General features: G+C 37.9%; 5 protein-coding genes across 6 annotated transcripts; 2 read left to right on the forward strand and 3 right to left on the reverse strand.

The window, feature by feature from the left end:
• Positions 1 to 6,872: 6,872 nt before the first annotated feature.
• Positions 6,873 to 28,162, reverse strand: LOC117325605 (transitional endoplasmic reticulum ATPase). Of its 2 annotated transcripts, none has more exons than XM_033881950.1 (18): positions 28,046 to 28,162; positions 26,638 to 26,740; positions 26,107 to 26,279; positions 25,591 to 25,671; positions 24,960 to 25,152; positions 24,221 to 24,352; positions 23,739 to 23,841; positions 23,355 to 23,488; positions 22,958 to 23,093; positions 14,914 to 15,191; positions 14,022 to 14,144; positions 13,579 to 13,791; positions 10,501 to 10,585; positions 10,099 to 10,192; positions 9,816 to 9,945; positions 9,452 to 9,610; positions 8,239 to 8,396; positions 6,873 to 7,912 (listed from the first exon to the last, which is right to left on the reverse strand). In XM_033881950.1, exons 1-18 carry the CDS (start codon positions 28,060 to 28,062, stop codon positions 7,816 to 7,818), a joined length of 2,409 nt encoding a protein of 802 aa, XP_033737841.1. In that variant the 5' UTR covers positions 28,063 to 28,162; the 3' UTR covers positions 6,873 to 7,815. The 2 variants fall into 2 exon arrangements, with proteins under 2 accessions (XP_033737841.1, XP_033737840.1); XM_033881949.1 differs by lacking the exon at positions 28,046 to 28,162 and adding an exon at positions 27,288 to 27,457.
• A 4,514-nt stretch (positions 28,163 to 32,676) lies between these two features.
• Positions 32,677 to 40,812, forward strand: LOC117325606 (leptin receptor overlapping transcript-like 1). The gene is made up of 4 exons (XM_033881951.1): positions 32,677 to 33,463; positions 33,880 to 33,954; positions 34,431 to 34,617; positions 35,053 to 40,812. Exons 1-4 carry the CDS (start codon positions 33,408 to 33,410, stop codon positions 35,164 to 35,166), a joined length of 432 nt encoding a protein of 143 aa, XP_033737842.1. The 5' UTR covers positions 32,677 to 33,407; the 3' UTR covers positions 35,167 to 40,812.
• Positions 40,813 to 44,978: 4,166 nt separating this feature from the next.
• Positions 44,979 to 55,751, reverse strand: LOC117325608 (BRISC and BRCA1-A complex member 1-like). The gene is made up of 7 exons (XM_033881952.1): positions 55,358 to 55,751; positions 53,391 to 53,449; positions 50,520 to 50,640; positions 49,641 to 49,747; positions 49,109 to 49,232; positions 48,569 to 48,655; positions 44,979 to 45,364 (listed from the first exon to the last, which is right to left on the reverse strand). Exons 1-7 carry the CDS (start codon positions 55,652 to 55,654, stop codon positions 45,182 to 45,184), a joined length of 978 nt encoding a protein of 325 aa, XP_033737843.1. The 5' UTR covers positions 55,655 to 55,751; the 3' UTR covers positions 44,979 to 45,181.
• A 158-nt stretch (positions 55,752 to 55,909) lies between these two features.
• LOC117325610 (membralin-like) lies at positions 55,910 to 70,897 on the forward strand. Its single transcript, XM_033881954.1, has 11 exons — positions 55,910 to 55,985; positions 56,892 to 57,127; positions 57,974 to 58,538; positions 59,459 to 59,569; positions 59,996 to 60,118; positions 60,836 to 60,936; positions 61,808 to 61,865; positions 63,090 to 63,173; positions 64,373 to 64,505; positions 65,470 to 65,569; positions 66,425 to 70,897. The coding sequence occupies exons 2-11, from the start codon at positions 56,930 to 56,932 to the stop codon at positions 67,184 to 67,186; spliced, it is 2,235 nt and encodes a 744-aa protein (XP_033737845.1). The 5' UTR covers positions 55,910 to 55,985; positions 56,892 to 56,929; the 3' UTR covers positions 67,187 to 70,897.
• Positions 70,898 to 71,345: 448 nt separating this feature from the next.
• LOC117325609 (hillarin-like) lies at positions 71,346 to 120,163 on the reverse strand. Its single transcript, XM_033881953.1, has 8 exons — positions 119,103 to 120,163; positions 98,691 to 98,921; positions 87,538 to 87,759; positions 84,943 to 85,110; positions 83,871 to 83,953; positions 83,109 to 83,252; positions 82,033 to 82,188; positions 71,346 to 77,205 (listed from the first exon to the last, which is right to left on the reverse strand). The coding sequence occupies exons 1-8, from the start codon at positions 119,697 to 119,699 to the stop codon at positions 75,645 to 75,647; spliced, it is 3,162 nt and encodes a 1,053-aa protein (XP_033737844.1). The 5' UTR covers positions 119,700 to 120,163; the 3' UTR covers positions 71,346 to 75,644.
• Between the last annotated feature and the right edge of the window lie 1,733 nt (positions 120,164 to 121,896).

Raw genomic sequence — 121,896 nt, forward strand, 5'->3', positions numbered from 1 at the left:
CGAAATAAGCCTGCACTATTCCACTCTATGATCGTATGATGCCACTTGTGTAAGATCACTTCAGAATTTGGGTCTTCTACTCAGGGACCGTTAGAGAATTCCAAATTGGGCTGTTTTCCTTATTGCAATGCCAAACTTATCTCTATTTTCCCTATGTCACAGAGTCCAGACTGTGATACAGTATTATATAATGAGGTGATAGTGATATTTGCCCTCTAGACAGATGAAAGACAGCTTACGTTTGCTGCATATGACCGCAAGGCTTTATAAAAAAAAAATTAAGGTTGGAAAACAAATTGAGGTCCAGTCGGATCATTGTCGATTTGACCCCAATTTGACCCCACTGCACTATCTGAATGCAATGACCAGATAGCTTTTGTAGTGCCCGGTCCAGAATGCAGTAAAACAATGTGTCTTCTCTCTTCTAATGCGACGTTATCGTAGCGGTGAATATCTAAATTACTACGAACGTTTGAAAAATAACATTTATTTATTCTACAATTGCGAAACAACTTATATCAACTTATATCAACTTATATCAATAACTTTTATTTACACGGATGAAAGCGCGCGTAGCTGTGGGACGGAACCTGAGTACCCGAAAACCCCACGTGGTCGGACAGGTGACTCGTACCTTTTCACGTCCGATCGGGGAATCGAACCCCGGAGGCCAACTAGGTGAAGGCATGACTCCCATGAGTATTACCACTGTGCCACACGACCACCCAATGCGAAGTGTGGCGATCACATGGTAACGGAAACACTTAGCTATCATGTTCAGACTATTGTACTTTGTATTCGCCTTCCGTCAGTGATGGAAACATTACTAGATGATTCGTCTAAGTCAACATTAAGAAACCTAGATATTCATTAAATTAATATTGATTAAATGTTACCGTGTGGATGGCCAATAAGCTCCAGCCACTCATCATATATCCCTGAAAGAAAGAGGATATTAGCATCAGTGCTATCCTACATCACAGATATGTTAAAGATAAAATATCACTTACAATAAAACTAACCTGATATTCTAAGTTCATTGCTTCCAAACCCAATCACAAACAAACGTTGGAACAGTTGAGGGTCTACACACATAGCAACAAGTTCTTGTTACGCATCTTGTTCTCACACAAAACTGATTATATTGACAGTTAATTTACAAATAAATGACAAATACTTTTAGTGACCGATTCGATAGGTTATATCGCGTAGAACCTGAAATCAATTACACTACTATCCCTTCAACATCAGCCGCTTATCTCGATATTTACTAACATCACCAGCAGGACAGCTTGCAACTAAGCTGTATAATAAACGTGGTTATTTTAATATCTCAATTGTTTGTTTTCCATTTCTGGATAGCCATATTCCTGCTTTCCCTACGAACGGTGTGTACATACCCAAGTTGATTCGATATGGACAATGTAATTAATATTGGACTTGTAGATTCCACTCCTCTGCGATCCTCTATGATACAAATCAAATTAAAATCGCACTTGTGATTTCAGCTCTAGGATACTCTACAAGATACATTTGTTTGCAATGTATCGCAGAGAAAAGTGTAGTTTTAATTAGATTAGGTATTAATGTATTTTTTTTATCTACATGGCCCGTTCCATCGATGAAACAAAAGACGCTTATCCTTCGGAACACCTCGTCTTAGTCTCTTTGCACTTTGTTATAGTACGAGTTTGAATTACGGCTTTGTAACATGATGACAAGTTTAGGGGAAAGCTGAAATGAAGCGGAAGGTGCCATTATGCCTAAACATGATATTTACATGCTGGAATGTGAGAACAACGGGCGTGATTTCTAAAATATCCAAGTAGAAAGAGGTGGAAAGGATCAAGTGAGACCAGACTTCAAAATGTGGAAACGGTGATTTATGTTGAAGAGGATGTTCAGCATGTCAATGGAGTGGTTAACATGATGAGCGAAAGATCGAAGAATGCTCTAATGGAACAGCAAAAGAATGACAAGATTATTATTATATTCAAAGTATAGGACAAAAGCACATATGTACCAACAAATGATGCCGAGAAGAAGAGAAAGAAGATATTTACCAGCAACAACAAGGCAGTGTTACAGCGTGTCACAAACAGGACATGTAGTGGGAGACTTGAATGCTAAAGTGGACAGCGATAACAACAGAGGGTACTAGGAATTTCAAAGGTGTGGGATAGAAAACAAGAACGATGAATTACTTTGTAATGTCTGTCGAGTCAGTAGATTAGTAATAACAGGGTCCAATCTTCCATATACATGATGTAACATGGAAATCCCTGGATGGAAGAACAACCAATATGAAGAGAGATTATATAATGGTCAGAGAGGATGTAAGAACATTATTAATACCGGAAACAAGATCAATGAGAGAAGCAGATGTGTACACCGACCATTATTTAGTAAGGAATAAGAACAGAACTAAGCTGGCCAATCATAGAAGGGAAAGGAACGAGAGCAAAAGGGGGGGGGGGGGGGGGGGGGGGGGGGGCAAACTTGATTTGAAAAAAAAAAAAGCATGGAAGTGGGAATGAAGTATAACATTGAGGTCTTTAAGTGAACTGAGATTGGAGACCCTTTACGGAAGAACAAATCAGTAGATATGTTTATGCAATGGAGCGGAAAATTTGATAATGGGAAAGTGAAAAAGACCAGCAAGATATCGAATATCCAACGAAACATAAAAGGATAGAAGAGAGGAAAGATGTTAAACTGAAAGTAGAGGGAGCTAGATCGGAAAGGGGTTTAAACAGAGGTAAAATGTAGAGTATGCTGAAAAAGTTAAAGAAGTTTAAAGGGTATTCAGGAGGACAAAAGGCGGGGTTAAAACAGTATGACTGAAAATCAAGCAGCTTAGAACTGTAGAACCAAAGAATTATATAACATCACAAAATATCTGGCTTGCCAAAGAAAGAAACAAAATACAGAGGTAACGGGCAAATAAAGAGAGAAAGGACAGAATACCAGATGAGTAGAACATTTAGGTGAAATGTTAAACAGGGAAGACCTGAAGAATCCAATATTGGATGAAGATGTTGAATAAGTGGAGAGCATTGGAGAATGGACAATAGATGAAGTGAAGGAAGCATTAAAGATTACACAGAATAGATAATCAGGCATATATATAGCGTAACAACAGAGCTACTGAAAGCTGGCATAGATCCAACGACAAATTTAACAGGAGAGAATGGTCACTAGACAAGAGAAAGGGTATCTCCAGGAGATGTACAACCGGAGAGGAATCACTTAACAAACGAGATTTTTTTTTTTTTTTTTTTTTTTTTTTGCTGTATGTTTATTGGTAGACTGGCGAAACCTGTAGACAAAAGGCTAAGGAATGAAGAAACACCTTGAATAAACCAATGGATGGCGATCATCCTCTGTACTCATCCCATAGACTTTGAAAAAAAACCATTCGATTACCTTAAATAAAGAAGAATATGGTATGGATTTCCAGAAAAATACACGAGAACTGTAACAGAAATTCATACCGGCTTCAGATGTACTGTAATTGATGATGGGGAACTTTTATAATGGTTCGGTATCAAGACAATAGTGAAACAGGACTGCGTAATGTCAGTTGCAATAGACTGGATAACAATAGCAGACAAAGCCAGAGAGGAATAAAATGAAACATTAACACCATTCTGGAGGATCTTCCACAAAGCACCCATCTCTTCCAAACAAATTCGTCTGATTGAGACAACACAGCGTTTACCAACTGAAGCGGGATAAATGGGACTAAAACTAATCCCAGTGACGTGTAAGATACTTAGGAGTTTGTCATACAAAAACAACAGAGAATACAGACATATAAAAATCTTCATTCTAATTGATGAAATGGGTGCAAGATATGAACAACAACAAAAACGTAGATTTCCATGTATACCCTCGAAAACTTACAAGGAGAGATAAGACCAGGTGTTCCGAGAGAGGAAGCGTCTAGATCATATTCTCAAAATGATGAAAACGGAACCACCGGGCATTTCAACAAGCATCAAACACATCTGACTTCATATCACATAAGAAAAAAAAAGAATATTTCCAAATGAGATATGATGTCGAGCATAAAACTTGTCCATGGTCTTCACCGACCTGTACCTCTCGAAACCTTGTTGATGTTCCCCGTCGGTAGTTGACACTTATCACGGAATTCGTGGTAATAAGAACAAGTTCTTGAATTTCGAAACAACCGAGACATGTAAACGCCGTAGGTGGTGGAAGCAGGATGTCACTATCTAGAAATGGACAATTAACAATTGGGGAATAGAAATAATCATGCAGCTTAGTTGTACGCTGCCTTTGTCGGTTACGTTGGAAGTAAAGATCGAGGTAAGCGACTTATGATGAAGAGTCTGTATTTGATTTCAAGGTCTACTGGGTATATATGATTTATATATGATATATATGGTCGCTAACGGTTTGTTACCAGTATCACGATTTCCATAAAAAATTGTCAACTGGTGAAGACTCGAGACTGTATTTTACTGTACGTTATGGTTTTTAATGGTTTAGTACGTCTTAAGATTTCGTTACCACTACACTGTGAACTTAGAATTGTTTTGAAACAGAAGATTCTTCCCTTTCCAGACAACGTGGTTTTATCCTACTTTTCCAAGAACATCGATATGATTTACTCATTTTATCACAAAATACATTTCGTGGAGCGTGTTGTAATTTAGGGTGTAGCTGTACGTTCTAATATTCGCGAATTTTCCGGATGTTACTAATCTCGACACATTTTAATATAAGCCGGATTTCTGTACGTTTTTTGGCTTCCAGTAATATTTCTTTGTCGATATTGCCATTTGCCGTTTTTATAACTGTTATAATTCCGCATTATTCGACTTGTTCCAACGGCTTGACATGGAACATTTATGAATTTCTATGAACATTAATTACATTATATAATGATGACGTTTTACTGGCATTGATAAATAATCTGAAAAATAATAAATGAATAATTTTGGCAGGATTTAAATGTAACATCGAAATTATCTCAGGTTATGTACTTTGGTTATTTCGATTGCAAATATTTAACCCCCTCCCCCTCTAAATTGCATGTGATATCTTTAAGTAGTTTTTGAAAAAACTGCGCTAATCATAAAGAATCTCGAGAATCCGTCGTAAACTCCGTGCTTATATTGTAATTAAAATGTTTTATTAGGACAGACGAATCTGGCATCATTCCAAGTCCAACTGTCTATGATCTAACGGTAATCTGCTGGTAGTCAGCAGGACCACTAATTTACACTCGCTGTTCATGTTAAGAACATATTTAAGTCAAGTGGAGAAATAATTGTGTCTTGCGCATTTAATCATAAACAACCCAATATCGAGAAATTCTCTATTAGTATGCATAATATAATAAACAATTATATTACTTAATTTTAATTGAATTACGCGTAAATTATATACCTACGATGACGAAATAATAATTACGGAAAAAAGCATACGCAAGAAGTTTTGAGTGTAATAGGACTAGAACGTAATTTTGCTATTTGGTGTGGTGTAAAAGAACCAAGTTTAACCCTCTTCCCAAGCGCTGTTTACGTTGTATATTTAGGATAAATACACAAGTTAGAAGTGTTGATTTGTCTCGACTGTATTGGGGGCCGTGGTGCCCGAGTGGTTAAGGTGTCCCGACACTTTATCAACAGCATCCGGCTCTGGCTCTCGAGTCCGAAACCAACGTGGGGCAGTTGCCTCATTTTCTCATGAATGGTATTAATATTATTGTGATAATTCACAGTGGGAACATGGATATACAGTCCAAGTCTAAGTCTATGCCGTGAACGGCAAAGTGAGTCTACTGTCAAACTGACACAGCGGGAAACACGTCCGTGTAGTAGCAGCTTGGCATTGTACACTGGCCAGTGCCATGGCGCACCATTTCACATCACCTTCGGGGCGAGTTGACAGGAGCAAACTGTGTCCTGTCAAAGTCAAACCTTACGTAAGTCAAACCTAACGTAAGTCAAACCTAGCACAGGTCAAACCTAACACAGGTCAAACCTTACGGAAGTCGAAACTAACGTAATTCAAACTTAACGTAAGTCAAACCTAACGAAAGTCAAACCTAACGTAAGTCAAACCTAACGAAAGTCAAACCTAACTTAAGTCAAACCAAGCACAGGTCAAACCTAACACAGGTCAAACCTAACGCAAGTCAAACCTAACACAAGTCAAACCTACACAAGTCAAACCTAATGCAAGTCAAACCTAACACAAGTCAAATCTAATAAAAGTCAAATCTAATGCAAGTCAAACCTAACGTAAGTCAAACCTAACGTAAGTCAAACCTAACACAAGTCAAACCTAATGCAAGTCAGACCTAACACAAGTCAAACCTAATGCAAGTCAAACCTAATGCAAGTCAAATCTAACACAGGTCAAACCTAATGCAAGTCAAACCTAATGTAAGTCAAACCTAATGTAAGTCAAACCTAATGCAAGTCAAACCTTACACAAGTCGAACCTAATGCAAGTCAAACATTACACAAGTCAAAATTAATGCAAGTCAAACCTAACACAAGTCAAACCTTACACAAGTCAAACCTAACACAAGTCAGACCTAACACAAGTCAAACCTAATGCAAGTCAACCTAAAAAGTCAAACCTAACACAGATCAAACCTAACACAAGTCAAACATAACAAAAGTCAAACCTAACACAAGTCAAACCTAACACAAGTCAGACCTAACACAAGTCAAATCTAACATAAGACCTAATCAATACCAAACTAGAAGGAAATATAAATTAAAACATTGATAAATTTATAAGTGGAACTATACCTATCATCATTATTATAGAGACAACAAAGAACATTTATATTCTCTTGGTATTTCTAACAAGCAAACAACCTTTAATTCTTTTCAGGAACTTTTTATTTTTTTTTTTTCATCAAATATCAGACAATCTGTGATTAATGACAGGACTTGCCATTTAACCTCTCATAACATAGCACTACTGACATCACAAAACAAAGCATTAAGATCCCAGCCCTCGTCACTGGAATCTGTGTATAAATGTATATATTCACCTTCAAAAAAGCTACTGTATCAACAATAAGCATTCATCAAACTTCTCATTCTCGTGCATCAAATATATTTGTTTCAAACGTCAGATATAAACTATGGTATGTACCTGGTCGGTTAGGCAACTTATTCAAATCTATATACACTGGATATAAAATGGGGAAATATTAGTACAATAAATTATGCCCAAAAGGCTTCTAACCTGTACTTCAAGGTTTGAAGGGAGGTAATCCATACAAAGAAACAAAAATCCTTGATATATACGTCTATAAAACCTTAACAACACAACAAATCATTTGTTCCTGGTGGAATCATCAATCCAAACATACGTTCTTCAGAGCAAGGTTCTGTGAGAATATTCTGATTCCTTTATACCAATCTCACACACCATGTTGCTATCACGGAAATATGTTGTTAAAAATTGTATACTACCACCTCTGTCATACCTTGGTAACATTGCTATTTGAAAACACAATTATAAATCTACAAACAAATGATGCAGTCTTGTAAACCCAATGATTAATTGTCTTACTGAACATGAAATGATTCATCAAGGTGAATAAATAACATCAAAGACATCATGATGGAATAAATCCCAAGTCTGTATGAATGAAAAGTATGTTCAACAACTGAAGTGGTGATGAAGACGGCACCAAAAAACTTCACAATCATAGTGATAGTATTGATGTACATATTATTACATATAACGTTATAAAGATGATTTTTGTATCAGAGTTCACATTGGGATACATCCTGGTTACGAATGAATTTATGTTTAACTGTAGAGATCGTCATCATCTTGTTCATTGAAGTTCCCTCCTCCAGGTGCACCTTGCCTTGGCTCATTTCTACCTTCACTTTGTCCAGGGAATCTTTAAAAAAAAATATTCAAAATTAAATCAATAATCCAATAGAATAATACAGTCATAGACAAAACAAGCATTGTGTGAAATCCAAAAATTTGATATCCATCCGTAATAGCTTTCCATACATAATAGTGTTTAAATTTATTTTTAGCATGAAACATTTATGTCAGCATCTGACCATAAAAAAGAAAGGAATCTGATTTTACAACATGCAAATATCATAAAGAATACTTTAAAATTGTATTTGTATTGACCTTTCAAAACAAAACAAAATACAAATGAATCAGGAGAATCGGCAAATAAGTCCATTCCAATGAGTCTTCAGTGCATACCTGAAGTTTCCTCCGAATCCTCTACTCTGTTGAAGGGTTTGTGCGAACATTTCATATTTCCTGATGTCATTGTCATTGACTGATCTCCTGGCAAATTTCATGGATTCCTCAAAGTGAACTCTTGAAATCTCTGGTACTGGGTCATAGTCCTCTGTTTCCTTTAAGTAAAATACAAACATAAAGTACAAGAAAATAGTATGATACTAAAATGCCTCTGACTGCAACGCTTCTTTTCACTGGATTGAGACAGGGCCTTGTTTCCTCATATTGGGATGTAAGTGATGAATTGGGAAGGGAACATTTATGAGTTAACTACAAATTTTGGGAATTTTCCTTTGATATGAAACTATTTCAATTGGAAATGGGGCCCAATATTGGCCTCAAAAATCACTCAGAAAACGCGGTCAAGTGAATACATTGTAACATGAGCAGAATCATAGAACAATGAATTAACTCAAAACACAGAAATTTAAGGAATGAAATACACCCTCTTAATATTTATCATGATTATATGGAACACAGTTACATTCAAATATATTCCATAGAAATATTAAGAGGAACGGCATTGCATACATTCTCACTAAGTGCCTATATTGCAAGTTTAACTTTGCTGATTTTCAAAACATCAGATGAAATTGTATTTCATCTTTCTGTATGTTTCAGATTGTTTACACAACCACTTTTCAGGGGTCCTGGGCAAGTTTTCTATAGCAATTAACATCACTTTCAGAATTCTATTACAACACGACAGTTTCATTCATGTGTAATGGTTAACTTTTGAAATTGTAATTATTGTAAACCACTGCCTACTTCGCTGAAGTGAAAGAAAGTTACAGATATTCACTTTATACCAAGTACTTCAATTTTAGAGCAAAAATAATGTGTGCCATGTCACGTTTAATCATCTACTTTGTAAAATGACCTTTTGTTTAATGATGTAAGTGTGACCTAGAGAAGAGTAAATCTGAAATCTGTGTATTCTGATTTGTTTTGATAAAGCCAGTATACAATTTTGGCCTTTACTATTCTATGATCAGACATATGTTAATTTCTTGATGCTCTTCATGAATTCAATATGAAACATGATATTTGCTAGGGTTTTCATCCTACTCATTCTCCTTAAAAAGGAAAAATTGATGCAGAAACCTGATGACAAACATTTCCATTCTCCCATAATATCAACACTATTTACATGATTAGTACTTTTCCTTACCATATCTGCATCTGGGTTGTTGGCACGTTCCCTTTCCATCCTAATTTCTGCCTCTATAGACTGTCGGATGGCTAGTTTACATGCCCTCTGGCAGATCTCTGTCAGATCAGCTCCACTGAAGCCCTGTGTGACCTTGGCTAGGTAATCTACGTCAACATCCTGAACAAACCATTTCAATTTCATTAGCAACAATTTGAAGTTCAAATTTATGATTTAAGAAAATACACACTGACAAGGAATCCAAGTGGTCCAAAGTAGTTTGATATATGAATATTTTGTTAAAGGCATTGAGGAAATTCACAATGATTCTAGTGTATATTTTCTGAAAACCTTACACATTTGTTTATCTCGTGCTTTAACGTACCTTGGAGACAGGTGATTTCCTTAGGTTGGCCTTAAGAATAGAAATTCTTGATTTAGCGTCAGGAAGAGGAATGTAGATCAGTTGGTCCAGACGACCAGGTCGCAGAATGGCAGGGTCAATGATATCTGGTCTGAAATCAAAGTTTAATGTGATAATTATCATAAATCTTGTGTTGACAGTATTCTAAATAAATTATCAGTATACTTAATTTGATTTTTTTTTTCAGAATTATATTATTGTCATCAGAATCACTGTATCTGTCACAATATATAATACAACTAACCTGTTTGTGGCTCCGATGATGAAGACATTTTTCTTCGCACTCATACCGTCCATCTCTGTGAGCAGCTGGTTGATCACTCTGTCAGCAGCGCCACCTATTCACATAAATCAGTAAGACGGTAATGTGATATGTAGATTTAACACTTTCTTTTTTTTATCATAACCTCATTCTTTGAGAATTTTCAAGAATTAGACCACTATTTAAGTCATATATATTGCATTATAATTCTGGAACCAAGCCTGTAAATAAATTAAAACCAATCTGTAAAATTTCAGAAATAATTTCATTCTTGTTGGGAGTTAAATCATTGTTCTTCAGCTGTATCTTCACAACAAGTTTATTAGAAATTATTTCCAGATCATGTTGATTTAAGTACATAATGTTCCTTATAATCATACTTGCCTCCATCTCCTGCATTTCCACCTCGGGCTTTTGCTATGGAATCCAACTCATCAAAGAAGAGGACACATGGGGCAGCAGATCGTGCCTTAAGGATAAATAGTTATCATTGTACATACAGTTAATTTATCAAATATTTCTATTGGAAAACCAAGGCACTTCAAAGAACTAAAATCCCCTATCTATTCAACATTGACCAAAAAAGTACGCTACAAATGATGGAAAGAATTGTCTAATCATAACGCCATTCAGAAAAACACTGCTAAATATCATAAGATATGAAAGGTGTGATAAGAGTCTGAAGTAAAATTGAAATTCTATTAAATGTGATATCATATGAAACACTCTTCAATTGTTACCTCCCAAGAAAAAGATTTCCAATCTAACGTCAGATCTACATTCAAGTATAGTTTGTAGGAGTTAATTCCCCTGTTAGTACTGATACATATATAGTTTAACCCTTTGCCACATGCAAGCCTATACATAACAGTGCACTGAACCCGGTGAGTAAAACTTACAATGTTCATTCGAACATTGTTGCAGCACCTGTGACTTGTGTGCACTGTGCCAATGCACAAATTGATGTTTGAGGTTGAATTTTGCTATGCTATTTTAAACATGGATTTTGTAAGTCATTTAATGATTTGAGAGTTTTCAGTTGGTAATAAACATTTTTAAGCAATAATCCAAGTTTACAATGGTGTGCTTTGTTTGTAATTTGACATATTAAAAACAGTCAAAAAAGCATAAAGACTCATTCTTAATGCTACTTTCATTCAAATAAACAATAAAACATGGTATTTTTGCTTTGTTATTTGTTATTTTAACTTTTCACACCTACCTACTTATACTGGGTATGGTATTGCCTATGGCAATTGTCCTTACAGAGATGTACACCACAAATTTCACAGCCGTAGACAGTTACCTTACATGTCTTTAATACAGAGATATGGTAACGGCACCTACGCTTTGGGCCTGGGATTCTACAGTTTATGTGCCCTCCCACATTTTCTTGCATTACCATACCGGGATTGTCTACCTCCCTAGATTTCCTTTTCCTCGAGGTGTAGCCACCTACCAGCTCACGTACCAGTTCCAAACGGAAATCTAGATGACGAAACCTTTTTTTTGTTGTTTGACGCATGGCAACCATATCATACACAATGAAAGAATTCACAATGGCGCAGTTAATCAAAAACCAGAACAAGTACCGCCACCATCTTTTGGAAGCCCTGCCAACATCATAGGCCATCCTAAGTTGGTCATGCCTGTCTACACCTCCCATGTATTTGTTATATAATTGTACTGTTTCAGGTTGGGGTAGATCCAGTATGTTAGCCCCAGAACGCCTTGTAGCACGAACCTCTTTCTCGGGGTCACACATAGTAGCAAGATGATTCACAGACTTTTTATCCTTCCACACCGTTGCTATTAAGTTTGATTCTCCTTTCTGAAGGACTTTGTAGTCACCCCGCTGCATTTTCCCCGGTTTTTTGAACACTGCAGGAAATCCTATCCGGTTTGTTCTACATGTGCCACATGCATATATATTATTGACCAAAAGATCTTCTAACAACCTCACACTGGTGAAATAATTATCGAAGTACACATGGTGGTTTCTGCCATGCAAGTCATCACAAAGTTTACAAACCACATTATATCCTAAACCATGCTGTACCTGACCATCTTGTTTACCAAGATACACATCAAACCTTGACAGGTATGCTGTTGATGCATCACATCTCATCCAAACTTTAACTCCGCGTTTTATAGGCTTAGCGGGCATGTACTGGCGGATAGACAGACGTCCTGTATATTTAATCATGGCTTCATCAACGGAAATGTTTTTTGAATGGTTGTAGTTTGATTTGAAGGTCTCTGAAGCATGATCTATTGTTTCTCTCACCTTATAGAGTTTATCATAGTTTGCACTTCCCCTCTGTGGTTCTGACTCTCTGTCTGACACATGAGAATACTGATGGAGTTTCTGATACCTGTTACATGGCATTATATTTTTAACCCCTGCATTACTGACAAGATCGTTTGAAGACCAGTACATTTCTATCTTGGGCATGTACTGCACCCCCATCAGAATATTTATTCCGACGAAAGCTTTGATTTCGGCTGCATCAGTGTCACTCCATTTTGGATCGTTTCTACTTTCGTTTTCAAGTCTCCATCGTGAGTAGTTATTGGTATGTCTAGCAATGTTACTGAACTGATTTTCGTTAAAAAATAGCAGGAAATAATCGAGAGGTGCCGCTGTATTTACATCGAAATCGGCAGGGAGACTGGGTCCAGTTTGACGATTAAAATCACTCACATTAATTGGCGAAAAATCCGAGGTCCAACCATCGTTACCGGCCTCGCGATTGTTACCTGGTGGAAGTCGGCCTGCTGCCGGATCTTCTTCATCTTCCGATTCATTTTCTGGCAAATTATCTAAAACTTCATTGAGATCAATGTCTGATTCAACATCCTCTGGTGAGAACCCATCGAACTCATAGTCATCGTCGTCCTCGGCGAATATGTCCCGAATTATATTGCTGATGTCCATAGGTGCCGCCATTACTACGCAGCTACTCACACGGAACGGTTACTCCACTTCTCGGTTAATTTATTCATGTTTTTATATAGTAACATACGTGGACAAATATCATTGGTCGACAATTCGGTCATTCTTTATTTAGATGTCAAGGTCGGTATATAGGTGGCGCTGTTATTAGTCATGTGATTTACGATACAAAACACAAAGTCAACATGGCGTCCAAAGTCGCTTACATGGAGATCGTGCACAGGCGTCCAAAGGCACTTACATGGAGATCGTACACAGGCGTCCAAAGGCGCTTACATGTGGCAAGGGGTAAAGGCGTCCAAAGGCGCTTACATGTGGCAAAGGGTTAAGCAATACTTATATGTATGGATATATATGCAAACTATAAGAGTTACAACTGTCCTCTGTGTTGAACTGTTCCATAAACCTTGCACTCCATACATTTCATACTAGATTTCATGAATTACTGGGGGTCATGGATTTTTTCTCTACATAGGTAATATCTCTTTTATGTTCTGTACTCTTACCTTATCAAAAATATCTCTGACGTTGGCTTCTGACTCTCCAAACCACATAGTTAAGAGTTCTGGACCTTTGATTGAGATGAAGTTGGCCTGGCATTCATTAGCAATGGCCTTAGCCAGCAGTGTTTTACCACACCCAGGTGGTCCGTAGAAGAGTACTCCCTTTGATGGTGTCATACCAAATTTCATGAATTTCTCCGGATGTTCTACTGGATACTGAAATAAGATACAGCAATTTAAATCTCAATGACATCAGATGTGTCAGAAATTTATTATCATGAGGCAATTCATCACATTACAACTTATAATAAAAACAAACTAGCTATTTTCATAAAGCAGTTGTTATCAGATTTTTCTGTGTTAAAAAGACACCTTCTTTTTCTTTTTAATAAATCCCCATATCACGTTTAACAATTCAAAGTAATACAACATTATTTTTGCCTTACCTGAACTAATTCCTGGAGCTCCTTTTTGACATTTTCCAAACCTCCAACATCTTCCCATGTAACAGTTGGTACCTCCACAGCAGTTTCCCTGAGAGCACTTGGATTGCTCTTTCCCAAAGCCCACTGCGACAAAAAAAAATTGTTTTAATAAGTTCAACACAAAATTCAACTTATTTACTGGTTTATTACTCAATACAACAGTGCTTGTCTTTCCTGTAAAGGATATTCTGCACAAGTTGGAAAAATTATGCTGTTCTGTACCTTTCAAGGACTCTCCCAAATAAAGATTAAAACTACCATGAGCATCAAAACATCTTTTCTGTGGTCAGTTCTGACAAGCAAAGTTGGTGGGAATAACCCCGGCCATTATAAAATTAAACAACCTAAATAGTAAATATAGTACATTGACCTGAATCACTGGACCACAGATTTTATGCAAATTATTGGGCACGCTGCTCACATATTATTCCTTGTTGACTTTTAAAATATACAAATATTGTTGGTAATAAAATGCAACCTGTTGAGTCTAACGCTTGTGGATTTATCTAGTAAGATCTTCATAGAATTTATTCAAATTAAAATAAATATCATATGCTTGTTTAATATGGTATATTGAGTTGTATGATTTCCTTAAGAACATCAGTAGACGCTTCTGTGAAAATTTTATAAAAAGCATCATATGGAATTCCTACTTGGGTGGAATATCCTAGACTGGCCACCAGCCCCTAAGTTTTTTGTAAAGAATTGCTCTTCTACATTTTAATACTAGTTGATTATCTCCCCCTAGTTTGAAACTAGAATCAGATATATCCTAGATAGCTCAATTTCATTTATAATTTGAATATTATAGAGACAGCCACAAATAACTATCAATGATAAGCACTCTACTTACCCTGAAATCTTCCATGGTAACAGCTAAAGAGTCCAGCACTTCTGCGTCAATGGTGTCATCTTCCAAGTCTATGAGATCCATCTTTTCTCGGATTTGCTGAAGGGCAGCCTCTGAGCAGAGTGCAGCCAAATCTGCACCAACATGTCCATGGGTCTCTGAGGCAACTTGTTCCAGATCTACATCATCACCAAGCTTCATGTTCTTAGTGTGGATGCGTAGGATTTCCAAACGTCCTGTGGCATCTGGGATACCTATATCAACTTCCCTGTCGAATCGCCCTATAGACAAAAGAATCAACTGATATATAAACAACATTTGTTTTTATTTGTCAGTTTTATGATGGTATAACCAGATTACTTTTTTTAAGTTTTTCAAACTCACTTCAGATGAAGCATGCAAAATCACTGAGCATGAAGAGCAGTTATATAATCAAAGTACTGAAAGTACTGTAGGAGGCGTTAGTCAAATGTAAAAGGAGATATTTGAAATAAAGCAAGAATACAGATTAAACTGATATCAACATGACTAAACATTTCCACTTAAGTGTGTCAAACCAACCGGACATAATGGTTTTCACAGTCCTGATGAATGTAATGGCTTAGACTGTTCCGATGTACATAATGGTTTTAACCATCTTAAAAGTTGCAAACCTACTTCTAAAAGTAGTTAAACATTTCTTATTTCAATCAAACCTTTACTTAAAAAGTCGAACTTTTTTTTTTTTTCAAATCAACTTCTACTTAGGTACATGTCATAAACATTCATACTTTAAACCATCTTTTATACTTAAGTAGTTCAAAATTTGCATTTATGTGTTTAAAACAAACTTATATTTTATAGGCCTGGGTATTAGAAATGTCGAAACAATATGATATGCATTTCGATAAGTTATAACAATACACGATATGTATTGAAAATACAAGGAGCGTCTGCTACTTTTTTTGTTGAAAGTGTGCAATGTCTTTCAATATCTTGTAAACAAAATTGTTTATTCCTTTCTATTTTGATCTTAGAATAATATCAAAATTAGATTGACGGCTTTTAAAAGTTATTACACTTTTTTTCAACAAAGAGCTCCTTTTTAAGGACAATTATTTCAAAATTAGATATCAATTCCATCTATTTTAATAGATCCAATGGCAATATTAAAAATAAACTGTGATTTGTGATTTGTTGCTTTTTAATTTACCACCAAGATGTAGATAATAGCCTAGTAGCTATAGGTACTGTATGTAAATATACAACGTTTTACATGCAAAATATTGAAGAAAACTTTCATATTTGATATCAATTCAATATGATTGTACAAGGCCCTTGGGGTGGGGAAAGAACCCTGGGCCTATTTTTACATCAGGATTGTGTTATCTCTTGGTGTCCAGCAAGATCATGGAGTTGGGATCTGAATGGTTTCACAGATAAAACAAGAGGCCCAGAGGGCCTGTATCGCTCACCTGGTTTTATGAGATATGAAACAAGAATGATGCTTAAGTTTATTTGTCAATATATCATGAGCATTTTATATGGGTACATGTACATTGGTTTATTGTTATTCTAAAAATGTCAATTTAGCCAAATTGACCTATTTTGGTCCCATCCTTCAGCCCCCGGGAGGTTAACCCCAACATTCGTACAATTTTGAATACCCACCCCATAACCATGCTACCATATGAATGTAGGTTTTAATTGTGCAATTAATCCATGAAATGAAATTGACTTTGGTTACAACCCCATAGGGATTGCTACCACACCAATGTGAGTTATATCCATAACTTAGTTTCAGAGAAACCAATAATTGACCCCTTTTGACCCTGCCCCCCCCCCCCCCCCCCCCCCCCGGGGGTCAACCCCACCATTTTTACAATTTTGAATCCCTACCCAAAACGATGCTACCAGTCAAGTATGAGCTATATCGATTGCTTAGTTTCAGAGAAGAAGTTATTTATGTCAATTGAGCCAAATTGACCCCTTTTGAGCCAACAATTGAATTGCAATTTATGGATAATTTTTGATTTTGGCAAGAAAATATTCTTTAAAGGGCATGTCTGCATCATTTTTAATAATTTGCCCTTGAAACTTCCCACACCTTCATAAGATCCGGTTCTTTAAAATGTGAATGAAGTTCAAGGTCAGAGAGATAAACTCAATATTTGTAGCCAGTCACACATGTTACATGTATCTGTTTGCCAAATATCCAGCCTTCGTGTGTATGTGCAGTTTTGGGTCATTTTTTTCATTTTGGTAGGAATTTCTTTTTAAAAGTGCCATATCTGCGTCATTTTGATTATTTGACCTTGATACATTGCACACACCTTTAAAAGGGCTGATTCTTTAAAATGTGACCCAAATTAATAATTTTGAAAGAACTTTGAATTTTCTTCATCATTTGATCCACATGACCTTGAATGAAGGTCAAGGTCAAATATAAGTATAACATTTGTAGCCAGCCATACGTTATCGATGCGCCAAACATCAAGCCTTCATGTGTATATTATAGATAAAAGAGCAGAAATCTTTATTCTGCAATTTTGGATTATTTTTTTATTTTGGCTGGAGAAGTGCCATATCTTTCTGCCATATTTTTATCTGATGACAATAAAATATGCACATTCTGTTTCAGTGGACTATGTTCTTTCATATGAAATGAAAAAAATAATCAATATAAGATTTTTATTTTTGACATTCGAACCCATAACAAGTCGTTGGCCTTGACATTCTCTGACAATATATCATTGAGAAAAGTTTGCCCTAACCACGTGCTAACCAATTTCCAATTTCCAATGAAACAAATTATGCTAAAATATGTGTGATGAGTTTCCTATATAAACTATAGTAAAATGTATCCTCTCCCTAGGGAGAATGCGACACATAGGGGGCCATGAAATTAACAATTTTAATAAAACAGCTTAAGAACCTTTTGTACACCATTCTGCGATATCTTGGTCTTAAGAAGAAGACCGACGCATGATGACAGATCAAATTATAATGGTGTATATTATGAGCTGAATGTCAAAGGATTGTAAACTCTGTACAAATTGTATTATATTATCAGGCAGTCAGCCTAAATGTATGTTTCATATCTACCATATTAGAAGTTTGATGTTTTAATTTATACGATATATATATATACTTAATTTTTACACATACATTAAAGGAGTTAGCTACTTTCATAAATTAAGATGTTTTTTCTAGAGTTTACTAGGCCGGATGAAATATGATCATGAGCAATCAGTATGGTAAATACGAGATTTGATAAAATACCTCTCGTAGTCAACCACTCATGATCACTCAACTTCTTTTTGTAAGAGTCAATATTATATGTAGGAGAATTAAACTCTCGCGATGTACAAAGAAATACATTATCACTTAAGCCGAAAAAAATTCACACTTAAGTAGCAACAACACATAATAGTCAAAAACCCAATATATGTGATCAGTGATAAGAAACAGTACTTATAAGCATTTTTGGCAATTTATCCTGAAACAGCTATAGCCTTCCATATTTGACATCCCACAGATTGTTGCTTGTATATATATATATATAGTTTTAAAGGTCAACATTGGAAGAAATCTAAATGGTTATACATGAATTCATAATGAATAGAATTATTGACAAAAAAGTTTCATTTATTTTCACACTTTCTGGAGACCAATAAGGAGATTGATGAGCATTTTAAGGGATTTGTTCATGACATGAAAATCAAACATTTTTAATGAAATTTCAAAAGCAAATATAGATTTATTTTGAAAGTTATGAGGAATATTGATATTTGAGAAAGTCTTATATTATATGGATTTTATATCGATTGCCAATAGATATACATACATGTATTTATCATTTTACATGAAAACAACAAAAAGTTGTACTACATCAGAGACATATATACAGAGAGATTAGTAACATCGCTATTTCCCCTTACAGATAGTGGCTCCCTTTATTCGTGACCACTCAAGCATATCCCTTATCGAGAGCGTCCTGTCTCCTATCAAACACACGCGAGCGCAGGTAAATCGGGCTATGCGCATGTGTGTATCGTAGTATTGGAACTTAATCGACATGTTCTGGTTAATCCACCATTACGTCAGACCAAAACATCGTCAATTTTAAACGCACACAAAAAGCACATCGTTTTATTTAGGCCACTACAAAAGTTACCACATTAACAAAAAACTATCAAACTTATGGGATATAGTCTTATTGATCATGCACATTGTTGCCATTTATCCGTATTTTCTAAAATCCATTGGGTCCTATTCGACATGTCCAAGTTTTGTAATTAAGCAGCCATTACGTCCGACCAAAACATTGTCAATTTTAAACGCACACAAAAAGCACATTGTTTTATCTAGGCCACTACAAAAGTTACCACATTAACCAAAAACTATCATACTTATGGAATGTGGTCTTGATTATCATGCACATTGTTGTCATTTATCCGTATTCTCGAAAACCCCATAGGGACTTTTCGAAAATTGTAGGGACTTTTCGAAAATTGGAGATTCCCGCCGATCTTTCCTGCGTTGTGCTTGACTTTCATACTCAAAATACAAACACTTGGACAGCAAATTGTGATATATTTCATATTGATGACACTTCTGCACTTTGATATTAATAAAATTAAAGCACATAATTGGATTGGTGATGATTTCAAATAGAAATTATCGATAATTATGTGTCTGGTTTTCAGGTTTTCTCCAATATGGCGTCTAGTGAAGACTGAACCGAGTGACCGCAAAGGATTGTGGGAAGGTCAGGGGCCACTATGTAAACACAAGGGCAAATAGAGAGCTGCCAATCTCTCTGTATATATGTCTCTGACTACATGTAATAGGTTAAAATGCAACTGGTATACATTTTGTTAATCTACAATTACTTTGTATTGTTTAAATATTCTATGTAATACAAACATTTCACAGCTTGGTGCATACAAATGTATATATATATATTACATGAAAACATTTGAAAAGGTTGAATCGTGAGCTGAATAATATATGAATAAGACAAGCTGGTTCAATAATAATTTAGCATTTTCATATATATTACGAGTGCGAGTAGCTACTGCAGTAAACCTTATCACAAAAATCCAGATTCTGTATATTGTCTCTGTCGGGGAAGGTACAGCACAAATGACCACCACGACAGATATGTGCCAGTTTTCTTAGTTTTAAAAAATAAACGATCGAATTCCATCACGCCATCACGTAGGTCTACCGATTCATAGATTTGAAACACATGGACTTCGATCAGTTATCGCAGTAATCCGAAGGGTTCTGGTGTTGATATCGCCTTAAAGCTGATTAAAGTCTGCATATAGTATATAACAAGACCGTCAGAAAATTCGGACTATAATCGCAGTAGATATTGTGATTTTGTGGTCTGGCCAGGCTTGAACAACTTATCGTAAACAGTTTCGTCCTAAATAAACAAACGCTTATTTCAGTGGGTCAACAAACAGATTTAAACTTTGTAAGCAACTTGCCTTTAATTCATGATGATAGATATTAATTTCTAGCGACAATCATCACACTTTGATGCTTCGTGTGAAGCCCGTGTCCACGTGCCTCCATTTTGACAGAGTGCTCGCTCACGTAAACAGACGGAACACGTGATCGCTAAATATCGGACCAAATCTCATAAAATCTCGTGAACAAACTACCAAGTTGTAAACAAAAGAAATGTTGTTAGCAAAAACCTGGAGGGTATTATGAAAATCGGGAATTTGTTTGCGCTTGGTTGATAACCGTCTTTATTCCTAGTAGTTAAACAAGTGTCCTCTGTAAGGTAACGTCAGAATCTCGCAGTTATCTCCCTTCAATCAGTATTTTCGATAGATTTGCAAAAATCGATGCAGGTGTAGATATTTACAAGACATTATTCTTATTGTTTATTCAAAATAGTTCCTGAAATGTTCACAAAATTATCAGCACAGTTAATACATTTCTATGCACATCTACTTTGAATGAGGGACTACAATGACGTGCCTCATAGATGGAACTAATAAGCGAATCATTACCCCTAGTTACAGAAATTACCACCAGAGGTCTCAAATTCCGGGCTTCCGCCGAAGAGAAATTTATACTGAATATACTTTTTTTCATGTAATAAAACTTTATTTGTAGTCTTGATAGTTTTCATAAATGTATATATAGTTCAACTACATCATATATGAACCGAAAGAAACTACAAAATGAACTGTGAAAGGAAATATAACGAAAATGAAAGTGAGAGATTGTGACGTCACAACTCGTAGGTGATTGTAATATGGCAGGCGTAAACGCCTCCATAAAAATTCCTTCAGGATCCACAAAGCAGTTATAAATGAGAAATAGCATTTTTTTTTACAAATTGATTTGTCACTAAATTCAGGGAGTGAGGACCCGACAAAAAGTGATATGAACAGTTTACCATCATGTTCGACTAAAAGGAAGAAAACTGGGTCATTCTAAATGTATTTGAATACAAAAAACAAGAGGCCCATAGGGCCTGTATCGCTCACCTGGTTGGATTTGACCAAATGTCAAAATAATGTTCATGTTCAATTCCTTTTGTTTGTTAACCTCAAACAATGCTATTTATGGTTATAGCGTGGGGATCCCAACTGCTTTAAAGAAATAATGAAGTCCAGACTCTCTGAGTTTACAACATGCATTTATAACTTTATGACTAGTAGTGATTTAAAGGAATTACCTCTATTTCCCATATGGGGCCCCGCCCCTTTTGCCCCTCGGGGGTCAGAGTCACCATTTATGCAAAATCTGTTCCCCTTCCCCCAAGAATGTTTCTTACCAAATTGGGTTCAAATCCATTCATAACTTTATAACTAGTAGCGATTTTAAGGAATTACCTCTATTTCCCCATTAGGCCCCGCCCCTTTGGCCCCTTTGGGGTCAGAGTCACCATTTATGCAAAATCTGTTCCCCTTCCCCAAAGAATGTTTCTTACTCAATTGGGTTCAAATCCATTCATAAATTTATGACTAGTAGCGATTTAAAGGAATAACCTCTATTTCCCATATGGGGCCCCGCCCCTTTGGCCCCTCGGGGGTCAGAGTCACCATTTATACAAAATCTGTTCCCCTTCCCCAAAGGATGTTTCTGACCATATTGGGTTCAAATCCATTCATAACTTTATGACTAGTAGCGATTTGAAGGAATTACCTCTATTTCCCCATTAGGCCCCGCCCCTTTGGCCCCTTGGGGGGTCAGAGTCACCATTTATGCAAAATCTGTTCCCCTTCCCCAAAGGATGTTTCTGACCATATTGGGTTCAAATCCATTCATAACTTTATGACTAGTAGCGATTTAAAGGAATTGCCTCTATTTCCCCATTAGGCCCCGCCCCTTTGGCCCCTTGGGGGTCAGAGTCACCATTTATGCAAAATCTGATCCCCTTCCCTGAAGGATGTTTCTGACCAAATTGGGTTCAAATCCATTGATAACTTTATGACTAGTAGCGATTTGAAGGAATTACCTCTATTTCCCCAATAGGCCCCGCCCCTTTGGACCCTTGGGGGTCAGAGTAACCATTTATGCAAAATCTGTTCCCCTTCCCCAAAGGATGTTTCTGACCAAATTGGGTTCAAATCCATTCATAACTTTATGACTAGTAGCGATTTGAAGGAATTACCTCTATTTTCCGATTAGGCCCCGCCCCTTTGGCCCCTTGGGGGTCAGAGTCACCATTTATGCAAAATCTGTTCCCCTTCCCCAAAGGATGTTTCGGACCAAATTGGGTTCAAATCCATTGATAACTTTATGACTAGTAGCGATTTAAAGGAATTGCCTCAATTTCCCCTATTGGACCCCGCCCCTCAGGCCCCTTGGGGGTCAGAGTCACCATTTATGCAAAATCTGATCCCCTTCTGCCAAGGATGTTTCTGACCAAATTTGGTCAAAATCCAATAAGAACTTTTTGACTAGTAGCGATTTGAAGCAAATGTTGACGGACGGACGACGGACGACGGACACCGGACGACGGACGACGGACGCCGCACCATGGCATAAGCTCACCGGACCTTCGGTCCAGGTGAGCTAATAATGAACGTACCAAATCTTCTTAAAGCTGTATCAATGCTGTTTGGTCTGTTAGTAGCAGCCATTACAATGACATGGGATCTCTGTTTCAAACCATCCATGAGAGTCAAAAGCTGTGATACAATCCTCCTCTCGACTTCTCCGTGTGTCTACAAAACCATGTCATTTGTTATGAAACAATGTTATAGCACTGTTGAAGAAAATCTGACATTTGAAGAGTAAAAAGAATTTTTCTGCATACTTTCTGAATGATAGCAATGAAAATATGATATTACTTGCATATGAATTTAATTGATGTTTTAATAATACTATAAAAAACTTCTAAAACTAACAGTTGATACCAAACAATGGTTTATAATTTAAATTTGACTGCAAAAAATAAGCTGTGAATGAAGATATCCCTTTGGTACCTTTTCTCTTTTTGGTGCAATTGCATCCAACTCATCAATGAAGATAATGGCAGGTGCATTTTTCTCAGCCTCTTCAAAGGCTTTTCGGAGATTGCTTTCAGATTCTCCAGCCAACTTACTCATAATCTCAGGACCTGTAGAATAAAATCAACAAAATAATTTACATCAATCATCATTATCATTATTAAAACACAACATGTCTTTAAGACATACATGAAGATATGATCATAAATTAAACATAAAGCAATGTAACAATGTGCACATCAACTATCAACATAAATAACATGTAAAGAGTATTGATTATCTTCCATGGATTTCATTTGAAAATATTATAAAATTGTTTCATTAAAAATTCCACTATAAACCTCTTTTTCTGTTCCTTACCGTTGATGAGAAAGAAGAAGGCACCAGTTTCATTAGCCACAGCCCTAGCAATGAGAGTTTTACCAGTTCCTGGTGGTCCATACAGCAGAATACCTCGTGGGGGCTAAAAGTACAACTCCAAAACATGACCTCTTTGACCATATTTCAAGCAACACATTTATTTAGAATATTGGTTCAACGAAATATGCATATTTCAAATCATGACATCAGTAAGTCAGATTTGTTTTACTACTCTCAAAATTTCTTTTCACATAAAAATTTATTTTGATAATTGATTAAATATAACATTTACTTAACAACTATCTAAAAGTTATTTTGACCTTTGATATCTAATATATTTAGAATTTAAGAGTATTGACTTCCAAACATGATTTTTACTCTTATTTCTTATAGTTATGATCTTCAAAAAACATGCTATCACTATTATAAAGTTTTTTAATCAATATCACTTGCAATTAAGTCATAATGTCCACAATACATACCTTCACACCAATAGCTTTGAAGAGCTGTGGATGACGCAGGGGTAACTCAACCATCTCCTTAATCTGAGCAAGTTGTTTTCTGCAGCCTCCAATATCATCATACCCAACCTCATTAAGAGCCTCCTCTTCCTCCTGTAAAACCACATATATAAAATCAGACAATCACCGATATATTTTGTTTGTTAGGCAAGTCAGATTTCTTCTTAAATCTGAAAAAAATTGATATCCAGTCAAATTTATTTTACTACAATATTTATTTAGCATTTCAACCATAGCTGCATCATTGATGGAAGTATAATACATGACCATGTAGCATTGAAAGCGAATCTGGGATATATGAATGAAACAATTCTTCTTAAACTTGTATATATAAATGAATCTTCTTTTAACTTATCAGTGAGACTTAAAATGTAAATGAAATTCAGCAGAGTAACCCAAGTTACATCAATACTAAGACAGATGCAATGAGGTAAATTTCAAATGTTATGGGAGAAATTAAATATTCATATCCATTCTCAAAAGATGATTTTAAGCAAATATAACCAGACGCAAATGAATTTAAATCCTTTAAAATCAACTCTCACTTATGCATATAGAATTGTTGCCATAACATTTTTTTTCGCTTTTCACTATTACACACTATTTTGGTCAAAAAATTTAATGTCAATATAATTTTGTTTCAAGAAATCAAAGGTTCATGGGAACACTTCATCAAAATGAAGTAGTCTTTAAGGCTTACCTCTCTCTTTACAGGTTCCCCTTCACAATGGATGACTGTTTCTGGTGCTACAATACAGTATGGATCAGGGTCTGTTGCAATCACTTTGAACTCTACTCCTCTCATGCCTCCACGGATAAGGAATATATCTCCCTTTTTAATGGGTCTGTATGCTTCCATAAAGTATGGTTTCAGGTACACCTCAAAAATATTTCTAAATAAAAGAAAAGTATCAATCAAGACTTAAGCAATGAACATATAAAATTAAAACCACTGCTTTCAATTATTTTTTTTTTATCTTTAAAACCTGGCATTTTGCTGGGATAACAATATGCCTATCCTATGATAAAAACAATTCATGCAAGCCTTCCTGTCTATACCTAAATGAAATAGAGGTATGAGATTGCCAGAATTTTTTTTAAAGAAAACTGCCTGCTGAATTGACATGTGTACAGGGTGCTAACTAGGGGCTGTGAAAAGATCATCTGTAACATTAAATTGAGATATTCCAAGCTGTAACATTAAATTGAGATATACCAAGTCCTGAAATCTAACTGGGATACTAATACATTTTCTTATATTTATCACTGTCAAAAACATATCACTAACATAAATATCCATTTTCCTCAAATTGAATGGCATAGTAACTTACCCGGTGAGTCCTTCCACTGTGTCATCAATTGGTAGAACATGGATCCTCTTTCCATATTTAACATCTGGGCAGGCCTGGATACTAAAATTGGAAGAGCTTAGGTTAACTTTTTATGCATGGCTGACTTTGAAAAAATTGTGGTTTAATACGAAGTACCACTTATTATTTTAAAATGAAAATGTTCTATCACTGTATCTTTTGTAACCTGCTATAACTTTCATTATTCACTTATGATGTAACTAAATGATTTAAGTTTATGGAGTGGGTTCAGTAGTCTTAACTTTGTTACTCATTATCTGTTCTTAATATACTTTGCCTTCCATGATTAGGACTTTTGTTTTAACATAAATTGGTATCCATCCTAGTTCCCGTTCCATACCACAGAACTGGGACCTTCTTGTAGAGATATTGGTTATTATTACCAACACTTTTAAACTATTCTTTATGAAGATATCATATACACCAGTCTAATTTCCCAGAGCCCTTGTATCAGTTTATATTCCTTTTAAAGTTTACCTGACAACATCCCCCAACCGTACTCTAAGGTTGTTTCTGACACATCTGTTGATTCTGATTTTATCATCTGTAACTGTATCATCTGACAACACAATGCATACAGTTTCTTTACGTCTCTTGCCCTTCAGAAGGACTGTGTCTCCACGAAAGAGCTGAAGCTCATCCATTTTAGTCTGCAAAATAAACCAATCATATTACTTCTTCCCAAGACTTTTTGTATTCTCCTAAACATTCCACATTATGTAACATTTCTTGGATTCAACTTATTGGATATCAACTTTGTAAGCATTATGTTTCAAGGAAATAATTGTATGATTGGGTTTTTGGTGGATAAGTATGTTTAAACATCATGGATAAGGTAAAACCATCTACATAAAATACCAGTGGATAAAGAAAACTTTCTTCACTGTTCTTAGGAAAATGAAAGCAGTAATACAAAATATTGATTTTAATATTGAGATTTGTGATATATTTCTACATTTTTGAAATGCAATGATGATAATGGAGTTACCTTAATGAATTTATACATACCTGGGAGAGTGATACAACTGAGTTGTCTTCATTTATAGCTTCTTCAACAAGGAGCCGATTTGGCCGCTCCTTTGGCTTAAGGATAGCTGTCGCCAAATCATCACTGGAAATGAAAGAAAAAATGATTGCCAACTGCATGTTGTATTTTTTTTCTAATTTAAAATTTAATTTATATAATTAGAATCTCATTGAACATTTGATTTACTGCTCATTATTTATAAATCTGGGCAAGAGTAAAAACTGCCTTGGAAAGCCAAGACCGACAATATTCTGTTCTATTTTACTATCCCTTGTGCATTCTTCATAAAACTATGACTTCATCATCTTTTATTGATTTTCATAATATTAATGGTTATTTTTAATTATATAATAATTTAATCACTCTTGTACATGTTTAGCCAGTTTTCATTTAATGACATATCATGGCTTTCAAATCTTCTAAAAATACCAGAAAATATGTGAAAAAAAAAAAAATATGGAGTCTACAGGAATTATGATATTGAAACCCCAAATTTACTCGTTTGCAAAATCACAATGTCTTAAACTCTTATTTTCCCTTGAAAGTTCTGAACATATGTTAAATTTAACACAGCATACATAATTCTGATCAATCTGCCAACACATAATTCTATCATTAAATGACCATTTACCTCAGATTATCAGCTGGTCGGTTTTCATGTCTCGGAGGCATATTCTAAATATTCTAATGCAAGTTGTGCTGCAAATGCACTGTAATACTAATCCTGCCATACTGATTGGTGATTCAGTCGTCATCATTTATATATCAGTGTATGACAAAGCGGATTTGAATCAAATCTCGTAATAGTCGTGACGACACGTTCACTGTAAGCAGTCAAAATTGTATATGACGTCACCGTTTACAAAAATAAACAAAGAAAAGCGATGGGTCAATTTATATTTTTGGAACAAAATGAAATTCCAAAATCATAGCTAATAAAAGACTTTTCGTAATTTAAACATACAACTACAGATGATATTTCAGGCGTCGATAGTGTTCAAAAGCCAACATAGAAAAACAGCTGACTTTGGTCGTCTGCAAATCGATACTGCGGAGATCCAATCCACATGAAACTTGCCTGGACAGAACAAAGCCGAAAATCGCGTCTGTTATTATTTCTTCACATAAACTTCCATTTTAGTTTTCTTTATATTCATGAAATCAATATATCAGTTATGTCTGGCCTTCTTGTAACACAAAATATTACAATCCTAATATCATTTTAATTTTTCACCCGGTTTCCCCGTCTCATTGCGAAACCGGTCATGACGCAGGGAAATTGAACAATCTAGAACGGCGTATGTTTAAAAGTATTGTCGATGTAAACTTAATTTTCCGTCAATTTAAAGATTTTATTCTTCTTGGTTAATTTCTGAAGCAAATACTTACTTTGTTCCTTCTGCCATCTTTATATTTTTAAATAAAATATTCACGCGAGGTCCACGTCCTCTTCAGTCACAAAATGGCTGTATGGTATTATAAAAGATGAATCGACGAACGGCAACATGGATCCGGAATACAGTTAGGAAAAGATTTATCATTATATCCAATCTCTCAAAAAATGGTAAGAATATTAAAGAGTGAACTAAGATATGAACAAACGAAAAAAAAAATAGAACTAATTAATAAACGAAGACAACGAAAAAATATCAATGATGAAAAAACAGCAGAAAACAGATATTCAGTACAGTACTAGATTTGAAAATAAAACCGCAACTATAATCTCTAAATTAACAGAACGCGAGACTAAAAATGTGAAAAAAATATAAAAAAATGGATTTTCATTAAAAGTAAAAGGAAGAGAATAAGACCAGTTGTTCCGAAAGTGTAAGCGTCTTCATCTCGACACCCACTACGCAAATTACCAATAGATATATCATAATCAGCATCATATTCGAACACGGCCGTCGTGGTATACATATGTATTAAAATTAATTAGAATATTTCCCAATGAGAGCATGGTGTTGACCATAAACTTTCGAAATTCAGTTGTCAGGTTTTCCAGCAGTTGGCCTAATTAACATCGATACAGTCATTGAAATGGTGATAATGAGAACAAATCTTTGCCTGCCTAATCAACTGGAACATATAAACACGGTAGGTAGGGAAAGCATGGATGTTACTATCTAGAAATGGGAAATTTACAATTTGGAAATTGAAACTTCATCACGCTCATCATACAGCTTAGTTGTAAGCTTACGTACACGTACATACGTGTATATATTCTCAGTCAGAATATTAATCAAAAAATGAATTAATTTGTGTATTCAATACATGTGTATGGTCATATAGTCTTCAGTATTGAAGATGTTCATCGTACATTGCAAGCTTTTTAGATTTGGATAACACAGGATAATAATTGTTCAACAATGCTGAATTGCACTATTATCCAGTTGTCGTTCACATATTCACTCGAAATGTCTTTTACACTTATTTTCAGAACATTTTTATCTCATAAAACATCGACTTTTGAATAAGGCCTGAAAAAAATCTTCCGGCGACTTATACCATGCAGTAGTACATTTCTGCTTGACCTTCCTAGAAGATAGTCGAGGGTTTGATTTATTAATCAAACATGTATAATTACAATATGCCCTCTCGTTTGATTCGGAATCCGGATTCGCCGTTATTTGGTTCTTACTTTATAAGTATCTTATTTAGTTTCGAAATGTGTTTACAAAAGAATGGATCAGTGATGTTGAAAAACAGTTTGTAAAGTTATAACATATATGAAATATATACAGCAAACACCCTTTTTGCTGTTTTGAACAAATATTCTATATCTGTTTACGAAACTGCCTTGACGTCACATTTTCAACATGGCCGGCATCAGAGGTAAACAGCAAGTGCTCTGTTTTGTTAATCTTTTGCTGTTTTATCAGTGCAGATTTGTGCAATTTTGTCAAATATATCTTTTAAAAATCGTTTTTGATTCTAAATGTATAATGTTAGTATATTTTGATGGTTGTTTCAATATACTTTTTGGTGTGTTATTTATTGGTGCTCAAACAAGCTGGATGACAGGTGATCATGAAGTCATCACTGACATCAGAGAAATGTAACGTTATAAGGCTTACCTGTCACATGAGGGACGTACTCATGATATAGTTGTTTATATGTATATATATATATGTGTGTGTTTTTATTATAAATATTATATTGATATATATGTTATCTTAACGCTATTTTCTTAGTAGATCTTCTGTAATCCCACTAATGGGAGAGATTTATATAGAGTTAGTCATGACTGCATTGTGTCACATGTGATGATGTGTGTCTACAAAGTACAATTTCTGAGCTACCCACTGATGTGTAACAGTACAACGATGTCACATACACTCCGGAAGGGATTACCGGGTTTGGTGTCTATGGCATCAAAATATCTAACACATTTCAGTTTTCTGTAAAAGCATGCACATGCAATGAAACACAACAACCCCCATGAGAATGAACTGACATTGACAAATTACCAGAAGCTCAAGTTTGACTGTATATAACATAGTTATAACTGTTTAGCAATCACAGCTTCTAAGGAATCTCATGCTTATAGTAACATGACATTTTTTCAGACATTGAAGTTGTGTTATATCAAAACCTGTACATTTTATGCACATGTAACAAATCATGTGTATTGCCTGAAGCTTCAATCTCGTTGAAAATTTTGGTTGAAAAAAGGCAGGACTGGGTTGAGTGCCATGTAGTATCAGTTGGTTAGAGAATTTGCATAGTATTTGCCCTATTTAGAGCCCCCAGTTACAATTTGTACGTCAGTGTGTCCACACCTTTTTTTTCTGGAAAAGAGGGTGAGTGCAAGTCCATGAAATGTGCATTCATAGACAGGTGCACTTATTAGGTCAAATAGTAAATTTGGTAACATAGGAGACTGTATAGCTACAGGTCTGAACTGTAAATACAGTATCATGGGAGACTGTATAGCTACAGGTCTGTACTGTTAATACAGTATCATGGGAGACTGTATAGCTACAGGTCTGTACTGTAATACAGTATCATGGGAGACTGTATAAATACAGATCTGTACTGTAAATACAGTATCATGGGAGACTGTATAGCTACAGGTCTGTACTGTAAATACAGTATCATGGGAGATTGTATAGCTACAGGTCTGTACTGTTAATACAGTATCATGGGAGACTGTATAGCTACAGGTCTGTACTGTAAATACAGTATCATGGGAGATTGTATAGCTACAGGTCTGTACTGTTAATACCGTATCATGGGAGACTGTATAGCTACAGGTCTGTACTGTAAATACAGTATCATGAGAGACTGTATAGCTACAGGTCTGTACTGTAATACAGTATCATGGGAGACTGTATAGCTACAGATCTGTACTGTAAATACAGTATCATGGGAGACTGTATAGCTACAGGTCTGTACTGTTAATACCGTATCATGGGAGACTGTATAGCTACAGGTCTGTACTGTAAATACAGTATCATGGGAGATTGTATAGCTACAGGTCTGTACTGTTAATACCGTATCATGGGAGACTGTATAGCTACAGGTCTGTACTGTAAATACAGTATCATGAGAGACGGTATAGCTACAGGTCTGTACTGTGAATACAGTATCATGGGAGACTGTATAGCTATATAGCTACATGTCTGTACTGTTAATACAGTATCATGAGAGACTGTATAGCTACAGGTCTGTACTGTAAATACAGTATCATTGGTGACTGTATAGCTACAGGTCTGTACTGTAAATACAGTGTCATGGGAGACTATAGCTACAGATCTGTACTGTAAATACAGTATCATGGGAGACTGTATAGCTACAGGTCTGTACTGTAAATACAGTATCATGGGAGATTGTATAGCTACAGGTCTGTACTGTTAATACTGTATCATGAGAGACTGTATAGCTACAGGTCTGTACTGTAAATACAGTATCATGGGAGACTGTATAGCTACAAGTCTGTACTGTAAATACAGTATCATGGGAGATTGTATAGCTACAGGTCTGTACTGTAAATACAGTGTCATGGGAGACTGTATAGCTACAGGTCTGTACTGTAAATACAGTGTCATGGGAGACTGTATAGCTACAGGTCTGTACTGTAAATACAGTATCATGAGAGACTGTATAGCTACAAGTCTGTACTGTAAATACAGTGTCATGAGAGACTATAGCTACAGGTCTGTACTGTGAATACAGTATCATGGGAGATTGTATAGCTACAGGTCTGTACTGTTAATACCGTATCATGGGAGACTGTATAGCTACAGGTCTGTACTGTAAATACAGTATCATGAGAGACTGTATAGCTACAGGTCTGTACTGTGAATACAGTATCATGGGAGACTGTATAGCTATATAGCTACATGTCTGTACTGTTAATACAGTATCATGAGAGACTGTATAGCTACAGGTCTGTACTGTAAATACAGTATCATTGGTGACTGTATAGCTACAGGTCTGTACTGTAAATACAGTATCATTGGTGACTGTATAGCTACAGGTCTGTACTGTGAATACAGTGTCATGGGAGACTATAGCTACAGATCTGTACTGTAAATACAGTATTATGGGAGACTGTATAGCTACAGGTCTGTACTGTAAATACAGTATCATGGGAGATTGTATAGCTACAGGTCTGTACTGTTAATACTGTATCATGAGAGACTGTATAGCTACAGGTCTGTACTGTAAATACAGTATCATGGGAGACTGTATAGCTACAAGTCTGTACTGTAAATACAGTATCATGGGAGATTGTATAGCTACAGGTCTGTACTGTAAATACAGTGTCATGGGAGACTGTATAGCTACAGGTCTGTACTGTAAATACAGTGTCATGGGAGACTGTATAGCTACAGGTCTGTACTGTAAATACAGTATCATGAGAGACTGTATAGCTACAAGTCTGTACTGTAAATACAGTGTCATGAGAGACTATAGCTACAGGTCTGTACTGTGAATACAGTATCATGGGAGACTATAGCTACAGGTCTGTACTGTAAATACAGTATCATGAGAGACTGTATAGCTATATAGCTACAGGTCTGTACTGTAAATACAGTGTCATGAGAGACTGTATAGCTACAGGTCTGTACTGTAAATACAGTGTCATGGGAGACTGTATAGCTACAGGTCTGTACTGTAAATACAGTATCATGGGAGACTGTATAGCTACAGGTCTGTACTGTAAATACAGTATCATGGGAGACTGTATAGCTACAGGTCTGTACTGTAAATACAGTATTATGGGAGACTGTACAGGTCTGTACTACATATACCTGTGTCACTTCATTCTGGCTATATATATTATCAGACATATCATCTACAGTTGTTTTTTGCAAGTACCTCTTCGATGCAATTCAATTTGTAACGCCTTTATAAAATCAATCCACCAAGTCTAAACATTTACAACAAAAGAAGAACTTTTATTTTCATAACCTTTTCAAAATCTTAGAATAATCTAGAATTGAGGGGAAACTACCCTTTTTGGACCATAGGGGAAAATCAGTTCTAAAATGGGGAAATTTTTAACATCACAAAGTTCCGGTTTTTTGCTTTAAAAACTCATTTTCCAAGTAAAAACAGCAAATGGTTAATTTGGAAAGCAAATCTGGAGTATTTGGGAATATCAGTGAATTTAACAGAATTCTGAGGGGAAATGGAACAAAATCCTGAGGGGAAACTACCCATAAACGGTAGTAAAAAATCCCTAGCTTGATCCCTGCAATGCATTTAATCTGTGTAATCAATATTCAATTTGTGGTAATAAATGTCGTGTTTTTTTTTTTTCATGCACATCAATTCCTTCCTGATAACCAAAACAGCGTAAGTATTTATCTTTTACTCCTAAGTTTTTTGTTTTTGTTTTTTTTTTGTTTTGTTTTTTAAGAAAATATATATACAAAAATGTATATATATTTAATTGTTTTATTTTCCCACTTTGTTGTTTTTAGATAAGGAAGGTGTTGCTATGATTAATGCACTAGACACAAATGTTTATACATGTCTACAACTGATCTGATCAAACTTTATATTTTCTGATAATGAATGACTTTTAGAAATTTCATTGAAAGAAATTGTATTGATAAGACTTACCGGTAGTAGTAAAGATCAAGTCAGTGATGGAGTTATTCCTGTTATAGATTGTTTATTTGGTTTATTACTCCTGAATATACTTACAAATTGGTGTTGAATGTCTAATTGTAGAATACTCTTTGTATGTATTCGTTATTGTTTTTCAGGTTGATAAGCCTTGCATTTGCAGCAGCAGTTGGTATTACATTTTTGGTGTTAGGATGTGCTCTTCCACAGTTCAAGTAAGCATGATTTCTTATTGTAAATTGAGAAAGTTATGCAAATATTTCATACAGGCCATAACTGATTATCTAATCACAACGAATTTAAAATTGATCTAAACAGAAGTAAATTTTCAAAGTTAAAAAGAGTACTGTATAAAGATTCACATGCTGGTACATGTACATGGTACTTTAATGGTATTGAAAATAGGATATATATACTGGTACTTACATTCTACCTGATTTACCTGATCTTTGGACTATTAGTATCGTAAGCATTATGCTTCTAGACCTCCGTGAATTAGACTTGTATCACAGCCTCCTAGCTATGTAAAGACATCTTACCAAGTTGAGCATAACCATTGAGTTTAAAGCATATATGTACACATATAAAAATCCAGATCAGTTTAAACTACAATTCCAAAAATTACTTAATCCAACAACAGCTATATTATCAAAATACACATATTTATGGTAACCTTTTAATTTTCCTTCAGCAACTGGTGGCCTTTGTTTGTGCTCTTTTTCTATATTTTGGCTCCTCTGCCAATCACCCTTTCCAAGAGATGTATGAATTCGTTTGACACGACCAGTAGTGCCTGCTTAGAAATGGCCATCTTCGTCACCACAGGGATAGTTGTGTCCTCAATGGGTTTACCAGTGGTATTCGCTCATGTCAGTGTGGTAAGTTAGTCTAGGGAAATCCTACCATTGTGGAAGTATACAACAGTTAACTGGTAATTTATATTGATGTGACTTTATCACTGAACTTGTGTGGAAATCATAAAATACTGCTAGTTATTCGTGTACATGAAATTACAAAATACACTTTTCACGAAAAGGCTGAAATGTTCTAATAGGATTTTATCTAAGAATGTAGAAATATTTATTTTTTTCAGTATGGTACCTTTCAGTTTAACATCTTTCAAAAGAGCATCCATTATCAACTACATAAACTCATCGGGGGACACAATGCCTGATACGTTCTGAAAATCTTGTCTTCCACTTATTGTTCATGGACAGCTCTAAGTGGGTGAACCATTATATGATGTTTATGTATGCATAATAATCAAACAAACCTTCAGCTCATGTAAGCTAATAAAATATTCTATGTTACAGATCCAGTGGGGAGCATGTGCTTTGGTGTTGGCAGCTAACACTGTAGTGTTTTTGACAATTCTTGGCTATTTCTATGTATTCGACAGTGACGACCTAGACTATTCAATGTGGTAAACATCGGAATGTGTATAGAAAGTCACCCAGCGTTATATTCAGCAGTCAACATTCAACATATACCTGGACATTGTTGAGTTTTTCCAAGCCACTATCTCTACAGACCATGATGAGGTCAGTTGGGGTTGCCAGAAGAAAACAGTCAATTGAGAATCTCTTGGATATTGGCAATATTAATTAAAAACCTGTATTTCTATCTGTAAAATAAAAACCACAGGTTTGTATAACCGGAATACATTAATGTATGCAGCCAAACTATTTTATAAGTCAAATATTTACATTGTCGGATACCCACGTTTGATTGCACTACACTACACTTATCAAGTGCAATCAATCGTGGGTTTACCACAATGGATATTTAATGTCTCTACAGTTTCTTAAACATGATTTAAATTTTTCTGTAGTATTATATTTAATTATGTTATTTAATCTATAATTTGTAAATGATAATTTGGATTAAAATTTGATTAACTCTACAGTATGTAATACTGCATAACAATATATTTACTATGTATGTACAGGCATGTAGTAGATACATTAACTATGTTGTACAGGTATATTTACAGGAGTGTAAAGTGCTTATATATTTACTGTACATAAACACAATTACTGTATAGTATAAAATATGAAATTTATTGCATGTACATAGTAGTAAGTTAAGTAAATTGTATTTACTACATAACTGTATAGAGTTTAGCTGTGTACATGTATTTATTTTATAGACTTTATATTTACTGTAAAGTCCTTATTTTTACTCTATGACACTTAAATATACAGCAGTTTTATTTTTGCTAAACATACAGCATTACAAATACACTCGAAATTGAAACTGCACAAATCGATTGCTTTTCCAAGTCAATTTATTGTGTCACCTCCAATGGATGTAGAAAAGGCGGCACATAGGTGTTGCTTTTCCGACAGCAGCAGCGTCAACAATGTTAAGGTTTTGTGTTTAGCTCTGTTTCTGCCAAAGCTAGACCTACAAAACCTCAGTTGTAGCATGGGCAGCAGAACCTGCTACACTGAAAAATTTCATGGATTTCTGCATTTTTGCAGTAAAAATCTCAAATTTCTGGACTGGGGGGGGGGGGACCAATGTTATGTTTTACGTTTGGCTCCGGTATATTAGGCTGTTTCTGACAAACTCTAAAAGCAAGAGCAACCAAACTTGGGTTAAAGGTATATCATGGTATGTATAGTTGAACACATTACACTCTTTACTAATATGTTTACGATTTTTGTATTTTTTGGGTAAAACCTCAAATTTCTGGACTTAAAAGAAAAGCAATAAATTGTATTAGTCTTCAAATATATCCTTGAGTCCCCATGTAACATGCTTAGTATACTGAAAAAGTGGGACAGACGACACATTTATTTTCACGTATTTCTTGTTGAGGATATACCAGGTATGATAGAAAACAGTTTTGCATTAAAAAAAACCCCACATATTTGTTCCTTAAGATAAAACCATGTATACCATAGTGACTTGGCACTGATTTCCAACCCTCCAGTATTACTATACCGTAATACATATATGAATAGTCGGTTGGAAATTTGTGACAAACCCCTGATAGTTCATCAGTAGAGTGCTATTTTGTGAAATTGACTAGGGAGGGCATTGTACAGTTAGTTTGTCTAAGTGTAACATTTACATTAGTCAAGTGATTTGTCAGTAACTGTGTTGATGTGCTGTAGTATTTAGAGCATTACTGGTTCTGTGCTTAACTTATGACAGGATGGGATATATTTTGATAAACATACTGGAATTGTATAGTGCTAATTTCTACATGTACTAATTCTAGTACCTGTATGATTTTGTTATGTTTGCATACATTACATAACTACACTGTACATTTACCGTTTAATTTAGCTCAAACTACTGGTACTGGTATGGCTGCACTATCATATTTAGCACACTTTAATGATATGGTATTAGATTACCGGTATGATATTACGCACATACTGGACAGTGGTACGTTGTTGAATTATGATACAGTGTATTTAGGACACCATACTATTATGACATTGAATACATTGAATTTATCTGATAATTAAGAACACATTATTGGTATGATTGTAACCTTGGTAAATACTAGCCACAATATACTCCTCATAGCTCGATTTGTTGATCGTAAGTCAGTCGGGGTATTGAAATAAATTTTGATAATGACCTCTGTCACATTGACACCCATGTAAGGACACAGAATTTATACTTTACTTTCACAAGATCGCTGTAACCCCTGGAAAGTCAGGACAGGTTCTTTCTTGGAGGGTGTGTTTTAAACCCTGGTAAATACTGGTCACAATATACCTTTTCACTGGAGAAGTCTTATCTTAAGCTCAATCGGTTAAGGATAAGACTTGTAAGTCAGAGGTCCTGGGTTCAATACCCTCCTGGGTTCAATACCCAACAGAGACAAAATAAATATCATTAATAAGGACCTCTGTCATGATGTTGAGCAAACAATTTTAGCACACATTACCGATGTGTTGTTGAAGTATCATATTTTAGCACACATTACCGATGTGTTGTTGAAGTATCATATTTTAGCACACATTACCGATATGGATGTGCTGTCATATTTTGCTGTAATAGATTGCACTTCATTTTGTAAAGTATTTAGAATGTCATGTCCAGTTATGATAGTGCTGTCATACCGGGTTTTCAGTATACATTAAATATTAATTGTATAAGTGTGTTATATGTATTATATTTATCATTTATGCACAAATAACTTGTTTATTACTAAGATCTGTTAGTCTGGTAGCACATCCTTAATCCTAAGATCTGTTAGTCTGGTAGCACCACCTTAATCCTTGTAGTGTTTGATTGACATATATGAGGTTCTTTATGAGAGTTTAATGGAATGTTACAATGTCCAGACATAACACATTAGTATAAAGAAGATTGCAAATAACACCAGATGCTAAAACTCAACTGTAAGTCGAGGGAAAAAAGGAAGTGAATTCAACAGTAAGTTTTTATAATCAAAATGTTTGTACATATATATGTAAAATTTTGTCTGTGTACATCTTGTGAAAATGTCTTTGATGTCAGAGAACAGAGTTTTTTTTATAAATCTATATTTGTACGAACATGCTGTATAATTGTCAGAATATAATTGTACATAGTGTCAATTCTGCCATCGCCATATATGAGACACAAATTAATAACAAAAGTAACATCAGTTATTTTTTAAGTACAGTGACCCTTTGATACTGTTTTTGTACTCAGCAGAATTCTGTAAAATTATTTCAGAGGAAAAAGGCTTTGTATCTGTCAATATTGTGTGTCACATTGTATCACATCTTACTTCATTGTCAAAAACAACTTGGGTCTTGATATATACATTAGTTAATCGTTTAGAGACGGGGAATTTGTGAAGGTTTTCAGAGATATCGTATATAGTTATGCCAATACATCATGTACATGCAGTTAAATCAAATTCTAAAATACAGATGTACAATATGTTGTATACATTGTATAATAAATGAAATATTTTACTACAATGTTTGTGTAATACAATGTACACATATGCTTTCAATGACAGTCATTACAATATACATATTGTATAAATGTATTGAAATTGATTGATACAATATATTACACCAAATTTATATTGTACTGTACATAAATACAATATATTGTACTACACATGCAGTCAATAGAGACCAATTTCAACACTTGTACATTAAGTTGTTGGTAAATACAAAACTATATCACAATATTATGGTATTGGTAAAATACATATGCTAGACTGTATTTCATAGAATCATAATTCCTCTGAAACGATAAAACATCATCATAAGGTATAATCATTACATTATGATATTAACATTGAATGTTATTTAGTGATAAATTCCTTTGTTGACTTGAAAATACTTCAGTCATTTCCTGATACAGACTTTTCAGGATACCCCATATGAACAAATAGTAGTTTTAGTAACTGTTCAGTATATAAATCAAATTCATTGATTATGGTTATATATAGGATTTAATAGCAACCATAATAAATACAATCATTTGCTTTTATGCTGTATAAAAAAATTCTTTTTTTTTGGGTATCATATCGATTTGTAGAATATAAGGAAAAAAAGTATCCGGGTAATTCAGTAACTTACTTGTGTAGGTCTGTAAAACCTCTTCACGGAGTACCAACCACAGTGATTATGTCAAACAGATAAACTGGTGTAACGTCCTATCATTACCACAACCTTTATTGGTATGGTACCAGTTTTCAGAGCATTGTTCATGATCATCTTTCTTGTAGCATTGTGGTGCCCTCATTAAGTTTTTATACATTTTATTTTCATTATGATAACTTTATATGTGATTGCCTGGGTGTATGTCCGTTTTTCCCAATCTATTAAGCCTTGTACCAATTTGTTAGACTTGCACAATGTTTTCTGTTGTTCCTACTGTGGCCCACTCATGGCTCTTTACCCCTTGATTCGTCCTTTAAACTCACACTAGGTATTGGTGGAGGAAGCTATCTATGAACACAGTAAGCATACTCAACTGTTAGTCTGTACATACAGTTACCTCCCTTAGCCCTACTCCACAGGTTAGGGCACTTAAACGGTATCTAAATGTGGATATGTAGATGTTAGTAAGGAAATGTCATCAACTTGGAATTAATGTGATTTTTATGAAAAACAATTTTCGATATAGAAGAAATGAAACAAGTGTCAGTTTTTGCTTTACTACCTGAAATTAATTCTGGATTAAGTTTAGACTTACTAACCAGAAGATACTAATCTACAGGTATTGCTGTGTTAGCAGATAACCACACTGGTCACAAAATATATTCTCACTGTTCACATAGAGAGAAAATCTAGGGTTGCCAGAGGCAGTAACAAATTGTTGGAATGCCAGCAATGAAACGCATAAAGACAGTGCAATAATCTGTATGTTGGTATATTAATGTAAATCATATTTGTAACATAGCATTTGACATAGTACTGTCTATAGTACTAAGATGGTCTTTGATTTGACATAGTTAAACCCACCTGTACATTACGTATTGACTTGCTCTCCGTCAATCTATACACCAGATTCATTTTACATGTGGACATAGTAATTCTACAACTTTTGGTACTGAGGTCTGTTAGTACTGTAGTAATTGTTTATAATGAAACTCTTTATCACCACTTCTGAATTAGATTCATCATATATTGTAGCACATTGCCCACTCAGTATTGTTATTAATTGTAATTATGACTTATCACTGATACCAGTGTCGAGAAATTTTAGGGACCGATAAACAGTACAGCAATTTCAAAAATTGAAGTTTCCCGATATTTTTAGTCTAAAATTAGGTAAAAAAAAAGGGGGGCAGGTCGGGTGATTTTTCCTTCAAAATAGAGATAATTGGCAATTACAGTACATTAATAATTGATTTCCTATCAATGTAATTTGAAGTTATGGGTTATCTTAATCAAAAGGATTCAATATATTCACCATTAGTTAATTGGTCTTCACATGATGAGCATGGCGACCTGCAAATTTCATTTTATGGTATCTAGATATTATTTGTGATTGTCATATTTTATATTTGCCATTGTTATTTTGCTTTTGTTTTGTTACAAGCAAGACCTATGATGTACTTATTTATTTGTACATAATAAATGTCTTTCTATAAAAGCTCTCCTGTCTTGTATTTATTTCAGTTTCATTATAACAGCATCATTTGTTCCACCTTTAATTTCAATTTTGTTGAGGTTAAACAACATACCCAGAGAGAAACCATATGTACATTGTATATACATTGTTTATGTACTTATGAATGTCTGTACCACTCAGTTAATAAGATTAAGATACATTTACAAACTAATACACCCATTGTCTCTTAATTTCAGGATGCTGCTGGCCTTGCATAAGGCCCCTTAGGTACTTGGAAGTTGTTTTAAAAGATTTTGATATATTTTACCTCTATGCTCTTGTACTTTATGTCTGTGTGGTCAAAAGTTGATCATTGTCATGAATTTTGAGAGGGCTTTCAGATTTTAACACATTTGAGCACTTTGACCTTGAAAGTTTGTCAATGTAAGTCATTTGAAAAATGGTAGTGTTCAAAGGAGGATCATATTCCCACATCGGACCCCACTATGGCTTGTTCATGCCAGTATGCTACTGGCCAAATAGTATGACCCTATGAGAAGTCATTTTGAGACTTATTATCTTTAAACTTGACAGGCACCCGTCCCAGCATGCTACTGGCCCAATATCATAACCTGACCGTTGGATCGCAGAGAAGTTGTAGGAAAAAGAAGGCAATCCGTAGACAACAGACATCACACCATGGCCTTAGCTTGCATGCCCTTCGGATAAATGAACTAATATAAATTCATGTATCTGCATTTCGAAAAATAACTTCAATGCATTGCCAACGACATCTTTACTAAGGGGAAAAAAAAACATTGTTCGACATTCTGTAACAACACTTTTCATAGATGACTATTGCCTTGCATATTCTGAAACAGACTACCTGTTCCAAGCTTGGTATCAATGGTCTTGTCTAGGAAGTCAGCAAGATCCCACAATCATCTCCCTAGAAGCAACTAGCAAAGTTGTAATTCTACAAAGTTGCCCTTCTTGAGGATTTTGATAAGCCTCTTAAACCTGCCTTTTGGGAATACTTCCTGGGTTCAAATATTCTAGAAAAGGTTAGTATACCTTTGTCAGTTTTTGTTCACTGTTCAATTTTTCATCCTGATGTTTTTCTCTTCCATAAACATTGATTGATCTGGGTTTTATGTTGCTAGGGTCATCTTCTTTTATAAGGGTAAAGTTTAAAGAGTTCAATCAATCTCTGCCTGTTTCCACTCCACAATGATGGATTTCTTGTTAACAGACACCAGTCAGATTGGATACTCAAGTCAATGATTTACTGTCCATTGTTATTGTTAAAAAAGTGCAATGTCATGTACATCCGGATATTTCTGATGAAATATGACAACTACTGAATTTATCTTTAAATCTTTAATGTTCATGATGCATGTCAATGGATTGCATGAAATCAGATCATAATCCCAAACTTTCTATACATTATCTATTCACCAAGCACCTAAACTTCAGCAATAAATACATGACAAGAGGCCCATGGGGCCTGTATCGCTCACCTGGTTGGATTTGACCAAATGTCAAAATAGTGTTTTATTTGTCAACCTCAAACAATGCTTTATATGCTTAGAGTGTGGGGATCCCAACTGCTTTATAGAAATAACGAAGTCCAGACTCTTAAACTTTAAGTGTCAAACATGCATTCATAACTCTATGATTAATAGCGATTTAAAGTAATTACCTTTATTTCCCCTATGGGGCCCCAAAACTTTGGGCAAAGTCATCATTAAATGCACAATCTGTTTCGCTTTCCTCAAGGATGTTTCTGACCAAATTGGGTTCAAATCCATTCATAACTTTATGACTAGTAGCGATTTAAAGGAATTACCTCTATTTCCGCTATTGGGCCCGCCCCTTTAGCTCCTTGGGGGTAAGAGACACCATTTATGCAAAATCTGTTTCCTTTCCCCAAGGATGTTTCTGACCAAATTGGGATCCAATCCATTCATAACTTTATGACAAGTAGCGATTTAAAGGCTTTACCTCTATTTCCCCTATTGGGCCCCTCGGGGTTCAGAGTCACCATTTATGCAAAATCTGTTCCCCTTCCCGCAAGGATGTTTCCGACCAAATTGGGTTCAAATCCATTCATGACTTTATGACAAGTAGCGATTTAAAGGAATTGCCTCAATTTCCCCTATTGGGCCCCGCCTCTCCAGCCCCTTAGTGGTCAGAGTAACCATTTATGCAAAATCTTATCCCCTTCTGCCAAGGATGTTTCTGACCAAATTAAGTTCAAATCCATTCATAACTTTATGACAAGTAGCGATTTAAATGTATTACCTCTATTTCCCCTATTTGGGCCCCACCCCTTTGGCTCCTCTGGGGTCAGAGTCACCATTTATGCAAAATCTGTTCCCCTTCTTCCAAGGATGTTTCTGACCAAATTAAGTTCAAATCCATTCATAACTTTATGACTAGTAGCGATTTAAAGGCATTACCTCTATTTCCCCTATTGGGCCCCGCCCCTTTGGCCCCTCAAGGGTCAGAGTGACCATTTATGCAATATCTGTTCCCCTTCCCCCAAGGATGTTTCTGACTAAATTAGGTTCAAATCCATTCATAACTTTATGACTAGTAGTGATTTAAACGAATTACCTCTATTTCCCCTATTTGGCCCTGCACCTTTGGCCCCTCGGGGGTCAGAGTCACCATTTATGCAAAATCTGTTCCCCTTCCCCAAAGGATGTTTCTGACCAAATTTGGTCAAAATCCAATAAGAACTTTTTGACTAGTAGCGATTTAAAGGCATTACCTCTATTTCCCCTATTTGGGCCCCACCCCTTTGGCTCCTCTGGGGTCAGAGTCACCATTTATGCAAAATCTGTTCCCCTTCTTCCAAGGATGTTTCTGACCAAATTAAGTTCAAATCCATTCATAACTTTATGACTAGTAGCGATTTAAAGGCATTACCTCTATTTCCCCTATTGGGCCCCGCCCCTTTGGCCCCTCAGGGGTCAGAGTGACCATTTATGCAATATCTGTTCCCCTTCCCCCAAGGATGTTTCTGACTAAATTAGGTTCAAATCCATTCATAACTTTATGACTAGTAGTGATTTAAACGACTTACCTCTATTTCCCCTATTTGGCCCTGCACCTTTGGCCCCTCGGGGGTCAGAGTCACCATTTATGCAAAATCTGTTCCCCTTCCCCAAAGGATGTTTCTGACCAAATTTGGTCAAAATCCAATAAGAACTTTTTGACTAGTAGCGATTTAAAGGCATTACCTCCATTTCCCCTATTGGGCCCCGCCCCATTGGCCCATTAGGGGTCAGTCACCATTTATGCAAAATCTGATCCCCTTCTGCCAAGGATGTTTCTGACAAAATTTGGTCAAAATTCAATAAGAACTTTTTGACTAGTAGCGATCTGAAGCAAATGTTGACGGACGACGGACGGACAGACGACCGACGGACGCTGTGCCATGACATAAGCTCACCGGACCTTCGGTCCAGGTGAGCTAAAAATTGAACGATTTCACTTTAAATAAAATTTAAAAACTTGAAATTATTAAAATAATATACGATTATTAATCAGATGCTGTAATGAAAAGCTAGCTAGCTCATACATTCCTTTATACCACATTGGTTATTTATCAGACGTCTAATAGCCATGACAGTCTTAGGTGCGTTATTTATTATACAATTATTATAAAAATTACTATGGCTATGACATTGTTCATTGTTAGTGGAGTTTAATATCATAATATAACTTAAAGGTTTGATGAATCTATTCATCAGATCATGTATTTTATGAAGCTGGTAAGAAATCTCTCATTGGAAATTTCATTAAGTTTGTCAGTGACAATAGCAAACTCTTTCAAAAACAACTACATACAGGAAGTTCTCCCTGTGGCAAAAGCCACAATCTGGGAAATAGATTTTGACAGAATTTCGTCAGAAAAATCATGAGGTGGAGAAAACAAATTTACAACAAAATATACAATGATTCTGAGGGGAATAGAAATTATTTCTTTCAATGGCTACTAGTGTTTTCAGATGATTAATACTGAATCCAGTTGAGCAATGCAAGCCCCTTCGGGCCTCTTGTCTAGATTTCCTCATACTAAATATGTTTTAATATTTGATAGGTGGTGGGATCTTTGAAAAAATGCCTCCAACACAGATAACTTTGGAACAGCCCTAGGAACAGAGCAGTGTATATGATAACAAAGATAAGCTGTTAAAACTGAAAATTTGTTTTGATTTATTGATATTTGAAAAATGACATATTACGTACAGAAGTATATAAACAAAACAATTCTAAAATTCTAAAATATGGTACAAATAATGACAGTTCAACAGCGAACAGTAAAGTCAGAAAACTTTGTAACTCAAGCTTGATTTGTTCACTCTTGAAAAATGATGCCTGTTTACAAAATACTATTATCTATCAGGAGACCTCAATATCAGCCATGTTTAGAAGCCTATAAGCAATATCACGCTGCAGAGGTCTTTGTAAGGGGTGAGCTAACAGCTGGGCCATTTGATCATACAACTTTGTAGGGTTTCTTGCTGCTTCAAAGATATAACTCATTCCTTTTTCATCCAAGTCACAAATACAGTCAAAGATTTTCTGAAAAGAAAAACAAAATATAATAAATTCAAAAACTTCTTACCGGTAAATCTAAATTAAATTGGTTTACCTAAACGCATGTTACCGTATTTTTGCTTTCTTTTTATAAGACAAGAGGCCCAGAGGGCCTGTATCGCTCACCTGGTTTTCATGAGATATGAAACAAGAATGATGCTTAAGTATATTTGTCACTGGTATTGCTATGTTAATATATCATAGGCATTTTATATGGGTACATGAGGTTTTTATGCTAAAAATGCATTAATCCATGAAATGAAATTGACTTTTGGCGCATCCCCATAGGGATGCTACCACACAAATGTGAGTGTACCATTTTTAATCCCCACCCTATGACCATGCTACCATACAAATGTGAGTGATATCCATTGCTTAGTTTCAGAGAAGAAGTTGTTTATATCAATTTAACCAAATTGACCCCTTTTGGCCCCACCCCTCAGCCCCCAGTGGGTCGGCCCCGTCATTTGTACAATTTTGAATCCCTAGGGGATGCTACCAGTCAAATTTTAGAGATATCCATTGTTTAGTTTCAGAGGAAATGTTGTTTATATCAATTCTGCCAATATCTGCTCCTTTTGGCCCTGCCTCTTAGCTCCCCGGGGGTCAGCCCTGTCATTTGTACAATTCTGAATCCCTACCCCAGGGGGTGCTACCAGGCAAATATGAGCGATATCCATTGCTTAGTTTCAGAGGAGAAGTTGTTAATATCAATTTAGCCAAATTAACCCATTTTCGCTCCGCCCTCAGCCCAAACATTTGTACAATTTTGAGTCCCCACCCCATAGGGATGCTTCTGACCAAAGTTGGTCGAATTCCGATTTGTAGTTATGAAGAAGAAGTCAATTGTTGAAGGACGGACGTAGGGACGACATACGCTAGGGTATGGCATAAGCTCTTCTTCAGGTGAGCTAACAGACGGACGGACGGACAGACGACAGACGCTACGGTATGGCATAAGCTCATCTTGGTCCTTCAGACCAGGTGAGCTAATAATATAGAATAAGATGTGAAGTATAACACAGCAGGCTATGCACAGCCTGACAACTCTGGGTAAGGCTTGTTGTAAAACAAAGGTCAATACATTTACACATGAGACCTTTATTCAGAATGTGAAACTTATATGTTAATAGTCAGGCTTTTATAGATTACTGATAATATCAATATTTTTATGATCATGGGGCCAATACCAGACCATATTGTTCTCCACATTTCTTAGATGTACAAAATGTTCTACCTCATTGTGGAGAGAGTACAAGTTTTTTAATACTATAATAAAGAAGAACCAATTCCATACAATGATAATTCGTTTGGTATTCAGAGGTGTTCGGTTATTGTAAACGTGGTTATTTTTGCAGGGAGTTAATTTCGTGATTTCGATAAGTTAACTCTACACGTTGGGATAATTTTCGCGATCGATCAACCTTCGTTTGTCGTTCGAGATTATGCAAATTGATATCAAAATAATACACGTGGGGGAAATTTTCGTGATCAAAAGGACTGTAATTAGCGTAAATTTCCCCCTTGCATAAATTTCCACATTAAATGTATTTGAAAGTTCGGTTTTCAGAAGTTGCACTGTAATAGGGACAGGGGACCATGTCTGTGATAGAGAATTGTCTACCTCATGTTTGTGGGGACGATACTACAGACTGGACACCATGTCTTTGTGATGGAGAATTATCTACCCCATGTTTGTGGGGACGATACTACAGACTGGACACCATGTCTTTGTGATGGAGAATTATCTACCTCATGTTTGTGGAGATGATACTACAGACTGGGCACCATGTCATTGTGATGGAGAATTATCTACCCCATGTTTGTGGAGATGATACTACAGACTGGACACCATGTCTTTGTGATGGAGAATTATCTACCTCATGTTTGTGGAGATGATACTACAGACTGGGAACCATGTCATTGTGATGGAGAATTATCTACCTCATGTTTGTGGAGATGATACTACAGACTGGGCACCATGTCATTGTGATGGAGAATTATCTACCCCATGTTTGTGGAGATGATACTACAGACTGGGCACCATGTCTGTGATGGAGAATTATCTACCTCATGTTTGTGGGAATGGTACTACAGACTGGGCACCATGTCATTGTGATGGAGAATTATCTACCTCATGTTTGTGGAGATGATACTACAGACTGGGCACCATGTCATTGTGATGGAGAATTATCTACCCCATGTTTGTGGAGATGATACCACAGACTGGACACCATGTCATTGTGATGGAGAATTATCTACCTCATGTTTGTGGGGATGATACCACAGACTGGACACCATGTCATTGTGATGGAGAATTATCTACCCCATGTTTGTGGGGACGATACTACAGACTGGGCACCATGTCATTGTGAGGGAAAATTATCTACCTCATGTTTGTGGGGACGATACTACAGACTGGGCACCATGTCATTGTGATGGAGAATTATCTACCTCATGTTTGTGGGGATGGTACTACAGACTGGGCACCATGTCTTTGTGATGGAGAATTATCTACCTCATGTTTGTGGAGATGATACTACAGACTGGACACCATGTCATTGTGATGGAGAATTATCTACCTCATGTTTGTGGGGATGGTACTACAGACTGGGCACCATGTCATTGTGAGGGAAAATTATCTACCTCATGTTTGTGGAGATGATACTACAGACTGGACACCATGTCATTGTGATGGAGAATTATCTACCTCATGTTTGTGGAGATGATACTACAGACTGGACACCATGTCTTTGTGATGGAGAATTATCTACCTCATGTTTGTGGGGATGGTACTACAGACTGGGCACCATGTCTTTGTGATGGAGAATTATCTACCTCATGTTTGTGGGGATGGTACTACAGACTGGGCACCATGTCATTGTGATGGAGAATTATCTACCTCATGTTTGTGGGGACGATACTACAGACTGGGTACCATGTCTTTGTGATGGAGAATTATCTACCTCAGGTTTGTGGGGACGATACTACAGACTGGACACCATGTCTTTGTGATGGAGAATTATCTACCTCATGTTTGTGGGGATGGTACTACAGACTGGGCAAGATGGAGAATTTTCCTTGTGATGTGATCTCCACCTGGTATATATCCGAGATGGAGTCTTGACCTACACAATGATGGCCTATCTATATATTTCTACACTGTCTGAACATGGTGCATCACCTTACCTCACATTTGTTGTCTTCAGAAGGAGGCTCATGCACATACAGTGCATCAACGAAGAAATAGGGAGATGAATCCAGCAAACGAAATGTCTGAAATAATCATGACAACAGGGTTGACTATTGAGATCAAAGCAACATCCAAAAGATCTAAAACTTTTATTTTTACATTATGAATTTTAAACAGATAAATTTAAGACCTGAAAGTTCTTTTTAAATGTGTATATCCATTGCTTTTATTCTAACCTTATAACAAAAAATAATCGGTCTTTGACTGTCTCAAAATATACAAACATGGTACTAAAATGTAGTTATAAATCATTGCTGAAAAGTTGTGATTGTTTGAATGAAATACTAGGTATGAGCTGATTGTGAGAATCTGGAATAAAGTGTTTCCTATTTAGTCAAAATATTCAAGATGCATCTCCTCTGGATTTAGTTTCTCTTCAATGAAACTTCAGTCTTCATTACAAATTACTTGACTTAACTGAATGCATGGGAAAGAATGCAGAGAATAATAATGTATACAGTGGAATTGGTAAGCACCTCTTTGTCTACCATGTTGATGGTTCCCTGTGACCTTCCCAGTAACAGCATGGTCCTGACAATGTATGGAGGCGGCAGTATCGCAGGATCACCAGACACATGTGGCAACTCCACTCGAGAATTTCTGAACAAAAAGTACAGTAGGGTCAAAACCGTACACAATTTCTAAAACCTGTATAGCCTAAACACAATCAGGTTCTTCATTCATCAAACTGTCTAAAGGTCCAAAGCTTCTACCTCTGCATCCTGATTTATCACAAGTCCCTTCCTACTATATGTCAGTGTGCAAAGCAGAAACTTTAGCCAAGGTTTATAGAGAGTAGACTGCACTATAATGATACTTTTGAAAGAATGATATAATTTCTAAATCTGCAGTCAGGACAAAAATATTTGTATCAAAATAGCTGACAAAATGTGTTAAATGGCAAATTATTCAGTAAATTAATGAAACAAGTTATTCATGTAAATTAATGATACATGTACCTCATAACAAACACTAAGCACCAACATTAACCTCACATTAACCACTTACATGACATCAAATATAGACCCAATATTAAGTGTTTCACACTGACTGGTGTCTTCAAGGTCATCCAGCAAATGTATTATCTCCCTTGGATTGTTACTAAAGTCTCGCACCTGTAAAAAGAAATGAGAGGATCATAGGCCTTAACAATCACCTTAGTTCTGCAATATGAAGTGATAGTTGATGTTTTTGTTTTTAAGATAAGAATTTATAATACATTTGACCAGTGTGACCCTAGAAGGCACGTCAAGGTCATTCAATTGAACAAACTTTTCAGTCTGCTATCAAAGCATGCCACTGTCCAAATATCATGACCCTGGGCCTCTTGGTTATTAAGAAGTCATTGAAAAGACTTAAAACACATTTGACCCATATGACCTTGAAAGTAGGTCAAGACCATTAAATTGCAGAAACTTAGTAGCCCTTTGGTCAAGGATGCTCTCATTTTGAGAATCTGTCCTGAATAATTTGTATAAAGTTTAATCTACAATGTAGACAATCTAACATTTTGGACCATTCTCCTGTAGTTTTTCAAGGGTCTATGTTTCATCAAATTGGAATTTTAGAATCATGGTTTTACACAATGGTTATTTAATTCTTTCATTGATTTTATTGATTATTCAATGAAAATTGAACATCTATTTTACAAACGTAAGCAATATCCATTTACTCACCCGCTGAAATGCTGTTATAGCGGACACCAAACCAATGATAATATTTTTTCACTGTATACTTACTACATTCACAAAGTACTTCAGGCAGTATCTATGCTCTCAAATTTTGGAAGTTTTAATGAATCATAATGACAATGAACTTTTTATTTAATTTAGTACTGCTGCATGCAACTTCCTATTAACATGGAATCAACAGTACCACAGTACTTACCCACATAGCACTTTCCTGTAAGATGACTAAAGCGTATTGATGTTTTTTGTTGATTCTGCTCTTACTTTGCAGGAACAGTCTCAGTGCTCGCTTAATCAACTTCAAAGGGGTCCATTTATCTCTAAAGTTGATACATGAATAAAGAAATCTTACATGATACATTAAACAGGAAAAGATACAAAACACATCACATACATACAGGAGATCACCCGATGTCATTGACCTACATCCACCAAATTAACAAACTTCTTACTAAACATTCACTAGTAATCAGCAGAAAATCTTTAAACTGCCAGGCAATAAGAAACGGTCTAATTGCACTTAATCACGATGCATACATAAAACAACAAGAACACACATTCAGCAAACCACTGTCACTATATAAACTCTGTAATATTTTAACAGACTACCAGTATCACACATCCAGGTACGCTGTGAAATCTGTATACCGTTTTTATGGTATTAGCCAACACTGAAGGGGTAATCGAGACAACAACAAGAGGCCCATGGGGCCTGTATCGCTCACCTGGTTGGATTTGACCAAATGTCAAAATAATGTTCATGTTCAATTCGTTTTGTTTGTTTACCTCAAACAATGCTATTTATGGTTATAGCGTGGGGATCCCAACTGCTTTAAAGAAATAATGAAGTCCAGACTCTCTCGAGTTTACAACATGCATTTATAACTTTATGACTAGTAGTGATTTAAAGGAATTACCTCTATTTCCCATATGGGGCCCCGCCCCTTTGGCCCCTCGGGGGTCAGAGTCACCATTTATGCAAAATCTGTTCCCCTTCCCCCAAGAATGTTTCTTTTTAAATTGGGTTCAAATCCATTCATAACTTTATGACTAGTAGCGATTTTAAGGAATTACCTCTATTTCCCCATTAGGCCCCGCCCCTTTGGCCCCTTGCGGGTCAGAGTCACCATTTACGCAAAATCTGTTCCCCTTCCCCAAAGAATGTTTCTTACTAAATTGGGTTCAAATCCATTGATAAATTTATGACTAGTAGCGATTTAAAGGAATTACCTCAGTTTCCCATATGGGGCCCCGCCCCTTTGGCCCCTCGGGGGTCAGAGTCACCATTTATGCAAAATCTGTTCCCCTTCCCCAAAGGATGTTTCTTATTAAATTGGGTTCAAATCCATTCATAACTTTATGACTAGTAGCGTTTTTAAGGAATTACCTCTATTTCCCCATTAGGCCCCGCCCCTTTGGCCTCTTGGGGGTCAGAGTCACCATTTATGCAAAATCTGTTTCCTTTTCCCAAAGGATGTTTCTTACTAAATTGTGTTAAAAACAATTCATAACTTTATAACTAGTAGCGATTTAAAGGAATTACCTCTATTTCCCTTATGGGGCCATGCCCCCCTTTGGCCCCTCAGGGATCAGAGTCACCATTTATGCAAAATCTGTTCCCCTTCCCCCTATGATGTTTTTGACCAAATTCGGTTCAAATCCTTTAATAACTTTATGACTAGTAGCGATTTAAAGATATTACCTCTGTTTCCCATATGGGGCCCCGCCCCTTTGGCCCCTCGGGTGTCAGAGTAACCATTTATGCAAAATCTGTTCCCCTTCACATAAGAATGTTTCTGACCAAATTGGGTTCAAATCCATTCATACCTTTATGACTAGTAGCGATTTGAAGGAATTACCTCTATTTCCCCATTAGGCCCCGCCCCTTTGGCCCCTTAGGGGTCAGAGTCACCATTTATGCAAAATCTGTTCCCCTTCCCCAAAGGATGTTTCTTACTAAATTGGGTTCAAATCCATTCATAACTTTATGACTAGTAGCGATTTAAAGGAATTGCCTCAATTTCCCCTATTGGGCCCCGCCCCTCAGGCCCCTTGGGGGTCAGAGTCACCATTTATGCAAAATCTGTTCCCCTTCCCCCAAGAATATTTCTTACCAAATTGGGATCAAATCCATTCATAACTTTATGACTAGTAGCGATTTAAAGGAATTGCCTCAATTTCCCCTATTGGGCCCCGCCCCTCAGGCCCCTTGGGGGTCAGAGTCACCATTTATGCAAAATCTGTTCCCCTTCCCCCAAGAATGTTTCTTACCAAATTGGGATCAAATCCATTCATAACTTTATGACTAGTAGCGATTTGAAGGAATTACCTCTATTTCCCCATTAGGCCCCGCCCCTTTGGCCCCTTGGGGGTCAGAGTCACTATTTATGCAAAATCTGTTCCCCTTCCCCAAAGGATGTTTCTGACCAAATTGGGTTCAAATCCATTCATAACTTTATGACTAGTAGCGATTTGAAGGAATAACCTCTATTTCCCCATTAGGCCCCGCCCCTTTGGCCCCTTGGGGGTCAGAGTCACCATTTATGCAAAATCTGTTCCTCTTCTCCAAAGGATGTTTCTGACCATATTGGGTTCAAATCCATTCATAACTTTATGACTAGTAGCGATTTAAAGGAATTGCCTCAATTTCCCCTATTGGGCCCCGCCCCTCAGGCCCCTTGGGGGTCAGAGTTACCATTTATGCAAAATCTGATCCCCTTCTGCCAAGGATGTTTCTGACCAAATTTGGTCAAAATCCATTAAGAACTTTTTGACTAGTAGCGATTTGAAGCAAATGTTGACGGACGGACGACGGACGACGGACGCTGCACCATGGCATAAGCTCACCGGACCTTCGGTCCAGGTGAGCTAAAAATCAGGTAATGATATATTAACATTGCAGTATTTATATGAAATTACAAATCACCTAAACATTGTCTTCTCCTTAACTATGAATGGTATGCCTTCCAATTTAGTCTGCAGTAACACTTGATGTAAGTTCTAGTGTACAATTGAGACATCATTTTTAACTACCAGTATTTCCTATTTATTTATTGTTGTAGATTCTTACCCTGATCTAGACCTAAAGGTCACTTTATCCATCTCATCACTCAGATCCAGGCATATAATCTACGAAAAATATATAAATACATCATTAACATTTGATTTTTGTGGATTAAGGAAACATGATACAATTTTCTTATTGATGCGTACATGGACGTACAAGAAATTCTGGGCAACCTGCAGCTGCAGCATGTCAACTCTTTTCAGGTCATTTCTATAAAGCTTTGCAAGCGATACAAATCCCCTTGTATGACAAATATATCACTGAATTATCCTGCAATAAATGGTTTATGATACAATATATGTAACAGGAAGCCAATGGGCCTTAACAGTCAAATGAGTTCTGAAATACATAGTACTGATATCGATATAGTCAATGTTTTTGTTTTTAAATTTATCACATCTGACCAGTGTGACCTGGAAGATAGGTAAAGGTCATTCAATGGAACAAACTTTTTCAGGCCTTTTGGTTAATGGGAAGTAATTTAAAGATTCTGACACATTTGACCCATGTGACCTTGAAAGTAGGTCAAGATCATTGATTTGAACAAACTATGTAGTCCTTCTTCCCAGCATGCTACTTGCCCAATATCATGACCTTACGCCTTTTAGTTATTGAGAAGAATCTAAGTTGTTTAAAGATTTATACTTTTGACTCCTGTGACCTTTAAAGTATGTCAAGGTCATTGATTTGGACAAACTTTGTAGCCCTTCATTCTAGCATGCTACTGTTAATTGTTTATGAAGCACATTGCCAGACAAAAGGATTAAGTCTCACTAAGATGACCTAATAAAACTTTCAATAAAGCTTGACAGGCACCTGTCAAATTGCCAACATTTAAAATTGAGGAGCTAGCATGAGTTCCTTTTTTAAATCTGATCAACATTTTATGCATAGCCAGGCCAGCATGTACAGAACATATATATGCAAGATTGTTTATTGTACAGTACATGTATTTCATGTATTTCAGTAAACAAAAACAAGGTTCTGATAGTATATGTAAAGAATCCAGAGCAGTTTTGGGTTATGAATTGGGGAAGTTCTCAAACAATATATGCGTGGGAGGGTGGGGTTGTAAAAGTAACAGCAAAAAAACATTTGGCACCACTTTGAAAGTCGTCAAAAGTGTCAATGTTTTTCCCACAAGAGATTCGCCACAACCCATATATGGGTAATATCCTGCGACAGAACAATTTACCCAAAAACTACCCAAAAGCATCTCACAACATCAACACACTACATGAAAACGTCATTAGAAAATGATATGTATATATTAACATATCTAATACAGTTATTGATACCATCTTTGTTGACTTAACGGCGAGTAGGGTTTTGACGGCGAGGGAGATAACTCTGTATTGTGATCTTGACCGATATCTACATACTAAAATAATTATGAGTAACTATATATATTTGTGCCAATTCATTGCCAATTCATCTATGTCATAATTGTTGTGGCATATTATGTACTGAATAAACATGATATCAACTGGATACGCATAGGCACGTGGTCGGTTTTATTGTATGACTGTTTGTATGAGTTATCTCCCTCTCCGTCAAAACCCTACTCGCCGATAAGTCAACGAAAGAAGCTATCAATACCTGTATTTGATGTGTTAATATATACATATTAATTTCTAACAGTGTTTCCATGTAATGTGTTGATGTTGTGAGATGTTTTTGGGTGTGTTTGGGTAGTTATTGGGTAAATCGTTCGACCCTAGTCCTGTACATTTGAATATGGGGCCATGTTTGAAAGATGTCACTCTTTTCTGTTACAATGCATAAAAGTATTTTGTTTCTATTTCAAATTACCCTGCATTTAAAAAACTTATTCATTACTCAAAAGTGTAAGTTTTACTCAAATCCAGGACTATTACCTACTTCAGCTAGTAGTACTAGTAGGTAGTATATGTAGTAGACAGTAGGTTGGGGTGGGGGGAGAGGGCATTAAAAGGGTTAAAGAGTCTTACTATCTTTTCTGGGCAGTTAACTCTGGGACATGTTAGTTCGAGTAAATCATCTTGACTAGAATCTGAATCCTTATTGTCTTGGTTGGTCTGTAAATCTAACAAAGGCTGATTTTGCTGTTCTGGTGGTGATTCCGAGTTATTTCCCTTGTGTTGTGTTCTCGTCGTGTTTGAAAATAATGCATCGTTTTGAATATCGTCTGCTAAAAGAGGGTTTTCCGTTATGTCATATTCTTGAAATGTCATTTGAGGTGAAGCATCTGAGTTTTCAGAAGGACTTCCTGTCTCCATTGCGGACATTGTAGGCCTAAATCACCGACGAGATCGGTACTCTCACACTCTCACATCACCCTCTTTCCTCCATCGCCGTTTCCTGTTATACTCTCTGAACGCTGTGTGAGATTATTTACATTATACAATTTATGCATGAATGACGGGTACTACTGACTTAGATTTCGATAAATATTTGAATAAACTAAACTATTTTCTATCTTTTAATGTTTTTTAGACAGTCATAAGATTAGGTCGTGGTAAGCTATTTTTATTAGAGATTATATAATGATTGACACAAGTGTCATGGCCGAATCCCAGTGATAGACTAGAAGAGGAAAAGACGGGATACAAAATAGAGGTTACTTGAAGATATTTTGCCATTCAAATTACATTTTCTGTGCTCCAATAGAAGTGTATTTAAACCAATGATTTTAGATATGTTAACAGATAGTCGGTGCATATATGATATCTATTAGTTCTGTCGAGTCCAGTCTACTGTACTGTACAGTACAGCTGTCTACAGTAGTTTCATTGTAGCACGAGCTTGGTGTAGTTGCTGTGATCAACATGAGCATGTATTCAAATACAGTAAATAATAAACAACTGGCATCATAATGCAATAATTTCAAGTCATGTATTGATAACGATAATTCTTTAACAGTTTTATCAGCGTACACAAGTGCCAACGACAATTTATTTTACCTGCATGTTCGTATTTAGCTACTGGTCATAAATAAAAAGTCACCAACACCTGCAGATTGATAGTCAACTCTGTCGACATTTCTATTGACTTGTGTTTCACCTATGATAGGGCAACGTTGAAGATCATGAATAGGTTCATACAGACTAGCTGCCATAATAATGTTTATTATTCTGCATGTTAGAGTGTTCATACTGTATATAAGGTTAAAAGAGAGCCAAAACAAGCTATTAACGTGCAAATCAAATAGTTACAGTTTCTTTTTATGGTGAATCTTGAAGATTTAAGGATTACACCAGCAGCAACCACACCCAGCGGGTAGGGAATTCAATGTGAATTTAAGCTTGAACATGCATGTGCACTGTATTTGTCAAGTGGCCAATAAAGAATTTCCATTTGAAATACTCAAAATTTCACATATAGGCTAGTTCTTTTAAATGCATTGCAAGACGTGATTACTATGGAACACCGATTTCAATATAGCCAAACATATCTTGATATGTTAAATTAGTATTGATGTAATAAACTAACTTCTTCAAATGGATAATTTGTATGTTTATATAGTTACAGGGGATTTGCTCCTGTAGGACTGACAAGGGGCTATGAATAATCCAGACCTAGAGAACAACAACAATAATGATGGACGGCGTAATAACAACCAGGGAAGAGGGCCACAGAATCCATTGGTGAATGTGCGTGACAGACTGTTCCATGCCCTGTTCTACAGAATAGCACTGACTTATGCCAGAACTTTCCCTAAACCTGTCAGAAGAATTCTGGAATTTGCTGTACTTTTGAAGGTAATTGAAATGAAGCATAAATTAGATGAAGGCATAATAATAATTTTGATATTTTTTTCCATTTGAAATACCTGGTTCCATTTTTACAAATAACCTAAAACATTGGTAACTGGTTAAAGTTTAGCGACAAATTTTCTGATGCACCCTGGTATTAAACTGTTTTAGTTATAATTTATATTAAAGAAACACAACAAGTCAACAATAAGGTTTTATTCTCTTCTCCGGGCATTTGCTTTCAGGCAAGCGTTGGAATGCTTAAAATTAGACTATTAACAAGATTAAACCTCTTGATATGAAAAATGGACAAAGCTGGTAAGCTTCAAACTTTCGTTTAATGTTTGATCAAAAGAAGCTGATTAATCATGTGACTAGGTCTATTTACAAAACATGAAAATTTCTAGGCCAATTACTTGAACTTAAATGTTAGGTAACAGCTCAAAAACTGGAATGGGTATCCAGTTTGATCCCCCGCTTTGCTTTTCCATGTCATTTAAGGTCATTCTTGTCCTTGCCAATTTTGAATCACAAGATCGTTTTTGCACTTTCCTTGCACTCTAAATTTCCTGCAACAAAAATGTGCAATCATATTTTTTACACTTTTCTGAACAAAAAAGATATGAATTAGTGTAATAGGGTTGCAACTTTAAAATCTCATAATTAACAGAATGCATAACTTGGCAAACATTCAACAGTTGAAACTAAAAAAAAGTTATAAAAATGAAAATCTTTTGATGGTGCAATGACATAATTGAAATAGATTTGTATAAAGATTTTGCATTGTAATATTTTTTTTTTATGAATTAGTGTTAATTGAGCTCAGTTTGTGATTTTTTTTCTCTTGAACAGGCTTTGTGTGTTCTGGCCATTTTGGCATACATCCACATTGTATTTGCACGGACACCCATCAACTGTTTGTCAAGCATTCAGAAGACTTGGCCCAGACATGGGATCCTGAGAGTCGAAATTGTACAAAATGCATCAGAGAACTACAGTCTTGTCAACTCCTATGAAAAAGAGTACTCAGATTTCAGTTTACATTTGTTTAATGACCATGCTGAGGAAGAACAAGAAACAGGGGATGATGAAACCGTTGAACCAAGAACAGAAGACATCTTCCCCAGTAATGGACAATATACAAATTCTTCAGGAGGAAATGAGACTATAGTAGAAATCATTGATACAGCAGAGGTAAATAAAGAGTCGGTTCCTGTAGTGGTTCCTGTAGTGGATCCTGGTGGAGATGAGGAAAGGAATGTGGAGATTGAGGCAGAGAATCCTGATGTGGATGGGGAGAATCAAGAAGGGAATGTCACAAAGATGAGTCAGAATACCAATACTGTTAGTGACACAGGCTATGAAACCTTTACTGACTCCTACCCCCTATCAGAAATTGAAATGCTGGCCAAAGTAGGTAAGGAATCTATCATTAATTTGTACATGTGTGGTTGTTAGATTAACTGTAGTTATCCCCTGCCCGTCTGTTCGGTGGTGTTTATGGAGCTTATCTCCAAAACTGTTCCAAGATAACTGCACAAAACTTTCTACATATCAAGTGGTGTATTGGTGCATTTTGTTATGGAGCAGTCTTCAGTTGCAATATTTTCATATTTATCATTGAAACAAATTATAGAAATCACAATGTCAAAAATCACTGATTTTAAAGTTTTCTAAGTCTATATACAAAAGTTAAACCATTCAAGACAACTCCATGAAACTTTCAATATACATCAATTTCAGTACATGTAATCTGTTCTATGAAGGAGTTTTCAGTTTATGTATTTTCCTGGTTACCATGGAAACAAATTTTATAGTTTCTTAACCGTTTAAGGAAACATCACAACACTTTCTACACAATTACAATTCAGTGTTTTAGTATTGCCTTCTGCTGTAGAAGTGTTTCATTAGGTTTGCTTACCATGGAAACACATAGCCAAAAGCACATGCTACTTTATACACCCACCAATTTAATAGACTTTGTATTATTGCTTAAATGTGTTGATTAGACTTCATCATCGTTTACATTTCCTCCTTCATATTGACACTAACCTCTAAACAATCATACCTGTAATTAAACTTCCATGGCATGAATCTGAACCACATGTTCTATGTCCCTATTTTCTAATGGAAGATAAATCAAATTTAGACACCATATTGCATATTGTATATTGAGGCAACTGTCAAAATAATCTTTTTGAAGTTATCTTCTTGAATAATAACATTATGAACAAACATTTACTAATGGAATTTAATATTCATTGGTTACCTAGAACCTGTTCTGAGTGATTTGATATTTTGTGTTGGTGCTAGTTAATATTTTGTGGTGTTTTACAGTGTGGCCAGAGGAGAAATACATTGTGGAATATGCACTGGAGTATGGGTTCTTGAGGCTGTCTCCAAAAACAAGACAGAGACTAAATATAACAGTCATGCTTGTCACATTGGGTTAGTGAGATATTATAGCTACATGCTTTTTTTAATGCTGCGAAGAAAGAACATAAGTATGGTGAATGTATCATTTGTATCTGCACATATATTGAACAGCTGGTTATTTCTGTAAAATATATAAGGTATCAGTATACATAATTCATTATGAAAAGTGCAAAAGTATCATAGTTAAATAAATTTGACTTCAACTCATAGCTGATCTGTGAATTCCTAAAAAGAAACATGTGTATTCAGTTATTGCTTTTGCTAGAATTACTGCTTTTCTCCAGAAAGGAAGGAGCATATGAAAGTTATTCAAGCCAGTGCTAGTCATATATCATTTCAGCAATACTGGTATTAAATAGGAACATGTCTCCAGTAGCAAAATTTGAAGTGTGAGCAGTTAAAATCTGTACCTGTGAAATAAGTTGATTGTGTTTTCAGATCCCATAAAGGATGAATGTTTTGGTGACAGCATCAGTCGGTTTTTACTGGACGAATTCCTTGGGTATGATGATATACTGATGTCCAGTATAAAACAGTTGGCAGAGCATGAAGATAACAAAGGTAAATAAAGGAATTTAAGAGACATGATACCAGGAATTTTTTTGTCCTTGGGTTAGCAGGACGTTGAAAATGACAATTTAATTAATGCTTTACTTGAGTTTCTGTATCAAATACAGTTGCTATCATTGTAAAATAGTAGAAAACATCTACGACGAAGCGGCAAGTACGTTGGTGAAAAAATGGGATGATATGGCATCTCATAGTAGTAGAGGGCATTAAAAATGTTATATATCCGCAACAATCCAGGACATCAACAAGGGCAAACTTTTTCTCAGTAAAGACAGTGAGGACATGGAACAGTCTCCCAGAGGAAGTGACATCAGCATAAAATGTGAACACTTTTAAAAAGAGGCTGAATAATCACTGGGAAAATCAAGATAAATTGTACAATTTTAAAGCTACAATTCAGTGATGTAGCAAATTCTGTATCCATGAATTTTATTTATTGAGCCTTGTATAGAGGATTTACATCATGCACCAGAAAATAAATTGATTCTAATTAATGAACAATTATGTATAAATAAATCAATTCCTAAGCCATGTTGAATTTTTAACAATGTGTTTTGAAAATGAAATAAATTTGACACATTAAGTAGTAAAACTGGTACTTAACTATTACACATGATACAACATGTTCAAAATCCTGATGACTCAAATCCATGTTTATTGCATTTTAACTTAGTAGATAGTGATTAATTATTGGTGTCGGACTTGTAGGTTACCTGAGGAATGTAGTAACGGGAGAACACTACCGATTCGTCAGTATGTGGATGGCCAGGAGTTCTTACCTGGCTGCAGCCTTCATCATGTTAGTCTTTGTAAGTATAATTTATTAGTCTCCAACTGGTGAAACTGGGGGACTGTATACAGGTTTCCTCCCTTCTGAATGTCAGTTCACCCACTCAGTTTTTCGTACTTTTCTCAGCCAGGATTCAAGGTATGCTGGTGAAAGTTGGCATGTTACTAGTATAAGTAAATTCGGATCAAGTTCGAGTTTCAGGGTTTTTAGGTCAAGGTAAAGGTCACTTACTATTTTTAGCAGGGACATGTATTGCTGCAGAAGTACCCAGCATGCTTGTTTTACATCCTCATAACACCTTAGGTCAAATGAAGACAGGGGCTTAAAAGTAAGTCCCAAAGGTTGTCATATTGGGCAATAATTTCATTTTGATTTTTCTTATATCCACCATATTGATATAAAAAAATCTTATGATTCTGTAAGGGACCAAATATTAGTCATCATTTGTGTATGGAATATAGCAGACCGTTTGTTTTAACAGGCCTAGTACAGGGTCAGACATGCACCAGAACCTACCTATACATATAGAGCTACTTGATTCAGTCACGGTTTGCTTCTTTCAGATTTACTTATTTTAGGAAAATGGGTACATTGTCTCTTCAAAATGTTGAAAATTATATTAATTTAAACAGAAACATTACTTGTTTTAAAAAAAAAAATGAGTATAATGTAGCTTCAAAATGTTGAAAATGTATGATATGAATTGTTTGTGCCTGATCAGGATTTCACCTATCAAGTGATACGGTCACATGTACTACCTGGTATACTGGCTAAGAAGACGTTTTGAACATTGGAACTTCCATATATGTCAGTAGGCAAGTCAGGTTGAAAACATGTACTATTTTGTCTGATTTAATATTTAAAATCTTCTACATTTATTTTTGTTTCAGACATTGTCAGTCTCAACTTTACTGAGATATTCTCATCATCAGATTTTCATCTTTATAGGTGAGTATGTCATGTACTTGTTATGTTGCATTAGATTCAATATATATTAAGATAAATGATTTCCATTTAAAAAAAGGCTATGCATATAAATGTGAAGTAAAGACTCTTTTGGTGCCTTTACTCTGATAGAAGATGGGTATTGAGTGTTTGCCCAGCTTTTAAATCCATTTTCCTCCACTGAAAGACAGAAAGGCTGTAATAGCAGATACTTAGCATGTTAATTGAATTAATTAACTCCATTTCCTAAAAGCTGATATACTGTATACCTGGTATTTTTCGCCCCAGGTTATATTCGCCCTTGAGCAACACAAAAGATATTCGCCCCGTTTTAAATTTGCCCTAAACTACTTTTATGAAATGTCTTTTCCTCGTTTACAATTGGAAAATTCCGTTCGAAAATCTCTATACAGTTGCACTCGGAACACTCGGGAGTTATCGAGTTCCACTATTTTCTTTTCTTTGTATATATATATATATCCCGCTGAGGTGTGAAATGCAATCAGGTTTGAAATATACAACATTAACCTGTGTTCAGAGTTACTTTTAGCCCCTATTGATTCAAATAGTATCAGGTATGCATGGGCGATTTTAAGCAAACACGATGAAACGTAAGTTCACCGTGCCATGACTAATTACTGACCAGTGTTTTCTCTTGTTCACTTGTACATCGATGGAAGCCACAAGCGACGGGGAACTCATAAAATGAGCCTTCATAATGACAAGAATTTGGTGCTATTTTGTGTGCATCATTTTTAAAGTTTTAATGTTACTTAGTATTTATAGGCTTTTTTAATCAAATATACTAAACCTAGCACACTATCTTAGCCCATTTTCTCGATTTAACTCAACGTGATGTTGCAAATTTACTAGACCTAGATTTAAATCTAGATTTTATTTCACATGCATAGATTGAAATGAAGCAATGAATTACATGTACTTAATAAATTTAGTGTAAATATATAACACGTGTTGCTTGTGATGGTATAGAATAAAACACACTTGAAAAGCACAGGGGTATGTTTTGGTTCCGATTACAATTGGCCTATGTACGATGACTTGTAAATTCTTCAATTCAGCTTGAAATTTTCGCCGTCATCTTAAATTCGCCCTATCATCAAAGGGCGAAAATTAAACGGGGGCGAAAATTACCAGGTATACAGTATGTACATGTATGTTTTACCAACACTTTTTTGGTTTATTGAGTAAATATTTTTGTGTTTTCAGTTGATTTACTGCAAATGTTGGAGATGAATGTCACTGTAGCTTTTCCAGCAGCTCCTCTTCTTACTGTAATATTAGCACTTGTCGGTAAGTGAGCACTTCAGTAACGGGGAACAGGTTTATTTCAAGCAAAAAAAAAAAAAAAAAAAAAGAAGATGTTTCACATATACAGAAAATGAACACGAATACAGTTTACATATGAATTTTCATGAATACTGCAGTCCAACCCACTTATTTTAATACAAACTCTGATAATACAAAAACTCGCTTTATACGAATGAAAATCAAATCCCCTGCAAACCGTGTGCAATATGCTTATATTGTTTACCCACTTATTCTTAATATGAATCGGTTATGATGAAAACACGGGTAATACACAGACATGCCAGGGTCCCTTGATCACTGTTTGTGTTGTTTTAAACCCACATAATACGAAGTGTCAGAGTCAGCCAAGTGTGACACAGGTAAATTTGCATGACCTTTGTCTTGGACCGACCCACGCGCTCTATAGAAAGTGTATACAGCTGTAGACATTATCAATTCAGAGTGATGATGACAATGATGATGGTACTGACCCGTACATGCGTTACAGATCACGAGGCCCGCAAATGCCTTGACAAGTTGAAATCATTTGTTCAAAATCAAAATGACGTTCAAGATTGTGTTTTCAAAAATCTCTTAGACCAGGATATATTTGTAAGTAAGGTCAGCTCGGAAAGAGTCAAACAAACACTGGTCAGTGATGTTTTCGCAGCTGCTAAACGTGATTAGCGCGATTGTGATATGACATTATATAGTTGTTGTAGGCCTATTGACCAAAGACTGAACGCCACCCACTTACAATGTACAACGTTTTAAACGTTTTATTTTTTTACATGGTGTTGCACATTGGAAATACGACCCCACATAATACTAAACCCGTATAGTACGAAAACATTTGAAGGATCCCCAGAAATTCGCCATAACCGGGTTGGACTGTATAAGTTTACATGGCTTTATTTTTAAGCTGTATGTAACAGTTTTCATTTTCTGTTCATTAATCCGTCACACTTTTGGAATAAATGGTCTCTGCCTAATTCAATTTCCTATTTATATAGCCTGTAGTGTTCTGTACATAAATATCACCTTATAGAACATTTCATTCCAAATACCAGTACAAAAACTTGTAAGGCAAAAGTTACATTGCTGATGTAAGCAGTAAATTTGTTTTATTAAAAATGCTGCTTTCTTTTGCATATTTTAGGAATTTAAATGATTAATTTTCTGTTGTTTTTTTTTTGTCACAGGTATGGAGGCCATTATGTCTGAATTCTTTAACGACACGACCACTGCATTTTACATTATCCTGATAGTATGGATAGCTGATCAGTACGATGCTATATGTTGTCACACAGACATCAGTAAACGACATTGGTTAAGGTAAACATTTCTATGCAATTCTTAGTGTTCATGTCAAAATCATTGAATGTCCCAAAAAATACATAGAGGATATCTGAGAGTGTCTTCAGTAATTTCCAAATATGTTTCACGAGTGGCTAATATTTTGATATTAAAAAATATCGAAATATTAGCCACACGAGTGAAATATATATGGTATTACTGAAGATGCTGTTAGATATTCTGTTTATACATTTTATAGCAAAATATACTGAGGCAGCTCAATCTCTATCAGAATACATTGCAGTCCCCTGTCAACGGCTCACAAATGTATGCAAAATCATGACATCATGTATTCTATCTTGCATTATGATGTCATATAATATGATGGAGAGCTATAAGCAAATCTTAATTTTCCCCATTGTCATTTATAAGCAGTGTTCTGATTGGCCAATCAGAAAAAGGGATTTTTTTTCATGAGTGAAAAATATCAGAAAAAGTGATATTTTCCACTAGTGAAAAATATCACTTTTATAGAATGAATAATTTCAAATATTTCATTTGTAAGAAATGTAATAAATTGCAATGTCCTCTTTGAAAAACTTTTGTCTCAAGCTATGGTCTGGGCAAAGGAACTTAGGTAGTATAATAAATGATGTTCCCCCTTGAGACACAGTGACAGGTCTAACAGGGTTAATAGAAGAAAATCTTTAAAGAGACCATTCCTTTAGTATTGGTAGTTTAGCCAAAAATTTGATGGGATGGAACTGACTTAGCATTGCTACATAATAAAGGGTGTAGCCTCCATGGGATGGACATATAGCTATAGGTTATGATATGTAAAATAGAGAAAAAGACAAAAGACCATTGATTTCGTAGCTAAATGAGCAATACAGACCCATTGAGCCTCTTGATTTTGATATGTATTTGATATTGCTTTAGAAAGTGTAAAAAAATGAGATTTGTAGCAGATGTTCTCATATTGACATTTCATTTTACGTTGCAGATTCTTTTACCTTTACCATTTTGCATTTTATGCCTACCACTACCGTTTTAATGGACAGTACAGTGGCTTGGCACTATTCACCTCCTGGCTGTTTATACAGGTAAGGCATACTTGTGCAAATATATAGCATTTTGTCATCATATGGGCAGCTTTAGTCCCCCGTCATTAGATAATGGGGCTATTTAAATTGTGTTCTTAAACAATTCTTGTTATCACTATCTTGGGAGTCACTGGATAAATAATTCTTAAATTCATATGTAGGTTCTCCTTGATCCTTAATTGTGCATGTTCAATTATGGGGCTGATCAAAGCACAAGATGGCTGACAGGCCGCCATTTTGATAAATAAAGTTTGCTATTGCCACATTTCAGATTTTAGATTGATCTAAAAAACAAAATGGCCAACAAGCGACCATCTTGGATTTTAACTATTGAAGTTTGTTTATTTCTATTTCTTTATATGTTTAGGTTCTTCTTTTTCTCAAGTATTGGTTGATGTTTTTTTATCACTATTTCTTGTAGCGTTAACGTTCTTGCTAAGATTTCATATTAATGTTCTCCCTGTTTTCAAATGATTAAGAGGTAAAGGGTTAAGATGAGAAAAGGAGGGAAAAGATCAGTCTTAATAGATCTGATAAAGGTCATTCAGATGTGGGTACCAAGATCCTTCTGGGATCCATGCACCTGTTTGTGCAAAGCTTGTTTTGTACAAGATATCTCATGAAACATTGCAAGAATTTAGTCATATTCACACAATAACGTCACACCAACAACTTTTACACCTGGTTAGATGGGGTAGGTGTGTATCTTTGTGGTTTCCCTTACTTGGCTCTCATTTTCTCTGGGCTTTAGTTTATGATAAATTGACAGAGGAAAAACATGAAAAGGCAATATTTGAAGAGTTGAATATGACACAATGACATGATAAGTGATGAATGAATGACCTTGTGTTGCAGCACTCCATGATCTACTTTTTCCACCACTATGAACTGCCAGCAATTCTTCAGCAAGCACGGATACAGCAAATTGTTAACCAAAATCAACAGCAGAATAATCCTGACCCTGCTCCCAATGCCGGACAGACGGGGGAACAGGCTACACCAAATGGACAGGTGCCAGCGCCTAATGTAGATGTTGGTCAGCCATCACCACTTCCCACAGAGTCTAACGACTCTGTCGATGCCATGTATCAGTCAGCCAATCAGACGCCAGGACAGGAGCCTGTTGATGCCATGTATCAGTCAGCCAATCAGACGCCAGGACAGGAGCCTAGCAACAGTCTATCAGATATGTCAACTGTACTTCCTTCATCTGTAGGTAGCCTGTCAGCAGCAGGAATTAATTCAAACAATTCAGATGATACGGGTCAGGTTTATGCAAGCAACAGTTTAGAAAATGATATAAATATAGGCAGTGATATAAATCAGAGATCTTTGGACATAAAAAGTCCATCTACCTTATCAGGTGAAACAAATGGTGCTCCAACTAATGTTTATACACACGACACGGGTGGTCGAGAAACAGACAGCAAGGCAAGGGAGACCACTGATCCAATATCTCCACAACTAGAGGGAGATAACCCACCTTCACTTCAACAAAATTGTGATAATGGTAAAACTGGAATTCCTACATCAAATTTAGAACATAACGATTCCAGTGTAGGCTCACAAAGATTTAATACAAACAATTCTGCAGTGGATGGAGGTGCCACAGGTTGAGCAAAACTAGTGTAATGCTGATGCTTCACTCTTTCATTCATGCCTTTTATTTTATTCATTCAAGATGCCTATTTCTATGAAATCAAATCTTGGTAATACAGTCTTTCCATGGATTCTATTAACAGCAGAGCTGTTGTATTCTGTATTTTTTTTTTTTTTTTTGTTAAAATTCAATTTTTGAAATGAAAAACTTGACATGTATCTGCCAAAGATTACACAGGATGGGTTTGTAAGTAAGTGATGGATTTTTTAATGAATGGTTGTTAGTTAATGAGTGTAAGTGTGCAGTTTATGTCAGAAAAGAGTGAAAATGTCATTTTTTGACTGAAGAAGAAAATGTTACTGTATATATTTTCCTGGAGCTTTCATTGAATATGAGTATTAAACTGAATCAATTGCGAATTTTGTAATCAGTACAATGAATTTGAATTTAAAACTTAAGTAAAGTCATTTTGAATTGATAATTTTGAGAAGGATAATACGCAATGGATCTTTTAAATTTCTCAAAGCTTTTTTATCTCATTTGTAATAGTTTCATTGAAATTGCCTGGTAGATTCTGAATCCATTGTTCCAACATTGATGACCATTACAACTGTAGATCTATTTCCTTGAATTGAATGTTTTGAAAGGTCACAGACAAAAAATTTGTTCGATCATATAATGAGGATTTAGGAGGGAAATTTATCTACAATCACATACAGATGTAACCCTTGTTGTATGTAGTATACTAACGTAAAAGATAACATATTGAATAGAGAAACTGGTATACACTGTGCAATGGTCATACACCCCATCAAAGGGTTAACCACAGTATTACAGGTAATATATAAATGTTTAAGATACAGCTGCTAGTGATGTACCCCAGCAATCCTTTTCACTGGATTATGATCTGTTGTTTGAAGTTTTATTTACTCATGGATACTTGGTTTTAGTTTTTGAGGAGGTATGCTACCTTACAAATTATCACTCTACTGTTTTAGAGTTATCTTACATGACGTTAAAATTAACATTTACAATTCAGCTTAACCTGTCATTGTGAAAACTTTTAACATCATCAGAAAAAAACTTATCCTGTCAACATTATTGATGTTGATTTATACATCAAATATCTTTGGTAAATTTTCTTCACAAATTATTTACTTTAAAACAACAAGGGGTGATACAGTGTATAACTAATTTAATGGAGATGAGCTCTTTTGGAAAGAAAGCTATATCTTTAACTTACCACAGAATAGCAGTATTCCAGTACATTGTTGACCTATGTTAAGCACTAAATACTTGATTCCTTGTCCCAAGTTTTAACATTGGATTGTGAGGTCACCAGGTCCAAGTTTCATAAAAACAACCTAATTTTGTTTTCTCAGCTTCACTAACTCATCTGCTGAAAGGCCAAAAGGCCTTAGTGGACTTTCAACATGTTAGTATTTTTTTAGCCTCAACTGTAGAGTGCAACACTGTCTTGTATAAAGTATGCAGATAATTCAGTTATGAAATCTATAGAAAGAAGTTGTATCGATAAATAATTTGCTGAAACCAGAATTATTACCCAGAATTATTTATTTGCCATTATTAACATTCCTTTAGTATTTTGTATTGTTTTTGAAATCACGAGTCCCAGTTACTCCATAGGTTTCATTAGTTGCTTCAGATAGTTTCATTGGCTTATTTTATTTTCAAAATACACATATTAATTTATAAATTTGTCTCTTGAAGATGGGCGAAAGTTGTAGTTAAGGAATTTGTTGTTAGTTACCATAAGTGTTCATGTATGTAATTCAAGTGCTGGAGACATTTTATATCCATTATTATGCAAATGATGTTACATGTGTGAGAATAGTGTGTATGTATGTTGTATATATTAAAAATGAGAATACATGAAGTATTTGAATGTGTGTTGTAAAGTCAGAATGTAATTGATGTGAATGTGTGTTGTGAAGTCAGAATGTAACTGATTTGAATGTGTGTTGTAAAGTCAGATGTATGTGAATTAAAAAGTCTATGTAAATAATATGCTCTTTACTGTTAATTTATAAACGGATACATTAAGACTTAGTTTGGTCATGAATTAAATAGATCATGATTTAGCTGGGGTATGGCTGAACTTACTTGTGGTAATATATGACATTGGTTCAATTTTTTTGTTCAACAGTCCAGCAGGAATAAGCGAGTCAAAGTTTATGTGTTGGTCCCCTGGGTATATTACAGGATAAAAATGGTTCATCGAGTCAAACTTTTGTTTGGTCCCCTGGGTACATTACAATATTAATATGGTACAGCAAGTCAAAGTTGTGTTAGGGCCCCAGGGTTTTTTGCAGGATAAATATGGTTCATCGAGTCAAACTTTTGTTTGGTCCCTTGGTATATATTACAATATTAATATGGTACAGCAAGTCAAAGTTGTGTTAGGGCCCCAGGGTTTTTTACAGGATAAATATGGTAATTATTTGGAAGATTAACGATGAATGGTTGATAAGGAGTAATCTGATTGTATTACTGGTACTAGTTGATGATCAAACTATCCTATGTCTGATGTGGTCAGAAATGTTGTGCAGAATTTTCTAGACTGTTAAGTGGAAGCCAATAATATGCAAAAAAAACCCACAAAAAATGCTTTGCTTTGTTATCTATTCTACTTTAGTGTAATCAGGACATTTCCAGTCTAGTTCTGTTGAAAAAGTAACAAATATGTAGTAAGATAAGCAGTTTGTAAAATCACCCTTGAACTGAACACTAATCAGTATTTCACTATGCCTGTCTAATTTCTTAGGTCATATCTGGTAAACAATTTCATTATCAAAATAGAGAAATGTAAAATATAAAAGCAGTCAGATTCATTACACAAACTGCATTAGTATCTTGTATCAATATAACTAATTGGTCCCCCACCGGGGACTATATAGTCTCCTGGTCGTCCTGCCACACTTTATCTTGACCTGGCTCCATTTCCTACACTACGTGTCACTGAAACTTGGATGATTTTTGGCGTGGGTGTGTTGCCTGTCACTCTGACATACATTTTGACATGTGACCTACATCAAAAGAAAAAGTTTGTCCTGCTCTTTCTCCTACACTACTTGTCACTGGAACTTCATACTTTGGGCATGGGTTCACCTAGGTGAGGCAGTGTGTCGTGTACCAAAGTAGGTCATTTTGACCTGTATTTTTACAATTTGCCTACATCAAAGAAAAATTGTTTGGGCTGGATTTCCAGCACTATTTGTCACTGGAACTTTATACTAAGGGCATGGGTTCACCGGTATTGATCTCCTGATATATTATCTTTTACTAAAATTAGTGATTTTCTTGAATTCATTCACATTAACACCACAAATGTAATTTTTGAATATTGCAAGTCTGTCAAACATTGTGGGTAGAATTGGTTCCTACACAAATCATCATCTTGACATATAATTTCACATTTGGTGGGGGACTGTAATTTGTCCAATTGTTTTGTTGTTTATTTGCAGTCAATTCATTCAACAACTTTCTCTCTCTTATCTGATATTGTAAAATTGGAGACTGACCCTAAAATAGCGGTAAAATTAAATTCTCAAAAAATTCTTAAGGCAACAAAATCTGTTGTGTTTTCCCAATCCTTTGATTATCGCAACAAACTTTCTTCTGTCATCAACTAATTTTTCTAATTTTATTTCAGCGATAAAGCATTTCATATATTTATAAATTTTCAGGATTAAATTTTGGAAATGGTACTTGTTTCATGTTATAATTAAAACACAGTTTTACTAGAATTAGGAGACATGCATGATGAAACAATTAAATTAGGCAGCAAATGTAGGATTTCAGTCGGACACCGAATGTACGTTATTTCTTAACAATTCATTTGACCTTAGAACAGGACAAAGGATGGAGTGTCATTCCCATATTAGGGCTTTAATGCTTCTAGGATTAAAATCTTCCAACAAAATATTTATTTATATGCTGCAGAAAAAGTGAGCGAGAGACCTGTTGCTATAACCCTGTGAATTCTACATTAGCAGGTGTCGAGCCGTTGATAAGTCTGTTGACATTACTTCTGTTTCCCATGTCGTATCTCCTCTTCTGGGATGCTGGTGATAGAACCCAATCAAGAATCATTAACCAGAAAGTTTTAATTTTGTCTCAATTTCTTATATGACTTAAACACAATTAAAAACAAAATCATGATACAGAAATCATTTTAATTAGCAAATAAGATGAACACATGAAGTACACTTGTACTTCAAAAGAAAGAAAACATGAAAAAGGAAATATAACACTAGGTGGTTTTATATCTTAAAGCCTGTTTCTCCATTTGGTAATAGATCAGATTCATTCCATTCTATTCATGGTTTATATATAAAATGTCTCGAATTACAAATGTATTTACAACATTTCAGTAAAAAGCTTTCACTTCAGGCAAAAGTAATAATTTTCTTACAATTCTTTTTCAATTTTCCTGGAAGTTCACAAACTAATTAGCAGACCAACAATTAAACTGTTAATGTATATAAATAATACTATTTATATATCGCCAGCTATATTGGGCTGACTTTGGTGCTCTATAATTTGTTATTCAACAATTACAACAGCACAAAATAAATTACACAAAGGAAGCTAGTGTTTAACACTGAAACTCATCTGTCTCCTTGTAGGACAGTAAGACACCACATCAATTGAAAAAAAATAAGGGCTGTAGAAAACATACATTTTGAACAGGAGGAAGCTGAAACGATATGAAGTTGTGCCAGATAGACAGTTAAAGCTTTATGTTTGACTGAAAAATTGGGTGACAGATCTAAGGATTGTGTGAAAAGCTCACTAAACATAACGAAGAGATCCTACTAAACAAACTATTCTCTCGATGAAGCTCATTCTACAGACTAAGTTACCTCTGAGAAAAATCAGGATATTTAATTGGTTTTTATTAGTAGCTATTGTAAATAACCTCAACAGAACAGATCAAATCTTTGGTCTGTCACTTACTGGTTTGTATACAAACAATAATATCAACATATGGTATCAACGATTTACAGTAATGCCCAGCATTTCATTCAAAAGGGGACTCTTTTTTCTCTATAATCCACACAATAACGAAATTATGATAAAGTAATGAATTATGAAGGAAAATTTTTCATACAATAGTTAGTATTTTAAAGCTTTATCGACCTGATGAAATGACAAATTTTAGTATGATTTGTCCGTATCGGATTGTTACCCTGCAGACTTTTCCTGGGAGGCTGGAAAAGCTATGTTTAGTACTGTTGCTGCTGGAGGACAGATCAGACTGGTGTGATGGGTATTACCGACATCAAATGTATGGTTTGAGGCAGAGCTGTATACACAAACGAAGGAAGTAACCCTAGAGATGACGGAGAACATCCCTCTTAATTACAGAGGTCCCATAATATCAACAATTAATATCATATTGGGGTAATTATCGTACTGGAATTATACGTTACAAGTTTGGACATGGATAAAAATGACGTCCATTCAAAAATATATAATAGTTTTCATATTATGAAGATTTCGTGATGCACAAGCACTTTATAATTGCTTATAGTTTGCGTCAATTAAGCCTGCTTGGTTGAATCAACAATTATACTGTGGTATATATACATCTATAATATAAAACAAACAAAACAATATACTTATCCTACAGTCATGGTGAGGATTATTAGTAAAACAATAACAGTAAAGATGATAACCATGTTACTCTTTCTACCTGTAATAGCTGTGTACACATCTACATGTATATAGTTAGATTCTATATTGTACCCTGTATCATTTACAAACCGGTATAAACCAGAACAACATCATAGCAAGTTCACACATTTATAATACATGCTGAACTAAAGTTGTCCCTTTCAAAAATATGTTCAAATGATCAGTTTTCCAATTTAAACAGGTGTCAAATTTGGACAGGTGCCCCAATTCAAACAGGTGTCCAATTTAGACAGGTTTATTTACTTTGGTTTCCACTTTGGACATGTTTTATTGTAAATATATCCCCATCACTATAATGTAGGATATATTTTTTTTAAATGTGGGTGGATATATAGAGATTCATATTTCCAGATAGTGAGTTTGGAGATCTACTGGTATACCATGTTTATAGTGAGTTTGGGTATCTACTGGTATACCATGTTTATAGTGAGTTTGGGTATCTACTGGTATACCACGTTTATAGTGAGTTTGGGTATCTACTGGTATACCATGTTTATAGTGAGTTTGGGTATCTACTGGTATACCATGTTTATAGTGAGTTTGGAGATCTACTGGTATACCATGTTTATAGTGAGTTTGGGTATCTACTGGTATACCACGTATATAGTGAGTTTGGGTATCTACTGGTATACCATGTTTATAGTGAGTTTGGGTATCTACTGGTATACCACGTTTATAGTGAGTTTGGGTATCTACTGGTATACCATGTTTATAGTGAGTTTGGAGATCTACTGGTATACCATGTTTATAGTGAGTTTGGGTATCTACTGGTATACCACGTTTATAGTGAGTTTGGAGATCTACTGGTATACCATGTTTATAGTGAGTTTGGGTATCTACTGGTATACCATGTTTATAGTGAGTTTGGGTATCTACTGGTATACCACGTTTATAGTGAGTTTGGGTATCTACTGGTATACCATGTTTATAGTGAGTTTGGGTATCTACTGGTATACCATGTTTATAGTGAGTTTGGAGATCTACTGGTATACCATGTTTATAGTGAGTTTGGAGATCTACTGGTATACCACGTATATAGTGAGTTTGGGTATCTACTGGTATACCATGTTTATAGTGAGTTTGGGTATCTACTGGTATACCATGTTTATAGTGAGTTTGGGTATCTACTGGTATACCACGTATATAGTGAGTTTGGGTATCTACTGGTATACCATGTTTATTTTGTTGTCCTCCTTCATGCTATGATTTTTGTATCCCAAACTCACTATCCTAGAAAACAAGGATAATTTCTTCCAATAGCAAAAATGTTACAACTGACTATCAATAAGGAAGTGATTTTTCCAGTATTAACAATGCATTTATTTGATATGATCACAATTTTACTTGGCACTCAAGCATATATGACTCTAACAACACAAAAAAACTACCAATATACATAATAACTGCTTAACATATTAACTTCTGTTAATTACATCCAGCACATTCCATTGCCATCATTATGAAATTTTGATTCAAAGTTGTAAATACATGTACATATTGTATATGTATATTCATCACAGTTCATTAAATTCCCTGTGTTTACTTAGCAAAGTGGAAGCAAAGTGTTCACTAATTATCCATGGCCTGTGCTATACATTTTACCAAAACATTTCAGTGTTTATAGCATTTACGACATAAAGTATGAATGTTAAAACAAAATTAACTGTTACATTTAGTTAGCCATTAATGATACAAAAGTACAAAAAATAAACACTCACAAGTAAAACACTTCATGAATTCTAACAAATTTAGTCACAAGTGAAATATCGGAGGATGCTCTTTATATGTATTCTTTTAACAAATAATCAAAAATAGAGCTGTATAGATCTAGACAGGCCGTCAAGGGCTCTGTGGAAGTCATAGTGATCAGGGGCATGCTCGTCAATGCAGACAAACCGATTCATCTGCTTTTAAATTTAATAATTTAGGCATACATCTTTACATTCCTGCAGATGTTAATATATAACAGGCCTTGAAAGTCTTTATGTCTAGGCTGGTAAAAAAAATTCACCAGGTCTGTCTGGGCCATTTCAAGAATTACTACCTCTGGTCCAACTGAATGATGAATGAAAATGGCCCTCGACTATTTACCAGCATATTCTGGAAAAAAGGCGAAAAGGAGCATAACTTTTATGGAATAGTTGCCCCTTATGGAATAGTTGAAAGAAATCTAACAATTTTTTTTATGTAGAGATTGAATAAATTTCCTTGTCAGCTAGTTATGTCAGCATGAACTAGTCGTCCATTAGCATACCCGCGGTATCTTTAGAAAGGTATGGCACATTTTATGGAAAGAAAATTTGTAAAGCACAAAAAATAAATACATTGGGTATGTCATTTCTACATCACAAAACTATATTTAAAGTAATGTGTCATAAAAGTAAAATATTGAAAAAATGTATTGACAAAAATATTTTTCAAATATAACAGCATCTCTACAAACATTATTTTGATTTCATGACAATGCAACACTTACGAAGATAACGTGTGATAACATGATACACAGGTGGAAGGAGATGGCTTTCTACGCGAGATTATACATAAAGGTTCTGGTTTCTAATATCATTTACATTTCAGGTATATAGGCATCAAGCACACATCACTTATACATCCAGGTATACACATCAATACCCTGCAGTCATAGAGGCATTTTGAATATTTGTTGTGTCGCTCATTCAATAAACTTCAATCCAAACAAATTTTACATTCAGTCTCACATTCAAATGTAAGAGTTACCTACAGAATCACTTGTATTTATTTTTTATCTTTGTCCGACTTCTTGAAAAGATTTTTTCTGAAAATTGAAGACGGTCTCCTCTCCTCTGGTTTTGCCGTTCCGTTGGATTCTTTGGAGCCCTTTTTATAGACGACTAAGAAGTTGTACACATTAGGAAAAGACTGATTATTGATATCCTTCTTTGTGGCAAAAAGAGACAACATGTAATTGCCAGGGACTGGGACGTTCACAAAAAGGCGAGTCTTGTGAGGATCAGCATCGTCTTTCACCATGGATACAAGTTCGTTCTTTTCTTCGTCGGGCTCCTTGAGGAACTGAAATGACAATGTCACCTTACTTGGTACAAACAAGTCGATGGTGCACTGATTTGATTCTGAGCAACTTATCTTTGGTTCCTTTGGTGACAGCAGCTTCAGGCCATATTCCTCAAAATGAGGTGTAGGTCCCCATTTCTCCTTCCTAGCAACTTGCTTTGGTTGGACTCTAGGAAGGTCCACAGGTTTGCTTACTTTTACACAGTTTAAGAGGAACTTAAAGGCATGTGACAGGGTGGTCGAATCTCCAGCCTCTTTAGGTCGCGCATAGACATCCAGACCAAACTGACCTGTCTGGGGAGGATTGACTCGCACCATCAGAGTATCACCGTCCACTGAAGAATGGACAAATGGATCCAATACCTTGCTTTCAAACACATTTGCTTTTAGTTTAGCAACAAAGTGAAGAGGTCGGGGAATCTTAGCATAGAGTTCAATGCCTTCATCAACATTGATGATTCCTGCCTTGGGATTATCTGGAGCGTCACCTAGCCCACTCTCCGAACTGCCACTGTCAGACAGCTTATCTGAGTTATCATTTGTGGATGTTTCTGCAGCCGTCTTACCGAGGTGTTTAAGTTGCTTCATTTGGATACCAAAATGTCTCTTTCCCTTCAATGGGCCCCATTCTCCCGAGGCACATTCGGGGAGAGGATGCATCTTACCAGACAATTCAGGGCAAGTCACTTTAAACTTGCAGGCACATTTCAAACGGAATGGTGAGATACCAGAACCAGAATCTTCTGAATTCCCAAATTTGTTGCTCTCTTCAATTTTGTTTGCAAAGACTTCAAAGAAGTAGTTTCCTGTTGTGGGAAGGTGTATACTAAACATGACAGTATTGTGGATCATTGTCTGAAAGACAAAACGTTCTAGGCTTGAACCCTTATAGGTGGTCTCCATCCTCTTCTCCTTTTCTGCAAATCGTAACTGATAATAGAACACCAAATCATTTTCTAAACTCTCTGGAATCTTGAGTTTGATGTCACATCCTCCTTTAGCAGAAGCATCCAAAATAGCAGTCATTCCATGGTCGAAATGCATTCCGAAATGAAAGAAGACAGAACGCACAAATGGAAGTGCTTCAAATTCTTCCTTTGTGATGGGGTTCTCCAGTAGCTGCCACTCAGGTTCCTTGGACCAGAATTCCTGGATGAACTCATCTGGATCAGTTAGGAAGTAATGTTCATCGTACTGGTAGCGGATCTGATCCTTGGACGATTTTTCCCTGTCCCTCTTCTTGTCTTTGTTCAACACCAGGTGCCTGTAAAAAGGACAGGTTGCTTCAGTTAATATCAACACAAAGCTGTGCATATATCTCTGGGTGTAGTACAGGCACTAGTTTATATTCTATAATGTAAACTTAATTATTTTTTAACAAAATTCTAACAGATTAGTTCATTGATTATTCATGTCAATATAAAATTGACTTAAACATTAGAAACACTGAAATGAGATAATTTTTCAAATATCTATAAGCTAGTGGTTTAAATTTGATTCAGAATATTTTATTAAGGTTTTATTGACCTCACAAATTCTTATTAACATTCAACATTCTCAAGCCTGTACAGTATAACATTTACCTCGCACCCCAGTTACACTGTATAAGTCTCCAGTCTGTACAGTACAACATTTCCCTCACGCCCTAGTTACACTGTATAAGTCTCCAGTCTGTACAGTACAACATTTACCTCGCGCCCCAGTTACACTGTATAAGTCTCCAGTAACAGTACAGTTCAACATTTACCTCACGCCCCAGTTACACTGTATAAGTCTCCAGTCTGTACAGTACAACATTTACCTCACGCCCCAGTTACACTGTATGTCTCCAGTCTGTACAGTACAACATTTACCTCGCGCCCCAGTTACACTGTATAAGTCTCCAGTCTGTACAGTACAACATTTACCTCACGCCCCAGTTACACTGTATGTCTCCAGTCTGTACAGTACAACATTTACCTCGCGCCCCAGTTACACTGTATGTCTCCAGTCTGTACAGTACATTTACCTCACGCCTCAGTTACACTGTATAAGTCTCCAGTCTGTACAGTACAACATTTACCTTGCGCCCCAGTTACACTGTATAAGTCTCCAGTCTGTACAGAACAACATTTACCTTGCGCCCTAGTTACACTGTATAAGTCTCCAGTCTGTACAGTACAACATTTACCTCACGCCCCAGTTACACTGTATAAGTCTCCAGTCTGTACAGTACAACATTTACCTCGCGCCCCAGTTACACTGTATAAGTCTCCAGTCTGTACAGTACAACATTTACCTCGCGCCCCAGTTACACTGTATAAGTCTCCAGTCTGTACAGTACAACATTTACCTCGCGCCCCAGTTACACTGTATAAGTCTCCAGTCTGTACAGTACAACATTTACCTCGCGCCCCAGTTACACTGTATAAGTCTCCAGTCTGTACAGTACAGCATTTACCTCGCGCCCCAGTTACACTGTATAAGTCTCCAGTCTGTACAGTACAATATTTACCTCGCGCCCCAGTTACACTGTATAAGTCTCCAATCTGTACAGTACATTTACCTCACGCCTCAGTTACACTGTATAAGTCTCCAGTCTGTACAGTACAACATTTACCTTGCGCCCCAGTTACACTGTATAAGTCTCCAGTCTGTACAGTACAACATTTACCTCGCGCCCCAGTTACACTGTATAGGTCTCCAGTCTGTACAGTACAACATTTACCTTGCGCCCCAGTTACACTGTATAGGTCTCCAGTCTGTACAGTACAACATTTACCTTGCGCCCCAGTTACACTGTATAGGTCTCTAGTCTGTACAGTACAACATTTACCTTGCGCCCCAGTAACACTGTATAGGTCTCCAGTCTGTACAGTACAACATTTACCTCGCGCCCCAGTTACACTGTATAGGTCTCCAGTCTGTACAGTACAACATTTACCTCACACCCCAGTTACACTGTATAAGTCTCCAGTCTGTACAGTACAACATTTACCTCGCGCCCCAGTTACACTGTATAAGTCTCCAGTCTGTACAGTACAACATTTACCTCGCGCCCCAGTTACACTGTATAAGTCTCCAGTCTGTACAGTACAACATTTACCTCACACCCCAGTTACACTGTATGTCTCCAGTCTGTACAGTACAACATTTACCTCGCGCCCCAGTTACACTGTATAAGTCTCCAGTCTGTACAGAACAACATCTACCTCGAGCCCCAGTTACACTGTATAAGTCTCCAGTCTGTACAGTACAACATTTACCTCGCGCCCCAGTTACACTGTATAAGTCTCCAGTCTGTACAGTACAACATTTACCTCACGCCCCAGTTACACTGTATGTCTCCAGTCTGTACAGTACAACATTTACCTCGCGCCCCAGTTACACTGTATAAGTCTCCAGTCTGTACAGTACAACATTTACCTCACGCCCCAGTTACACTGTATGTCTCCAGTCTGTACAGTACAACATTTACCTCGCGCCCCAGTTACACTGTATGTCTCCAGTCTGTACAGTACATTTACCTCACGCCTCAGTTACACTGTATAAGTCTCCAGTCTGTACAGTACAACATTTACCTTGCGCCCCAGTTACACTGTATAAGTCTCCAGTCTGTACAGAACAACATTTACCTTGCGCCCTAGTTACACTGTATAAGTCTCCAGTCTGTACAGTACAACATTTACCTCACGCCCCAGTTACACTGTATAAGTCTCCAGTCTGTACAGTACAACATTTACCTCGCGCCCCAGTTACACTGTATAAGTCTCCAGTCTGTACAGTACAACATTTACCTCACGCCCCAGTTACACTGTATAAGTCTCCAGTCTGTACAGTACAACATTTACCTCGCGCCCCAGTTACACTGTATAAGTCTCCAGTCTGTACAGTACAACATTTACCTTGCGCCCCAGTTACACTGTATAAGTCTCCAGTCTGTACAGTACAACATTTACCTCGCGCCCCAGTTACACTGTATAAGTCTCCAGTCTGTACAGTACAATATTTACCTCGCGCCCCAGTTACACTGTATAAGTCTCCAATCTGTACAGTACATTTACCTCACGCCTCAGTTACACTGTATAAGTCTCCAGTCTGTACAGTACAACATTTACCTTGCGCCCCAGTTACACTGTATAAGTCTCCAGTCTGTACAGTACAACATTTACCTCGCGCCCCAGTTACACTGTATAGGTCTCCAGTCTGTACAGTACAACATTTACCTTGCGCCCCAGTTACACTGTATAGGTCTCCAGTCTGTACAGTACAACATTTACCTTGCGCCCCAGTTACACTGTATAGGTCTCTAGTCTGTACAGTACAACATTTACCTTGCGCCCCAGTAACACTGTATAGGTCTCCAGTCTGTACAGTACAACATTTACCTCGCGCCCCAGTTACACTGTATAGGTCTCCAGTCTGTACAGTACAACATTTACCTCACACCCCAGTTACACTGTATAAGTCTCCATTCTGTACAGTACAACATTTACCTCGCGCCCCAGTTACACTGTATAAGTCTCCAGTCTGTACAGTACAACATTTACCTCGCGCCCCAGTTACACTGTATAAGTCTCCAGTCTGTACAGTACAACATTTACCTCACACCCCAGTTACACTGTATGTCTCCAGTCTGTACAGTACAACATTTACCTCGCGCCCCAGTTACACTGTATAAGTCTCCAGTCTGTACAGAACAACATCTACCTCGAGCCCCAGTTACACTGTATAAGTCTCCAGTCTGTACAGTACAACATTTACCTCGCGCCCCAGTTACACTGTATAAGTCTCCAGTCTGTACAGTACAACATTTACCTCGCGCCCCAGTTACACTGTATAAGTCTCCAGTCTGTACAGTACAACATTTACCTCGCGCCCCAGTTACACTGTATAAGTCTCCAGTCTGTACAGTACAACATTTACCTCGCACCCCAGTTACACTGTATAAGTCTCCAGTCTGTACAGTACAACATTTACCTCGCGCCCCAGTTACACTGTATAAGTCTCCAGTCTGTACAGTACAACATTTACCTCGCGCCCCAGTTACACTGTATAAGTCTCCAGTCTGTACAGTACAACATTTACCTCGCACCCCAGTTACACTGTATAAGTCTCCAGTCTGTACAGTACAACATTTACCTCACGCCTCAGTTACACTGTATAAGTCTCCAGTCTGTACAGTACAATATTTACCTCGCGCCCAAGTTACACTGTATAAGTCTCCAGTCTGTACAGTACAACATTTACCTCACGCCCCAGTTACACTGTATGTCTCCAGTCTGTACAGTACAACATTTACCTCGCGCCCCAGTTACACTGTATAAGTCTCCAGTCTGTACAGTACAACATTTACCTCACGCCCCAGTTACACTGTATAAGTCTCCAGTCTGTACAGTACAACATTTACCTCGCGCCCCAGTTACACTGTATAAGTCTCCAGTCTGTACAGTACAACATTTACCTCGCGCCCCAGTTACACTGTATAAGTCTCCAGTCTGTACAGTACAATATTTACCTCGCGCCCCAGTTACACTGTATAAGTCTCCAGTCTGTACAGTACAACATTTACCTCACGCCCCAGTTACACTGTATAGGTCTCCAGTCTGTACAGTACAACATTTACCTCGCGCCCCAGTTACACTGTATAAGTCTCCAGTCTGTACAGTACAATATTTACCTCGCGCCCCAGTTACACTGTATAAGTCTCCAGTCTGTACAGTACAACATTTACCTCACGCCCCAGTTACACTGTATAGGTCTCCAGTCTGTACAGTACAACATTTACCTCACGCCCCAGTTACACTGTATAAGTCTCCAGTCTGTACAGTACAACATTTACCTCATGCCCCAGTTACACTGTATAAGTCTCCAGTCTGTACAGTACAACATTTACCTCACGCCCTAGTTACACTGTATAAGTCTCCAGTCTGTACAGTACAACATTTACCTCGCGCCCCAGTTACACTGTATAAGTCTCCAGTCTGTACAGTACAACATTTACCTCGCGCCCCAGTTACACTGTATAAGTCTCCAGTCTGTACAGAACAACATCTACCTCGAGCCCCAGTTACACTGTATAAGTCTCCAGTCTGTACAGTACAACATTTACCTTGCGCCCCAGTTACACTGTATAAGTCTCCAGTCTCCATCTATAAGCACTGCATTCCATGTATTCTGGAAGGTGTCCGGCTGGATTTTCATCCCTGGTTCATACCCCACACTCTTGGAGTGACCTTTGATCTCAACACAATGCAGACCTGCATAGCTATAACATCAAAGAAATGGCATAAATACAATAAAACATATCCCTATAGAAACTTTAAATTGCTACCTGTCTAAAATGTATATCCTTGTACAACTTTTTACAGTAGAGCCTGTCAAAACTGACATTTTACAGTAGAACCTGTCTAATTTGACCTTTTACAGTATAGCGTGTCTAATCTGACCTTTTACAGTATAGCATGTCTTATCTGACACTGTTTACAATATAACCTGTCTAAACTGAAGCTGTTTACAATATAACCTGTATAAACTGAATCTGTTTATAGCATAACCTGTCTAAACCGACCTTTTACAGTATAGCCTGTATAAACTTACCTTTTACTGTATAGCCTGTATAAACTGACCTTTTACAGTAGAGCCTGTCTAAACTGACATTGTTTACAGTATAGCCTGTCTAATCTGACACTGTTTACAATATAGCCTGTCTAAACTGACCTTGTTTACAATAAAACCGGTCTAGACTTACTCTGTATAACTTGTCTAAACAGCCCAGTAAGATATTACAGAACAACCTTTGTTAACTTCATCAATCATTACAGAATCAGATAAAGATCTCGGTTGAGGCAATGTTAAGTACCTTATAGAACACATACTTGGCCATTTTACCCTGCTTCACAGAGTTAATATTATAATTTAGATAAAGATCCATCTGTAAAACCCGATAAAACTCCAGGTAAAGTTTGCCTGGGGTCACAAAACTAAACACCCTTTTTTCCTGTATGCTCTGTTCATGGTTTGTCATGTTTTATCACTTGCACCTTTAAATCATTCTGTATTGTATGAAAATCAATTTTACTTTAGTGATCAATATAATGATATAAAACATCTACCCAATTTCTTGACTTACTGGACAGGAAAATACACTGCTAGTGTTATAAAACAGAGTTGTCACGCATCACTTACCTGCACAGCCTCATGAATAGTACATGATAGGTTTCAGTGCCAAATTTGATCCCACGTAAAAGGCCCATGGGATTGTCAGTGCCCAAAGCTTGTTCAAATTCTATTATGTTGAGGTCTTTCACAGTCACCCATCGATACATAGCCCTGAGAAATAAATTGATATATAACGTTTTAAATTTCAATGATTTTAATTAATGCCAGTAATTTAAATCAATACTATACTGGTAATGCAACACTAAATATGAATTGATTTTAACTTGTGGAAGTCTAACACCAATATACAAACATTAATGGGATATTTATACCAGTGAGGTTGTAGGGACAGCAATAATCAGAATATTGTTTTCAAAATTCAGAGAGAGAGAAAGAGCAGGATGTTTTCTATAACATTAGTGATAAATAAAATCAATAGAGCATAGTCACATCGTATATAGTAGAAGTGGTATTACCATATTTACCCAGCAATTAGCCCATGTCTGGTAATAAGGCTTATCCAGCAATTAGCCCATGTCTGGTAATAAGGCTTATCCAGCAATTAGCCCATGTCTGGTAATAAGGCTAACTCTACCTATTGCAATACAATAGAAATGCCAACAAATGCTTTGCCCATTTTAGAGTCTGTCGCCCAACTTTGAGTCAGAAATAAGATGTTCAAAGCAACCCCGAGCCCAACCCTAGGGTTTATTTTAGGATATATATGGTAATATTCAATCATCAGTGTGTAGTGTATTATGTTTGTATTCAGTTTGTGAGGTAACTGACCTGACTTTCTCCAGATCGGATTTCAGGTTCTCAGTCAGTTGTTGTACCAACTCGGTATAAGTACACTGCTCATTTTCAGCCACCTGGAAAATAAAATATCACAAATGTTCTGGTATTATTTAAGAAATCCTAGAGGGATCTTGGCGCTCATTGAATGATCCATATCAGTCAAATGATCAGTCACACTTTCTTCAAAACATTTAATAACTTTATATAACACTATATAGCAGGAGCAACCTGCAATTATCAAAATCCAAGATGGCCACACTCTTTGTCATCCATATAGTTCTTTCAATCAGACTTGCATGCACAACCGGAGATAACCTCTGCATTTAAATTTGAGAAAGAAACACACAATAGCCATTTAGTATTTAAGAAATTGTTATTGAAGCTTCAATTGTCAAAATCCAAGATGGCTACCTGTTGGCCATGTTGTTGTCAGGTTGGTCCTATACATGGATATGCATAACTCGACTTGGCGGGACCACGGGAAATTTGAGAAAAAACCTCCAGTACTTTTAGAGATCAAGCATAAAAAAATTCAAGTGTCAAAATCCAAGATGGCTGCCTGTTGGCCATGTTGTTCTCTGATCGGTCCCATAATATAAGATGCACAACTTGGGACCAAGGAAAAACTACATTAAAATTTGAGAAAAATTACCAAGGGAAGATAACCAGCAAGAGGCCTAATGAGCCTGTATTGGTCACTTGGTATTCAATGCTGTTGGTAGTTTTATCTTACATTAGTGTACTTAAAGAGTGTCAAGGTAAGATTTTCTTCTGGATGAATTGGATCGTTATTGGAAGACCTTTTAACTAATTGTGACTACTAAGACCTTCACAGTAAGTGAAAGATGTCTGTCTGCAAAACAATTGTAAATGTTAGCACTCTAAGCATTGTTTTAAATGTGATATTTACCCGTGTAGTATTTGATTGGGTCAAGGTCATTTATTCAAAATAACATTACAGACTTTTACTTCAGCTTATTTCAGACCAAAATAATAAGACCTCTGACCAGCTTTAAGTTATTTAGAAAGGTCAATGAACAGGTTTGAACACAAATATTCCTACCTTGATAACATTCTCATCCAGTTCACTGAAGATTCCGACGTCCTCATAGAGTTCATTCTTGCGACATGACGGAGGTTTAGGAGACGGGAGATCTGAGGGAGGGAGGCCGAGAGCTTCGATTACCTCCTCCACCAGCTCCTCTTGTTCCTCGTGTCCATTTACTCCATTCTGTTACAAAAACACATGTCAGATCTTCTTGACAACCAGCACATTTTAATCATTGTAAAAAGGTTAGGGAATATTTTACATGAAATATAATGATTTATATCAAGTACATCAAAAGAGGTATCAAAATCTTTAAAGTTGTGGGGTTTGCAATTTACTTCAAAAACATAATTGATTAACTGCTAATGAATACAAAAAAAAACCCCATCTACATTTATATTGCATTAATATCATTAAATGTTTATATTTCATAGAAAAATTCCACATCCCACAGTTAGTCCCTCTACTTACTGTTTCCTGGGTGATCTCTCGACCCCACATTCGGTATAAGTCCCTGTACCTATTGTTTCCTGGGTGATCTTCCGACCCCACAGTCGGTATATAAGTCCCTGTTCCTACCGTTTCCTGTGTGATCTCCCCACCCCACAGTCGGTATATAAGTCCCTGTTCCTACCGTTTCCTGTGTGATCTCCCCACCCCACAGTCGGTATATAAGTCCCTGTTCCTACCGTTTCCTGTGTGATCTTCCCACCCCACATTCGGTATATAAGTCCCTGTTCCTACCGTTTCCTGTGCGATCTCCCCACCCCACAGTCGGTATATAAGTCCCTGTTCCTACCGTTTCCTGTGCGATCTCCCCACCCCACAGTCGGTATATAAGTCCCTGTTCCTACCGTTTCCTGTGTGATCTCCCCACCCCACAGTCGGTATATAAGTCCCTGTTCCTACCGTTTCCTGTGTGATCTCCCCACCCCACAGTCGGTATATAAGTCCCTGTTCCTACTGTTTCCTGTGTGATCTCCCCACCCCACAGTCGGTATATAAGTCCCTGTTCCTACCGTTTCCTGTGCGATCTCCCCACCCCACAGTCGGTATATAAGTCCCTGTTCCTTCCGTTTCCTGTGCGATCTCCCCACCCCACAGTCGGTATATAAGTCCCTGTTCCTACTGTTTCCTGGGTGATCTCCCCACCCCACAGTCGGTATATAAGTCCCTGTTCCTACCGTTTCCTGTGCGATCTCCCCACCCTACAGTCGGTATATAAGTCCCTGTTCCTATCGTTTCCTGTGTGATCTCCCCACCCCACAGTCGGTATATAAGTCCCTGTTCCTACCGTTTCCTGGGTGATCTCCCCACCCCACAGTCGGTATATAAGTCCCTGTTCCTACCGTTTCCTGTGCGATCTCCCCACCCCACAGTCGGTATATAAGTCCCTGTTCCTATCGTTTCCTGTGTGATCTCCCCACCCCACAGTCGGTATATAAGTCCCTGTTCCTACCGTTTCCTGGGTGATCTCCCCACCCCACAGTCGGTATATAAGTCCCTGTTCCTACTGTTTCCTGTGTGATCTCCCCACCCCACAGTCGGTATATAAGTCCCTGTTCCTACCGTTTCCTGTGCGATCTCCCCACCCCACAGTCAGTATATAAGTCCCTGTTCCTAACATTTCCTGTGTGATCTCCCCACCCCACAGTCGGTATATAAGTCCCTGTTCCTACCGTTTCCTGTGTGATCTCCCCACCCCACAGTCGGTATAAGTCCCTGTTCCTACCATTTCCTGTGTGATCTCCCCACCCCACAGTCGGTATATAAGTCCCTGTTCCTACCATTTCCTGTGCGATCTCCCCACCCCACAGTCGGTATATAAGTCCCTGTTCCTACCGTTTCCTGTGTGATCTCCCCACCCCACAGTCGGTATATAAGTCCCTGTTCCTACCGTTTCCTGTGCGATCTCCCCACCCCACAGTCGGTATATAAGTCCTTGTACCTATTGTTTCCTGTGTGATCTCCCCACCCCACAGTCGGTATAAGTCCCTGTTCCTACCGTTTCCTGTGTGATCTCCCCACCCCACAGTCGGTATATAAGTCCCTGTTCCTACCATTTCCTGTGTGATCTCCCCACCCCACAGTCGGTATATAAGTCCCTGTTCCTACCGTTTCCTGTGTGATCTTCCCACCCCACATTCGGTATATAAGTCCCTGTTCCTACCGTTTCCTGTGCGATCTCCCCACCCCACAGTCGGTATATAAGTCCCTGTTCCTACCGTTTCCTGTGCGATCTCCCCACCCCACAGTCGGTATATAAGTCCCTGTTCCTACCGTTTCCTGTGTGATCTCCCCACCCCACAGTCGGTATATAAGTCCCTGTTCCTACCATTTCCTGTGCGATCTCCCCACCCCACAGTCGGTATATAAGTCCCTGTTCCTACTGTTTCCTGTGTGATCTCCCCACCCCACAGTCGGTATATAAGTCCCTGTTCCTACCGTTTCCTGTGTGATCTCCCCACCCCACAGTCGGTATATAAGTCCCTGTTCCTACCATTTCCTGTGTGATCTCCCCACCCCACAGTCGGTATATAAGTCCTTGTACCTATTGTTTCCTGTGTGATCTCCCCACCCCACAGTCGGTATATAAGTCCCTGTTCCTACCGTTTCTTGTGCGATCTCCTCCACAATCTCCTGTTTGATCTCTTCCTTTTTAGCAGCCAGTAAATCCAGCATCTGTTTGCTCTGTCGTGCCACCATAGTTGATGTCACTTTCTGTTCCTTCTCTCGAATCCTCATTGTCATCGATTCACGCTTCTTGTTTCTCTTTTCATTAATGCTAAACTCCAAGTCCTTCCGTTGGTTTTCAAAATGCAGCGTCATTTGCTAGAAAAGAAGTAATGTTACTGTAATTGTTTGGCGATTTAATGAATAAATAGACAAATTATATGTGGAATTTTCTACAAAAGAAAAACAATGTGAGCAGAGTCTTGCATACCAAATATTCCTAACCCAACCTTACACACAGTATTCTGTATGTGTGTGTGGTCAGTGACATTTACACACAGTATTCTGTATGTGTGTGTGGTCAGTGACATTTACACACAATATTCTGTATGTGTGTGTTGTGGGCGACATTTACACAGTGTTCTGTATGTTTGGTGTTGTGCGGCGGTGACATTTACACACAGTATTCTGTATGTGTGTGTTATGGGTGACATTTACACAGTATTCTGTATGTGTGTGTTGTGGGTTACATTTACACACAATATTCTGTATGTGTGTGTTGTGAGTGACATTTATACACAGTATTCTGTATATGTGTGTTATGGGTGACATTTACACACAGTATTCTGTATGTGTGTGTGGTCAGTGATATTTATACACAGTATTCTGTATGTTTGGTGGTCTGGATGACATTTATACACAGTATTCTGTATGTGTGTGCTGTGGGTGACATTTACACACAGTATTCTATATATGTGTGTTGTGGGCGACATTTACACACAGTATTCTGTATGTGTGTGTTGTGGGCGACATTTACACAGTATTCTGTATGTTTGGTGTTCTGGGTGACATTTACACACAGTATTCTGTATGTGTGTGTTGTGGGCGACATTTACACAGTATTCTGTATGTTTGGTGTTCTGGGTGACGTTTACACACAGTATTCTGTATGTGTGTGTTGTGGGTGACATTTACACACAGTATTCTGTATGTGTGTGTTGTGGGCGACATTTACACACAATATTCTGTATGTGTGTGTTGTGGGTGACATTTACACACAGTATTCTGTATGTTTGGTGTTCAGTCGACAGTTACTGTATACACACAATATTATCAGTGTATGTAGCAGGTGGTATTTACTAAAATACATGAAATGTTCATATCTGTTTGTGTTTTTACAATCCATCATATGTTCACAGATTTTACCCATTATAGTGAGTAAAACACCGTACGGAATGTCAGTTTAAATTTATATTGACCATATTCCCACACAGAAATTCAATACTTTAGTATGTATACAACAGGCAGGGCTGAAAATAGACACACACACAAACATGATCTCATGTGGTAACCTGTTTTCTAAAGTTATGATATAATCCAAGTAACTACATTCTAAAGGCAAACACAATCTCACTTAATTAACTCGGACTCATACAACATCATTCCAAAGGTATTTCTGTCAAGCCTAGACATTCTAGCTTCCAACCATTTCTTACTACTACCACTCTGATTTTACACTGCAATTTATATTACTATTACGGACAAAATATTAATACAAATATTTGAACAATTCTAAAATGTTCCATATCATTACCAATGCAAGTTTCCACTGATAGAACGAGATGTACATATTGAACCTTATAAATTACATAATTAAAAAAATAATTCCTCCACCCAAGACTCAGATATTTTGAGATATAAGATTTTGAGCCAAGTGGACTTTTTATTAAGAAAGTAACCTGTTTTCTGTGTTATTTAGCATCTAAACTTGTACAATTCCATGTAAAACACCAGTTCTTTACACCTTTACTTCCCAAAATACCGCTACCCATTTTTAAAACTTAGCAGTCCAGTTCCACCAAGTTCTTGGTCAGCAGATTCTATTGAGTTTAATAATAATATACATGATGTATTGGAACACACATCTTATATATATGTACATGTATTTTAAAAAATATTTGATTTAGCAACTTATGCATGTTCCTTGAAAGGTATTGTACGCAAACGTGGATGATTTTGTTTAGCTTTTGTTTATTTCATAAAGAAGTCAGACAAGAACTTTTATTGTACCACGATATGAAATCCTATCCTCTTATCTGATTATCTGGTTCTCCCTGTTGACCCGTAATGACTGTCTGCAATAACAAGAGGCCCATGGGCCTTAACGGTCATCTGACTCAAAATTAAAGACCCTTATACTATTGTAGTATGCATTCTCTGTAGCGAGTAAAGTGGCACTGTTGGCCATGGCGGCCATCTTGGATTTCTGACCGACCTGAAAAATAGCAACACTAGGTCAAGACCATCTCAGGATCATTTCTGGTAAGTTAGAGCTAAATCCCACTGATGGACTTTGAGAAGAAGTTTTAAATAGGTGTTGTTAAGGAAGAACCATGATTGTGCAATCATGTTACAAAATGGCCGCCGTGGCTGCCATGTCAAATTTTTTAAGAGGCCGAAAAATTAAAACACTTTGTTGGCTCTCCTTCCTTAACATCCACACCAATTTCCAGCTCAATGGCACCAGTGGAACTGGGGAAGAGGTTTAAAATGTGTTTTTCAAGATGGCTGCCATGGTGGCCATCTTGGATTTCTGACTGACCCGATAAATAACAACACTTGGTCAGGATCATTTCTGGTAAGTTAGAGCTGAATCCCACTGATGGAATTTGAGAAGTTTGAAATAAGTGTTATTAAGAAGAACCATGATTGCGCAATCATGTTGCAAAATGGCCACCGTGGCTGCCATGTCAAAGTTTTTACGGGGCCGAAAAATAACAACACTTTGTTGCCTCTCCTTCCTTAACATCCTCACCAATTTCCAGCTCAATGGCATGAGTGGAACTGGAAAAGAAGTTTAAAATGTGTTTTTCAAGATGGCTGCCATGGCGGCCATCTTGGATTTCTGACTGACCCGATAAATAACAACACTTGGCTAGGACCATCTCAGGATCATTTCTGGTAAGTTAGAGCAGAATCACACTGGTGGAATTTGAGAAGAAGTTTTAAATAGGTGTAGTTAAGGAAGAACCATGATTGCGCAATCATGTTACAAAATGGCCACCGTGGCTGCCATGTCAAAGTTTTTATGGGGCCGAAAAATAACAACACTTTGTTGCCTCTCCTTCCTTAATATCCTCACCAATTTCCAGCTCAATGGCACCAGTGGAACTGGGGAAGAAGTTTAAAATGTGTTTTTCAAGATGGCTGCCATGGTGGCCATCTTGGATTTCTGACTGACCCGATAAATAACAACACTTGGTCAGGATCATTTCTGGTAAGTTAGAGCTGAATCCCACTGATGGAATTTGAGAAGAAGTTTGAAATAAGTGTTATTAAGAAGAACCATGATTGCGCAATCATGTTACAAAATGGCCACCGTGGCTGCCATGTCAAAGTTTTTATGGGGCCGAAAAATAACAACACTTTGTTGCCTCTCCTTCCTTAACATCCTCACCAATTTCCAGCTCAATGGCATGAGTGGAACTGGAAAAGAAGTTTAAAATGTGTTTTTCAAGATGGCTGCCATGGCGGCCATCTTGGATTTCTGACTGACCCGATAAATAACAACACTTGGCTAGGACCATCTCAGGATCATTTCTGGTAAGTTAGAGCAGAATCACACTGGTGGAATTTGAGAAGAAGTTTTAAATAGGTGTAGTTAAGGAAGAACCATGATTGCGCAATCATGTTACAAAATAGCCACCATGGCTGCCATGTCAAAGTTTTTACGGGGCCGAAAAATAACAACACTTTGTTGCCTCTCCTTCCTTAATATCCTCACCAATTTCCAGCTCAATGGCACCAGTGGAACTGGAGAAGAAGTTTAAAATGTGTTTTTCAAGATGGCTGCCATGGCGGCCATCTTGGATTTCTGACCTGACCCTGATAAATAACAACACTTGGTCAGGACCATCTCAGGATCATTTCTGGTAAGTAGAGCTGAATCCCACTGATGGTAATTTGAGAAGAAGTTTGAAATAGGTGTTAGTTAAGAAGAACCATGATTGCGCAATCATGTTACAAAATAGCCACCATGGCTGCCATGTCAAAGTTTTTAAGGGGCCGAAAAATAACAACACTTTGTTGCCTCTCCTTCCTTAATATCCTCACCAATTTCCAGCTCAATGGCACCAGTGGAACTGGAGAAGAAGTTTAAAATGTGTTTTTCAAGATGGCTGCCATGGCGGCCATCTTGGATTTCTGACCGACCTGAAAATAACAACACTTGGTCAGGACCATCTCAGGATCATTTCTGGTAAGTAAGAGCTGAATCCCACTGATGGTATTTGAGAAGAAGTTTGAAATAGGTGTTGTTCAGAAGAACAATGATTGCGCAATCATGTTACAAAATGGCCACCGTGGCTGCCATGTCAAAGTTTTTACGAGGCCGAAAAATAACAACACTTTGTTGCCTCTCCTTCCTTAACATCCTCACCAATTTCCAGCTCAATGGCATGAGTGGAACTGGAAAAGAAGTTTAAAATGTGTTTTTCAAGATGGCTGCCATGGCGGCCATCTTGGATTTCTGACTGACCCGATAAATAACAACACTTGGCTAGGACCATCTCAGGATCATTTCTGGTAAGTTAGAGCAGAATCACACTGGTGGAATTTGAGAAGAAGTTTTAAATAGGTGTAGTTAAGGAAGAACCATGATTGCGCAATCATGTTACAAAATAGCCACCATGGCTGCCATGTCAAAGTTTTTACGGGGCCGAAAAATAACAACACTTTGTTGCCTCTCCTTCCTTAATATCCTCACCAATTTCCAGCTCAATGGCACCAGTGGAACTGGAGAAGAAGTTTAAAATGTGTTTTTCAAGATGGCTGCCATGGCGGCCATCTTGGATTTCTGACCGACCTGAAAAATAACAACACTTGGTCAGGACCATCTCAGGATCATTTCTGGTAAGTAAGAGCTGAATCCCACTGATGGTATTTGAGAAGAAGTTTGAAATAGGTGTTGTTCAGAAGAACAATGATTGCGCAATCATGTTACAAAATGGCTGCCGTGGCTGCCATGTCAAAGTTTTTACGAAGCCGAAAAATAACAACACTTTATTGGCTCTCCTTCCTTAACATCCTCACCAATTTCCAGCTCAATGGCATGAGTGGAACTGGAGAAGAAGTTTAAAATGTGTTTTTCAAGATAGTTGCCGTGGCGGCCATCTTGGATTTCTGACCGACCTGAAAAATAACAACACTTCTTCAGGACCATCCCAGCATCATTTCAGGCAAGTTTCAGCTCAATCTGACTAGTGGAACTTGAGAAGAAGTTTAAAATGTGTTTTCAAGATGGCGGCTGTGGCGGCCATCTTGGATTTCAGACCAACCCGAAAAATAACAACACTTGGTCAGGACCATCCCAGCATCATTTCAGGCAAGTTTCAGCTCAATCCCACTGGTGGAACTTGAGAAGAAGTTTGAAATGTGAAAAGTTTACGCACGGCGGACGGCGCGTCCGCCGCACGGCGGACGGCGCACGACGACGGACGAAACATGATGACTATAGGTCATCCTGACCCTTCGGGTCAGATGACCTAAAAAGGCAACAGCAATCTTCCTTAGATATTCTAACTTTAACAAAACACTTTCTTTGACTTCTATCATACCATTCTATTTTAACAAAAGAATTTTTGGCATGTTGGACAATCATTGGAAGTGCTGATTTAAAGGTCAATTTGAAATAAAATATGTACGTATCTGGTATATTTACATTTCGAAGCACAATTTAGTCTTGTTTTCCATTATGTATTTTTTCATGTGTATCGTACATTGACTATCAATAAAAGTTTCTCATGATTATCAATTTCAAGACATTTTCTTTGTCTACCTGATTTAAAGATGGTACAGTCCATCTGAATGAGGTTGTATCCTGACTTCTCATTAGTCAGAACTATATATAGTCTTCTAATTTACTGCTGTATTTCACACCATCGGCACAAATAACTTACAGAGAGCTAAATATAGAAACTACTTTAATTATAGATGAAGTCTTATCATCCCACCTGTTTCAATATACTATGCATCAGTATTAGGGTTATGCATGAATGATTATTAGAGACACTTCTCAGGTAAATAATTATTATCATGTGTATAAATAGATCTGGTTATCTAAAAATAACATACATTTTCGTCAGTTTTTAAATAATAAGCATTGAAAGCTAATTTTATGGATTAAAGAATCTGGAACATGGAAGTTGAAAGGTTTTGGAGGTGGAGGAAAACCGGACTACCCGGAGAAAAACCACCGGCCTACGGTCAGTACCTGGCAGCTGCCCCACGTAAGTTTCGAACTCGCAACCCAGAGGTGGAGGGCTAGTGATAAAGTGTCGTGACACCTTAACCACTCGGCCACCGCGGCCCCTTACTGAACAAGTATCTAGTCAACTGAACAAAGTCACATGTTAAGGTGGACAGAACCCTATCATATAATGTATCTTATCCTTACTTTTATAATATACATTTTAGGACGTGCCAGGTTTTGGAGGTGGAGGTAAGCCGGAGGCTGATGTGATGGCTAGTACATACGAATTAGAGGGCTGGCGCTTTATGATGGAACATCATGTCATCCATTTTTGAAGAAGTAGAAATATATTATCGTTGACCCTTGTTCACTTTCCATATGTATGCTAAAGTCTTGGTTTGGTCTAGCGTTGGGTATATCTTACATGAATGTGGTACATTTTCACTGTAACATTACGGTCCAAAACCGTGTGATGTTTGTACGATATACTGAGGTCTGTTGAACATGGGCTGGAATTCTAAATTTCCATTGTCTCATCACAAGATGTCTGTACTATAAATATACATGTATCTACTTCACCATTGTTGTCAAAAACAATGAATATCAATTTTGTTGTAATTATTGAAATGAAGGAAATTAACGTCCAAATGAATACTCCAAAACATATGACATCATCCATCATATTGATTCATTGATCTTTATTTTGTTCACCATTTAACGAGATTGACAGATCTCATTAATTGCTCCACAGTCCAGGTATCCACCCAGCCAGGTTGTACATCAATACTAGATGAGTGGATCTTCATTAGCTGTATGATGGAGCCACCATCACCATTGGGAGTTTAATAGTCTTTTCATTTAAGGAGTGGGGAAAGGAGGCTTCGTCAGTTTACATGTCAAAATCTACTTGACTAACTCGAACAAGACACCCTACCTGTGTAATGAGCTGATGGGCATGCAAGCAAGGATTATACAAATACACAAAAATTTCAAGGGTGATAAGATTCCTGTCATCACATAACTGCATACTTCAACATATTTGTCTGATTATCAATATAACTGCTAGAAAAACATCACTGAAGGAGATTTGTCAACAAATTTTTAAAACTGTACTTCCATTTTGAAAATTTCAGAAACACAACGATTATCTTGAAAAAGATCTGACAGATAAAATTGCTTTTAAGTTTAATATTGGGCTTGCATGACCCCATCTCATTTTAAAACTTTAATGTGGATCTGTGCCTGTAAATAACTTTAATACCCCTGAACTTCTCTGGAATGTGTACGGTCAATACATTCTACTCCGTATACCATTCAGAACACTCATCCTCGTCCGTATTATTGATGAGTGTTACATAAAAAACACTCTCCTTGACTGAACTGGTTTTATTGTCTCTAAGAAGAGTTTTTACAGAAGTGTTATGTGTAAAAGTGATCTACTACCGACCCTACCTTCCATTACCCACTACCGACTCTACCTTCCATTCCCCACTACCAACTCTACCTTCCATTCCCCACTACCGACCCTAACTTCCATTCCCCACTACCAACCCTACCTTCCATTCACCACTACCGACTCTACCTTCCATTCCCCAACTACCGACCCTACCTTCCATTCACCACTACCAACCCTACCTTCCATTCACCACTACCGACTCTACCTTCCATTCCCCACTACCGACTCTACCTTCCATTCACCACTACCGACTCTACCTTCCATTCCCCACTACCGACTCTACCTTCCATTCCAACTACCGACCCTACCTTCCATTCCCCACTACCGACCCTACCTTCCATTCCCCACTACCGACTCTACCTTCCATTCCCCACTACCGACTCTACCTTCCATTCCCCACTACCGACTCTACCTTCCATTCCCCAATACTGACCCTAACTTCCATTCACCACTACTGACTCTACCTTCCATTCCCCACTACCGACCCTACCTTCCATTCACCACTACCAACCCTACCTTCCATTCCCCACTACCAACTCTACCTTCCATTCCCCACTACCGACCCTACCTTCCATTCCCACTACCAACTCTACCTTCCATTCCCCACTACCGACTCTACCTTCCATTCCCCACTACCGACTCTACCTTCCATTCCCCACTACCGACTCTACCTTCCATTCCCCACTACCGACTCTACCTTCCATTCCCCACTACCGACCCTACCTTCCATTCCCCACTACCGACCTCTACTTCCATTCCCACTACCGACCCTAATTCCATTCCCCACTCCCACTACCGACTCTAACCTTCATTCCCCACTACCGACTCTACCTTCCAATTCACCACTACCGACGCTACCTTCCATTCCCCACTACCGACTCGACCTTCCATTTCCCACTACCGACTCTAACCTTCCATTCCCCACTACCCGACTCCTACCTTCCATCCCCACTACACCGACCCTAACCTTCCATTCCCCACTACCGACTCTACCTTCCATTCCCACTACCCAACGCTACCTTCCATTCCCCACTACCGACCTCTACTTCCATTCCCACTACCGACCTCTAACCTTCCATTCCCCACTACCGACTCTACCTTCCATTCCCACTACCCGACTCTACCTTCCTTCCCCACTACCGACTCTACTTCCATTCCCCACATGCCCCACTACCGACTCTACCTTCCATTCCCCACTACCGACTCTACATTCCATTCCCACCACTACCTGACCTACCTTCCATTCCCCACTACCGACTCTACCTTCCATTCCCCACTACCAACTCTACCTTCCCTTCCCCACTACCGACCCTACCTTCCATTCCCCACTACCGACCCTACCTTCCATTCCCCACTACCGACCCTACCTTCCATTCCCCACTACCGACTCTACCTTCCATTCCCCACTACCGACTCTACCTTCCATTCCCCACTACCAACTCTACCTTCCATTCCCACTACCGACCCTACCTTCCATTCCCCACTACCGACTCTACCTTCCATTCCCCACTACCGACCCTAACTTCCATTCCCCACTACCGACCCTACCTTCCATTCCCCACTACCGACTCTACCTTCCATTCCCCACTACCGACCCTACCTTCCATTCCCACTACCGACTCTACCTTCCATTCCCCACTACCGACTCTACCTTCCATTCCCACTACCGACCCTACCTTCCATTCCCCCCACTACTACCGACCCTAACCCTTTCCCTCCCACTACCGACCCTACCTTCCATTCCCCACCACCGACTCTACCTTCCATTCCCCACTACCGACCCTACCTTCCATTCCCCACTACCGACCCTACCTTCCATTCCCCACTACCGACTCTACCTTCCATTCCCCACTACCGACCCTAACTTCCATTCCCCACATTCCCCACTACCGACCCTACCTTCCATTCCCCACTACCGACTCTACCTTTCATTCCCCACTACCGACTCTACCTTCCATTCCCCACTACCGACCCTAACTTCCATTCCCCCACCTACGACCTCTACCTTCCATTCCCCACTACCGACTCTACCTTCCATTCCCCACTACCGACCCTACCTTCCATTCCCCACTACCGACCCTACCTTCAATTCCCCACTACCGACCCTAACTTCCATTTCCCCCACTACCGACCCCACTTTTATCAACACCTTTAAACATACCTGAAGTAGGACTGGCCAGATCATTGATTAGTAGTCAGTGTAGTATTTGTACAGAAACCAGTGAGTTTATTATTTATTTCCAGGAGGAATAAGGTTCATTTTAATCTCCTGGTTCTTTTACACCAATGAAATGAACCAGAATTGAATGGTCGTTGTACTACTCACGGACTAGTTAGTTCGTTTGTGGTATCCTGCTCAGTGTAAATATCACTTACCTGTTAAAATTATTGTGTTAATGTACAAATACAATGATCTTTGATCTCTATTAATCTAACACACTTATGTGAGCAGTTTAGATGTCTAACCATGACGATGCTCACACCATTTCACTTCTACTATACTACTCATAACAGTAGTAGTTACCAGAATGTTTCACAAAAACAAAATCCGAAATGAGACCATTTGACAGCTTAGCAACCTATCCCTCATAGCCCCTTAGGAATCTATCCATTTTTCAATAAGAATTGGCAGATGATGTTACTGGGGTTTCACACTAACCCCTATTGTATTAATGTCTGTGCCTCTCAGTCCCCTAGAGAGTGGGGTGGGTGAGGGTCTGTCCGATCTCGTTTACATCCTCCTATTTGTTCCAATTCAATCAATACTTTCCAATACCTGATTAACCTTATACAGTAATAGATCACCTGAGTAACTTTTTGGGCCTAGAAATGTCTAATCATAATACAGTCAAACCTATCTATAAAGACCGCCCAAGGGGAGTCAGAAAAACGGTCACTATAGACAGGTTGCCTTTATAGACAGGTCAAAATTATCGTACCAACCAGTTTACGTGAAACTGCCATAAATAACTTATCATTGAACAAGGCATTTAGTAGACCAGTCAGTTTTAACATTTTCAGAAGTCAAATCAATGCATACATTTATAATATATGTATATTTTAAATATAAATCTGAAGGGTTAAAACTCTTCATTAAAAAGACTTTTCCATTAAAAACCCAAGAATTAAATATGACTGTTTATATAATCAGGCCAGGGTCAATGTGTCTGAATTTTCGGGGGATTTTATGAGGAATGACTGCCGAGAGCAGAAGATGGCTGACAGAAATCGGTCGCTATAGAAAACAAATGAGAGACTGCCGTTCCAAAATCACCGGCCGTTAGACACATTAGAAAGGTAGTCGCTATACAGAGGGTCGTTATATAGTAAAATCTCACTGGTAATCTCTATGCCTTTATATGGAAATCTTTTAATAATGTTTACCTTCTTTTCACTGTCCTTGATTTTCTTTTTCTTTTTGTCCATTTCTCGCTCAAACTTTTCTGTGAGATCCTTGAGCTTGACCTGCCATTCAATATTGAGTTCATCAGAGATTTTGCGTATCTCCTGTCGTCGGTTCTGAGTAATCTGTTCAAGAAGCACGTCTTCCTCCTTACGATGCTCCTCTTCAAGTCGCTTCTGAGCATCCAGCAACACATCCTTACGCTTCTTATACTGAAATAACAACAGGTAAATACAGCGGTTAATCAGAGAGTTCTAGAACAGATAAAAGTACAGATATATCCTATACGGTGTACATTCTATTCGGTGTACATCATATACGTTGTATACTTATTTGTAATAAGACAATAGGAAAGCACAGCTGTGCTTACATAGCATTAGTCCTACTGGACCATAAGGTATCAACAAAACAAGCAATACCTGTCCATCTCATCACAGCTAGTAAGCTGCTCTGACCAAAAGCTTTCCTTGTCATCGGCGAAAATAAAGAACATACATATGTACATATGTACAAGTCAAATATAAAAGCCCTATCTCCTATAGTTGATATACTGTGACCAAGGTTAAGTCTTTTAAAAGTAGGTCAAGTTCAGAAGGTTTATAAATGTAAAGTAAAAATGGAAAGTTCTTGTTAAAAGTAACACACATGTGAAAGCAGCTAAGCTGTATACTAGTCCCAGCAAGCTTATAAATGATTCTGAAGTCATTTTAGTTCATAAATTATGTAGTTTTGTTATGATTTCTAATATTTTAGCAATAGCTAATCCAAGACTTCTGAAAATAGGGGAGCAAAACATAATACCATAAATGTATCTGCAGCTCTGATTTAATTTCCCCCTCCAATCCCTCATCCCAGTCCCCTCTCCGATCCCTCATCCCAGTCCCCTCTCCATTCCTCCATCACAGTCCCCTCTCCGATCTCAGTCCCCCTTCCAATCCCTCATCCCATTTCCCCCACCCATCCCCCCCCCCCTTCATCCCAGTCCCCTCTCCGATCCCTCATCAATGCCGCCCCTCTTCAATCCCTTATCCCAGTCCCCTCTCCGATCCCTCATCCCAGTCCCCTCTCCATTCCTCCATCACAGTCCCCTCTCCAATCCCTCATCCCAGTCCCCTCTCCATTCCTCCATCACAGTCCCCTCTCCAATCCCTCATCCCAGTCCCCCTTCTAATCCCTCATCCCAGTCCCCTCTCCGATCCCTCATCCCAGTCCTGTCTCCGATCCCTCATCCCAGTCCCTCCCCGATCCCTCATCCCAGTCCCCTCTCCAATACCTCATCCCAGTCCCCTCTCCGATTCCTCATCCCAGTCCCCTCTCCAATCCCTCCTCCCAGTCCCCTCTCCGATCCCTCCTCCCAGTCCCCTCTCCGATCCCTCATCCCAGTCCCCTCTCCGATCCCTCCTCCCAGTCCCCTCTCCGATCCCTCCTCCTAGTCCCCTCTCCAATCCCTCATCCCAGTCCCGTCTCCGATCCCTCATCCCAGTCCCCTCTCCAATCCTTCATCCCAGTCCCCTCTCCAATCCCTCCCTCCCAGTCCCCTCTCCAATCCCTCATCCCAGTCCCCTTCCAATCCCTCCTCCCAGTCCCCTTCCAATCCCTCATCCCAGTCCCCTCTCCAATCCTTCATCCCAGTCCCCTCTCCAATCCCTCATCCCAGTCCCCTCTCCAATCCCTCATCCCAGTCCCCTCTCCGATCCCTCATCCCAGTCCCCTCTCCAATCCTTCATCCCAGTCCCCTCTCCAATCCTTCATCCCAGTCCCCTCTCCGATCCTTCATCCCAGTCCCCTCTCCGATCCCTCATCCCAGTCCTGTCTCCGATCCCTCATCCCAGTCCCCTCTCCAATCCCTCATCCCAGTCCCCCTTCCAATCCCTCATCCCAGTCCCCTCTCCAATCCTTCATCCCAGTCCCCTCTCCAATCCCTCATCCCAGTCCCCTTCCAATCCCTCATCCCAGTCCCCTCTCCGATCCCTCATCCCAGTCCCCTCTCCGATCCCTCATCCCAGTCCCCTCTCCAATCCTTCATCCCAGTCCCCTCTCCGATCCCTCATCCCAGTCCCCTCTCCAATCCTTCATCCCAGTCCCCTCTCCGATCCCTCATCCCAGTCCCCTCTCCGATCCCTCATCCAGTCCCCTCTCCAATCCCTCATCCCAGTCCCCCTTCCAATCCCTCATCCAGTCCCCTCTCCAATCCCTCATCCCAGTCCCCCTTCCAATCCCTCATCCCAGTCCCCTCTCCGATCCTTCATCCCAGTCCCCTCTCCAATCCCTCATCCCAGTCCCCTCTCTAATCCCATCATCCCAGTCCCCTCTCCAATCCTTCATCCCAGTCCCCTCCCCGATCCCTCATCCCAGTCCCCTCTCCAATCCCTCATCCCAGTCCCCTCTCCAATCCCTCATCCCAGTCCCCTCCCCGATCCCTCATCCCAGTCCCCTCTCCAATCCCTCATCCCAGTCCCCTCTCCGATCCCTCATCCCAGTCCCCTCTCCGATCCCTCATCCAGTCCCCTCTCCGATCCCTCATCCCAGTCCCCTCCCCGATCCCTCATCCCAGTCCCCTCTCCAATCCTTCATCCCAGTCCCCTCTCCGATTCCTCATCCCAGTCCCCCTTCTAATCCCTCATCCCAGTCCCCTCTCCGATTCCTCATCCCAGTCCCCTCTCCGATCCCTCATCCCAGTCCCCTCTCTGATCCCTCATCCCAGTCCCCCTTCTAATCCCTCATCCCAGTCCCCTCCCCGATCCCTCATCCCATCATCCCAGTCCCCTCCCCGATCCCTCATCCCATCATCCCAGTCCCCTCCCAGATCCCTCATCCCAGTCCCCTCTCCGATCCCTCATCCCAGTCCCCTCCCCGATCCCTCATCCCATCATCCCAGTCCCCTCTCCAATCCTTCATCCCAGTCTAGGTGGAGTTGGGAGATTACCCACTGTAGTCTCATTAACATATCTGTGCTGATATTGTCATGATGTAACTGAACTAAACTACCCTGGGATGATAGGTACAATGTATACACATGTATATTTGTAACATAGGTATGTTATAAAGGTAAATGTTTTTTTGTTCACAGGTACGTCCAGGTATTTTTGTACCCCTGGACTTCTATAACCAGAATGATTCTGGGAACCAAAGACAAAGCAAAGGAGAAATTATATATATTAGGGGCATACAATGGGGTACTGAGTGTGGAATAGGTCAATGTTTGTATATGAAAAGGTACAAATGAACTACCAGCCTTAACATTCCTTCATTTGAAAATAAAAAAAGAAATATATATAAAACCAAAAGAATTTTCAAACCATGTGACTTAAAACGAGATAAAATTCACACAATGAATAAAGGGATGATCTTTTGTTGACAATTTAAGCTACCTCGTAAACACAATGTCTTGGCAAGTACAAAAAGTACAATGGCTGATGTCACAGATTTGTTTGATTGCCAGCATTCCACACAATGACTGAACAGTCACAATCGACACATAGGGCATCAGGAAGAAAATTGTAGTGATCTTCAATCTGCCCCTGTCATACATAGGTATTCAAATTTCAAGTACAAGCTTTAGAATTTTTATTTTTAAACATTTAGGAACTTGTCATAGTAATAGACAGGAATGTCACCTATACACTACTACTACTAGTATAACCTCCACCCAGGGGCCACCTCCCCTTCTAAACCCATCTCCTCCTCCCCCAAACCTTCATCTGGTATATCCCCCGCCCCAGGGTTCCCCTCTACCCCCCCCCCCCCCCTCCACCTGACCCTACTTCATGCACGCCAGTTAAAGTGGTATTGACACATAGAAATTTATTTACACTTACAGATATAGGTCAGCTATTCATTTACCTTAAACTATTTGAATTGCAGGATCAAATAGCTATTATAATACTCTAAATATTAGTCAATATTTGTGTCTACTCAAAATATCTTTTGAGGTTGAAAGTACATTTACGAAAACAACCCCCTTTGGGCCTCATTTAAATTAAATGCGAAACTCGGGCTTCTAGCTCTACTTGCATTGAGAAGATAAACGAACCGACGCGCTTCAATGAAGTGTGGCATTGTTTCATAATTATCGTGTTGATTATGCACTAGGCCATCCGTCATAATGCCCCCTTGGGATATATATTGGATAAATCACCTACTTATTAGGTCCCGAGACAATAAGGCTTCACACAATACCCGTTACAGTTGTTGTTTCACGGTTGACTGGCCTGACCTCGTGTCATAATCGCTCAGGTAAGGCCGGTTTTCAGAAGTAATTTTTGCTATATTTTAACAGGAACCAGACACAAAATCAGTCCGGTGTTCGGAATTCAGAGGGATCGGTATTTGGAAGTTTTTCAATACTATAACAAAGAAGGACCAATTCCGTACAATGTCAATTCGTTCGGTATTCAGAGGTGTTCGGTTTTTAGAAGGTTCGGTTTTCGGAAGTTGCACTGTACATGGTTGTCTATGGGGTCCAAAATTGGCGTATTCATGGCTGGTGTAGAAACCACAAATCAACCACTAAAATAACAAGGACAGAGTCACCAGATCTCCTGCCAAGGGAGCCCGTTCATTTAATCTTTGACTTTCTGTTTCCTGAGAAATATCTGAAGTCGAAGCTCCTCCATAGCAAGAGGCACTATGTTATACCACTTGACTGAAAAATGTAGAAAGTTTTTTGTAGTTATCTTAAGTTATTTCAGAGATTTGCCCTGGAAATGCTTAAATCAGTGATTTTGGATTATTTGTTTCCATGGTAACCATGACAACCTTGAAAATTCCTGCTGCGCCTTATAAAAGGTAGTACTAGACTAGATTGATGTCTGTAGAAAGTTTTGTTATGTATCTTTTATCATTTCAGAGATGTGCTCTGGAAAAGCCCAAGTACATGTATGGACAAACAGAAATATAGAACCATTCTTTGGATTGAGGATAAAAACCGGTCAGACCTGCCTCAGAATCACCTTTCTACAACTACCACCTGTAAATAATGGTCAGACCTGCCTCAGAGACCACCTGTCTACAATGACCACCTATATAATTATAATGGTCAGACCTGCCTCAGAGACCACCTGTCTACAACGACCACCTGTATATAATGGTCAGACCTGCCTCAGAGACCACCTGTCTACAACAACCACCTGTATATAACCAGTCAGACCTGCCTCAGAGACCACCTGTCTACAACGACCACCTGTATATAACCAGTCAGACCTGCCTCAGAACTCCTGAGAACATGTTCTAACATGTGCTTAAAACCATTTGTAGCAAAGCCCTTAAACTGTTAAGCTGTGGTCATGGAGTCTGTCAACTTCCAAACTATTGACCAGTAGCAGTATTCACAATGTTGGGGAGAATTTAACCCTATCTGTCCAGAGAAGAGTTGACCAAAGGACAGCCAAAAATGATCAGGGGACAAAGAACTTTGGCATGGTGACAGGCTGTGTACATAGTCATCAAAGATGTTTACACTGTATATAGCAGGCCTTTCATGGACTAGTATCTCTCTGATATATAAATACACTGGTCACTGACACCATAACTACCTATATTTACCATAAACAAAATATGTTGACAACCTTAAAGGGCCAATGATGTGAAAGTGTATGATTATGTCAGGGAAGTAAACATCCTCCGACCAAAGTACAGCTTATTGTCCAGGTGTTTCTGATCTCGCCAAATGGAAGACATCCACAGGTGTTGGTTAAAATCTATTCTTCCCATACACAGGTGTTGGTTAAAATCTATTCTTCCCATAGGTTGGCTGCTGCATGATACCAAGTGACCTCATCTGGACCTGTCATAACTCATAACTTTTTAAATGTGTTGCTAAATGTATGGGTAAAAATCCAACTAAATTAATTTAAAAAAAATTCTAAATCGTATTCGCATTAATTTTGTGGACCGCGTGACCACGGTAATTAGTCACTGCCCCCCCCCCCCCCCCCCCCCCCCCCCCCCCCAGTCTTAGGAGAACAAGTGTAAAAGCAGGGATGAACATCCCTTAAGGCTAGATTAGGGTCTTTTGATGTTTCTCGGCGAATGACAAGATGAATGGTATACAGTAGCCCAAACAACATTCCTGTGTGATGAAGACCCTCTGATATACAGCCGTATGACGATACAGTGGTAGAAATATACTAATGTATCATGTCCAGGCGATCAGTGACCTAAGATAATCAAAATTATGTTTTTAAATATTCAAAGTGACCTAGGGTTATCAAGCCGAGAAATGCTTTCCCCCCATAGACTGGTCGTCTGATTTCGAAATGTCGGTCCAACTAGGTCGCACGTCAGTCGGCGAGTTCGATGCCAGCGAAATTCCCGAGAAGATGTGCAGCATGCATTAATGAATGATCTAGAAATGCTGGTGTTTCTAGGTGGGGAGAGAAGACTGGATTTACGGATCAGATTAATGTGGAATTAAATCACGATTTTACTCCACTGGTATGTAGGAAAACTGGAATTGGCTCAGAAAACAAATAAAAAGAAAAAAAATGGAGCGAAAGGTTAACCTTGTCATTAAAACAAACATTGTTACCCTTCATGGGGTACGACCTTGTGGAAGTCCCAATAAACACCGTTACTATGGAATCGTAAATATCCGGTACACGAAGTCGCCAGAGCGATGAACTGAAATCACCTTTGATAGGAACAATCAAACTGCAGATGAGAAAATGATTTCTCATCCTGTTCGAATTGGTTTATCATTGAATTTGAAATGAGCTTACCAATGACCTTGGAATGTGTTCGTCATTCCATTGCAGTTATTTGGTTGTTTGGTATATTGTAAAAATCCATTTGCTTTTCTTTGATTTCATATGTTATCCCTAACAACTAGAGCAACTAAATATGTTTCTTCGACATGTACAGGCCACGAGACTAAAGACAACGCCAACATGTACAGGCCACGAGACTAAAGATAACGTCGACATGTACAGGTCACGAGACTAAAGACAACGCCAACATGTACAGGCCACGAGACTAAAGATAACGTCGACATGTACAGGTCACGAGACTAAAGACAACATGTACAGGTCACGAGACTAAACACAACGCCAACATGTACAGGCCACGAGACTAAACACAACATGTACAGGTCATGAGACTAAACACAACGCCAACATGTACAGGCCACGAGACTAAACACAACGTGTACAGGCCACGAGACTAAACACAACGCCAACATGTACAGGTCACGAGACTAAAGACAACGTGTACAGGTCACGAGACTAAACACAACGCCAACATGTACAGGTCAAGAGACTAAACACAACATGTACAGGTCACGAGACTAAACACAACGCCAACATGTACAGGCCACGAGACTAAAGACAACGTCGACATGTACAGGTCACGAGACTAAAGACAACATGTACAGGTCACGAGACTAAAGACAACGATACATCTGTCTGCAATATTTGGAGTAAAGCGGAAAAAATGAAATTGTCTAACTCTGCGTTATGTAAATGGTCTTTATGATACTCGGGGTATTCCATGATCCATTCGGCATGACTTACACTATATCGATTGCAATGTTAGATTGCCAGATCGATTTTATATTGCCTGATGGCAATCGTCAGTAACATTGAAGTCGTGTTGATCAGGCGAATATTTAACCAATTCAGCCAGCATCTGGTCTCGAATTGATTGATACCGACAAATGTGTTAATTTACAAAAATTGTTCGTAACTTGATCATAGTTACACGCGTCTAATTCTACACGTATCGAGCTCTCTGTCCATTATTCTGCTATCTACCAATATAACAGTTATCCGCCCATCTACGAAAATTAACCGCCTAATCCAAATAATACATTTTACCGCCAAGCTAGATGTTGTTAACCGTCTAACCAAACTACTACATGTTGTTAACTGTCTAACCCAACTACTACATGTAGTTAACCACCTTACTCAGCTACTACATGTAGTTAACCGCCTAACTCAGCTACTACATGTAGTTGACCGCCTAACTCAGCTACTACATGTAGTTAACCGCCTAACTCAGCTACTTCATGTAGTTAACCGCCTAACCCAACTACTACATGTAGTATGTAGTTAACCGCCTAACCCAACTACTACATGTAGTTAACCGTCTAACCCAACTACTACATGTAGTTAACCGCCTAACTCAGCTACTTCATGTAGTTAACCGTCTAACCCAACTACTACAATCAGTTAACCACCTAACCCAACTACTACATGTAGTTAACTGTCTAACCCAACTACTACATGTAGTTAACCGTCTAACCCAACTACTACAATCAGTTAACCACCTAACCCAACTACTACATGTAGTTAACCGCCTAACTCAGCTACTTCATGTAGTTAACCGTCTAACCAAGCTAATACATGTAGTCAACCGTCTAACTCAGCTACTACATGAAGTTAACCGTCTAACCCAACTTCTACATTCAGTTAACCACCTAACCCAACTACTACATGTAGTTAACCGCCTAACTCAGCTACTACATGTAGTTAACCGTCTACTGACCCAGTAACTGCATGTAGTTAACCGCCTAACCCAACTACTACATGTAGTTAGCCACCTAACTCAACTACTACATGAAGTTAACCGTCTAACCCAACTACTACAATCAGTTAACCACCTAACCCAACTACTACATGTAGTTAACTGCCTAACTCAGCTACTACATGTAGTTAACCGCCTAACCCAACTACTACATGTAGTTAACCACCTAACTCAACTACTACATGTAGTTAACCGTCTAGCTCAGCTACTATACATTTAGTTCATCACCTTACCGAGCTATGTTTATCTGCCTAATCCAGCAACAGGTTAGTCACCTAACTACAACATAGAGAACCACTGGTTACCGATTTGGCTCCACATTATCTTTTGATACCTACCCTATCAATCACCTTTCTACGGTTACATGACCGGAGCTAACCCTCCCATCACCACCCACCCATCCATCCATCACCACCCACCCATCACATCCACACACCCTGTGTGCTCTACAAACCGGGCTAACAGATATGCGAGAGGGATTGTAGCATTTTGTTTTGAATGTTCTTTGCCGCATGTCTGATAAATAGTGATTGTCATTCACATGTACAGATATGTCAATGTAACTGGACCATCCAAACCCTTTATAAAACAAGCCTGTTTACTAATGTAATGACATACGACGACAAACTTATGACAGACAAGGTCAGTTCTCGGTAGCGAACTGTTTTGTGTGACATGACCCCAGACGTACTAATCACCGGACCGTACACCGCCAAGGGGTTCCCAGTTAGGAATGTTGATTGACAGCCGTATCGTTACCTCAGATAGATTGCCAGATAGGATCACAGGTCATATACAAATCTTTTTCTGACCTTAATCAGTTTTTTTTTTGTTTTTTTTTAAACGTTCGGTTAAAACTTGCTGACTTTGATCAACATTTTCGCCGAGACCTCTTGTGCTCAGCGAGATGTTACTTGCGCATAGCTGATTAGGTTCGCCGTGCGCTGGAGCGGTATCAAAGGCAGGTTTTTGTAATATCTTTTAAGTTTAATTTTACGAATATAAATGAGTTTTGTGATAAACATTCCTCGTACGACATTTTGATACACCCACGTTCCGGGGCAAAATACATGGCCCAAAAAACGCACCAAACGTCGATGACAAACATGAATAAAATGAAACTTATTTATTTGAAAAATTAAACCATATTTGTAAAGGTTAGGCCGATACTGGTCACTGTACATGAAACATCATGTTATTATATACGAAAACATTATTTCCTCAGATACACTGCTGGACCGGAAGTCAACAATCCTAACAGCGACATTGGAACTGTCTGAAATGATGTCGTTTACGGAAAGTATCTCAATTACCTGCCTTTCACTGCTCCAGAGGCAAACTTGATAAACCGGAAGTGTGTTAATTCTTTAAGCGAACATCCCCCGGAAGTCGATACAAGTTATTTAAGGAGATTCTTGCTTAAGATAATTTAGTATCAGTCCGAGTTACATTTTGATAAAGTAAAATGAAAGTATTTCGTCATTTTTGTCAAGAATCTTTGTAAACTTTGTATACATAGCATGGATCATGAACTGCTAATCCAAATTCAGCTCTTCATAAATGTCGACTTTGTTCGCGTGATCTTGAATTGAATTATGTGTAATTTCCATAGCCAACGCTTTAAAAAGCTGTTAGCGTATTTCATAGCGCAACAACCAGTGTTGGTAACTCGGTACATAAAAGAAACTTGTTAAACTAGTTTGTGAAGACGTCGTTAGCACAAACAGCTGAAGGTCGAATAACTCCCAACTCTGCCTGGCTGTATTATCATACGAATATCACAATACTTCCCACAAACCGCCAATAGCATAGTCAGCAGCTCATTTACATACAGCATTCTCAATATAAAACACTTGGTATATTTGTATAAATATGTTGTTTTTTAATCCACCTAATGCCAGCAATAAAACCAATATAGGACTTTCCAATAGTCATCCGAGGAGCGCTTCCACTGTTTACTTTCTTGTTTTCTAATTTAGACCGGGACAAATGTTTTGCAATTTTGATCAAATGCGCAATTTGAACTTCTGTTAACACGCGAGCTGGTTAAATCGGGGTCCTCATAAGCCTTCCGGTTTTTAATAACTAACCGTTCGATCCAGTCTGAGGCATTGTTCTTCAGTTGGAGTGTGCCTACAACTGTGTAACAACCAGAAGTAGTCTTTTTTTTTTGTGTGTAACAACCGGAAGTAGTTTTTGTGTAACAATCGGAAGCAATTGTAGGTTTCTGTATAACAACTGGAAGTAGTTAAAGGTTTCTGTGTAACAACTGAAAGTAGTTTTTTTTCTGTGTAACAACCGGAAGTAGTTGTAGGTTTCTGTATAACTACCGGTAGTAGTTAAAGGTTTCTGTGTACAACCGGACGTACTTGCAGGTTTTTGGGTAACAACCGGAAGTACATATGTAGTTGTAGATTTCTGGGTAACAACAGGAAGTACATGTAGTTGTAAGTTTCTGTGTAACATATTTCCAACAATTTAAAATTATTTTGCAATCCTTAAATGAAATACGTGTTTTAAATGAGTAAATGTTCCAAGTTGATGCGACATTTTCTGCAAATTAAGGCAGATAACACGTGAGACAGATGTGAGGTCATTTATATTCGGTATGTTAGAATTTTACCCGAAATCTACACACAATGCACACGTTATTTCTATTTTTATAAGGATTACCTTTTTGTTCTAACTTATCACATTTTATATTTGCAAATAAAATATGCTTCAATTCAAATTATTATTATTGTGATTTTAAGAGAATAATAGACACTTAGGCAAATAGATGACAACCTTATCATATCGTGCCATATCCAAACAATCTATAAAATAGTATCAATGTCCTAGATAATTAGTGTACAAGGCACAAGTGCCAGTAGAAGGGGGACGGGAAGGACGATATATCAACTCTAGACGGAAGTATATCGGTAAAGTGAGAACAGAAATGGGCGACAACTTCACTCTGGACGGAAGTGTATCGGTTAAGGGAGAACAGAAATGGGCGATAACTCCACTCTAGACGGAAGTGTACCGGTAAAGGGAGAACAGAAATGGGCGATAACTCCACACTAGACGGAAGTGTACCGGTAAAGTGAGAACAGAAATGGACGAGATCTGAACTCAAGACGATCTGAGCTTGAAGGACGAGATCTGAACTCAAGATGATTTGAGCTGGAAGCACGAGATCTCAGTCCGAAGTGAGGGTAGTTACGTCGGTTGACATATACAAAATCTTATCGAAAATTTTGCTCCAATGTAAACCAATAAAAACACGCAACTCCGCCCTAGGTTATTACATGGTGTAGATCCTAACAATGAATTATTCAGACGATTGTCAACACTCAATAGCGGTGAAGGCCATATCGAGACAATTATCACAATAGAATTGACGTGGAATGGTATGTAACGAGTCAGAAAGTAGAAATCGATCACTTGCAATCATTCAAAATCTAAACAAAAGCTAAACGAAAACGGGGGTGGTCAACCAACGAACTTGCAGTTCCTGCATCATCGGTGGCGGCCGTGATAGCTCAGTCGGTCAAAGAAGGGGACGTTTGTGCTGTCGTGGTTGTGGCCATAGATATGACACTATCTAAACGGTACCATATCTGATCTGGATAGCATGCGACGGGCCTCCCGTATGTTGTTCAGTGAGGTGGTCACCAGCTACTACTAGAAAACCCCGCATCAAAACGACGCTTGCTGTTCACGTGGTGATAATCCAACAAGCAACATCATCGGTGTTGTGAAATATGGACACATAGTCGATCGGAAAACCATCCGGGCCTTTCCGTAAAGAGTACAGACTGTCGGAAATCAGAATTAGTTTCTACCATACGAGATTAGGTCCATCGTATTAGAACGTACTGTGAGTGAGATTTGTCATCCTGTCCTTTACTACATATAGCAGATTAATGTTACAAATAAAGTCAAGGGCCCAGACCGGACGTGAAAGTGTTACAATATCCCAGCTCGCAACTTCGCAAGCCAAGAGAGTTCAATACGACAGTCTCCTTTACACAAAAAGTACCGTATTGAACACAGTTGCCGAGCTAAGTTGTTCAGCAGGCTGCCATCCCGCCGTTGTCCGTTTTGAAAGGACATGGCGTTGCCCGGAAATTTGCGCCAAGCCTCTGTGCTCGTTTTAGTAGAAGTAGAGTAAATACACTCCTGGTTGTTCCTGGCTATCTGGTATTCAGGTATGCGTTCCTTGTATCACATGGGGCATGAAATGTGCTTCTTTACACGTACGTATCAGTCAGACATATACGGTTATCGTGCAATGCGCATATCTATACACAAACCCATTATATGAGTATGTCATTAAAATTCATATATCGTAACGTCTCCATTTGTAAACAGATATCTGCTTTAAAAGCTGCCATTGATACTGATTACGGGTGTAGAGTCTGTATCGACCTCTGTAAAACTTTATCACGTCGTGGTAATAAAATCTTATAAAAGTCACGATTTCTTTGTGACGTTTTCTGATTATACATCATAATATCAAACAACCATTAGTAGAGCGCTGCTTGTTTGTAAATAGCTGGATCATGATGTCGTCTGGAGCCAGGATCAACAAAGATGGCGCATGTATTAGTAATAAGATGAACATTTAACAATGACGTCAACTGTTGTTACATTTACCATCAGTCCACTTGACCGTGACGATATGTCACTATCTAGTACATAACAATGTATTACATCTTCTATAATTGTTCCCCCTCCTCTATAGGTCAGATGCTACTCTTCTATAATTTGGTTGTCCTATACCTTTATATTTCTACAAATTACACATACAGGACGTTTTCAAGACAGCCTTGCGAATTTTCATCAATTGGCACTCGGCTGCTCGTTTTATTGTATACGTCGCCATGCATCACCCCTCCATTGCGATGTTACCATGATCAGAACTTGGTACGGATGTCAACCCAAGGTAAATGCAAATTTGTGTCAAGTCTCTGTGACCTTCATTGAAACCATTAAGAGCAACCTAGACCAGCGATCCATTCGCCGTGGTCATGTGACTATCATGACATTCAAACCTTGAGAACAATGAAAAATGCTAAGTATTGTGCGAAAAACCATGAGTATCGTTAGTTTTTGTGGGCGAGATCGAAAGCAATATCAGTTCCTTCATTCGAATATGATGTTGACCACTTGATGGTCATTTTCCACGATACTATGGTAATGTTACGCATGATGGAACTCGATCTAGGATGCAACCTTCCGTATAAATGTCGTCAATGTAGTTCTCTATATTGTGGGACGATTGTGGATTATGCAGTCTGTAGTTTGGTGTATTGGTAAATGACAACAATGCGACAGGTGTTGCCGACATCAAATTATACTAAGTATGCCCACAAAATGTTCACTAATAACATGTAATGGATCCATCATTGTCGGGTTATAACGTGTAATTAATTGTAAATACACACAGGACGTTAAGTTTGAAGAACAGCTGCTCGAAATTCATCGGCAAACCTAAATAGCATCGATTCAAACTTATATAAGAAACTAGGAGTCGATACAGATGGAATTAATTAAATGTGACAATTGCAAAGACACATTGATAGAACTTCCGGTTTAAAAGTGGAAGTTATTGCATATAATTATAACCGACTAAAGGTTCGACGATTTTTCCACAAGTTCGTTTCAATATTCGGGTGAAATTTCAACGTGCATATAAAGTAATCGATTTCAAAAAGAAAAGTATGAAAGATAGCGGTCATAGCCAACGGTTGCCATTCCGACGATCTCCTACATTAACACACGGGTCTGCCTAGATACCGGACAGGTCGGCGAAATGTGGAGTGTGGAAATAATGTACACCGGGGACAACATGAAATAGATAAGGCCCTTTCACATTACACTTCAAAGGTCTATGTTAGGTCACAGGTAATTTGATGTAAGTAAACATGACTGATCGTAATTGAGAGTAACAGGTTGTATACGGCAAGTCACCTAAATATTAATTGTAGGAGCAATATACACACTCTTAAAACATAAAATATGTTGGTTTACTTGGTTATATACTTTAGTTTAACTGGCGTTAGTTAGTATCTTACAGACCCCTTAACAAGTTTCTGTATTCACGATTACTGGCGGTATTTAGTTCTCACAGACCCCTTAACAAGTTTCTGTATTCCCAATATTGGCGATAGTTAGTATTTTTACAGACCCATTAACAAGTTTCTGTATTCACGGTACTGGCGGTAGTTAGCTTTCACAGACCCATTAACAAGTTTCTGTATTCACGATAATGGCGATAATTAATTCTTACCGACTCCTTAACAGGTTTCTGTATTCATGATTCTGGCGGCATTTAGTTCTTACAGGCACTTTAACAAGTTTCTGTATTCACGATATTGGCGTTAGTTAGTATTTACAGACCCCTTAACAAGTTTCTGTATTCATGATCCTGGCGGTAGTTAGTTCTCACAGACCCCTTAACAAGTTTCTGTATTCACGATACTGGCGATAGTTAGTATTTACAGACTCCTTAACAGGTTTCTGTATTCACGATACTGGCGATAGTTAGTATTTACAGACCCCTTCACAAGTTTCTGTATTCACGATACTGGCGGTATTTAGTTCTTACAGACCTCTTAACAAGTTTCTGTATTCATGATCCTGGCGGTAGTTAGTTCTCACAGACCCCTTAACAAGTTTCTGTATTCACGATACTGGCGATAGTTAGTATTTACAGACTCCTTAACAGGTTTCTGTATTCACGATACTGGCGATAGTTAGTATTTACAGACCCCTTCACAAGTTTCTGTATTCACGATACTGGCGGTATTTAGTTCTTACAGACCTCTTAACAAGTTTCTGTATTCACGATACTGGCGGGATAAAGTATTTACAGATCTCTTAACAGGTTTCTGTATTCACGATACTGGTTTCTGTATTTACAGACTCCCTAACAGGTTTCCGTATTTACAGACTCCCTAACAGGTTTCCGTATTTACACACTCCCTAACAGGTTTCCGTATTTACACACTCCCTAACAGGTTTCTGTATTTACACACTCCTTAACAGATTCCTGTATTTACACACTCCTTAACAGGTTTCTGTATTTACACACTCCTTAACAGGTTTCTGTATTTACACACTCCCTAACAGGTTTCTGTATTTACACACTCCTTAACAGGTTTCTGTATTTACACACTCCCTAACAGGTTTCTGTATTTACACACTCCTTAACAGGTTTCTGTATTTACACACTCCTTAACAGGTTTCTGTATTTACACAAATCCCTAACAGGTTTCTGTATTTACACACTCCCCGATAGGTTTCTGTATTTACACAAATCCCTAACAGATTCCTGTATTTACACACTCCTTAACAGGTTTCTGTATTTACACACTCCTTAACAGGTTTCTGTATTTACACAAATCCCTAACAGGTTTCTGTATTTACACAAATCCCTAACAGGTTTCTGTATTTACAGACTCCCTAACAGGTTTCCGTATTTACAGACTCCCTAACAGGTTTCTGTATTTACACACTTCCTAACAGGTTTCTGTATTTACACACTCCCTATCAGGTTTCTATATTTACACACTTCCTAACAGGTTCCTGTATTTACACACTCCCTATCAGGTTTCTATATTTACACACTCCCTATCAGGTTTCTGTATTTACACACTCCCTAACAGGTTTCTGTATTTACACACTTCCTAACAGGTTCCTGTATTTACACACTCCCTAACAGGTTTCTATATTTACACAAATCCCTAACAGGTTTCTGTATTTACACACTCCCTATCAGGTTTCTATATTTACACACTCCCTATCAGGTTTCTGTATTTACACAAATCCCTAACAGGTTTCTGTATTTACACACTCCTTAACAGGTTTCTGTATTTACACACTCCTTAACAGGTTTCTGTATTTACACACTCCTTAACAGGTTTCTGTATTTACACAAATCCCTAACAGGTTTCTGTATTTACACAAATCCCTAACAGGTTTCTGTATTTACACACTCCTTAACAGGTTCCTGTATTTACACACTCCTTAACAGGTTTCTGTATTTACACACTCCCTAACAGGTTTCTGTATTTACACACTTCCTAACAGGTTCCTGTATTTACACACTCCCTAACAGGTTTCTATATTTACAGACTCCCTAACAGGTTTCTGTAGTTACACACTCCCCGATAGGTTTCTGTATTTACACACTCCCTAACAGGTTTCTGTATTTACACACTCCCTAACAGGTTTCTGTTATTTACAGACTCCCTAACAGGTTTCTGTAGTTACACACTCCCTAACAGGTTTCCGTATGTTTTGTTGAGGTCTAGCTGGTAAGAAGATACCGGAGAAGAGAATGAAGATCGTGTAATAAGATCGTGATTAGGGTGTCGAAATATACGGGCGACAACGTTTTAAAATGATAAATGGTTTCTTTCTTACCAGTCGAGATTCGTGACTATTTACCATGACCAAAAGTAATATGTCTCGTTATGTACAAATGTACCCTGTAATCATATCAAGGAACAGATGTTCTCGCCGATCACCGCCATATCAAGGAACAGATATGTTCTCGCCGATCACAACAGCACAATAAATATATCGCCATCGTACAATATATATTACCACTGGACATACATTTATATAACTGGACATGTATGTGTTACAGCATTTTCATTAGTTTCCATTTGGCCCAGACAACATTCTCTACATATTTCCGTTCTATACGAGAGTTGTATAACAAGAAGCCATACTTTTTACACCGTGTGTAATATAAGAACGGGTTTAATTCTATATTTCCGTAGTTAATTGTTAAACCCCCAAAAGAACCTTGTCATACCCGCCACTTGTAAACGTGTGTGTGCATGGAGTACGATCGATAACCGACATAGCTGAATAAAACATGACAACACACGATACACAAAAGATGCGTTCTACGTCATAACTTCAATTTAAACATAGTCACCTTTCATAGTTTCTTTCCCTCGCGCCACCATTCCGGAAAGGTTCCGGAACAGCAAGTTTGCGATAGACACGACTCGTCTATTACTATCTAGTGGGATAATCTGTTTGCGGTGTCGAGGTCAGCTATCTATTGACACTGCTAGTGATTGGGTATTTACTAATAAGTCGAGTACGTACTGGAATTGTCAATGTTTCCAATCTCCGGTCAAGGATTCAAACATGCAACTACAGATCCAACAATGTACTCCGTGATAATGGCAAGTTCACTGAATAGGAATTCGGCCTGACGTTAGGATCATGATTGGTCTTAGCAATTACTGATGTAATGGTTCGCGAATATTGGTACAGCCAACATTGGTGTATGGTAATAGTTCGCGAATATTGGTACAGCCAACATTGGTGTACGGTAATGGTTCGCGAATATTGGTACAGCCAACATTGGTGTATGGCAATAGTTCGCGAATATTGGTACAGCCAACATTGGTGTATGGTAATTGTTCGCGAATATTGGTACAGCCAACATTAGTGTATGGTAATAGTTCGCGAATATTGGTACAGCCAACATTGGTGTGGTAATGGTTCGCGAATATTGGTACAGCCAACATTGGTGTGGTAATGGTTCGCGAATATTGGTACAGCCAACATTGGTGTATGGTAATGGTTCGCGAATATAGGTACAGCCAACATTGGTGTATCGTAATAGTTCGCGAATATTGGTACAGCCAACATTGGTATATGGTAATGGTTCGCGAATATTGGTACAGCCAACATTGGTGTGGTAATGGTTCGCGAATATTGGTACAGCCAACATTGGTATATGGTAATAGTTCGCGAATATTGGTACAGCCAACATTGGTGTGGTAATGGTTCGCGAATATTGGTACAGCCAACATTGGTGTATGGTAATGGTTCGCGAATATTGGTACAGCCAACATTGGTGTGGTAATGGTTCGCGAATATTGGTACAGCCAACATTGGTGTGGTAATGGTTCGCGAATATTGGTACAGCCAACATTGGTGTATGGTAATGGTTCGCGAATATTGGTACAGCCAACATTGGTGTATGGTAATGGTTCGCGAATATTGGTACAGCCAACATTGGTGTGGTAATGGTTCGCGAATATTGGTACAGCCAACATTGGTGTGGTAATGGTTCGCGAATATTGGTACAGCCAACATTGGTGTGGTAATGGTTCGCGAATATTGGTACAGCCAACACTGGTGTAGTTATGGTTCGCGAATATTGGTACAGCCAACATTGGTGTATGGTAATGGTTCGCTAATATTGGTACAGCCAACATTGGTATATGGTAATGGTTCGCGAATATTGGTACAGCCAACATTGGTATATGGTAATGGTTCGCGAATATTGGTACAGCCAACATTGGTGTATGGCAATGGTTCGCGAATATTGGTACAGCCAACATTGGTATATGGTAATAGTTCGCGAATATTGGTACAGCCAACATTGGTGTATGGCAATGGTTCGCGAATATTGGTACAGCCAACATTGGTATATGGTAATATTTCGCGAATATTGGTACAGCCAACATTGGTGTATGGCAATGGTTCGCGAATATTGGTACAGCCAACATTGGTATATGGTAATAGTTCGCGAATATTGGTACAGCCAACATTGGTATATGGTAAAAGTTCGCGAATATTGGTACAGCCAACATTGGTATATGGTAATAGTTCGCGAATAATGGTACTGTTAACATTGGTGTATGCTAATGGTTCGCGAATATTGGTACTGCCAACATTGGTGTATGGTAATGGTTCGCGAATATTAAAGACCAATATTGTTATCAGCAATGTTCGTGAACCAATGCTATATGACAATGGTTCACAAATGTTGCCATTTGGAGTTTCAAGTATCGGTACATGGACAAGGGTTCACGAACACTGACATATAACATTGGTTCACGAATATTGGTACATGGATGTTGATTCAAAAACATTGCTCCGTGAACATGTGTCCCGACATAAACGTATAGATTCTTGGATATTGGTTCTTGAATACAAAGGCTCGAATGATTCATCGTTATTGGTTCATCGATATGGTTTATTGATGCTGGTTCACCATATGGTTTATTGATACTGGTTCACCGATACTGGTTCACCGATATGGTTTACTGATACTGGTTTACCGATACTGGTTCACAGATATGGTTTACCGATACTGGTTCACCGATATCGATTACTGGTACTGGTTTACCGATACTGGTTCACAGATATGGTTTACTGATAATGGTTCACTGATAGTGGTTCACCGATGGTTTACTAACAATAATTTACGGGTTCGTGGCCATCAGTACCTGGTGTGTGCGGTAAATATCGGATGTGTATTGCCTATTGTTAACGGGTGTTAATATGCCAAATAATGCTAATTCACACTCGTTTAAAAATCCACTTACATAGCCCTGGGTCAAGTCGTTCATATTCAAATATTTGACGGTGTCGACACACAGTGTCCAGATTATCCTTAGATTACGTAGACTTTGCTGGAGGGTGCCATTTTCACTGTTAATGTTCAGAGCATAGGTAATTATTATACTGGGGATACAAACACACAATAATAGTACAGTGATCCTGCGGACCCGTACAAATAGACGGAAAACGTCTTACAACATATATACTGATATAGGATGATTCAGTGTTCATCCACCCGTGTTCATGCTGACACGCTCCAGTTGTTCATGATGGTTACGCGAGGCTTGTCAGGGTATCCAACCAACACCATCCTACACTGAGTTTGGGGAGGGGGGGGGGGGGGTCTAATTTCAGGATAATATAATTTTAAGTCATATTACTGATACTGCTATAATTTTTAATATACGTATGTACCATATGTATACCGATATTACATACATCTCCCTAGTACATCACGTGCCTGTGACCGACATTCTTACCATTTTACCTCGTTAGATACTTACTATATTGGGAGGGTAGTGATGCTTGTCATGCAGTTTCTGGTTTCCCCTCATCAATAACTGGGCGTCGATGGGTCCTTTGATATGGAGGGCGTCTTTGCCAAACTGTGGCCCTGCCTGGTCAGGTGAGGTTATTTTCTGTGTCTTGGGTACAGAAACGGCCCTTTGTACCTCGACAGCCTGCATTCCATAACTGGGAATACGTAACGTCCCAGCTTCACGAACCTCGGGCTTCAACTTTTTCGACATTTTCTGGTAACCTTTTTGTGCCTCTACGGCACTCTTAATCCCCAGGGCCCCCGGTCCCAACTTGGGTGCCCCTATCCGGGGAGCATGGGTGTTACAATATACCTCCTTGTCTCCGGAATCGGTGGCGTTGGACCAATAGCTCCGAATATTTAGAAACTGACCACACACAAAACATCGGAAACAATTTTTATGAAACACGACATCGTGAACGGGACCGACTTTCTCTTGCATGTAAACCTTTTTGCTACATCTATAGCAGTCATTTGAACTGTCAGGGAGGGGTCGAAATAGAGAGGAAAGGCTCTGGTACCCTCTCTCCGCCGCACGCCTGTCATCCGAGGCAGTCGCCATTATTTCTGATCTAAACAAAAACCTATATAATATTCACAAGTACACACACAACAGCGGGTAAATCCGAATGTAGCCTCACATGTATTTGTTATAACGTCGTTAACCCCGGCTATCAACACTAGACCATATTTCGGAAGACTTTCCTCCTTCCAAGCTCTAGCATAAACAGAAATAGTTCTATTATGTACACGAGTGTTCTACCTGAACGACGGCCTCCCTGCCTTTGTAATGTTCCCACAGGTAAGTCAATACACAGGTACGTATAGTTCCCGGGGTGTGGAACTAATCATAAATGCTGCTGCCAGTAACCAACAGACACAGGGCAGCATATAACCTCACATATGCCCCGTGTGTCCACCATCCTCCATTTCAGACTGTGAAATTCTTTTTTTCACCTGGGCGAGAAATCTATGCACCGGTTCATTGGGCGATTCCATTTATAGACAGTACACAGGTAAAGCAGATAGTCAGCGGAGCGTGACAGCACAATTACAACGAATACACGGTGTGCAGCTACTGTGGACGTCAAGTATAGTGGACGGTCGAGTAGGGACATAAACTCGACCCACAAATCGCCCACTATCGTATCAAAAGTGATTCATTCAATTATGACTATATTATTATCCGCCGTATTGATGCCAAAGATAAGCCATTTACTGGACATATCTGATTGATTTGTACTATATCCGGACTAAGGGATTGATAATAAAAGTAGGTCATCAATTTCACGTTTTATTTCTTATCTGACCCCCTATCTATGGCCAATATTTGTTGTTTATTTTTATTGTTTCGTTGTAATGGATAAGATACTATTGAGTGATACATGATTATGTATCGTAGTCGGATAAAGTTCCACGTAATCTATATTGCCCGAGTTTCCTCTCACCTAAGTAGCGTCAGAAGCTGACAATTTTGACGGACAGGTGTAGTCCCCCTCCACCATTCGGTTTCGCTGATATTTTTAGTGACCACAAAGAATCCGCTATGATATTACACACGTAAATATATAAAAAAATTTATCACAAAACAGCCATTATTGCTTTCCTGGATTCATTCTTCTCGTCTGAGCTAACGAATCGACAAAAGGAACCGCGGTGGACAGAAATGAATATGCTTTTATCTGATTTTTATCTGGCTAGAATACATAATAATGGTATTGGATGTTTAAAGCTTAAACGGAGAAAAGAAGGACGGGAATAAGGTTCATTTCGGGGACTTTTGTACCGCGATATCAGCTACCATTTTTGAGAAGTCACTAATACCAGAAATTATTTTATGTATCACACATTTATTAAGTTGAAACGCTAAATATTCACAAAAGTGGGTTCCTTATTTTCATTGCATTGAAATATACCACAGATATAATTTTTTCTCACACTACGTCCCAATGTTACATATATATATGTGTGTGTGTGTGTGTGTGTGTGTGTGTGTGTATAATAAAAAAAATTATGTATATTGTGAATTTGGGATTGTATGAAATTCAACACATGTCTCGGAATACAAACAGTTGTAACGATGAGCTCCGGTGCGTTTTTCCTTTTTCAAAAATTCTTAATTTGTTCTTTATGCTTCATAATATCGTATGACGTCATAGATATATGATGTCGATTGTCTCGGAAGTGACAAACGTACCGCCCGAGTCGAATCGCCTGCCTTATAGAGAACTGAATGTGACAGGATTCATTTACTTTGTCATGGATTGGATTTGAGTCATAAATAGAATCTGATACATGTGCTAGTGTAATATAAATCATAATTAAGTCCCGTATTGACCTGAAACGGGTGTATGATGGGTTATGATATTGGACCAATTCAGTCATGGTGAAACATGGTATCACGCCGAACGTCCAACATGATCTATGATGTTAGCCCTGGAAATGATTTCCGGATACACCAGGACGTATGGCTAACCCTCACTGTGGAATGTAACCTTGTCTATTAAACCATAACAATGCTGCCTTGTTACGTTAAAGTGGTCAGCTAAACACATAAAACACGAATTATGTGACACGTCAACTGACCGCTCCTGCATTCCGACAGATGGCTGTGACATGGTCGACGTAATCCCACCGTCTTCTGGTCACTCTGTCCGGAGACAGTGGTCATCTGTGTACTGACTCAGTGGCTAACATTAAGATTTGGTCACTGGTTTTAATCGGACAACCTATATGCACTCATGTACATAAAACTGTAC

Source organism: Pecten maximus, chromosome 4 (assembly GCF_902652985.1).
Source record: "Pecten maximus chromosome 4, xPecMax1.1, whole genome shotgun sequence".
Taxonomy (NCBI): Eukaryota; Metazoa; Mollusca; class Bivalvia; order Pectinida; family Pectinidae; genus Pecten; species Pecten maximus.

Bases quoted from the DNA above. Each gene is read 5' to 3' on its own strand.
- LOC117325606 (XM_033881951.1), top strand. From the start codon at position 33,408: ATGTCGTGTTTTTTTTTTTTCATGCACATCAATTCCTTCCTGATAACC. The intron at 33,464-33,879 runs GTAAGTATTTAT...ATTGTTTTTCAG, and splicing joins TTCCTGATAACCAAAACAGC to GTTGATAAGCCTTGCATTTG. The intron at 33,955-34,430 runs GTAAGCATGATT...ATTTTCCTTCAG, and splicing joins TGTGCTCTTCCACAGTTCAA to CAACTGGTGGCCTTTGTTTG.
- LOC117325605 (XM_033881949.1), bottom strand. From the start codon at position 27,328: ATGCCTCCGAGACATGAAAACCGACCAGCTGATAATCTGAG. The intron at 23,489-23,738 runs GTAAGGAACAGA...TTTATTCTACAG, and splicing joins CTTCTTCTTTCTCATCAACG to GTCCTGAGATTATGAGTAAG. The intron at 9,946-10,098 runs GTTAGTTGTATT...CTTTGATTTCAG, and splicing joins ATCATCGGAGCCACAAACAG to ACCAGATATCATTGACCCTG.
- LOC117325608 (XM_033881952.1), bottom strand. From the start codon at position 55,654: ATGTCCGCAATGGAGACAGGAAGTCCTTCTGAAAACTCAGATGCTTCA. The intron at 50,641-53,390 runs GTAAGAATCTAC...TATCAACTTTAG, and splicing joins ACCTTTAGGTCTAGATCAGG to AGATAAATGGACCCCTTTGA. The intron at 49,233-49,640 runs GTAAGTGGTTAA...CTTTTTGTTCAG, and splicing joins GGGTCTATATTTGATGTCAT to AAATTCTCGAGTGGAGTTGC.
- LOC117325610 (XM_033881954.1), top strand. From the start codon at position 56,930: ATGAATAATCCAGACCTAGAGAACAACAACAATAATGATGGACGGCGT. The intron at 57,128-57,973 runs GTAATTGAAATG...TCTCTTGAACAG, and splicing joins AATTTGCTGTACTTTTGAAG to GCTTTGTGTGTTCTGGCCAT. The intron at 61,866-63,089 runs GTGAGTATGTCA...TTGTGTTTTCAG, and splicing joins TCAGATTTTCATCTTTATAG to TTGATTTACTGCAAATGTTG.
- LOC117325609 (XM_033881953.1), bottom strand. From the start codon at position 119,699: ATGGCGACTGCCTCGGATGACAGGCGTGCGGCGGAGAGAGGGTACCAG. The intron at 98,922-119,102 runs GTAAGTATCTAA...TTGTTATTTCAG, and splicing joins ATCACTACCCTCCCAATATA to TATAAGAAGCGTAAGGATGT. The intron at 77,206-82,032 runs GTAAATGTTGTA...TCCTTTTTACAG, and splicing joins CAGTGTAACTGGGGCGCAAG to GCACCTGGTGTTGAACAAAG.